At 37.7% G+C, this 144,179-nt stretch overlaps 11 protein-coding genes and 1 pseudogene across 22 annotated transcripts in view; 4 read left to right on the top strand and 8 right to left on the bottom strand.

Annotated features, from left to right (window-relative positions):
- Window positions 1-60, top strand: part of LOC135613592 (uncharacterized) — a 691-nt gene extending 631 nt beyond the window's left edge. Inside the window, exon 2 of the mRNA XM_065110619.1 lies at window positions 1-60. This exon is cut by the window's left edge and continues 457 nt beyond it. The gene's annotated coding sequence lies outside the window, so the exon portion shown is untranslated.
- Window positions 61-690: 630 nt separating this feature from the next.
- On the bottom strand, window positions 691-3,740 carry LOC103988976 (uncharacterized). Its single transcript, XM_065110618.1, has 2 exons — window positions 1,731-3,740; window positions 691-1,044 (listed from the first exon to the last, which is right to left on the bottom strand). Exon 1 carries the CDS (start codon window positions 3,356-3,358, stop codon window positions 1,763-1,765), a length of 1,596 nt encoding a protein of 531 aa, XP_064966690.1. The 5' UTR covers window positions 3,359-3,740; the 3' UTR covers window positions 691-1,044; window positions 1,731-1,762.
- Window positions 3,741-16,927: 13,187 nt separating this feature from the next.
- LOC135615326 (membrane-anchored ubiquitin-fold protein 3-like) lies at window positions 16,928-26,650 on the bottom strand. Of its 4 annotated transcripts, none has more exons than XM_065113637.1 (6): window positions 26,432-26,650; window positions 26,145-26,281; window positions 25,899-26,024; window positions 19,016-19,186; window positions 17,306-17,381; window positions 16,928-17,210 (listed from the first exon to the last, which is right to left on the bottom strand). In XM_065113637.1, the coding sequence occupies exons 2-5, from the start codon at window positions 26,272-26,274 to the stop codon at window positions 17,326-17,328; spliced, it is 483 nt and encodes a 160-aa protein (XP_064969709.1). In that variant the 5' UTR covers window positions 26,275-26,281; window positions 26,432-26,650; the 3' UTR covers window positions 16,928-17,210; window positions 17,306-17,325. The 4 variants fall into 4 exon arrangements, with proteins under 4 accessions (XP_064969709.1, XP_064969710.1, XP_064969708.1 ...); XM_065113638.1 differs by having other exon boundaries at window positions 16,928-17,206; XM_065113636.1 differs by having other exon boundaries at window positions 16,928-17,381; window positions 26,432-26,647.
- Window positions 26,651-32,825: 6,175 nt separating this feature from the next.
- On the top strand, window positions 32,826-34,262 carry LOC135613591 (glutaredoxin-C5-like). The gene has a single exon (XM_065110617.1). The coding sequence runs from the start codon at window positions 32,849-32,851 to the stop codon at window positions 33,257-33,259; it is 411 nt and encodes a 136-aa protein (XP_064966689.1). The 5' UTR covers window positions 32,826-32,848; the 3' UTR covers window positions 33,260-34,262.
- A 6,274-nt stretch (window positions 34,263-40,536) lies between these two features.
- On the bottom strand, window positions 40,537-41,929 carry LOC135613940 (bidirectional sugar transporter SWEET14-like; annotated as a pseudogene).
- A 21,090-nt stretch (window positions 41,930-63,019) lies between these two features.
- On the top strand, window positions 63,020-70,612 carry LOC135615324 (COP9 signalosome complex subunit 2). The gene is made up of 12 exons (XM_065113634.1): window positions 63,020-63,224; window positions 63,527-63,619; window positions 63,776-63,854; window positions 64,697-64,937; window positions 65,039-65,113; window positions 65,212-65,346; window positions 68,591-68,778; window positions 68,881-68,949; window positions 69,032-69,122; window positions 69,215-69,349; window positions 69,983-70,095; window positions 70,178-70,612. Exons 1-12 carry the CDS (start codon window positions 63,215-63,217, stop codon window positions 70,266-70,268), a joined length of 1,320 nt encoding a protein of 439 aa, XP_064969706.1. The 5' UTR covers window positions 63,020-63,214; the 3' UTR covers window positions 70,269-70,612.
- Window positions 70,613-71,844: 1,232 nt separating this feature from the next.
- Window positions 71,845-80,838, bottom strand: LOC135615325 (calmodulin). The gene is made up of 2 exons (XM_065113635.1): window positions 80,682-80,838; window positions 71,845-72,518 (listed from the first exon to the last, which is right to left on the bottom strand). Exons 1-2 carry the CDS (start codon window positions 80,755-80,757, stop codon window positions 72,145-72,147), a joined length of 450 nt encoding a protein of 149 aa, XP_064969707.1. The 5' UTR covers window positions 80,758-80,838; the 3' UTR covers window positions 71,845-72,144.
- Window positions 80,839-82,649: 1,811 nt separating this feature from the next.
- On the bottom strand, window positions 82,650-90,525 carry LOC103988905 (calcium/calmodulin-dependent serine/threonine-protein kinase 1). Of its 2 annotated transcripts, XM_009407581.3 has the most exons (11): window positions 89,450-90,525; window positions 86,252-86,382; window positions 85,125-85,166; window positions 84,895-85,003; window positions 84,655-84,733; window positions 84,247-84,543; window positions 84,052-84,164; window positions 83,753-83,860; window positions 83,602-83,664; window positions 83,334-83,501; window positions 82,650-83,148 (listed from the first exon to the last, which is right to left on the bottom strand). In XM_009407581.3, the coding sequence occupies exons 1-11, from the start codon at window positions 89,921-89,923 to the stop codon at window positions 83,011-83,013; spliced, it is 1,722 nt and encodes a 573-aa protein (XP_009405856.2). In that variant the 5' UTR covers window positions 89,924-90,525; the 3' UTR covers window positions 82,650-83,010. The 2 variants fall into 2 exon arrangements, with proteins under 2 accessions (XP_009405856.2, XP_064969705.1); XM_065113633.1 differs by lacking the exon at window positions 85,125-85,166.
- Window positions 90,526-96,940: 6,415 nt separating this feature from the next.
- On the top strand, window positions 96,941-102,188 carry LOC135615323 (uncharacterized). 2 transcript variants are annotated; one of them, XM_065113632.1, is made up of 7 exons: window positions 96,941-97,068; window positions 98,476-98,674; window positions 98,810-99,001; window positions 99,076-99,334; window positions 100,777-100,956; window positions 101,593-101,748; window positions 101,828-102,188. In XM_065113632.1, the coding sequence occupies exons 3-7, from the start codon at window positions 98,811-98,813 to the stop codon at window positions 102,002-102,004; spliced, it is 963 nt and encodes a 320-aa protein (XP_064969704.1). In that variant the 5' UTR covers window positions 96,941-97,068; window positions 98,476-98,674; window position 98,810; the 3' UTR covers window positions 102,005-102,188. The 2 variants fall into 2 exon arrangements, with proteins under 2 accessions (XP_064969704.1, XP_064969703.1); XM_065113631.1 differs by having other exon boundaries at window positions 98,763-99,001.
- A 7,289-nt stretch (window positions 102,189-109,477) lies between these two features.
- On the bottom strand, window positions 109,478-111,144 carry LOC103988907 (leucine-rich repeat receptor-like kinase protein THICK TASSEL DWARF1). The gene has a single exon (XM_009407587.3). The coding sequence runs from the start codon at window positions 110,854-110,856 to the stop codon at window positions 109,633-109,635; it is 1,224 nt and encodes a 407-aa protein (XP_009405862.2). The 5' UTR covers window positions 110,857-111,144; the 3' UTR covers window positions 109,478-109,632.
- A 1,969-nt stretch (window positions 111,145-113,113) lies between these two features.
- Window positions 113,114-132,859, bottom strand: LOC135585183 (uncharacterized). Of its 6 annotated transcripts, none has more exons than XM_065113625.1 (11): window positions 132,556-132,854; window positions 132,363-132,472; window positions 132,202-132,276; window positions 128,249-128,331; window positions 127,691-127,742; window positions 124,472-124,564; window positions 121,384-121,452; window positions 121,198-121,299; window positions 120,997-121,065; window positions 115,200-115,256; window positions 113,114-113,585 (listed from the first exon to the last, which is right to left on the bottom strand). In XM_065113625.1, exons 1-11 carry the CDS (start codon window positions 132,737-132,739, stop codon window positions 113,499-113,501), a joined length of 981 nt encoding a protein of 326 aa, XP_064969697.1. In that variant the 5' UTR covers window positions 132,740-132,854; the 3' UTR covers window positions 113,114-113,498. The 6 variants fall into 6 exon arrangements, with proteins under 6 accessions (XP_064969697.1, XP_064969700.1, XP_064969702.1 ...); XM_065113628.1 differs by having other exon boundaries at window positions 132,610-132,854; XM_065113630.1 differs by having other exon boundaries at window positions 132,699-132,847.
- Window positions 132,860-133,586: 727 nt separating this feature from the next.
- LOC135615322 (GDSL esterase/lipase At1g54790-like) lies at window positions 133,587-139,366 on the bottom strand. Of its 2 annotated transcripts, XM_065113623.1 has the most exons (6): window positions 138,991-139,130; window positions 138,760-138,914; window positions 137,726-137,926; window positions 136,184-136,350; window positions 135,588-135,858; window positions 133,587-133,969 (listed from the first exon to the last, which is right to left on the bottom strand). In XM_065113623.1, exons 2-6 carry the CDS (start codon window positions 138,815-138,817, stop codon window positions 133,701-133,703), a joined length of 966 nt encoding a protein of 321 aa, XP_064969695.1. In that variant the 5' UTR covers window positions 138,818-138,914; window positions 138,991-139,130; the 3' UTR covers window positions 133,587-133,700. The 2 variants fall into 2 exon arrangements, with proteins under 2 accessions (XP_064969695.1, XP_064969694.1); XM_065113622.1 differs by lacking the exon at window positions 138,760-138,914 and having other exon boundaries at window positions 138,991-139,366.
- Window positions 139,367-144,179: the final 4,813 nt, after the last annotated feature.

Here is a 144,179-nt window from a genome sequence, read left to right as displayed (position 1 = left end):
GTCTTCTTTCTTTGTAGCAGTTCAAAGTATACGAAAAGAAGTTGCACCAACCTTGTGATCCCCTAATGCTCTCCATTTAGAAAAGGCCAGATGTTTGCTTCAAATTTTGTGACTGTGTTGCCGCGATTGATTAGATGGGAAGGTTTTCCCACAGCCAACATCATAAAAAATAACTCAAGTGAATCTGATAAATCACTATCAGATTAATATTTTTAGTGTCAAACTAATCTAATACTAAACGATATAAGCCAAATCCCGATTGACATGTTTCGTATTGTGTACTCACTTTTTTATCTCTGTTCTTCAGCACAACCACCATAATGCAAAATGAGCATGAAAAGTGACTTAGATGGAAGTGTTGTGCAAAAGTAATTAGACATTTTGAATGGCCTTACATCATTCTAAAGGCTAGCAGACTTGCCCTGTTTTGCTGTCTCTATCTCGTTGACTCTCATGCACTATTGCCTCGAATTAAGAACAAAGAAATATAAGAGACTTGTTATGCAAGTTTTGGACAAGACTACCAACTTCTTTTCGGAATTATGAAGATAAGACATTACAACCACCCACAATTTGCCGCTGGGATGGGATACACACCCTACCAGCTTTAGAGTTCAGCATAACTATGCATCAATATGTCTGTCCTATGATGTTTTGACAAATCGAATTCAGATCCTTTAACCACAACATCATGATACAACCTTGGGATTAAAGAACGCGGACTAGGTAACCTGCCAAGTTGTTGTTAGACATCTCTGCTATCTCAAATCTGGATAGCAATGGAGGCCAAGCAACTGATGATCACTTACAAGCACTGCTGCTGTGGACCAGTTGGATTCATGCAACTATAATGTCTGGATTTCAATAGCTTGACAACATCCACACCCAAAACACAAAAAAGAAAATAAAAACCCTTTTAAGACTGAATAATCTCAACTTGTTATGAATGTGACAACTAAGTTTGTAGCTCATCCTTTCAGCAGCATCCTCCAGTCATTTGAAACCAATGACCCCCCCACCTCCAGATCTATTATTGAAGTTGGCCTGCAAGAAGAAGGAAAGTCTGTGTGTCATGGCACAAGAAACTTGGCATAAAATGCATACTCTACTTTTGTTTGTGACTGACTGACTGACATGGGGAAAATATATGATGCTGAGAAACATAGAAATGACTGTTATTTCATGTCATCTGATGATGTTTGCAACAACGTACCAAGACTATATATAATGCTGAAAAACATGACAAAAATAAACTAAACATCATAATTATCAGGGCATCAAAGTCAAACTAGTTGCAGTTGGCATATAAGTGGTAGATGCAGAAGAATCTTACCAACATTGTCGAGACATATTATATAGAACAGTTTATCACATTGCAATTTATCAAGCAGGATGGCATCTTTTGTTTTCCTGATTAGTGTTGGTTTCAAAAGAGAAATCTACTGTACCACTTAATGATAACAAAACTGCTATACATACTTACAAGTAGAATACAATCTCATCCCTACTATCTGTAGAACTATATTATTCCTCAGTGGAATGTCCTCAAGTCCACTGTTCTATCTATCTATCTGATTTAGGGATCAGAGAACTAAATCGAAAGATTGTTCTTAAGCAGAATTTTGTTCATCAAATCCGCAGAAGCAGAGGTAAACAAAACCAATCACCATTTCATACTACCATAAACTATACAACAACCTAAACTAGGAATCACTGCTTGATCGGGCTACCTTCGTTGTCGACCAAGGAAGCAAGAGCGCGGTTAGCACTTAGCAGCACCAATCTTCTTCTCCTTCTTCTTCTCACCCATGGTCTGCACTGCCCGCTCCAAGTGCTCGACCCTCTCCACCACATCTGTCATCAGCATGCACTGCTGCGTGTTCTGCTCACACAACGCCGCCACCAGGCCCTGCAGCCTCTCCGTCTCCGCCATCACCTTCTTCAGCACATCCACCGTCTCGCTCATGTGCGGCCTCGCTGCCCCTGTCTCGGCTTCAGCGATTGTTGTCGAGATCCCTGCAGCCGCCTCCCTGTTCTCTTGTTCTATTAAATCAGCGACGGCAGCTTTCTCCGGGTTAGCCGCGGAATCGAATCGCATTTGAGACGGATCGATGGCTTCTTCCATGGATAGTACAACAAAGTCTTCAATCACTGCCTTCTCTTCTTCTTTCTTGAGGTCGTCGGTCAAATCTAGGGTTTCGAAGCTCTCGTCAGATGTATCAGACACCTGTTTGACGACGGCCAAGATAGGGTCTTGGTTAGAGTCCGGATCGCTTTCTTGAACCGAGACATCTTTGGAGCCAGAAGCCGTCTCTTCCTCGGCGTTGTCATCCTGAGGCATTTCGCCAACCTCTTCCAAAATGGCATCACGATCACGGATCTCTCCGTGCGTCTCTGCCGGAATTGGTGATTCAAGGGTTTGGGTTTGGCCGAATACGGAATCTAGGAACTCCTGGAGCGAGATGACTCTCCGGATCACCCTCTTCCGGTACTCCCTGACACCGCGGACGGAATCAAGGCGGAAGAGCAACGCCATGAGCATCTCGCTCACCCGCAGCCGCTCCTTTGGCTCCGCAAGCAGCCGCTCCAATCCGGACCGCACCATCTGCTCTATCTCGCCCAACTCCGCCGCGAGCCTGGAGACGACCCTCACGTTCTTCCGCACCAGGTGGCCCCGGAGGACCCTCTGGATAGCGACGGCCGCGGCCGACCTCGTCGCCTTCGAGGGGAGCGCCGTCGCTCGCTTCTTGGCAGCGGCCGCCACGTCTGATCCGAAGCAAACGGGGACAGAGAAGACCGGGTCGTTCACCGCCGGCGAAGCTGCGGGGCGACGGGGTTGCTCTCGGTGGTGGCCGGCGGTGTTCCCAGGGTCTTCTGAGAAGAAGAAGGGCCTGTCCATGTCTATCTCTCTCTCTATCGGTGAAAACGTCGAAGCACCGGGGTGACGGGGTTGCTCTCGGCGGCGGCCGGCGGTGATCCAAGGGTCTTCTGAGAATAAGAAGGGACTGTCCATGTCTATATGTGTCTCTCTCGGTGAAAACGTCGAAGCAACGGGCTGACGGGGTTGCCCTCGGCGGCGGCCGGCGGTGATCCAAGGGTCTTCTGAGAAGAAGAAGGGACTGTCCATGTCTATATCTCTCTCTCCCGGTGAAAACGTCGAAGCACCGGGGTGACGGGGTTGATCTCGGCGGAGACCGGCGGTGATCCAAGGGTCTTCTGAGAATAAGAAGGGACTGTCCATGTCTATATCTCTCTCTCCCGGTGAAAACGTCGAAGCACCGGGGTGACGGGGTTGCTCTCGGCGGCGGCGGCCGGCGGTGTTCCATTGGCCTTCTGGGAAGAAGAAGGGCCTGTCCATCTCTCTCTCGGTGAAAACTTCGAAGCCCGGGGGTGACGAGGCTGCACTCGGCGGCCGGCGGTGCTCGATGGGTCTTCTGAGAAGGAGGATCTCACTATCTCTCACGGTGAAGTGGCGGGCTCTGAGAAAAGTGCGACCCAGGCTTCGTTGGTGGGCAGCGTTGATATATATAGGGGTTTGGATATATCAAGTAGGTTCGGAATCCGAGATAGGCTGGGAAAAGTTCCAGAGTCCTCTGGAACGACAAGCAGAGGTTGCTTTGAACTCGGACTTTGGTGACGACTTGCGCTCGGACTTAGCATGCGGATCCTACCCGTTTTGGCATCTAATTGGATCTGATCTTGGGATTCATGTTTTGGAGAGAGAGAGAGAGAGAGTGTGTGTGGAGGAACTACATCATAAACTTAGTTAATATACATATAATTTTCTTATTTACGATGAGGATGATAGACTGTACCACCCAACATCTTGGATGATAGCATCTTGTCATATCAAAAAGAGCACAAAAGGGAAGTGTCTAAGCTTGTTTGTAACTTTTTTAACTTAAGATAATAAAATTGATACGAGCTGAAAGTTGATATTCATTTTTCTAGATCTTTTCATGTTTGGAATTACAAAAAGGTTCATTTTGGAATGAAATGAGATTTGGAAGTGCTCGTCCAATGCCATAGCATAATGCCCGAATTTAAAACTTAACAATTATTATTCATATAAAAAAATGTATGCTTAGATGATGATGCTTTTATCTTTGTCCAAAATGGGTGTATCAAAGCATAAAAAAAATATTTTACCAAAATGCTTTGTCCTTTTAAAGTGCATCAATTATTTTTATGCTTATGTCTATGATAAATGCATCAAGTTGATTTAATTTTTTTTGTATCTCAATTGAATTGAACAAGCATCAAGATTTCTTTTCTTCTTTTTAGGTTGGGTACCAATTTTCTTGACCCAACTTGACCAATGTGGTGAGTCATACTTGAATATTATTCACAAAAATATATATATTTATTATCTTTCCTAAAACTCTACACGTCTACCTTAAGATTCTCATTTTAAGGATGTAATTTTTTTATATTATATCTAAATTATTTAACACTCAATTCATAAAGCATAGTTAGTCTAATAATGATTTGTAGATTTTTTTATTTTTTTTGTAATCCAACACTCCTCTCCATTCCAACCATCTAATTTCTAATATATGAATAATAACTCCATCATACTAATCAAATGCATGCACCTATCAGTCTAAACCTCAACGCTTATGGTAATTTGAGTTGAGTTTTCCCGTGAAAGTGAAAATTTATGGTTACAAAAGAATCATCGATGGTGTGGATATAGAGTTGACTTGGATTCTCCCACAAATAGGAAGATTAAAACCCTTGGATCTTAGTTATATTGGTGAATGTTGAGAGAGGAGTATCCTATGTAACACGTTCTTCGAACAGAATGTGCGAATGATTATTGTTGTGTATTGGTTATGAATGATATTATACATTTATACATATTGAGAAGTGCTTGGCTACCTTTTAATCATGCACATGATTATGCTTGTGTCGTGAGATAATTTATATTTATCTGATAAGTTAACATTTGGTCATCATTGGTGTGGCTGCGTATGCTTGTGAGAAATTATCCGCTTTGGCCATTTTATTCTTTTGAAACTTAGTAAACTCCAAAAGGGGGTCTTTGAAGGTAGGAGTGATTCGACGAACTTATAAATCCTTGGTTTCTCAATCATTTATATAAATTAAGAAATGCTTAATTGCAGTTCATAAGCTAAGAGCTTATGACCTTCCTTCTGATAAGTCAATATTTGGTTATCATTCGTACGACCTCATAGGCTTGTAAGAAATTATTCGCTTTGAATATGTCTATATGGTTTTGCCCTTTCAGGGCTTGTGAGCCTAAAAAAATATATCTAAGGGTAAAGGTGACCTGGTGGGCTTATAAGTCATTGGTTCCCCTACTCATCAATCAATGTGAGACTAAATATCCTTATAAATATCAACATTATATCTTATTAATTATTTAATATTTGATTTATAGTTGATTTTCTATTATGCCCCCTACAAGATTGAGCTTTTATCATGGATGCCAATCTTAGAGTGATATGAGTAGAATGCTTAGTAAACAAGTGACTTTGTGGGAGAGTCTACTAATTTATCAAATGTATGAATGTGGGATATAGGTAGCTGACACCTAATAACTTAATTTCTAACGAAATAAAAGTCAATGGCAATGTACTTTATACAAGAATGGAATACTGAATTGGAGCATGAGTAGGTAGCACCAATATTATCATAATAAATTATTAGACCAAAGTAAGGATTGACATCAAGTTTGTGAAGTAAGTTAGTGACACAGTTGAGTTCTACAACATTGGTAGCAACGGCATGATACTTGACTTCCACGATAAAATATGTATTTATTTCTTATTTCTTAGAGCTTATATTGAGAAATTTAGGGCAACATCATATGCGTAGCGGAAGAATAGAAAAACAAAATCCCAGAATTTCTCGCATAAAAAGTTTCTTGTCGTGGTGAGAAGATTGGTGCATAAAAACTCGTAAAATTAAAAACTACGTGTATGTAAAAGATATGTTACATATAGGGAGTTCGTATATCCTTGAAAACCTATAAATCTATAAGAGAGGATGAAGGAGGTTAACTGTTCTCCTCTCTATTGGTGATCCACATGGCAGGCGTTGCGAAGATGCTTCTTAAATTACTACACAATCCTCCTTACTATGTGCACCATGTGATCAAGAAGGGGTCTCCCTTCTTGCTATCCACACGCCCCAAACTAAGGCTATTGGCTAAGGAGGAGAAGAAGAGAGGAGTATACGAGATGGCAGCCAAAAGGGTTTAGCTTATGCCCCCCTTTGGTTCCCTCTTATTTATAGAGATCCCTATCAATTTAACCTAATGGATCCTGCCCTATTGGGTACTAGATCTCCATCCAACTATCCAAGCCTCTTAGATTAGTAGATCTCTACCCAATAATCTTTCATCGTCTCTTATTAAATTAGAGATCCTACCCTATTCATAAGATCCAATAATTCAGGAGTTTACTGAATATCCAATAAAATATGGGCACCAACGAATATCTCATATCCGAACCTCTACTTATCACAATACCTACCATATGTGTGTGATCCTCTAGGCTCAATATCAAGCAAGCTATGAGTCATACCTGTCAGAACTCTTTCTAGTCAGTGAATTATCATCTTCATAATAATTCACTGGACTCATCAACTATAGATGTACTATGCCACTACACTGTAGTCCCTAGACGATACAAAGGAATCTAATTCATTGGACCTGTCTGTCCTTAATTACTATGTATTTATAGTCCTTCTTCCATCTAATATCCCAGAGACCGTATATTGAGCATGGTACTACTAGGCTCATACGATTTCTATTCGAATTTTGCTCTAATCAGATTCTCCCAGAGAACTCTTTCTCTCTCAATCCGAATGACTCTGGCTAGGTATTTACTTAAGCAAGAATACATAGGATATTTCTCTTATGATATCAAAAACCAATGATCTTCCATCGACACTCAATTACCCTTGTAAAATTGGCTACCACTCTCGATGATCGGTTGTGTTAGATCTAGAACTTCCAAACATATAAGTTTGATATCAAAGAGTATAGTGCTCATACAAGACATCCTTGTTGTCTCAAGTTTAAGGATCAAATACACAAATGGGACGACGAAATCGCTGTCTAACAATGAGATATCATCAACCATTTAATATTCCATGAGTAGATTAATCAGTGAACTCATTCTCCAATGAGCACCTACACTATATCCTTGGTGTCCCCCATATGAGTAGCTATAAGATTAACTGCCTCCATCATATTGACGGGTATACAACATACTAGTATATTCGATTATCTCGTTGTCTCTCTCGAATGACCTACGACCGAGATTATTGATCTCATTACGATCTGATTCTCATTGCATAGATCCATGGACATCATAATATATGCAATACATAAGATAAAGTAAGAAAATATCAATAAATAGTAATAAGTAAAAAGAGTGTGTGTTGTGTCACACGTTCCATCACTCACGTGATTGGCTTGTAGGACACCTATGACTACCAGCTCCAACTAATAGAATTTACACCAAGGAATATAATTTGTATGTTCTATCATCAACATTGCCTCCTAATCAACATCAATAAAGGTAGAACCATAATTAAAGATCCCTTTAAAATATCATATGATGCACTTCATTATAGACAAATGAATGGTGGAGGGTTGACGTATAAATTATGATAATTTATCAATAATAAATAAAATATTTAGATAAGTGAGAGATAAGTATTATAGAGAGCTAAGTGTTTGTTGATACTATGTTGAATCCATAGTAGAACTATCATCATATAGTTTGAGTGACAATATCTTTATCTATAATATGAGATCTTAAAGGAAAGTTGGGTAGCAATATCTTTGTCTATAATATGAGATCTTAAATATACTTCTTTTTGAGAAAAAAAGTCAATAGATATGAATATGAATTCTACACTAAAAAAGTAGTTCAATAATCCGATATCTTTAACAGAGAATCGATCTACTAGTTACTTACAAAATTATTTAATCTCAATGGAGTAGTTGCTTGTGGTGGTGATATCATCTACATATACTAGTAAGTAGATAGTATATTCTTTTTATTGTCATAGAAATAAAAATAAAAAATATTAGATTTATAGTTGACAAAGTCGATTGATATCATGTATAAGCTAAGTTTATTGTATCACGTTCTTGGAGCCTGACATATATAGTTTTTTGAAGTTTAAATATATAGTTAGGATGTTGAGGATGAATGAAGCTAGACGGTTATTACATAAATACATCATTAGTCGGAAGTCACCTACAAGAAAGTATTATTAATATCCAATTATCATAAATACTAGCCTTCACGATAGCTAAGTGAAACCTTTTAGCTAGCATGCTTTATATCTAGTAATGGATCCATCTTGGTTCAAATTAATTCAAAAGATTTTATAATATCCAATAATATTTTATGAGAATGGAAGGTACAAAGGTCCACAACATTATTATATAAAACATCATATTCCTCACACATAACTTTGGGTGGGATTTTTGAGCTTGGATGATATTTATGAGTTTTGTAGGCTCAAGTTGAGAGCTTATGGTAGTATGAAGATAAAAAATATAATGTAGTTTGGAAATATTATTTTTGAAATATGTTGTTATATGATATTAAAGTCGGGTGAGATGATTGGATTTTAGTAATGGTATGAAAGTTGGTGATGAATCAATGACATGTACCTAATCAAGTTGATGCATAACAACATCATTTGATCGAAGAGGAGACAGAAACATATCAAGTGGTGTTGAGGACGCAGCATTGGTTGGTAGTATAGAGTAATCTACTGAGGTGAGAAGATGTTAAATAGGAACAAAGGTTGAGGACATGGAGCAAAGCTATTAGTTGAGTTAGGTGACATAACAAGAGATGATCTTAAAGGAGTTTGGCATGTGTCCATATTAGTCAAATGATAGATGGATATGATAGTAGCTTTTATCATCGATGGATCAATGTTGTATAAGATAAGTTAGATTCAATGAATATAACATGGCATGATATAAAGATATTATGAGTTTGAGGATTAAAACATCAAAAAATATTATGTTCAACTGAATACCTAATGAAGATATATTATCTAGATCTTGTTTTTAACTTGCGAGAGATGTATGGCCAAAACCAGGCATAATATAAATAATCAAATATTTTTAATTTATGAAGGTCTGAGAGTTTGTGAAATTGACATTTGAAAGGTGATTTAAGTTATAGGCTCGAGGTGGGCATACTATTTTTAAGGTAGATATCATTCTAAAAGGCTATTGACTAAAAGGATTATGGTACGAAGGCTTGGTAAAGAAGAGTAATAGTGGTTTCAACTATGTATTGGTGTTTTCAATAGAGCTAACAAGTTAGAGTGTGTATGGTGGTGACTTCAAATATTGTATGTCATAAGTTGAAAGGTAAATTATTAAGGCTTGGTATTCATCATCTTCATTAGAATAGACTATCTTAATGGTGGACTAGAAGAAATTTTTAACTTTTTTTTTAATAAACAAAAACTAAGGTAACTTTGGATTTATGTTTGAACGAATTGAACCATGTGTTTTGGTGAAATAGTCCACAACAATAATATATAGAAACTAAAATTATCAAAAGAAATGATTAGGGCAAGACTCTAAATATCAATGTAAATAATTTCAAGTAGTATAGACAAGATATAGAAGTGTTTTCTAAAGATAGTCTATGACTTTTATTACTAAGGAATGAGTCACATTGACCAACATCTTTATTTGAAAACTAGAACAGTGTAATAAAAAATTATTTGTTATTGAATGGAAGACGATGAAGGGCCAAGGTAATGATGGTATACATTAAATGGTATAGCAACAAAGATAATAGTGATTGATTGGGTAACTCATGAAGACATTAGTGGTGGTCACTCAAAGATGTTTTTATTCCGACATCGAAATAAGAATGCCCCCATGTTTGGATCCTTAACAAGAAATAAATCAAGAAAAAACCTAATATAAATATTATTTTATTTGAAGAATTAAGAGATAGAAATAATTTTTTTAGATGCACATAAAACATCAAGTTTAAAAGTTATTAATGTAAATTAAGTATCATAGAACCGGTATAAGTGATAGGAATAAATTGCTATCATAGTCAAAATTGATCAATAAATTCTGTAGGTCAAAGATAATATGATGTGAAGCTCCTTGACAAATCCAATCACTTAAATGAATAGATGAACTAATCATGATGTTTACTTTAGGCAAATTAGGTGTTGTATTAGGCATTAGTCGACCAATGACTTTTAGTGTATATCCAACTTTGTCACGGGTCAGCAAATGATTCTTTGCTGATTCGCATGTTGTTAGACTGCTAGGACTTTTGGTAGTTGTATTAATTGTATGAGTTGAAGTGATTTCCCATATATCTAGGAGATAACTTGTTTGACCCTGTGTTAAAGTTCTTACTATTTGGAGTTGCCTTTCCCTTTGTATTTTTAGTTAAGTTGAGCTGTAATTACTACTCTTGTCTTTTTTTTTTCTTTTTCTTTAAATATGTTTCATGATTGAACAATTTATCATACCATTCTTCTAATTATGTTGGTGACTCGCACGCTCAAATTATAGTCGTCAATTCCTTATATTCATTTCTTAGGTTATTGAAAATATGAACGTTGATTTATTCATAATGACTTATCAAAGCAAAGTTATTTATAATAATTTTTATATTTTATATATAGTCAATAATAGTATTTTCCTCTTGATTATATCACTAAGGTAGATTAGAAGACTTAACATCGAGTACTAGAGCTATTGGTGAAAGTGTTTTGTAACTTGGATTATGTTTCTATTATAACACTGCATGAGCATGAAGTGATTAGTGGCACTATGAAACCAATAACTAAGGCTTAAAAAGCTTATAAAATAAGATGATCTTAATATAATCATAATTTATGATTACTTTATTATTAAAATTAGATTTTTTTTATATTTAAATCATTGATATAGCCAAATAAATCATATCCAAATAGAAGGTTAATAAATTATGCTCGTTAAATACATAATTGCAACATGATTAGAATTGCTACATTGACATATATGAGTCTTGTAGGTTGAGAAAAATTTTTGTTTCTTAAAGATTTAATCATCGGAGAGTTAGAGATAAAGGAAGACAGTGTGGATGTCAAACATGGTTGGATGTCACATTGTATCGTCGAGAGAGAAGGCTATTATCGTGCACAAACATAAGGTCAAGCACGGATGGCTGATATCAAGTATTATAGAGGTGTTGGGTCCAGCCCATATATGGGCTTGGACAATTTAGGCCATAAGCCCAAATCAATAATTAAGAGAGAAAGGGAAAAAGGTGAGGGCAGAAAATTAGAGAGCGCAGCGTGCAAGCGTTCGGGAGTGGTGTGAACGACGACCGCACACGACAAAAGAAGAGAGAGAGAACGAGAGAGAAAGGTTAGGTTTCTGAGTTTTCTGTTTGACGATCGGTGGCCAAACGTTGTCAGTTTTGGCCCAAATTTTATGTGAAGAATCCTCGCAGTAAACTCTATAATCCTAACAGTGTTGATGTACAGTTTACCCTCTCTAAGGTACTTTCCTACTATACCTATTTTGTGAGACATAGAATTCTTTTTTGAAGAGATCCATCCTAATATGCTAGAGCCAAGATCTATATTCTTAATGTTATTATGATACTCTAGTTATTCTAAAGAAGATTTACTGTAAACATGTTATTATTGTTATTAATAGTGGAAGTTTGAGGTGGACTACGGTCCCGTGGTTTTTCCCACATTGGGTTTTCCACGTTAAAATATTTGGTCTCACTATATGATTGATTTTTTGGAGCAATCAGATGGTATGATTAAATTGAACTCATCAAATTATTCCACTTGGAGGCGTCTATTGGAAGATTTGCTCTATTGCAAAGATTTGTATAAGCCTATCAAGGTTAAAGATAAACCTTCTACTATGAACGATGAAGAATGAGAAGTTCAACATAGAAAAGTCAGTGCCTATATTAGAAGATGGATAGATATAAACTTGCATGAGCATATTTCAGATGAAACCAGAGCTGATGTTGTTTGGCAAAGGCTAGAAAATCTCTTTACGAAAAAGACAGTAGGAAATAGAATTTCTCTCCTTAGAAGACTTGTAAATTTGAAGTATAAATATGGTGGTAATATTATTGAGCACATAAGCCTATTTCAGAGTCTTACAAACAAGTTGGTTGCTATGAAAATGAATATAAATGATGAGATGCAAGGATTATTACTTCTCAGCTCTTTACCAGAAAGTTGGGAAACGTATGTAGTGACTATTTGTAACTCCACGCTAGAGGAAACTCTAACTATAGATATAGTTAAAGACAGTTTGCTAAATGAAGATGCCAGAAGGAAAGAACAGGGTGAATCTTCTTCTAGTGCATTTTTTACTGAAAAATAAGAAAGACGTAGAAGAAGTCATAGCAGAAACTCATATAGATATAGAGGAAGATCCAAGTCTAGAAGAGATATCAAATGTTTGCACTGTAACAGGCCAGGTTACATGAAGAAAGAGTATAGGTTTTGGAAGCGAGAACAGAATGAAATGAAGAAAAATAAGATAGAGACCAATATAGTTGCTGCTAAAGGTAATATCACTATTGTCTATGATGAAAGTTGTGTTAATCTTATAGCTCAGGACAGTAATTGGGTAATTGACTCTAGTACTTCATTTTATGTCACTTCTCATGGTGATTTTTTTAGATCTTACACTGCTGGTGATTTTGGTAATGTCAGAATGAGAAATAGTGGTACATATAAGATTGTGGATATTGGAGATATTTGCTTGGAGACCAATATTGAAAGCAAATTGATACTCAAAGATATAAGACATGCTTTAGATATTTATCTTAACTTGATATTTGTAGGTAGACTTGGTGATGAGGGCTTTACACACTATTTTGATGAAAGCAAATGGAAACTCACTAAAGGTTCTCTAATTGTAGTAAGAGGAAAGAAACTTAACTCTTTTTATGTCATGGAAACTAAGCTACACAAAGGAGAGATTAATGCAATTCAAAAATGTGAAAGTATAGATCTTTGACATAAAAGGCTTGGACATATCAGCGAGAAGGTACTTCAAACTTTTGCTAAAAAGCAGTTCTTACCAGAGTTGCAAGGTATATCTCTTAAATCTTGTGATCATTGCTTAGTTGGAAAAACACATAGAGTTACATTTCATATATATCCATCATCTAGAAGATCAGATGTTATTGATTTAGTTCATACTGATGTTTGTACTATGCAAACTAGAACTCTTGGAGGTGCTTTTTATTTTATTACTTTTATTAATGACTATTCTAGAAAAGTGTGAGCTTTTGCTTTGAAATCTAAAGACTAGGTACTCGATATTTTCAAAGAGTTTCATGTCAGTGCTAAAAGATAAACTGACAGAAAGCTAAAGTGTATTCGATCAGATAATAGTGGCGAGTACAGAGGTCCTTTTGAGAATTATTGCAGGTTCCATGGTATCAAGCTTGAGAAAACAGTTCCTAAAACTCCTCAACAGAATGATGTGGCAGAAAGGATGAACAGAACCATTGAAGAAAGGATTAGGTGTATGCTTTCTCACGCCAAGTTACCAAAGTCATTTTGGGGGGAGGTTTTGAGAACTACAGTTGATCTAATAAATCTTTCTCCATTAGTTCCTTTGAAAGGTGATGTTCCAAAGAGAGTATGGAGAGGAAAAGATATATCTTATAATCACTTAAGAGTCTTTGGGTGTAAAGCATTTGTTCATATTCCCAAAGATGAGAGGTCTAAGCTTGATAGTAAAGCAAAAGCATGTATCTTCTTGGGATATGGTCATGAAGAGTTTTGGTACAGATTATGAGATCTAGTAAATAAGAAGATTATTAGAAATAGAGATGTTGTGTTTCTTGAAGACCAATTGTTTGATGATGGTGATAATATTGAGAAGCCAAAAACATCTGTTTATATTCCTTGGAGTTTGGGTCAAGTTCCTTCACCTGTAGTTCATGATGATCATGGGGAAGATGAACAAGAAGATTGTGGTGAGAATACCAGTGATGATACACCTATAGTTGATGATGCTGAACCAACTGAACAAGCACCTTCACCACCAGTTGAGATTCCATTGAGAAGATCCACTAGAGAACGACAACCATCTACCAGATATCCTCCACATGAGTATGTTATGCTTACTGACAGGGAAGAGCCAGAAACTTACCAAGAAACTATTCTACATGAGAATAAGAATAAGTGGGTTAAAACCATACAAGAAGAGATGAGATCCTTGCTTGAGAACCACACCTATGACTTGGTAAAATTGCTTAAAGAGAAGAAAGCTCGCAAGAATAAGTGAGTTTATAAATTGAAGACTGAAAACAATAGCTCACAACAAAGATACAAAGCATGACTAGTTGTGAAAAGATTCGGTCAGAAGAAATGTATTGACTTTGAAGAAATATTTTTTCTAGTTGTGAAAATATCCTCTATCCGAGTTGTTCTTGATTTGGCTGCCCGTTTGAATTTAAAAGTTGAGCAACTTGATGTGAAAATAGCATTTCTTCATGGTGACTTAAAAAAAAAAATTTACATGGAGCAATCAGAAGGTTTCAAAATCAAGGGAAAAGAAAATATGGTGTGTAAGCTTAGGAAAAGCTTATATTGACTCAAACAAGCACCTAGATAGTGATATAAGAAGTTTGATTCCTTTATGATGAGCCAAAGTTACAATAGAACCACATTTGATCATTGTGTGTTTATGAAGAAATTTTCAGATGATAATTTTATTATTTTACTACTATATGTTGATGATATGCTGATTGTTGGTCATGATGCTGGAAAAATTGAAAAGCTTAAAAGAGAGCTAAGTAAATCTTTTGCCATGAAAGACTTAGGATCAGTGAAACAAATATTTGGCATGAAGATTCTTCGTAATAGGAAGAAAAGAAAGATTTGGCTATCTAAGGAGACTTACATTGAAAAAGTTCTTGAAAGATTCAACATGAGTAAAGCCAAAGCAGTTTGTTCTCCACTTACAGGTCATTTCAAGCTTAATTCGAAACAATGTCCTACAAGTGAGAAAGAAAAAGAAGAAATATCCAGAGTGTCTTACTCATCTGCAGTAGGCAGTTTGATGTATGCTATGATTTATACTAGGCCAGATATAGCTCATGCAGTTAGAGTTATCAGCTGATTTTTCTCAAATCCTGGAAAGGAACATTGGGTAGTAGTGAAATGGATATTAAGATATCTAAGAGTTCCTTCCAGGTTATGTTTATGTTTTGGTAATGATGAACTTGTGTTAGAAGGTTACGTAGATGTAGACATGGTAGGTGATACTAATTCTAGGAAGTCCACTTTGGGATTCTTGATGACATTTGTAGGAGGAGCAGTCTCTTGGCAGTCTAAGTTACAGAAGTGTATTGCTCTATCAACCACAGAAACAGAATACATAGTAATTACTGAATCTTGCAAGGAAGCTTTATGGATGAAAAAGTTTCTACAGGAATTGGGCTTGAAACATGAAGGATATACTGTTTACTATGACAGTTAGAGCACCATTCACCTCTCCAAGAATTCAATATATCATTCTAGATCCAAGCATATTGATGTGAGATATCACTAGATTTGTGATTTGCTTGAGATGAAAGAATTATAATTAGAAAAACTGCATACTAATGAGAATGGATCAGATATGTTGATAAAATCTTTGCCTAAGGAGAAACTTGAAACATGTAGGCAAAAAGCGAGTTTAGTATAGCCTACCATATAAACCGGAGGGAGAGAATTGTTAAATTCAATCCATATGTGGGCTTGGACAATTTGGGTCATAAGCCTAAATTAATAATTAAGAGAGAAAGGGCAAAAGGTGAGGGCAGAAAATTAGAGAGCACAGCGTGCAAGCGTTCCGGCGTGGTGTGAACGACGACAGCACACGGCAAAAGAGAGAGAGAAAAGAAGAGAGAGAGAATGAGAGAGAAAGGTTAGGTTTTTGAGTTTTTTGCTTGACGATTGGTGGCCACACGTTATCAGTTTTGGTCTAAATTTTATGTAGAGAATCCTTGCAGTAAACTCTATAATCCTAACAGTGTTGATCTACAGTTTACTATCTCTAAGGTACTTTCCTGCTATACCCACTTGTGAGACCTAGAATTCTCTTATGAAGAGATCTATCCTAATATGCTAGAGCCAAGATCTATGTTCTTAATGTTAATGTTATTATGATCCTCTAGTTATTCTAGAGAATATTTACTATAAATCTATTATTATTATTATTGATAGTGGAAGTTTGAGGTGGACTACGATCCCGTAGTTTTTCCCACATTGGATTTTCTACGTTAAAAGATTTGATCTCATGTCTGCCGAGTAGAATAAGAAGAGGGTCAATGGAAGAGGCAGATTAGAAGATCAAGCTCAGCGAGGTGATCAGTTCAGCGAGGTGAAGCAGATCTGCTGCAAAGCAAATGGTATAGGGTGAGATTGCTTAGGGAGGAATTGCACGTCTTCGTCTTCGTCTTCAATGCAAGCACAAGTGCCAAAGCAAATCTCCGTTGGGCTGTGCGTATCCATCAGTACCTCTTAATGTTCAACTCAACATTCAGGAGTTCAGGGTAAGTTCTAAGAATTTGATCTTCGAACATATCTGGAGAAACCCCCCTTATATAACATTCGTTCTGTCGATTATAAAAAATTAAGTAATTCTAATAAGGACGTATTTCATTTCTTCTCCATATATAAAATTCTTTCTGCTACAATCGTCGACTATTAAGTAATTCTAAGTACTTTAATATGGACATATTTCGTTTTGATGCCATGCCGATGTAAAAGACTTATCTGCTGAGTGCGCTACACATAGGTAATCTTGGTTGGCCATGAATAATTATCATATCACTATCATAATCCAACTTTAACGCATATCATCGGACCAGAGATTAGACCACGAGAAAATATTTCTTTCTTTATGCTGCTTCCAATGTCAACAAAAGCCGCATCAGCATTTACTTCCAGTTTAAAATCCGTGTTCAAGAACAATGTGGGAGACAACAGGGCACCCTTCGAGACTCTTAACTTCCATATGCAATGAGTTCGATCAATACAACGAATACTTTTGTTACAAGGAAAAACTGTAGCCTAAACGCAATGAAACTAGACAATTTACTTCATACATACATATCAGACATTTAAGACCCTCTCTTCTTTCACAGATGATTAGCATGTTATAACAACTTCGACGGAGCGAGGCAAGGATTAGAACCTTCCTTCAAGAAAAGAACACATGCCATGAGTTTTGTGCCATCCTTCTCTTCCGCTAAATGAAAAGCTGGATATGATTCTATTGCTGCTAACTACGTACCATAGAAGAGATTCATTGCTCTACAATATCGAACAGTAACAGGCTGCCTTCTTTGGCAACTCATCAACTTTCTTCTCTGTCAAGAAAAAAATAGCAATGATATTCTATTTTCAGGCAGCCATAAACCACATAATGTTAAATATTTAATGAGATGATATCTAAAGCGATGAATGTGCTGATCACATTCAACACGTGAACCAAGTATGTAGAAAAAAATGAAATCTTTATCATACCCAATATAATAAAAAGCTAATTCCAAGACTAGTCAACAATTTGATTATGTAGGTTTTAGATTCAGGGAAAACATGAAAAGGACTGAATGTGCTTAAACATAATTGTCATCCATTAAGGAAACAATTAAATTTGAATCCTGAGGAAACATTTTTGAGACGCTCCCCCTATATCTAAGGCTTCCATCTCTGTGGGAGATCCAAATCATGCATTTCATACAATCCATGAAACATTAGCAAATTTTCTTGAAGTAATAAGACTAGGTGTTGTGGATAGCAAAGCATTTAGGTTTGAATATCAGTATTGGAACATATAACTCAATAACAGCACATATCAATTTCTTTTTATAATATTTTATTTAATGACATAAGACAAGAGGCTTTATATATCTCGATGACGACAAAAGATTCATATAATCAATCCCAAATAATTGGGACTTATGATTTTGTTGTTATTGTACATTAGATAGGAGGGTTGTTATATTGGTACCATACTATTCCAATAGACTATTTAAACCAATATCAAACTGATATTTAAATCCTTGGTGGATAGTCCCACATTAAAGCTATGTTTTCTCTCATCTGAGAAAAAGAAAAATCCTTCTTTTGTCTCACATGGTTGCCTTCTTGAGACAGCTAATCTCTTCAGACCAAGGCAATAATATGAAGAAGACCACCACCATATCCCATCCTAGGCTGACTGAAATGAAAATATATGTACATCGGTGACTTAAATTTAATATCTCGAAACATCATTTTTAATTTGGCAATTCCTGCCTTTGCAGTTCCTTTGAATCTGAAACAACTGAAATCATTTAGCAAATCAAGCTTGTGTCAGATATCAGTTAATTCCCAACCACATTCTATGGCATCTACAGGAAATAGATTCTTGGCCCACCCTTCTTCTGCAGTAGCTTATTTGCAGTAAGCAATAAGATACATAGGACATGACAGTTTTATTGTAGGCCAATCCAATTCAGAAATTTGCATTTCAAGTTAACTTCGAAACCTTAGTTTTGTTCAAGAGCAAGCATGTTCTGTACAGGTGGTGTGATTGCTTTCCACATTTCTTGTACTTATTTTTGCAAAATACACATGGCTACCATTAATGCACAGAATTTATAATTATCATACTAGTAATCTTCTGTACATACAGTATCCTAAAATTAACATTTACATTCTTCCCAACTTTTAAATAACTTCACTGGTTGACATTTACTCGCTAAGCTGGGCACCTAGTTAGAAGACCTAAGATCACTTCATATCATATTAATTTAAGAGAACAGGTGAATTTTTCAATACAAATTACTAGCACTTGATAACACATCTTGAGAAAATAAGATGTGAATCGACCCTCACACTACGATTTACCAAATTCGAATTTTACAAAGTTTGATCCAGAAGTAATTCTAAAAAAGAATATATAGTTCCAAGGTGATATAAACAAGAAAAAACAAAATATAAATGAGATTCACATCACCTGTTTTAGACTTAGCTGATGATGGCTGCACAACAACATGCATGGTGATAATACCTCCAGGGAGCTCACCAAAAGTTGGCTTGCACTGAGAGATTGTTCTGCTGTTCTCCAAGATTTTCCCCGCACTTATCAATTTGACATCATTAGCGATTTTTGGTATAATCTGCTTATCTAAAATGAGGAGAGTATATGGAAATGAGAAACCCAAGCTCAACAGTAGATGGAACAACCAAGAATGCAACAAACTAACAGGTTAACATGGAGATATTGATGATAAACAAGGTGAATGTATTTGACAGAAAGAGGATATAAATGATAGATAACCAGAATATGCTCTTGAATGCCACATGAAACTAAATCATCATCCACAATTTATCTGCTTTAAAGCGCCAGATGTATTAATTCTCAATACCAATACCACATTTGTCATAAACAACATGCTTGTCCCTTTTCATAGAAATTATCACGACCCAAGTGATCTTAATTCAGACTATGTAGTTGATATACTGAGAAGTTTAACTGTACAACTTTTTGTTCTTAAAGAATACATTCATTGATTAAAGCAGCGAAAATAGACTCCAGAGGCATTGGAGGTCAAAAAGAGCAAAAAATCCTGAAATAGAGTTATTTCACTTTCAATCTATCAATCAAATTTGCAATTCAATCTGCCACTTAGCTGGCCTCAAGGAATATGATTGATCTTACAGTAAATCCCAAGTTTGTGAAAACTTGATAATCCTGCTCCATCTATTCTTCCTACAACTGGAGAACATGCCACATACAATCCTACCTATATCATTTATCATTGTTTCATTGCCATGATATCTTTCTTGTGGCAAGTGATCAATAACATGAAAAATATGATGCAAACTGAAGAAAAAATAAGTTAACGGATCTTAAAGACTCACATGGTTATCTATGGTTCTATATAGAATACCATGGAAGTAACAACACCTAATTCACAATATCTAGAAATGAAGTCTAAACTTAATCCTCCAGTCCTCCCCCTCCTCTTTAGAGAGAGAGGGAAAAAATAGACAAAAAAGAAAAGTAAAAGAAAGGGAAAAGAAATAAAAACAAGAACTGAAAAGAAAAAGGACTTCATAAGCCTCACACTAGTGTCATGGACTTAGCTGGTTTTGCCTAAGTCGTGCGGCACCCTTGCGTGTCCGTCCGCAAAGGTCAGCCTCCTCGAAGCCTCCCATTGTCCCTTAGGACCACCAAAAGAGAGAACGGGTTAGAGAGAACGCCTCAATCGGGATCCACAAGCAAACATCTCCGAAAAACACTTCATAGACAATGCAAATTACAAACAGACTTTACAAGCTATGAACAGTGGCACAACAAAGGGTAAAATGGTCCATTACAGACCGAAAATCTCTCACACGTGTCCACATGACACAACCTTTATTTACAAGCCTAAAGAGGCCACCAACCCAACTAAAATGAGACTATTAAGCCTTCGGCTGCCCCTCTACATGCTGTACAAGGCATGAACATGCCAAAAGACACGGACATACATAAGCATTACATCAAACATCCTGTTTCGAAGTTTGTCCGTGACATTCTCCCCCACTTATTCCTTCGACGTCCTCGTTGAAGCCTTTGTCGACACTGCAACTCCTCGCCTTTACTGAGTCTTCAATCTCCTGCTCCAGCTACAATGCGCCTCTTGGCTCCTTGCTGCTCTCCGCTGCTGTTTTTGAGTAGTCGAACCTTTGATCCGCCATGCTGCTTCAACTCACCAATGACTCTGACTCTGGTGTGGGGTTGGCTGAGTTGTGTTGATCCTTGTTGATTCCTGCGGATCCCCTAAATGAAGGAAAAGACCATCCTTACTGCGCCAGTCTCTCAAATTCCACATGCTGCTTGAACTGGGTGGATGCTTGTTGGAGCTTTAACGAGCATCGTCTCGCAAACTTCTGAAGTTTTGGGTCCTTCCTCCACAAAATTTGCTCATTGACTCTTCTTTCACTTAGTTGTCACATCCAAGTAGGTTCGCATCACTTCCGCTTTCGATTGCCATTTCGTTGGGAAATGAAGCGGACAATCTATTCTCAGTAGCACTAATCACCATTGGTGAGGATTTGACAACTATTGTCTTCCATTATCTTCGAAGGGTCTTTGAACTTGTGCAGAGCTCCTCTGCTAGATAGATTAGAGAATTGGAGTACTCGGTTTCGCCCATTCTCTTAAGAGTTGAGAAGGCAAAGGTTACTTGACTTCGCCCGCCTCCTCGAGGTTGTACTCCATGCATCGAGCTGGTTACTAGCCTTCGCCTGCTCTTTGCTCACACTTCTGAAGCACTTGAAGTGTTTGCACTCCTTGCGTTGAGTTAGTTACTGTGATTCACCTTCTCAATGCCATCGAACTTCTGGAATGCAGGAAGTTTTCACCCCAACTTGGAGTAATTCGCTCATAGGTTTGGTCGCCTCTGGGATTGTACCGTCTTCTCCATCAACCCTGCCGCCTACTCCACTGAGTAGCAAAGGTACAGCACCACGTACTGCCTGCTTCGTTCCTTGGTTATGCACTCTTGCATAACCCGAAGTCCTTCACTTTCGGCTATCTTGATGAGAAGCATATTGACACCGGTCTTACGAAGTTCCTCGGCCTCTACCCTTCAGCCTTGTCTCGGTACTTGGAGATTGCCTCTACATGCTCCACCTCCTCGGCCCCTTTCACGACCAAACGCTCTCCCTCCATAAGAGCAAGGGATCAATGACTTTCACGGAAGTCCCGCCTCTGCGGTACCATGGCGTTGCCATGCCCATGGCCCTACTATCCGTCGCCTCGCATCTGCATCCCTTTTCTTCACGATCAGTAAATATGTCTTTGTGGCACTCCTCTGAGTCCACCTCCATTCTAACTGATGCTTGATTTTGGGTAGCTAAGTCCCTCTGGACTCGTCGTCGCTTCCTCGCCCCTTTCGACCCCCTGCTTCAACACCTCTGTGTTCTCCAAGCAGTCCGTTTGGTCGATGGAAAGACAGACTGCAACTCCCATGCATGGCCTCTGCCATCACGTTGTAGGGTTTGCACCGATTCTGTTCTCCTTAGCTTCCTTGATAGCAACGTTCGCTTACTCGACCTTGTCCTCTGACTTGTCGGGCTCCCTTAAGCGAATATGAGCTCTGGAACACAGCCCAATATGCTGATGACCAAGGTTTTCATCCGATGCAAAATTCGATGCATGCCCGGAAGACCCGCCTCTGTGGTACCATGGCCTTCACTCCTTGAATCCATAGCCCTTCTTGCCGTCGTGTTGTTCACCGAAGTGGAGCTTCCAGTAGCTCCCGATCATACCTCCATATGATCTAGTCCCTCCCGGGACTATGTCGTGTGTATCGCATTGCCACGAACTGTTCCACCACGATCCGCTGCACCATGTCGCCTCCTGGTGACATCTCCATTGCATTCTGATCCTTGTGGAATAAACTCGAATTGTGAACCCTCCATGTGTGGCCTCTGCCAATACATCGCAAGGTCTCCTCCACCTTCGATTTTGTTCGCTCCTTTGGCAATCGGCCTTCATCCACCCACTCTTGGGTCACACCTAGATGAAGCACCGCTCTAGGACAGTCCGTCGCCTAGTAGCTCCTGAAGTCCACCGACTTCACTATAATTTGTGCACCATTGTCTGGATCCTGGGCCTCTGCCCCTACCAGCACAATCTCCGCTATGCACCGCTTCCTTCATGGCAACTTGAATGGCAACACTGTGGCATATTCTTCAAGAGTACCCGCCTCTGCGTCCTCTTGCCCCATGCTAAGGCCTTATGAACCCAACTTCGCCTCCGCAAATTGAGTCGCCTTAGTTCCTTCATCAAATGCTCCTTCGAGATAAGGTGCATGTGCCCAGAAGCTCCCTTCGTCTTTGGCACCATGCAAGATGAGTCTGCTCCATTAGAATGAAGAACCCATGGAACAACATGATCCTACTCTTACCTCTGCAAGAGTTCATGTCCTTGACCTCTGTTTAAGAAAAGCACTGTGCCTCTACTCCATGTTCCAACTTCTATGCTGGCTCCCTTCATGCGGCTTGGGTACTTCGCCAAGTTACACCCAAGTTGCTCCGCTCCTCGTTTTTGCATTAAGTCGATGGTGGCCCTCGCGCCCACCATTCCACGGGTCAGCCCTCCCTTGAGTCCGATCTACACATCGACTCCAAGTGTGCCTTCATTTAAGTTGCTTTGGGTCGCTCCCCCACTTGATCTCGCAATGCATCCACCAATGCATTCTCTCAAGCGAGATCATGCGACGACTCCTCGCCGCTTGCTCAGTCCATCGAGCTTCGTGGAGTTGTTGTTTGTTGAGGTACTCCTCCTCAACATGTGAGGTCCGTCTCACATGATTCTCTCTCTGGAGAGCCGGGACTTATCCCTCCTGGATAACTGTCCCATTGGAGCAACATCTCTCTTCGTTTCGGAGACCACCATCCCCTTGGACTACTCCGATTTGCTGAACAAACTGTGCATTGTTCTGCCTCCTGCAAACGCACTTGCTAGATTGCGACTCCAAATCAATACAGCCCCCGCTGCACCACTCAAGGCCTAGCAACATGCTGAACTCGTTGCACACTTCAGCCTCCTACAGACGTATCCTTCACATGCCGAAGAGAAAGTTTCAATGCTCCATGGCGCCGAGTTTCGGTCGCCTTGGGATGGCCACGAACATTCCATCGTCCGCATACAAGCCCATGCATGAGTACCAAATTCTTCGAGTTAGCAATTCCCCTCACCTCTGTGAGCTTTGCATAACTCTTTTGGTCGTTGAGCAACTCATTCCACCTTGGATGGTCTCATCCTTTTCCAAGCGCCTCGCTTGTCTTGAGCACCATCAAGTATGGTTGTCAACGTTGAGCCGTAGCTCAAACTCAGCCATCCCAACCTTTGTGCGCTCCACATTCATCCAAGCTTGCCTGTTCTCGTGGTGCCTCTTGTGCGAAGGGTTGGCCATTCCTCTGAATGTCAATCTCAGACGTCCGCTCCTCTGAGTGACTCCTTTTCCCTACATCTTCATGCCCGTTTTCCCCCAAACGGTCGCGCGTGTGCTGACTGCCCTCAACGCAACCCCGTTAGGTCCCCCACGTTTGCATGCTAAGTGTTTCTATGAGTGCTTGTCCCGCTCTGATACTATCTGTCACGGACTTAGCTGGTTTTGCCTAAGTCGTGCGGCACCCTTACGTGTCCGTCCGCAAAGGTCAGCCTCCCCGAAGCCTCTCATTGTCCCTTAGGACCACCAAAAGAGAGAACGGGTTAGAGAGAACGCCTCAATCGGGATCCACAAGCAAACATCTCCGAAAAACACTTCATAGACAATGCAAATTACAAACAGACTTTACAAGCTATGAACAGTGGCACAACAAAGGGTAAAATGATCCATTACAGACCGAAAATCTCTCACACGTGTCCACATGACACAACCTTTATTTACAAGCCTAAAGAGGCCACCAACCCAACTAAAATGGGACTATTAAGCCTTCGGCTGCCCCTCTACATGCTGTACAAGGCATGAACATGCCAAAAGATACGGACATACATAAGCATTACATCAAACATCCTGTTTCGAAGTTTGTCCGTGACACTAGGTTAGAAAATGCCATACTTCTCACATGGTTTTAAGAGTTCCAAAATTTTAGAATGGCAACTCTTGTATGTCGACTTTGTACGGTGGCATTCTTAAAATGTTAGAAGCACAATGTTCAGCAAATCAAGGTCCTAAGTATCCTAATGCACATTTGAATTTCAAACAAGGTACGTTCATGTTTTTCACATAAACATTACAATAGCCCAATTCAGTTCCTAAGTATCATAATGCGCATTTGAATTACAATTAAAGTAAATCCATCTTTTTAGCATAAATTATCATAGCCCAATATCATTACCTGTATTAGAAACATAAACTATACGGAAAAGTTATCACTCTTTTACAGGTATAACTTCTGTGCAAGCTAACCATGAACAAAAACTTGCCTGAGTTTAACAAGCAAACATTATCAATCATTTATCCAACTTAAATAACACTTTTTACTGAATATTTTCTCTGCAAGCACATCATGATAGAAAACTTGCATCCAAAAATTACATTAATATTAAACATTTATCCAATTCAACAGCATGCCATCATCATTACTTAAATGTAGTATTTAAATTTTATCAACTACCTAGGTAAAATGAGAAGTTCTGGAACAGCTGAATCATGATGAACTCAAAATTACCTTACTGCAAGATATATAATTTGCCATAATAAGCTGAAGAAATACACCAATTCTAGGAAAAAGTTATGCAACCTTTCCTAGTAAACAGCAGGAGATTTGTACTTTACTATGCATGGGATACACTCCTAAACAGGCATATAAAGTGTGTATACATAATGTCCATGCGTTGTAAAATCCATCTGAACCAGAATTGCTGCTGAACGTTCTCATACATAGTGCAATGTCCGAGAACAAATTGCAAGTCATACATAAGTTCTACGACAAAAAAAAAAGTTACAAAATATAACTAAATTCAGAAAGATCCCAATTCGGGACAATAAAATGAATTCGCATTCACGATAGTAAGCAATACCTACTTCAGGGAAACAGAAGGCTTCTCAACCAACACTAGCAACAAATTTGCAACGTATACTATAACAAAAGTAAGTATATCTGATCCTGGAAAATTGTGCAAAAATTGACTAGTAAAACACTAAAAGCCATCTAACTCTCTTTAAGCATCCATTTAAAATGGAGCTGACAGAATTGTCAAGAGCATGAAGAAAGAGAAAGGAAACAGCCTCCTAAGAAGGGGCAGCATTGAATCACTGATGGCAAGTGCCTCTCTGAATTCTTAGCACATGATCTGAATACGATACGACACATAGAGGACAAAGAAAAAAGACCTTCACGGGTCAAATGCACATGATATCCGAATAACTCTTGATTGGCATGAAGCATACACGACAAACGAACTAAATTTGGAGCACCCTCCTTCAAGAGTACCACAAGATCAACACAACTCGCAAGGACTGGAAAGGACAGTATTCATCACTTCAAGAAACACACAGAGGATGCACTGGAAAGGAAAACAAATGAACGTCTTGAACAGATCTATAAACCCCCAAGAACAGGAAACACAAAAACCCTACCTCGTGGCCACTCCGACACAATCCTCTCTTTGAGCATGGCAATGGTGGAAGACGAAGAATACCGGATGGGACCGATGTCCGATCCATCATAGAGCCGAAACCTAAGCTCGAGCAGATCCTCCTCTGGCATTTGCTATCTGACAAGACCCAACCAAAGAACACAAAATCAGTGCCCTGAATCGCCTCTCGATCCAGCAAAGGATTCAAAGGCCAAGATAGAAGAGAAAGGGAGAATAAAACAGCTAAAATTCCGCCCCAAGGAAGAGAGAGGAGGGCAAAAACATCACCTTTATGCGGAAATCGTGCGGGAGAAGGGGGCAATCGCGAGATCCTGCGACGATTTGAAGAGGTTATATGAAATTGCTAGGGTTCGGGCTTCGAGAGCGAGGCATGCTTCGGAAGAAGAAGAAGAAGAAGAAGGGAAGAGGGAGAAGCAACGGAGCCGTTTCGGCGGCTGCTCCACTTTGACCAGAGAAGACGACAACGCGGAAGCGTGGCAAAACAGAAATTTTATCTTTTTTTTTTGGCCCAAAAGACTGTCACTATTCAAATCCAATGTTAAATCAATAAAATCAAAACATACGGAAATATTATATTAAGGTTTTTTTGTAGACCACTAAATTTTGGTATATTCTTTTATTTAGTGTAGAAAGATCTACAGAGAGTCCTCTTTACAGATAATCAAATGCTTAGTGAAAATTAATTTTGATTTGTTGAATGGGAATTATCATAGAAATAAGGGATTCAGAATCTCCTTTTTAGAGGGCTTGAAATCCTATAAATAAATATTAAACAATAGAAAACAGTTTTAAATTCAAATAATTCATTTAGGTAATAAAACAAGTTATGTATTTGCAATTTTGGATGATTCATAAAAATACTATATTTTTGGTATAAGATTATACTCTATGCTTCCAGTGAAAATTATGTAAGGATAAATAACTATGACTATAGATGCGTAAAATATATAATAAGAAATAATTAATTATAACTTTGGAGTATCATATGGGTTACCCATGTAAGACCAAACCCTTTGGTTCTACTATGGAGTGTGATTTCATGAAGGTTGTTAGACTTGGGACTATAGGATTTCGAATGTCTTTATCAAGATATTATTTTGATGAATTGAAATGGACAAGAAACCAAAACTTAAACATCTTATGGAGCGCATGGATGAAGAAGAGAACCAACAAATGGATTTGGAGAAGTTTTGTTTTCATGTTTTGGAGGAGGAAAGGACAATATGAGTGGGACAGTGAAATGCTAACTTCTCTTGCAAGTCTTACCTAAAATTTCTCCTCCGGAGACACAAGTCTCATAGAGTGTGTGTGTTCCATGAGAATTTAGATACAATGAGTGGAACACATTCAGATGGTTGGTGGGATCGGTCGTAACAATCGAGTGCAATGATTCCTTGTTCTAACTAGTAATTGATTGTCGATGAATTCTAGCGTGGAACACAATAGGTTGTACAAGGCTTAGCTATAGCCCATCACATTTGTTAAATTCCAAGGTCAAAAATAATAATAATAAAAATTTCTCATTTCTCATTCCTCTTTCTCTTCTTTCTTTTAATTTTTTATTTATTTGTTTTTCATCAATTTTTTCTCCGCTTGTTTTTTTTTCTGTTTAAAATGATGAAATAGATTATGCTATCCCCTCCATATTTATATGCATAGTAAAAGAATCTTGGGTTGAATTTCTTTAATTATGATCCGCAAAAGGATGAGAAATAGTTTTAAAATAACATCCGATTAGTTTTTGGATTCTTTATTTAAACTTTTTTTAATTTTCCAAATCAATTTTGTTAGTTTTCTTTCCAAAAATCTGGTTTTGTTTAATTTGATAGTGAACTTTTCTTGAGTCATTGAATTCTATAAAATTGTGTCGGGATGAATGTATGAAAAAAAAAAAGATAATTATGATTAATATTAACATGCTTAACGAGGTTTCTCCGATACTTAAATCAATAACGAATGTCAAGTTAATTGGGCACGATTAGGTGCTTAGTTGACTTAGCAAACTTAGACATCATCATTATGATAACTAGGTATGGTCCATTGGATTAAATGTGTCAAACATTAATTGGTCATTAATGATTTGATGGGATTCTATGTATCGAATGAATTGTGATTGACTATTAATTCTATCCATAACGAAACTACACTCATCATCTCTTTTTCTTTTCCTTTAATGCTCGTAATCTTAGATAGTGAGAAAGTTAGAATCCAAGAACATAAAAAATGTGGCAGCTCCTCCATGTTTGATTGCTTATATCTCAAGTTTTCAACCTCAAAATAACAAATTGCTATATGACTTTTGTGCTATGCATAGGTTCTTCAACAAAGTCCATCTTCAATCCTAGCTTATTAGGACCTACAGGAGGTATCATCAGACTTGACTCTTACCATCATAATAGTGACAAAAGCTAGTGAAAGCAGACTTGAGTGGATGTTTCAGATCGGATCAAACCTGCAAAAGATGGTGCCATCAAGAGGAAAGATTCTTCCAATTCGTCCAATATCAAGAGGAAAGATAGATAGTGTAGACGTTATAGCTTTGTCTAGGATTGATACCAAGGCTTGTGATATTTATAGTGGCCAAAGATTTGAAATGCCAAGGTATATAAATATTATCATTGAGCATTATATATGAGGATACTGACGTGATTAAACTGTTGAAGTTTCGCCAACTTTAACCCTTCAATGATATAGCAAGACATTTAGTTTATTTGACATCTTTAATTTTATGCAGCACGTCCTACAACCACAATGTTTCCTCCTGAGTCACTCGTGGGAAAACTCATACATGCAAGATTAGAAAGAGGATGTAATGACTCATCACAATATAACAATACTACATCCATCGTACTTATCATATGTTCCTGCAAACCCCTTTGATTCTCTCTAATTCCCTTATAGTGTGTATTCGATCATTCTCATAATCAATGGTAAAAGCTAAAGCCTTACTCCAGATAGAAAATGACTTTGTCCTGATGATTGTGTGATATTCCAAGTATCTAAGAATCTAAAAGAAATTTGTTTAATTTGAACCAATTCCTAATATTTACTAGCAAGAGAATATTCAAAGAAGACATGTTTAAGAGAATCTGAATAAAACAAGGATGTCTTTAATGTCAAGGCCTCCCAAGTGCTGTCCCAGCTAACAAGGCAGGTCTTCATTTTAGAAGGATTAGAATTCCAAAGAATTCCATCTTAATAATTTTTTAAAGCATTTTATCAGACATTTTTTTATGCACTTTCAGACATTCCTACTTGAGAAAATAATTGCAAGAAATCAAGCTGAAATCTTTTTTTCCAAATGAACAAAGAAGGGATTATGTTTTGATGATTCAATTGAAGATTATTCCTCATTGTTTTTTGTCTTTATTCGGTTGCGACTAGTGAATATTTTGGAGTGCAATATATAAATTGAGTCCTTTCCTAATAGAATCAAAAAATTCTATATGGTTAGAATTTATTAAATGACTAAGGTTTTTGAATTTGAGGGTATCAATTATAAGATTTGAGGTCACAACCTACTATGACACTGTAATGTATCCTTTGCTAATAGCTTAAACTTGTAAAATTATTAGTCACCCAATCAAAACTCTTTGTCAAAGGTTTTTGTATGTTATGATTCAACTCTATTATAAATAGGCTAGTCGGTTTGGGTTAATCTAGCTCACCATATAAACTCAAACATGCCCCTAAATCAATGTTATAGTTACCATCCTATTAGCACAACCTTAGGCAAAAAAAGGAGTACATAATTGTGATAGAGGAGAAACGCGATTAGGGTAACAAAAATTCTCTTAATGCTTTAGGTATTACATTAGTAATGAATAAACTTGTTATCGCGTTATCTCCTTTCAAAACCAGATCAAAATCACAGAAATTAATAATTATTTGATGATAAAAATAAATCAGCTATTTCTTCTACCTTTTTTTTTTTTTGAGGAATCAGCCCACACCAGAAAGAGAAAGAATTAAAAATATTCATTTATATGAAATGAAAATAAGTATAAACTAAAGAATCATCTAATATTTTTGAGTCACATTGATATCTAGTCTCATGTATGTTAATCTTGATTAGTTTTTAGTTTCACTAAGATTTAATTTTGAAAAAAATAGAATAAAATAGTAGTCATGATTTACTATGTATATTATTTGTACAACAAGTATGGATGAGGTATGAGATCACAATAATATTGCTCATTTGATATTTGGATATACAAACATAAAATTATGCTTGTAAAGGCTAAGCTCATGTACATTAGTGATCGTCCCTATATCTCCCCTACTAAAAAGGATGTAGGTAATACCTGGTCGATGTCAAGCTTGAAGCTTCTATCTCCTCTTACTCCATGATGATATCCAGGAGGAGCACTGTTCAGTCAACCAAAGCCATTGTTGATACATCTTTAGCTCATAGCTTGTGCAGGTTGAGGCTCCATTCCCTGTCTCGCTTCACCAATTAATCCAAATCTGCATGCCGTGCACAGAGGGTTATCAAATGAGTGCTTCTGCAACCACCTGCCTCAATTCCACGAGACCACAAGTGACAGTATGATGGACTGGGATCCGCACCACAGCTCGTCTTGGCCCACCCAGCAGGCAGTTCTTCACCCTTCGATTTGATCACCGAGATCACGATTTAATCCAAGGATTTAAACTTCTAAAATCATCCTTAGTGATGCAAAAGGATCTCTCTTCATCTTATACATACACATACGAATATTTTCAACATTCTCCGCTTCTTATAACCATTATCCTTCCTTTTGGCTAAAGTTTCATGGTAATATTTATTTGTAAAATAAATATTATTTTCTTTTAGTTTTAAAAAATTATAATACTAATATTTTTTTTAATAATTAAATACGATTCGATCAGTTGAGCCATTCATTCGATTTTGATAACTATTATAATATCACACACACATATATATATAGGATGTTTTTGAACCTTAGAGCACAGAACTGTGCAAGTGTGCAAAGCTGGTGGTGTCACCATTCCGGATGGTATCTCGAAAGCTTGGATGAGTGGTGCCGACATGCATACAGGTGGAAAGTTGGAGACGTCGTTGCCTCGCCACCACGGTGGCCACAGCACCAGCCAAACAGAAATAGCTTGGGAAGGAGAGAAAGGAGAAGAAAGAGAGGCAATAGTGGAGGTCAGCGGTGCAGCGGCATCGCGTAAGCCTCGTAGCAGAAGCCGTCATCTCCGCTCTCTGCGTCTTCATTTCTTAAGCGAAAGCAACGTACCATCTCATGCTTTTTTGGATTGTTAATGGTGACACTCAAAGCTTACAGTGGTAACAGCTAATGGTGGCTTTGCCATTTGCATGCCATCTCCTGACATCAGGAGACCAAGAGACAGAGGCTTCTGACACACTCCCAACTTTGCTCTCCCCCTTCCTCCATTCCCGCCCATCTAGCATCATTCAGCTTCAGCAAAAGTTGATGCTGTCACTCAGATTTTGACATAATCTATGAGCTTGTCTTGATCTCTCGACGGGTCATCAAAAGCTGTGTCTACCATCAGCTGTGTCTTCATCTCACCTTGCTTGATTAGTCCTCTTTTGCCATGGCATAACTTGGCAGAATGATACTGTTTACGTATGTGTTTACGTGAAAGCATACACGTCTGCGGTATTTATCTCTCTCAGTAGAGTGCCGTGCGAAAAAAGCACTGTGGAAGCTGCATGTGTTTCCATATCTTTGCTTTATTCTCGTGCGTAGTAGGCTGCTCCTTGTGTTCTTCTTTTCTTGGTCCTCGTGAGGCTCCTCGGCTGCTGCTCTCTTCTGCATCACCCACCATCACTGCATCCACTGGGAGCAGTTTCTTAGGGATCAGAATCCCCCCAACACAAGCTTCAGATCTATGTAGATGTGTTACGTATCAGAGTGAGTAATCACAAAGAAGGGGAGAAGAAGAAGAAGGTTTCTTTAGCAGCATGAGGTTGGCCACGGTAAACGTGCGCACGCAGAGGCTAGCTTTTTGGCTCCCGCGCGCTCTCTCTCTTTTCTCTCTCTCTCTCTCCCCCTTTCGTCACCAAAATCTATACGTCCGGTTGCTTTAAAATTCGCGGCGGGCTGCCCTGGCCCTGTTCCCACGTGCCGCGTTCCTCGCCGACACCATCATTCCCTGCCTCCCACGTGCTGACGCATCATCCACCCTCCGGCTTTCCTTCTCGTTGCGGGTCTTCTCGGTGGGGCCAGTTTGACCGTTGACCTTAGACAAACCCAACTCATATTCAATAGATAAAGCAGGAAGGAAGAGGAAGAGAAAACAAGCTGTTATAGTACATTATATGGATCTATCATGGTTTTAATTCATTTATTTCTATCAATAATAATATCTGATAATTTTCCTTCATTTTTCATTCAGTTATAATTAGACCAGCACTATTTATTGGGTAATTCATAGTGATAATAATATCATTCCCTTCATAATTTAGTGTATGAGGAACATCCAAAACATAATCCATATGAGCATAATATATGAAAGTTGGAGAAGATATAAATATAGCCGCAGTTTCCTTTTAAATGACAGTTGTTTTCACAAACTTCCCACTCTACCCTTCGCCAACTTTGTTTTTTTGTTCCCAGAATGTACCTCCTGCCTTCTATAAATAATCCGGCGCAGGCTTCAGTCATTCCATCTCTCCTTTGAGCTCATCTTGTTTAGAATCTTCACAGAAGGATGCATTACCAGGCGGCGTCGGCAGCGGCTGAGGCGTGGGGATACGTGGCTGCGGCGAGAGGGGCGACGATGGACGCGCTGGAGCGGGTGGAGCGGCTGGCGGGGGAGAGCGCGGTCGTCATCTTCAGCGTCAGCACCTGCTGCATGTGCCACGCAGTGAAGCGGCTCTTCTGCGGCATGGGGGTGAGCCCCATGGTAGTGGAGCTGGACGAGGACCCGCGCGGCGGGGAGATGGAGCGCGCCCTCGCTCGGATCCTTGGTGGCGGAGGAGCGGCAGTGGCAGGAAGCGCCGCCGTGCCTGTGGTGTTCATCGGCGGGAAGCTGGTGGGGGCCATGGACCGGGTCATGGCCGCCCACATCAACGGCACCCTCGTGCCCCTCCTCAAGGATGCCGGCGCTCTCTGGCTCTGAACCCACCGCCTCAAAACCACGAACGGTATGATCGGTTCGCGTCTTCCTCTTATAATGCAGCTACAGATTACCAACTTTTTCATTTAATATGACTTCGTTTTCTATCTAATATTGGTTACTTAACAAGGTTTAAAAGAGAGAGAGTGAGAGAGAAAGAGAGAGAGAATGCGTGTGTGTGTGTTTGTGCGAGAGAGAGGGAAGGGAGGTTGGTTTTTTGGGTCCTCCATTTTGGGTACAAGATGATTGATATGCAAAGGCTTTGCTTGTATTACCTTCTTCTATAATTTTCTTCCTTTTTCTTCTGGGTTTTCGTGATCATGTGGGGTTTGACATGAATGATAGTGATGATGATCATATGTATAGAAACTTCTTGAGTGTTGAGCAAAAACTGGCCAAATGGATTGTTTCCTTCTACGAGTTCATCCAAATGCAGTGCTTGTCATCTCTCTAGTTAATTTATATCATGGATCTGTCCTGAACTTTTGCTTGACGAGTCAAAATGAACTGCTATTTAAACTTCTTCTTACTACCTTTTAATTTCAAGCTTATGACTCTGGGGCACAGTGAGTTTTGAGTTACTGAAAGAACAGGAGCTTCCTCGTGATCGAGAGCATTGAAATCATACGATATGTTGGGAAAATGCTGCTCCATTGAAATCAAGAGCACGATATTCCTTCTTTGAAGAAGAGCGAGGAGGAATGTGGTTGAAATCTTCAGTTTGCGGGAGAGAGAGAGAGAGAGAGAGAGAGAGAGAGAGAGAGAGAGAACGTCATCAACGACCAGACCACCAGAGCGAGAGAGAGAGAGAGAGACAGAGAGAGAACGTCATCAACGACCAGACCACCAACTTCCACGTTCGTGCGAAGCAAGGTGGAATGGGGGGACATCGTTGTCGGTGTCGAGACGAATGAAAATCCGCCGCGTGTCTTGATGTGCCACCTACACCAACGGGCCGGCGCACTCCGGATCCAAAGGCACGCATCTCCACGAGAACGTGTGGCACATCGATTCCAGCACTAGTGTTTTTTTTCCTGTTTTAGCCCCTCACATTTTTTAATTTATATGGAAATCTCTCTTTTTTATTTTAATTTAGAGAAAAATTCTGCTGGGATCTAATCACCTTCCTCTCTCTCTCTTTATGGGTTCCTCACATATTTTTCATCATTGTGTATGTTTGGCTTTCACAAACATATGTTATATATATATGGCATAATGCATCGCCAAAATCAATCTTTTCCTTGGATTGGTTACCTAATTTCACATCTCAAAAGATATGGAGGACTACTTTGAAAAAAAAACCATTTTTCATTGGTTTTGTTGTCAGGAATATTTGATCTGAGATATATAAATAACATCGTTCAATTCCATACATCCAGAACAGCAACATATACGGATATCAAGATCGATCAAATTTCGTCTTCACCCATAATTCAACCGAGCATCCGATATCTTTTGTTGACCCGGATCCATATTACCTATTTAATGGATCCAATTTGCCACCCATAGTTCGACCCGGCCCAATATGGTGTTTCTTCTGACTTTGCCCGTTATTGGATCTCCCTGTGGATATGTTACATATATAGTAGTCTCTTACAAGACTGAGATCTAACATCATCTTTAAAATAAAAGTAATCTTTAGGCATGTGTGCATCAGTGTATATATGCTGGTTGTGATATGTCCAAATTTGAACATTGTTGTTGTAAGCTAAAATAAGATTATTCTTGGAGATGATGGCAGTGTCAAATTTTAATCGCCACCTCATCCCACAAGTCTAATAAAAAGGACCATGATAGAGAAAACTATAGGAACTGTTTTTATTTCTTCACGCATATATATAACTACAAGAAGCTACCATTACTTATACTGACTGCAAAGACCAGAGTTACCGTCACAACTTACACATCACTGACAACATACACAACCTTCTTAACTGGAGGCACGGCATGAAGCTAATCAACCAATGGGCATGCCACTTGACTGCTATCAGACCTCAACAGAAGCCATTACTTCCTTGTTCTCATCAATCTCCTTCTGATCTCCGTCTCCCACCTTGTCTTCGCCATGAGTTTCCACCGTCCGATGGACCTCCACAGTAGTCTGGTGATGGAAATATAAAGAGGAATAACCTTTGTATATGAACAAATACTAGAAGACCATAATACGCAGCGGAATAAAATGAAAACATAATCAAACAGAACACCAAGATATACGTGGAAAACCCCTTCAATGTGAAGGGTAAAAACCACGGGGCAAACTAGAGATAATCCACTATGAGAATAATGAATATACAAATCTCAATCTCTTGCCCAAAACCCTAGCAACAACCATAAGAGAATAACTGGGATATAAGGATCACGTCACTGCCCACAATATCTAAAACCTCCCCAAGTAATCACAGCAAGAGTCTACTGTAGATTTGATCTAACCTGAGATGAGAACACTGCTAGATGATTGAGAATAGTATCTCTGCGTTGTCCTTGTCTTCTTCCCTTTCTTTCTCTTGTTTTTCTGCCTTGTTCTTCTCTCTTTGTTGCTACGAGAATGTCAACGTTGCTACCTTTTTCTGCCTCTTTTCTGCGTCTAAAACACAGCCCCCACACCCCTCTTATATTGATCTAGGGTTAGGTCAAAGGGGTGTGGGTTGTGGGCTGATAAAACCCACCATGGGCTGAACCCACTTTGGGCTGCCAGCCCAACAACCTCCCCCTTTAGCCCATAAGGGAGGTTGTCCCATGACTCCTCAATGTGAAGTCATATCGACCAACTGTCGGCATATCTCCTGTCTTTCTTTTGGTAAGGTCTTCGTCAACATATCTGCTCCGTTGTCATCTGTATGAATTTTCTAAAGCTGCAACTGCTTTTCTTCAAATACATTTCGAATCCAGTGGTATCTGACATCTATATGCTTTGACTTGGAATGAAACATTGGGTTCTTACACAAATGGATGACACTCTGGCTGTCACAATGTACCACATAATTTTCTTGTTTCAGCCCCAATTCTTATAAGAATTCTTTCATCCATACCATTTCTTTGCATACCTCTATAGCAGCAATATATTCTGCTTCTATGGTGGAGAGAGCAATACACCTTTGTAACCTGGATTGCCATGACACAGCTCCCCCTGCAAAAGTAAGTACATAACCTGAAGTAGACTTTCTCGTATCTATATCTCTTGCCATATCTGCATCTGTGTAACCTGTCAACACATGTGGTCCACCTCCAAAGCTTAAACAAACCTCAGAGCTCCCTCTGAGATATCTAAAAATCCACTTCACTGCTGCCCAGTGCTCTTTGCCTGGATTTGCAAGTAATCTGCTAGTAACACCCACTGCATATGCGATGTCTGGCCTCGTACACACCATTGCATACATTAAACTTCCAACTGCTGAAGCATAAGGAACCTTTTGCATTTTCTCCTTCTCCTCATCACTTGACGGACTCTGTTCTGAGCACAACTTGAAGTGACCTGCAAGAGGAGAACCAACTGGTTTTGCATTGCTCATACTGAATCTTTCCAATACCTTCTCGATGTATTTCTTCTGTGACAACCAAATCTTCTTGTTTTTCCTGTCACGAGAAATCTGCATGCCTAGTATTTGCTTTGCTGACCCTATGTCCTTCATTGCAAAAGACTCATTCAGTTCCTTCTTCAACCTATCAATTTTAGACATATCTTTCCCAAGAATAAGCATGTCATCAACATAAAGTAAGAGAATAATAAAATCCTCACTAAACCATTTGATGTACACACAATGATTTGAAGCCGTTCTTTTGTATCCATTTTCTGTCATAAATGAATCAAACTTTCTGTACCATTATCTTGGAGCTTGCTTTAGCCCATACAAGCTCTTCTTCAACTTGTAGACAAAATTATCTTTACCTTTGACTTTGAAGCCTTCTGGTTGCTCCATATAAATTTTCTCCTCCAAATCACCATGAAGGAAAGCTGTCTTCACATCTAACTGCTCAACCTCTAAGTCCTGGCTAGCAGCAATACCAAGAGCAACATGAATAGAAGACATTTTAACAACAGGAGAAAATATCTCTTCAAAGTCAATACCTTTCTTTTGACCAAAGCCTTTCACAACCAATCTAGCTTTGTACTTTGGTTGAGAACAATATTCTTGAGTCTTCAACCTAAAAACCCACTTGTTCTTCAAGGCCTTCATTCCATTTGGTAGCAGCACCAAATCATAAGTGTGGTTCTTCTGAAGAGCATCCATCTCTTCCTACATAGCAACTAACCACTTCTCTTTATGCTCACTCTCAACTGCTTCCTGGTAACTCTCTGGTTCACCTGCATCAGTAAACATCACATACTCATCTGTAGAGTATCTTCTGGAAGGTTGACGTTGTCTAGAAGATCTTCTCAACTGAGGTTCTGCGGGAACTTGCTCTCCTACTTCTTCTTGCTCTCCTACTTCTTTTTGCTCAACATGTCCTGCAGGTAAATCAACATCAAGCTCTACACTATTTTCCTGCACATCTCCCCCATCACCCTGATATACTAGAGGAATAACTGGGTCACAATCTGCTAATCCTTCTGTAGAAGTCTTGGCTGGTGCCTTCTTCTTCAAATCCTCAAAGGTTTGATCCTCAAAGAAGACCACATCTCTGCTCCTGAACACCTCCTGCTTTTCTGGATCCCAAAGCCTGTAACCAAACTGATCATGTGAGTAACCAAGAAAAATACATTCTTTAGACTTACCATCTAGCTTGGACCTCTCATTATTTGGAACATGTGCAAATGCACGACAACCAAACACTCTCAAATGCCTGTAGGAAACATCTTTCCCTGACCATACATGCTCTGCAACATCACCATCTAGGGTTGTACATGGTGATAAGTTGATCACATCAACTGCAGTCCTCAAAGCCTCATCCCAAAACCTTTTGGGTAGCTTGGCCTGTGAAAGCATACATCTAATCTTTTCCATAATGGTGCGGTTCATCCTCTCTGCAATTGCATTATGTTGAGGTGTACCAGAACTGTCATCTCATGTTGGATCCCATGTGACCTGCAATAGTCATTAAACAATCCCATATACTCACCACCATTATCTGATCTTATGCATTTCAATTTCCTTTCTATCTCCCTTTCAACCCTGGCATGAAACTCTTTGAAGACATTAATAACCTGATCTTTGGTCTTCAAAGCATAAGCCCAAACTTTTCTGGAAAAATCATCTATAAAAGTGACAAAATAAAGTGCACCACTTATACCAAGAACATCAACAGATCCACCAAGAGTTTTTGTCCTTAAAGGACCACATACATCTGTATAAACACGGTCTAAGGCATGCATTTTTCTAGACAAAGCAGCACTAGCAAATGAAACTCTATGTTGTTTACCAGCCAAACAATCAATACAAGGGTTCAGATGTATACCTCTGAGATATGGTAATACCTCTCTTTTGGAAAGAACTTGCAGCCCCTTCTCGCTCATGTGTCCCAATCGCCTATGCCACAACTCCATACTGAAGTCTTTCTCTGTAGCATTTAACTGCTCACCATAAGCTTTAGCCTGCAACTTATACAAAGTATGACATTTCTTTCCACTAGCTATAACAAGAGAACCCTTACTGAGCTTCCATTGCCCTCTATGAAATCTGCTTTCATACTCTTCATCATCTAGTCTTCCAACTGAAATTAAATTCAGCCTCAAGTCAACCACATGCCTCACATCCTTAAGTACCAACTTGCAGCCAAGGTTGGTCTTTAAATGGATATCACCCATGCCAATGATGTCTGATGTGCCATAGTTACCCATCTTGACAACACCAAAGTTTCCAGACCTGTATGTAGCAAAAAATTCTCTCCGAGGTGTAGCATGATAAGAAGCACCTGTGTTAATCACCCACTCAAGATCCTGACACACACAAGAAAAAATATCATCAGAAGGAGACAAAATCAAATAATCACCACCCTGCACTATAGCTGTAGTATTATCCTTTGACTCTGTAGACTCCACTTCTTTTCCCTTTTTCTTGTTCTTCTTAGGTTGCTTACATTGGTTCTTGTAATGTCCTTTCTCACCATAGTTATAGCAAACAATATCTTTTCTTGATCTTGACTTGCTCCTACCCATACGTGAACTGCTTCTAGACTTTGACCTTCCTCTGTTCTCTGAGATAAGTGCCTATGAATCATTCTGAGATGTTGCCGAACTCTTTCTTCTTAACTCCTCATTCAACAAACTGCTTGTTACTTGACTCATAGTGACAATACCATCTAGCGCAGAATTACTAAGGGAAACCACCAGTGTCTCCCAACTTTCTGGTAATGAACTGAGAAGTAACAATACCTGCAACTCATCATCAAGAGATATTTTCATAGAGGATAATTGGTTAGTAATACTCAGCATTTCATTCAAATGCTCAGCAATAGAAGCACCCTCTCTATATTTTAGGTTCACAAGTTTTCTGATCAAAAAAGCTTTGTTGCAAACTGTTTTTCTTTCATAGAGACTTTCCAATTTTTTCCAAAGAGAATATGCAGAAATTTCAGTAGAAACATGGTGAAAGACACTACCATCAAGCCATTGTCTAATAAACCCAATTGTTTTTCGATCTAACCTCTTCCACTCATCATCTGTCATAGTTGTAGGTTTTGCATTATCCCCTTGCAAAGGTCCATACAAATCTTTGCAATACAAGAGATCTTTCATTCTTGGTTTCCATATCATCCAATTATTTCCATTCAAACTAATCATGCGAGAAATATTATTGACCTCCATGTTCAAATACAAAAATTAAATCACCAAAACCCCGCTCTGATACCAGTTGATGGGGATATAAAGAGGACTAACCTTTGTATATGAACAAATACTAGAAGACCATAATACGCAGCGGAATAAAATGGAAACACAATCAAACAGAACACCAAGAAATACGTGGAAAATCCCTTCAATGTGAATGGTAAAAACCACGGGGCAAACTAGAGATAATCCACTATAAGAATAATGAATATACAAATCTCAATCTCTTGCCCAAAATCCTAGCAACAACCACAAGAGAATAACTGGGATACAAGGATCACGTCACTGTCCACAATATCTAAAACCTCCCCAAGTAATCACAGCAAGAGTCTACTATAGATTTGATCTAACCTGAGATGAGAACACTGCTAGATGATTGAGAACAGTATCTCTGCGTTGTCCTTGTCTTCTTCCCTTTCTTTCTCTTGTTTTTCTGCCTTGTTCTTCTCTCTTTGTTGCTACGAGAATGTCAACGTTGCTGCCCATGTTGCTGCCTTTTTCTGTCTCTTTTCTGCGTCTAAAACGCAGCCCTCACACCCCCCTTATATTGATCTAGGGTTAGGTCAAAGCGGTGTGGGTTGTGGGCTGAACCCACTTTGGGCTGCCAGCCCAACAGGGCCGTGTCACGATTTGTGATCGGTAGGACGTGCTCCGGCGGCTCCTGCTCGACGATGGCGACCTTCTTCCTGTCCTTGTATGCTACGTAGAACGCCATTTGCAGGATCCCGAAGATAAACCCCAGCACATTGGGCAGCTATGGAGCAGGAAGACGGGGAAGAAGATAGAGTGATCTGGTGCTACAGTGCGATCGAAGCAGCTAAATGTAGGTGTTTGATGAAATTACCGAAACGTATAAATCCCTGATCAATAAGCCGTACGCGAACCAGACGACCGCGCTCAACGTGAGGAAGAAGGAGAGCGAGAACGGCATGAACTCCACGCTCTTTGTCCGTATGACGAGCCTCTGAGCAAACACGGAGTGCGTTAGTTTGCCACACTAACTGCTTACCGAGGCATTGCATTGGCGCATGTCGAACTCACAATGACGCTTAGGGGAGCCACGAAGACGCTGACGGAGAAGCTCACGCAGATCCATCCGAGAATTTCAACTCGTTTCGCGCCTTCCGACAGCAGCAGAGTCAGCAGAAGAATCAACCCGAACATGGCGACGATGACGAGCAGAACCAGCTTCGCAGTAAAGATCTGCAACATAGAGACAAGAGATGGATCGTGTTAATTGCCGGCCTCAACAAATTCCCTCTCCTACGCTCTGTGTACCTTTGTCGCCTTCGGCGCGTAGACGATGTAGACGGTCTCGATGGCGCAGCCGACTGAGTTGATGGTGATGAGCAGGCAAGCGTCGGTCTTGAGGAACGCGTAGGAGATCCATAGCATGGCACTGAAGAGAGCAACCACGTACGGCACCGACTAAAACCCTTCGGTGGACTTCCTCTTGTACACGCGATAGAATGTCGGCCTGCATTGGCGTTGATTGAGACCAGTAAGATCACTACAATTAATGCCTGGCATAAACAAGGTTGAATGGAAAAAGAAGAAGAAGGGAGGAAGAAGATGCTCACAGTGGCGCCAGGTACACCATGAAGGAGATGATGTTACCTTTCGATCAAAGCCAATGCTGTGTTAGTGATCTCATCAAACCAAAAGCAGTATTGACACAACAAAAACTTGAGGATTAATATAATATGATGGCTATGCTTTGATTTGCTTTATAATATAATATGATTCCACTTCATAAAACTGCACCATTTTGCATCATCATTAGAGAGAGATCCAACCATGAAGACAGCAGTAATCACCATTGAGCTCCATACAAATAGGGAAAGAGAGATTTTACCTAGGATGCCAAAGGTGAACGCCCAAGGACGGTCCAAGGATAACCCAGCTGCCATCTCTCTAGTATATGGCGAGCACTAAAAGGAAGTGAAATCTCCTTGAGAAGGAGACCCTCCAAAGTGGCTCGCAGCGGGCCTGAGTGCTTGGGGAATGAGGAATGACGAAGGCCATTTTATAGGGAGGAGGGAGTGAACAGTGAACTTATAAATCACGTCGAACAATTAGCTTATCCTCAAAACAACATGGAAATACGTAATCGCATGACAAGCTGCATGTAGGTAAGTAAGAGATCGTATTTAAGTTACATTACTTACTATGTGGGAAAAGGAGCCATGCAGTGGTGTTTGCATTGTGTTATTAGGGAAAAATATTATTGATGTTCTGAACAACTTGATGTAATTTATACCTATATGTGCAGAAATATCAATTATCCCCAAAATAAGGATATTGTGCTCTCGAGGTAGAAATATCATTTTCTCGATGTGAAAATATTATGCTCCTGAGATAGAAATGTCGTGCTTTCGATATGTCACTTGCACAAAGATCGAGGTCAGGTGGTTTCCTGACCCGATCCTTTCGACGCTCAAATTAGTAATCTAAAATCCTAAAATATAGGTTTGAATAGTTTAAAAGCAGTCCCTTTGGTTTAAGATGCATTCATCGTCATAATGGATAAGAAGGAGGCTTGTAATAATCTTTATTATCATAAAGGATGAAAAAAAAGTTTGTGATTATCTTCTTTGTCATAATAGATAAGTAGGAAATTTGTGATTCTTTCTTATCATAATGGACGAGAAGGCAACTTATGTTTTCTTACTTTGAATTTTCGCCATGTAGGCAGATAGGTGGAGGGTAATTTGGATCTTACATGGTAATCACATGTCAAATGATAGTAAATTCCCTATCATTTGTCCCCCCTCCGAAGGAGTGCTTCGGGGCTCTTGCAAGAGGGGTTCGAAGCATGTCATATAGTTTGTTTAACATGGGAGCATTCGAGATCTCGTCTTGTGAGTTGGGTTTTCCCAATTCAGGTGTTTCGAGCACATTGGGCTTATGTTTCTACTATAGCGGATTTCTCTTGGCATCAGTTTGGTTTTCTCGACTCATGTGTTTCAGGTGCATCTGGCCTTACGGCTTTGCCATAATGGATTTATTATGGTGCAGGTCAAGTTTTCTCGACTCATGGATTTCAAACGAATTTGGTTTTATGTCTCCGCCATAATAGATTTATCTAGGTGTGGGTCAAGTTTTCCTAACTCATGCATTTGGAGTGTATTTGGCCTTATGCGTTTATTGTAGTGGATTTATCTTAGCACGGGTTGAGTTTTCTCGACTCATACGTCTTAGATGAATTTGGCCTTATGCCTCTATCATAGCGAATTTATTTTAGCGTGAGTTAGTTGACTCATGCATCTCGGGCGTATTTAGCTTTACGCCTTCGCCATATTAGATTTCTCTTTATACATGTTAGGTTTTCCAAACTTACGTGTCTCAGGTGCATTTGTCCTTGCACATTTGTTGTAGTAGATTTATCTTAGTGCAGGTTGAGTTTTCCTAACTTACTCATCTCGGGCACATTTGTCCTTGTGGTTTCATCATATTGGATTTATCTTAGTGGGAGACGAGTTTTCCTAACTTATATGTCTTAGGTGTAGTTGGCCTTGTGCCTTCATCGTAGCAGGTTTATCTTGGCACAGGTTTTTTCGACTTATGCATCTCGAGCGCATTTGGCTTTGTGTCTCTGTAGCATATTTTTCTTCATGTGAGTTGAGTTTTCCTTACTTATACATCTTAGGCACATTTGGTCTTACACCTCCACTGTAGTAGATTTACCTTGGCATGGGTCGAGTTTTCTTGACTTACACATCTTGGGTGCATTTGGGCTTGTGCTTCCATTGTAGCAGATTTATCTTAGCGCGAGTTGGGTTTATTGATTCATACGTCTCGGGTGCATTTGGCTTTGCATCTCTATCGTAGCAAATTTCTCTTTACATGAGTTGGGCTTTCCTAACTTATGCGTCTTAGATGCATTTGGCTTAGTGCCTCCACGTAGTAGATTTATCTTAGTGTGGGTTCAGTTTTCCCGACTCACATGTCTCAAGTGCATTTGGCCTTGCGCCTTCACCGTAGAAGATTTATCTTGGCCCGGGTTAGGTTTTTTTGCCTCATGTCTCTTGGGCGCATTTGGCCTTGCATTTTCGCTATAATGGACTTATCCAGTTGCAGGTTGGGTTTTCCCGACTTACGCGTCTCGGGCGTATTTGTCCTTATGCCTCTATCATAGTGGATTTATCTGGGGATGGGATGGATTTTCTCGACTCACGTGTCTCGAATGTATTTGGCCTTGCGCTTCCATTATAGTGGATTTATCTTAGTGCGGGATGGGTTTTCCCAACTCATGCATATCGAGCACATTTGACTTTGCACCTCCAACATAGTAGATTTCTCTTTACGCGAGTCGGATTTTCCCAACTTAATCATCTCAGGCATATTTGGCCTTATATCTCCATCATAGCATATTTTTCTTGGCAAGAGTTGGGTTTTCCAAACTTACGCATTTGGGGTACATTTGTCCTTATGCTATACTATAGTGGATTTATCTTAGCATGTGACAAGCTTTCTTGACTCATATGTCTCAGGCGCATTTGTTCTTACACCTATATTATAAAGGATTTATCTTGGTGTAGGTCGGGTTTTCCTAACTCATGCATCTCAAGCATATTTGGCCTTATGACTCTGCCATGGCAGATTTATCTCAGCGTATGTTTGGCTTTCCTGGCTCACGTGTCTTGGGCGCATTTATTTTTGTGCCTCTGTCATAGCAAATTTCTCTTTACATGAGTTGAGCTTTTCTAAGTTACATGTCTCGAGCGCATTTGGCCTAATGCCTCCATCATAATAGATTTATCTTGACGTAGGTTCAGTTTTCCTGAATCACATGTCTTGGGTACATTTGACCTTGTGTCTTTACCATAGCTGATTTATCTTGGCGTAGGTCAGGATTTTTCGATTTATGCCTCTTGGGCGCATTTGGTCCTATGCCTTCGTCAAAGTAGATTTATCTTGTTACGAGTTAAGTTTTTTTAACTTATATATCTCAAGCGTATTTGTTCTTGTGCTTCCATCGTAGTGAATTTATCTTGACGTGAGACGAGTTTTCTCAACTCATGCCTTTTGAGCACATTCGGCCTTATGCCTCCGTTGTAGCGGATTTATCTTAAAGTAGGTCAAATTTTCCCGACTCACGCGTATCAACCACATTTGGCTTTGCGCCTCCGTTATAGTGGATTTCTCTTCACACAGTTTTCTTTACTTATACATCTCGGGCGCCTTTGGCCTTCTACCTCTACCATAACGATTTTATCTTACATAGGCCAAGTTTTCTTGACTTATGCCTCTCGGGTGCATTTGGCCTTGCACCTCCTTCGTAGGTGATTTATCTTAGTATTGGTTAGATTTTCCTAACTCATATGTCTTGAGCACATTTGTCTTTGCACCTACATCATAGTGGATTTCTCTTCACGTAGGTTGGGTTTTTGTGACTTACATGCCTCGGGTGCATTTGGTATTATGCTTTTGCATTTATCTTAGCAAGGGTCGAGTTTTTTTTTACTCATATGTCTCGGGTGCATTTGGTCTTTACTTCCGTCGTAGTAGATTTATCTTAGTGTAGGTCAGGCTTTCCTGACTCATGTGTCTTGGATGCATTTGGCCTTGTGTTTTCACTATAATGGATTTATCTTAGCGCATGTTGGACTTTCCAGACTTATGTATCTCGGGTGCATTTGGCCTTATGCCTCTACCGTAGCGGATTTATCTTACCGTGGGTCGGGTTTTCTCGACTCACACATCTCGAGTGCATTTGTCCTTACGTCTCTATCATAGTGGATTTCATTTGGTGCGGGTTGGGTTTCCCGGACTTATGCATCTCGGGTGTATTTGGCTTTACGTCTCCATCGTAGTGGATTTATCTTAGTGTTAGTTGGATTTTCTTAACTTACTCATCTCGGACACATTTGACCTTTGCCTTTATTGTTGCAGATTTATCTAACGTGGGTTGGGTTTTCCCGACTCATAGGTCTAGAGCGCATTTGGCCTTGCATCTCCACCGTAGTAGATTTCTCTTCACATAGATCTATTTTTCTTAACTCATGCATCTCGAGCACATTTGACTTTATGCCTTCGCCATAACAAATATCTCTTTATACGGGTTAGGTTTCCCTGACTCACATATCTCCTGTGCATTTGGCCTTGTGCCTCCGTTGTAAAGGATTTATCTTCATACAGGTTGAGTTTTCTCGACTCGCATCTTAGGCATGTTTGGCCTTATTCCTACATTACAGTAAATTCACCTTTATATATTAAATTGAAAGTTTTTAATTAATGAGTTATCACCTTTATATGATAGGTAAGAAGGTGAGCAGATATAGACCCATGCCTGCCAAAGTAGATACAAACAATAACCTATGAGCACAATTGTATGTACATGAGTTTAAGTAGAAAATGCATGTGTGATATTTGAGAGTATCTATTTAAAATTTTATGTAGAGGTGTCAAACACCGATTTGTATAGAAAAAACCCTATCATTTTATTGAAAAAGTTAGGATATTCAAATTTGCTCATTTTTCCAATATGTAATATTTGATAGCATTGGCAAATGAAAAGGTGATAGTTATTCTAGTCATTTATATGAGATGTGGATGAAAGTAGGAATAGAGTGTTATAAGTTGTGGTATGGTATCAGAGCTTAGGTCGTGAGTCTTGTGATTTGTTTATATCTGTAAAAGCATGGGAAACTTCTCGACCATCCTAAAAATTTTAATAATTAAATTGTATTAATTTACTTTCTTGTTATTATATAGTGTTCTTATATTTGGCAACTAGTGTGTGAATAACTTGAGATTAATTATAAAAATATCATAAGAATTAGAGAGCATGCAAATTTCTAACAATGTTCGAGTGGTGATTCATGAAGGTAGAGAGGCAACCATCCATTGAATTCAAAGAGATGTGATGATTAATAAATTAAAAAAATGATAGAGAGATAAATTAGATAGTTAGAGTAGCTATTGGTTTGTGATAGCAACTCAGGGATAGAATGTTTTAGAATCACTATATAAGAAGTTTAGAAAACAATGATCCATCACTCTTTGAAAGTGATATAGATCCACTAGTAGCAAAGGGAGGATGTACATGATCTTTGACAAATGTGAATGATACCATGGTAGAACAAAAAAATCAAGCTAGAGGATGTACTAGTTGTGAATGAAATCTTAGAGTTTTCATGAGAATTTCCTTGGACTATCACTCGATAAAGAGATTGAATCTATCATGATATATGATGCTAAACTTGTTTCTAAAGCATCTTATAGAATGATTCTGTTAGAACTAAAGGAATTAAATATATAATTATATGTGCTTCTTGAAACATAACTCACTCACCCTAGTTTTTCATCATGGGATGCACTAGTTTTGTTTTTAAAGAAAAAATAGGAGTAAGACAATCTTATTATGCATATATTAAAGAGAGTTAAATAAAGTGATTATCGAGAGTAAATACTTACTCCTCATAATAGATGAATTGTTTGATCAATTGAAAGGTACATCAATATTCTGAAATCTAGGTATCATTGATTGAAAATCAAAAGAAAAATATCTCGACCTTTAGGATTAGATATGGAAATTATGAATTCATAGTAATATCATTTGGTCTAACAAGTGCACCATAGCTTTTATGAACTTCACGAACAAGGTGTTCAAGGGGTATATATACATATTTGTGATAATATATTAATGACATTTTGACATGCTTATGCTATAAGGAAGAGCATGTAACACATCTAAAAATAATTTTGAGTATTTTGAAGAAAAATAATCATATGTAAAGTTTAAAAAATTGTGAGTGTTGATTTAGGATGATAACATTTATTGGACATAATATATATAAGGAAATGATGTCAATGGATTTAGCTAAGGTGGAAGCAATTAGCGATTGGCCTAAATTGACTATTGTAAATAAGGTATAAAGCTTTCTTCGGATGATAAGCTATTCATATGTTTTATTAAAGGGTTCTCTAAGATAGCATTACCCCTTCATCCAATTAACAAAAAGAAATATTAAATTTGAATGGATTGATACTTGTAAGAATAGTTTTCAAGTAGTGAAAAAGAGATTGATTTCTACCCCAATTCCTTCTATACCATCTAAGTCAAAAGGATTTGTGGTGTATACCAATACATCCAAAAATGACTAATGATGTATTTTAATGCAAAATGATAGAACTATGACTTATGCTTTAAGATAATTAAAAGATTATCCGAAGAACAATCCAACTCATAATTTATATTAGTAGTGGTGATGCTTACCCTATAATTTGGCTGGCATTATTTTTATGAAGAGAAGTATGAATTCTACACTAATAATAAGAGTTTGAAATATTCTCTAATTCAAAAAAAGCTAGACATGAGATAAAGAAGATTATTGAAATTAGTAAATAATTATAATTGTATGACCAATTACCATCCTAGGAGAGTAAATATAATTGTTAATGGAGTAGAAAGTCAACTAACTTATCTATTTTACCAATGGTTTAGAAGCCTCTCCAAATAGGAATGTAAAAATTTGAATCAAATATGATCCTTAATTGGGAGGCTAGAAGCTTTGTCACTCTAACCAACACTATTAGGGAAAAGTAAAGAATTATTGATTAAGAAACTTTATTTAAACAAATTAAGATATGAGATTGAGGCAAGAAAAAAAAGGTTTTTCAAATTGCTAAAGGAGGTAATTAGATTTTGGAGTAGATTATGTGTAGTAGAGGAAGTTAGCATAAAACAAAGAATTGTAATAAAGACACATTTAACTTTATTTTCAGTGCATCTTGGAATAATAGTTTAGAAATACAAGAACCTAAAATAACACTATTGGGGTCTAGGAATAAATAAATACATGATTTGGGTTATTAAGAAGTGACTCACATACTGACAATAAACATATAATATCAAAGGCCAATATATACATTGAAACATGATGAATACCCTAAAGAAAATAAGAAAATATTAGTATAGATTTTATCATGATTTTGCCTAAGACCAGCAAGGGACATTATGATATTTGAAATATAATGTCAAATAGGGATCGAGGTTTAGGATTAACTCTACAAGGCAATGGGGGATAAAGTTAGCTTTTAGTACTATATTTAATTCTCAAATATATGACTATTATAAAAGAATCATTCAAATATTAGAGGATATGCTTAGAAAATATATTGAACTTTAAGGGATTATAAAGTAAATATTTACCTTTGATCAACAATTGGAATTGTATCATTTAAAGCATTATATGGTAGGAAGTCTAAATCACTTGTTCAATGAGTTGAGATGAGTTAAAGAAAATATGTAGATCCAGATTTGATTAGAAATATAACATAAATAGTAAAATAGATTTATTAAAAGATGATAGTGACACGAAACAGATAGAAATGTTATGTAAATATTGTGAAAAGCTCTTTCAAATTTGAGGTAAGAGATAAGGTACTTCTAAGAGTGACACCAATCAAGAGTGTTATGATATTTGGGAAGAAAGACAAGCTAAGACCTAAGTATATATGACCACATAAAATACATTAGTGAATATGCATAATGTATTCAATGTATTGATGGTGAGAAAGTATATTTTAGATTCTTTTCATGACCTAGAAGAGTAGCCAAAATAATTAGGTAAAAATTTAACATACAATATACTAAATGAATTCTTAATTAAAGAGAGAAGAAACTTTGTAATAAGATCTCATTAGTTAAAGTGCTATGGAGGAATCATACAATGAAAGAAATATGTTAGGAAGGACAAGAACAAATATGACAGAAAGATCCAAACTACTAAAATAAGAAATGTTGAGGATGAAAATTTTATTAGGAGAGAATTGTAGTGCCCAAGTTCTCACACATAATAATATACCTAGTATGCCAATGGAAGCATAAATAATATACATATATTATGATTATTTAAATATATATTTTTTGATGTCTATTCTTAAGAATCATAATATATGATATGTTATCAATTTTAAAGTTGAAGTACATCCTTTCAAAAATATTATACTCGAATTTCTTTCAAATGCCATTTGAAGTATATAATTGAGACCTATTTTAAGTATGTTTCGTAGCAAAAAGACATGATACTATGATGAAATAAGCTTAAATGTGCTAACATTGAGTATAAGATTAAGTCATAGTTATAAGTATGCATATAGTAATTAAAAAAACAATTGCATGATAATTGACCTTAAGTGATTCTTAGACTTAAATGAGTTTGATCAGTTTTAAAGTAAAAAGTTTGAGATTTAAGCATTATGTATGTTGAGGATAACAAGTTACCTTTGCATAGATGAAGTAATAAAAAATTAAGTGAAGATGAAAAATTAAAGATGAGTGTTACACTAAAAAAATTATTGAGATCCATAAGTCAGATTGAAGGATGAATTTAGATCAAAATATGTCATCCATGTTAAACCAAATTAGGTTCAAATTGAGTTGGTGTAATACTAAAATTATATTAACAAAAAAAATTGGGATGATGTCTAATTGGATTGAACTCTAAACTCATGGCTATCTCTTAAGCAGCTTACACAACACCTCCACCCTATTTAGGTGGTATCTTCCTCACCCATATGAAAACCCATGAAACCTTTTCTCTCCTTCTTCGGCAAGGCTCCCAACTCTTCTTCCTATCTTCTTGGAGGCCAAGAAACCTTAGTTCTAAGGAAGAATAAAGTAAGAAAACCTAACTTTACTCTAACTATACTTCAGTTTTAGTTTAGTAAATTATAGACTAAATTTTTTTGACTAATTTTAAGTAATATAAACTTTAAATTAACCTCTGATTTTTTGGATATATTATAAATAAATTATTATGATTCTCAATCATCTAGTATTACTTTAATTTGAGATTGAGATTAGTGTATAGAGTTATGGGTGTTTTAATTTGAAGTACTCATAATCTCATATTTTTTATGAAAGGGTTTCATTCGGTTTACATCCATAGGGATATGATTAGATTTGTTCTTATGATATATTTTAAATGGATCTCTTAAAGTTATATAGGATTATAATTCAATTAATACCACCTTTATGTACTAAGAGATAATATATGGAAGTTCAGGTAATCTTAATCCAATTTTGGTAGAATAGTATAGGGGATAGTAGTTAAATTAGAAGGGTGCTTTTGCCTCGTAATGATTCTGATTTAAGCTGAAACTTGGTGTGCATATAGTTTTATATATCTCCTAAGTTCCTACAAAATTTTATGATAATCTAAAATGGCTTGGTCAGCAATAATAGTGAAAGAAGATTGGCAAAATAATGTAGTAATTTGATTAGTAGCAACAAGGCCATTTGATGATAGATGAAATTGTTGATGAATTGGTGATGAAATTTAGATGAATTTATAGGTTCAATATAAATCTAATTCACAAAGGATTCTATAAAAAAGTTTGTTATAAATCATTATTCATATTGAGAGTTCTAAGTTATTTAAATTATAAGGTACTTAATTTGGGCATATCATGATCTTATGTTCTAATTTGATATATTTTTCAGCTCCCTAATACACCCGAGCATTAAAGACCATGGCCATTTGATGAAAATCTCGTTTTAAGATGAATTTGATAAGTATAAATTTAATTTACTATAAAATAATGGTCATATATATATCATGTGAACTCAAACATATTTTGAAAGTATGATAAGATAGTCATGAGCCTAATCTATATTCAGAAGCATGTCTTGAAGGATAAGAATGTAATAAGTTTAAAGAATGTTTAAAAGCATGTTTTGAATGATAAAATAATCATGAGTTTAATGTATGTTTGAAAGCATGTTTTAAGTGATAAGATTGTCATGATCCGGGTCTACACTTAAAGTTAATGTGTATATTGCACAACCATTAAAACATATGAACTATAATAAAAATGAATAATATGTAAGCATATGTTATTACATGTTGTTTGATAGTGCATATACACATTATAACGTGCAGTGTATGAGTGTACAAACATGTTTACCTATAGAATAGGAGTGCATGTACATATTATTACGTATGATGTGATAGTACATAGATATATTTACATAGTGTATAAGTGCATGTATATGTTATAATATGCAAAAGGAGAGTACATATATATATTATGATGTATGATGTAGGAGCAGACGTATTAGTTATGGCATACGGTATAGAAGTGCACATATATGTTATGACATATATTGTAATTATGCATGTATATGTTATGAAATATAATATTAATATTCATGAAAGTATTATGATTTCTTATAACATACATTATGAATTACATATGCATGGATGTGTTATATTTTACTTGAAATCAGAATTTACCTCTTTATTATGAATCTATCATCTTATCAAGCATATGTTATGAAAAGTCTTATGCATTTATATATATGACGTGTGATATAAGGGCGCACGTATATATCATGTTATGTGATGTTGGAATTCATGTATGATTTTCTCTTGCATGTGGTATGATCAACTCATGCACATATGCATTATGATTAACCTTAACTAAGAGTTATATCTCATTATGTATCTATCGGGTTACTGGGTGTTATGTTGCTAAAATGGTCACAAGAAGATGTATTTAGCATGAAATATTTTTATATATTTATATATATGATATTAGGTAAGGGAGTGCACATATCTATGATGAAATGTAATAGGGAAGTTCATTGATATACTATAATTTCCTATGGCATATATTATGAATTATTATTACACATGTGTAATCTGATTAAATCAAAATTTTATCTCTTTATTATGTATGTTTTGTTACAATTGCTATGAAATGTTTATACATTTATATATATGATATGTTGTTTGGGAGTGAACATACGTATATTTAATGATATATGATGTTAAAAATCATAAACATATTATGATTTTAACTCTTGATTATGCATCCTTTATGCTACGAGGTTACTCATCGCTGAAGAGACTATAAGAAAATGCATTTATAATGAAATATATACTGTATTTAATTTTGTAAGGCTGCAAATATGGCATAATGCATGCTTGCCTTCATACATTAAATTAAAAATTTATACTTACTAAGTTATCACTCATTATAGGCCCTATCTTATAGAAAAAGTTATTATTAATCCATCCATGTATTGGGCTAGGAGATAAGCATGTATAGGACCACGCTAAAGCAGATATAGATGATAACCTATCGACATTATGTACATGAGTGAAAATATGTGTGATATTTGAGAATATATGTTTATAACTTATGTACATGTGTCAAACACTAATTTATACAAGGAAAATCTTGTTATTTTGTTTAACAAGTTAGGATGTTCAAATTTATCGACTTTCTCGATATGTTACATTTGATAGCATTGGTAAATCGAATGAAAGTAGGAATACAGTGTTACATATGCACATTAATTATACCAATTTGAACAAACCCTATCCAAAGGATAGCTACTCCTTCCCGATTAGTTAGTGAACACCACCTTATGTTATAAGCTATTGATATTCATAGATGTTTTCTCTAATGGGGATATAAACAGGAATAACCTTTGTATATGAACAAATACTAGAAGACCATAATACGCAGCGGAATTAAATGGAACCACAATCAAATAGAACACCAAGATATACGTAGAAAACTCCTTCAATATGAAGGGTAAAAACCATGGGACAAACTAGAGATAATTCACTATGAGAATAATGAATATATAAATCTCAATCTCTTGCCCTAAACCCTAGCAACAATCACAAGAGAATAACTAGGATACAAGGATCACGTCACTGCCTACAATATCTAAAACCTCCCCAAGTAATCACAACAAGAGTCTACTATAGATTTGATCTAACCTGAGATGAGAACACTACTAGATGATTGAGAACAGCCTCTCTGCGTTATCCTTGTCTTCTTCCCTTTCTTTCTCTTCCTTTTCTGTCTTGTTTTCCTCCTTTTCTTTGGAATCCCGTGGCTCTTTTGTTCTCCCACGTTGCTGCCCTATTTATACTTTTTTTCTGCCTCCAAAACGTAGCCACCACACCCCCCTAATATTAATTAGGGTTAGGTTAAGAGGGGATGAGCTGTAGGCTGCCCAAGCCCACTATGGGCTGAATTTGTGGGCTGCCAACCCAACATTCTCATGGTACAATTAGATACATATGAGGATTGAGAATATACCTTCTTCATCATTGATCAAGGGACATATTACTACTAGGTCATACCCTTCAGGTTTAGGAATGTGAGTATAATATACCAAAGGATGATAAATAAGATATTCATATATTAAATGGGGAGAAAGTATAATATCTTTTAATTTTTTAAATTATTTATGATGTAATAATTTTTTGATTATTTTAATATTAAATTTTTATTTAATAATTTCTTGCATTAAGTAATTTTTATATTATATATTAGAGGACTAATACTATGAACCAAATTGTGAATCATAGAATTTGAATATAATTTATGAAAGTTTTCATGTTAAATTAGTGGAGGAAAAAATACAAAAAGAAAAAAAAAAGAAAATAGAGGACATATCATCCGTGCTTGTTATATTATTAACACCTATGCTTATGTGATGCATAGTTGTCTTATTTGAACTCTTATGTTATCTAAACACTTGTAATTAGAGAAAATATTATCTAAGTTAGAGTTTGCTGCCTTCTACCTTGAAGGAGAAGAAGGAGAGAAGAAGATGTGTAGTATGCTTGGTTTGGCTTTAGGATTTTGGGCTAACTCAAGAATTTTGGAGATTAGCTTTCAAGGCAAGTGTTCTATACCATCCCATAGTGATTCTTATCTTTGATTTCTTCTTGTTTATGAATGATTTATACTTCTTTCTAATAGCAACAATCTCATTTGAGTTATAAAATTGCTATTCCAAAATTTATGATAAATCCTGACATTCTATACAAAATTCTTATTTAAGTAAAATTAACTTTGTTGAAAATTAGACTCTTGTATCTTTATTTTTATACTTTATTTGAATGATTTGGAGTACAAATACTTATTCAAACATATATTTTAATGGACCCCTAAAATCCTATCAAACAAAGATGAAATAGTCTTACCTATCTATGTTTTTTAAACTATAATATTTTGTATAGAGCTTGAAATTGAGTAAGCCATCTTTTGTTGAAAACTAAACTCTTATATCATTCTATTAATACCTTATTTTAATGATTTGAAATTTAAGTGCTTATACAAATATTTATCTAAATTGATCCCTTGAATTCTATCAAATAGAGATAAAATAACTTGACCTCTTTGAATTATTTTAATTATGTTATTCTATACAAAACTTTGAATCAATCCAAATTTCTTTTGTTGGAAACTAGACTCTTGTATCTTTCTTTTGATACTATTTTAAATGATTTGAAGTACAAATGCTTGTCCAATTGTTTATTGGGATTGATCTATTGAATTTTGCTAAATAGAAGCAAGATGATTATGTCCTATCCACATTCAATTGCTTGTACCCTTTTATAGAAAGCTTCAATTTATCCAAATCCTATTTTATTCGAAAGTAGACTTATATATCTATCTAGCAGTATTTTACTGAATAATTTGTAGTATAATTACCTATCCCATTATATAGTGAAACTTAACTTATAGATTCTATCATAATAGATTGATTCTCAAATTTACCAATTTTTGTCTTTGTCTTTTGGAACTTGATTTTAGCTAAAATACTCATTCAAATGAGACTCATATTGATGATTTAAACTCTTTTGTCTTTTAGTTATTAATTTTTATTATAATTGAATGATTTGTGTATATGTTTAAGTTAGTTTTGATATTGCTCTATGGGTGTACATGTATGCTTTTCTTGTTTCACATGTGTTTCTGATATATTTCTACCTTTTTAATTAGAGTATTCTTATTTATACTCGGATGTTTATTGGATACTTTACACATTTTTCTAGAAATTGAAAGGGAATATATTATGCTTGTAGAGCACGAGAGCTAGACTTATGTCTATCAAGAAATGGGTGAAATTATGCTATGTTATGATCATGCTACACCATCTATGTTCCTTTGATATGATTGAAATATGTTATTAGCTAAAATTCTTCTTCAAATAAGTCTCATGTTATTACTTTTAAATCCTTTTTATCTCTTAGTCATTGATTCTTATTATAATTGATATGTTCATATTAGCTTGATATTGTTTTATACATGCACATGCATATTATTATTGTCTCATATGTGCTTTAGATACATCCTATCTTCTTGATAAGAATGTTCTTATTGTATTCCGGTGTTTGTTGGATAATATAAACTTTTACTAAAGATAGAAAAAGAGTTGTGTGGAGCCTGTGATGCTCTTGCCAACCCCAATGACTTTATCGTGGGTGGATGGAACTCCCAAATATGAGAGACTAGTGGGCACTAATGAATTGGTGGAATTGTGCTATTATGATTACACTTCACCCTATATGTTCCTTTAATATATTTTCAAAGGACATGCTTATGTGTTATCATATACTATTTTGATATGAATGTATTGAATGAAATGTCAAATATGTCTCTTAAACTTATGATTTATTAATATACCTGTCTCGTGGGTCCCGCTATCGCATCCACGCTCCCGCTGCGCCTCCTCATATGATTACAACTTAATCATAGGCACGCAGGCCCGACAATAAACGAGAAATATAATGGAGGTTCGCAGACCTCAATAATAATAATCACAAGTACACACATCACACGGTCCATGATCATCCGTCCACACATCATACATCACATATATAAATAATCATCATCATGTAGGACTACTAGATAATAATAAAAATAATAATCAACTAAACCTTTTAATTAATTAATATTTTTCTGAAATCAGGGACATGTAGGGAATTTCTCAATTCCTAAGGGTATTTTCGTAATTTGGACAAAAGATAGAAACTGGAATTTCTCAAATTCCGAGGGGCAAAACTGTCTTTTTCCTAGAAAACCCTAATTCCCTCTTTCTGCTGCCGCTGCCGCCGCCGCCACCCTGCTGGCGGCGGCCTGTGCGGCGGGGCGAGGGCGCTGCCCTCGCCTGCAGGCGGCACGCCCGCTGGCGGCGCTGCCGCTGCAGGTGGGCTCCCCTTTCGGGCGCCGCTGCCTCCGCAGGCGGTGCTGTCCCGCCGGGCGGCCGCCCCTGTGGTGGGGGGGGGGGGGGGGGGGGGGGGGGGTTTCGCCCGCAGGAGCAGCGGCGGCAGGCGCCTCTGCTCGTGGGCTGCCAGCCCCGCCAGCAGCAAGCATGCTGCAAGCAGACCGTCGGCCGGCTGCTGCAGGCACAGCGCTTGCGCATGCGCCAGCACTGTGCTGCCTGGCTGCGGCTGCGGCTGCCGCTGCAGGTGGCTGCAGGCATGCAGATCGAGGGCAGCAACTGTTGCTGCCCTTCCTCGCTTTTGCGTCAACGATTTTGACGTCAAAATTCTTCCTAAACACAATACACGCAGTTCAAAACCAACCATTCGCACGAACAACCTGGCTCTGATACCATTGTTGGAAAATCATTGGGGGGCGACATCATATGCGCAGCGGAAGAACAAGAAAACAAAAATCCCCGATTCCCAAAAAGATGTTCGTCGTCGTACGAAGATTGGTGCGCAAAAAATCCGCAAAACACAAAACTGCGTATAGAGATTGTGTTACCTAGGGAGATTGTATATCTCTGTTTCTTTGCAGATCCTTAGGAGAGGGTGAAGGAGGTCAAGCGTCCTCCTCTCTAGCGGTGATCCACACAGCAGGGTTGCGACGACGCTCCTCAAAACTCCAGGCCTGCTCTGAGGTGGAGAGGGAGAGGAGAATAGGAAAGGCAAGCAAAGACTCTAGCCTATGAGACTGTGAATCCCTCCTATTTATAGAGATCCTGTGTCAAACCCTAATGGGTCCTTCCCTAGTGGGTATTGGATCTGCATCCAATAAGACAAGGGCTCCGTCGGATATCTCATATCCGAACCTCTACTCATCGCAATGCCTACCATATGTGTGTGACCCTCTAGGCCCAATATCGAGCTGGCCGTGAGTCATACTTGTCAGAACTCCTTCTAACTCAGTGAATTATTATCTCTGTAATAATTCACTCGACTCATCGACTACGGACGTACTAGGTCACTACGCCGTAGTCCCTAGACGATACAGGGGAATCCAATCCATTGGACCTGTCTGTCCTCAGTTACCATGTACCTATAGTCCCTCATCCATCTAATATCCCAGAGACCGTATATCGAGCATGGTGCTGTCAGACCCATACAGTTTCTACTCGAGTCTCGCTCTAATCGGATTCTCCCGGAGAACTCTTTCTCTCTCAACCCGAATGACCCTAGCTAGGGATTTGTCTGAGTAAGAACACATAGGATATTCCTCTCATGACGCCGAGAGTGGATGATCCTCTATTGATACTCAATAGCCCTCGTAAGGTCGACTACCACTCCCAATGACCAGTTGTACTAGATCTGGGGACAGCCAAACCTATAAGTCTGGTATCAAAGAGTGGAGCACTCATACAGGACATCATTGGTGTCTCAAGTCTAAGTACCAGATACACCACTAGGACTACGGAATCACTGTATGACAATAAGGCATCATCAACCATCCAGCATTCCGTAAGCGGATCAATCAGTGAACTCATTCTCCAATGAGCACCTGTACTGTATCCCTAGTGTCCCTACACGAGCAGCTATGGGACCAGCTGCATCCATCATATGGACGGGTATACAGCACACCAGTCTATCCGGTTATCACGATGTCCCTCTCGAGTAACCTATGACCGGGATTATTTAGGATATGTGTTTAAAGGTGAATCGATCTCATTATCGTGATCTCATCACGATCTGATTCCCATTGCACAAATCCAAGGACATCACAATATATATATGCATTTATGCAATAGTTATAAAGTGATATACGCCAAAATATAATAAGCAAAAAGATTCTGTATCAAGTCACACGTGCCATCACTCACGTGATTGGCTTGCTGGGCACCTATGACTAGCAGTGGTGCCACTGGTAATTAATGCTGCCAGCGGTGGTACTATCATTATCAAGCTGTGGTACCGCTAGAGCTCGGTCTCCAAGTTCTATCAAGCAGTCATACTTCTCAGACTAGGCAGTAGTACCGCCTAGTGTTAGGTGTCGAGCGGTGGTACCGCCAGTATCCCGAAATCCGGGGATATGACACATTTTGGCTCCAATTTTGAACCCATTAGGGCCAATAAATACTTCACCCTTTTCTGCATGAAAGGACACAAAAAGCATTGACATAATCCTGAATTCTTGAGTATTAAAGTGTTATAAAAATTGTTAGACTCCTCTTCCTCCTTTTCTAAGTGTTGAGATCATTCAAGAGATGTGTGAAACTTGTAAGGGTTATCTCCTAAGCCCGTGAAAAGGAGAAAGTGTTGTAAAAGGTTATTAGTCTTTGTCTATTGAAGGAAGGTCATTAGTGGACGCCGGTGACCTCGAAGGAGGAGGAATCCGAAAGTGGATGTAGGTCACAACGATCGAAATACTCTAAATTTTGGTTTACTTTTTATTTGTGCATTTTACATTACTATAAACCTCCTTAATCTTCTCTTTGCACTTTTACGAAAGCTTTCAAATTCAATTTCTCTCTGAAACGATTTGAATCGAAACAAATATTCTTCGGAATTAGGTTTAATCGTGAAAGTTTTCTACTGTACTAATTCACCCCCTCTCTTAGTGCTGCTCTTGATCCTAATAGAATGTAGTGCCAAATAGACAAGGGTTCTTATTATCTTGGACCAATGGGAATAAAAAAATTAATCCAAGAACATAAGATCATGTTAGCAATTTGAAATATATAAATACTTTTAAGGAAGAAATTAGAATTGGTAGACACTACGATCAAAAGAAGAACTTTTTTTTTTTGGCTTATGAGAGACTAAGTGAGTAGAGAAAATATATAGAACTAGGTTTAAAAATTAGTATACCAAAAAGGTTAAACATATAAATGATGCAAGAATTATTATTAATAAAGATCTCAAAAATAATATTTTAGATATAAAAAGATTCGAAGATAGAATATAGTTTAAAAATTTATGAAAGAATATAATGTTTTTAATGTTATTAGTGCTTATGCCCCTCAAGTCAACTTGGCTAATCAAACCAAAAAAGAATTTTAGAAAAGCTTACATGATATCATTAAAGGAATGTATATAAAAAAAACTTACTAAGAGAATATTTAATAGTCATATAGGAAAACATATGGTGAATATAAAGTGGTACAAAGGGGCTTCGGTTACAGGGAGAGAAATAAAGATGGTGGTATGATTTTATATTTTACAACTTCGTAATGATTATAAATACTCACTTAAGAAAAGAGATGAATATTTAAATACTTATAAAATGGTTATAACTATAGTCAAACAGACTTTTTTCTTACTAGAAAAGTAGTTAAAGCTATTTATAAGAATTATAAAGTTATACTTAATAAAAGTTTGTAGAATCAAAGAAGAAAAATTAAAAGTTGATGGTATTATATATTTATAGTAAAAAATAAAAGAAGAAAAAAAAGTAGAAAAAATTAATAGAACTAGATGGTGGAATTTTGAAGATGATAATATAAATACTTTTAAGAATAAGATAAAAAGAAAAGTGACTTATAATTTACATGATAATAATATTAATATTATTTGGACTATAATGACTAATAAAATTATGAACTTAACAAAAAAGATTCTAAACTATAAGTAAAGGTATGACCTTAGAAAGAGAGCTTGTAGAAATAATTTTTACTAAAATATCATATTTTAAAGATTGATAAAATTATAAAATAAAAAATTTAAAAAAATCTAAAAAAGAGATTATATGGTAAAATTTAAAGTTTATAATAATTTTTATAATAAATTAGGTACTAAATATGGTGAAAAAGATATATATATTAAATTGCTAAAGCTAGGAAAAAAAAGTGTAAGGATTTCGGTAATATTAGATGAATTAAAGATGAATATCAAAGAAAACTTATTAGTGATAACAAGATTAAGAAAAGATAGATTAATTATTTTTATAAATTATTTAATAAATATTTTATATATGATTTAGAATTAACGATAAATAATAGTAGTAGATTTAATAATCATATATTTATTCATAAAATTAGAGCTAATGAAGTAAAAGATATATTAAAATAGATAAAAATAGCTAAGAGTGCAAGGCTAATAGTATCAGGTTTTGAAAAGTTTAAGAGATAAAGGAGTAGCTTGATTAATAAACTTATTTAACAAAATTATGAGATTCAGAAAAATATTTGATAAATGGAGAAAGAGTTAGTGCCAATTTATAAATAATATCGAAATTTGGGAAAGAGTTATTAAAGTAGGATATGCCTTGAAACATATATATCTAAAAATTAATTTTGTTTTATGGTTAGAAGATCGAAGTTATTTATTAAGATAATCAATAAAAAAAAGTATGAAGAGAAAAAGAAAGATTTATATGTGATTTTTATTGACTTAGAAAAATAATTATTAGAGATTTATTATAATGATTTTTAAAAAAAATATATATCTACTAATTATATTGATGTTATTAAGGATATATATTATAATATAGCTATAAGTGTTAGAACTATATAGAGTATATTTAGTGAGTTTTCTATTAGTATAGAATGACACCAAAGATCCATATTTAGTCCATCCCTTTAAACATTGATGATGAATGTACTTACTAATCACTTACATAATAAACTTTTCTTATATTATTTATTGATCATATTATCTTAGTCAATGAATGACTAAGCGGTATTAATTATAACCTTGAGTTATTGAGACAAGTCTTAGGAACTAAATATTTTAGATTAAGTAGATAAGAGAACATATAGTTAAATTGGATGAATAAAAAATCCTTTAAATAAAAAATTTTAGACATCTTGGATTAATTATTTAATAAAATAAAAAGATCAATAAATATATTATTTATAGAGTGAAAATAAGATGATCAAAATAACGAGTGATATTTGGAGTCTTATGTGATCATCAGATACCTTTAAGATTAATTTTTTATAAAAATAATTATGAGACAAATATCATTTTATTAATTTAAGTATTGGATAGTTAAGAAAAAAATATATACAAAAAAATTATGTTATTAAGATGAGAATATTGAGATATATGTGTGAAGTTAAAAATAAAAAAAATATTTTTATTCGTGAATTATGAGCATGTGATATGAAAAGAGACAGAGAAAGATCTAAAAACATTTTATTAGAAATTATAAATAAAAATTTATATATTTTAATTTTAATTAAATATATATTTTTTATATATCTCAATAATAATGAAGATCCATATAGTCAAACCTATATAGTTTGGACTTACACCTTTATTATTATTCTTATATTTAATATTAAATTAAACTAATCCAATCATCGAATCCATATATATTTAGCTTAAAAGGAGGGAAAGAAAGAAAAGAAACAAATTAATGGTTTGAGATATTTTTGTCCCACTAAAAATGCAAGGGTTCTCTTCGAGGGCTAGATTCATCCAATAAATATAATCCAAATTCGAACCAACACATGAAAATTTGTGAATAATTTAATTTTGGCCATTATTTATTTGGATGAGTCTAAGTTTTAGGTCAATTAAATCAATTTGATTGACTGAGTTAATTTAAGAGAATGTGTTCGTTTTGAGAAGTGAGGAAGACGAAGGAAAATAAAAAAAATAAAAAAAAAACAAAGGAGAAGATAAATGTACCTTTATTATTTTGAAAATACGAGAAAAAGGAAATATAAAAAAAAAACATTAGTTGGAATTTACCTATGAATATTAACTTATTAAGCATTTTGGCGGATGATATTTTGATGCTGTTCGGTGGAGCCCAAACCAAGTCCAAGCTTTAGGACGGTGTGAGAACTGCTGACCTGGTCGAGCCCAACCAAGTCCAAGATTTAGGGATCAATTTAGCTGGTCCGATTGAGCCCAATGTAAGCACAAGATTTGGGATCGATTGGGGGAGCCGAGCTCCAATACAAGATGCTTTATTTCACGACCGTGTGAGAATCCGGACCTGGTTGAGCTCAACCAAGTCCAAGTTTTGGGGCTCCATTTTATCGGCGCTGTTGAACCCAATATAAGCCCATGATGTAGGATCAATCGGGGAGGCGAGATCCAAACTACGCTTGGTGACAACCCGTTTCCTTCCCCCTTCGAAGAACGAATACCTCTCCGTCCGCTGCCTGCTCATTCCCTCGCCTCGATCGCCCTATCCTTCTCCATAACCCTAGCCATAACCCCCCCTCCGATCGAAGCTCGAGATCCTTCCCCGCGATCGGACGCTATTTGCAAGCCATGGGTTCCGGTAAGCGATCTTTCGTTTCTGTTCCTTTTTTTTTTCTTTTTCTTGATTTCTCATCTTCACTTTAGATCAAATGAGTATTTCTTGTTTCCTTGTTGGATGGTTGTTATCTGCTTTTGACGGTTCAGTAGATCTTCACTTGGTGCTGTTAGGGTTTTTTTATCTTGTTCATTTCATGTTGGTCTTTGGGTTATTCGATGAACTCCTATTTCGTAGTTGGGAGATGGGAAACAAGTGGCTTTTAATGTTCTTTGTAGGGTTTTTTCCCCCTACTTAGAAGTAACTCTTCTTGTTGGTTTTTTTAGATGCTGATATGGAGGACTATGGGTTTGAATACTCTGATGAGGAACCGGAGGAGCAGGACGTCGACATTGAGAACCAATACTACAACTCGAAAGGTAATTTGGTTGTTATGATGAGGTCATTTTGGTTGTGTTTGTATAGGTTTTCTTTTGCTGTAAAACATTCAAGATCATTTATCTCCTGCCATGTTATTTAAGTATAGTGTGCATAATTTTGGAGTGAGCTTTTCGTATCTAATTTTCATCTTACAGGGTTAGTGGAAACTGATCCTGAGGAAGCACTTGCTGGTTTTGCTGAAGTAGTGCGCATGGAACCTGAAAAAGCCGAGTGGTAACCATCTGGAGTTTTATATAACTGCCCAATAATAGAGAGATGGCTTTAGGTTGCACTTGTATTCATATGACACATTTATCCTTTTCATAAATTAACTCCATGAAACAGTAAAGGAGCAACGACTTTTCAGTAGGTATATTACAGCAATACATCTTTATGCTAGCCTGATATTGTTATGGAATGTGTGAGGTTGCAAGTTCTTGGAAACTCAGAATTGAGTTTTTTGTTGTTGATGAGTGACTACTTCTCAGTGGAGTACAAATATTTTCTTGATGTAATGCATGGACACTAGATGCTCTGGGATAAGCAGATAAGATAGTGTTATGTGTAAAAATAAGAAAAATCCATGCATGCACATCTAAATTTGCTCTTTTTATGGGTAAATGGGAGACTATGCTTGATATAATGCATGTTTTTATGATACAAAGATGTTTTGCAATAAGCAATCGGCACAAGTTCACATTTCGTTTTAATATGTTAGTAAGAATCAATATAATTGATCACAAGAAACATATTTATCCTGAACTTACAAGAACCATACTTTCCACCAATTTTGTTTGTCTGAAATGTTTTAATTTTTAACAGGAGCGAGTTACCAATTCTATTCATTATTTGCCAGTTTTGTCTCACATTTATTTTGGAGTTATAAGATTAAGAAAAATGTTGGTCGCTGCATCTGCTCAAATGTTGGACAAGTTCTTAAAAATAGTTTTATTTTCTTTAGCGTGTAGGAATTATGTGATTTTATGCTACTATTTGGTTTTAAGTTGTTGCTTCTTGGTTTTTGGTATCAGGAAATAAGCCGTGCCTGAGCGTTTATTTGTTTTCATTTTGAACAGGGGATTCAAAGCTTTAAAACAAACAGTTAAGCTTTATTATAGGTTAGGCAAGTATAAAGAGATGATGGAAGCTTACAGGGAGATGTTGACATATATCAAATCAGCAGTTACACGTAACTATAGTGAAAAATGTATAAATAACATAATGGACTTTGTTTCGGGTTCCGCAAGTCAGAACTTTGGTCTTCTACAGGAGTTCTATGAGACGACGCTGAAGGCACTTGAGGAAGCAAAGAATGAGGTTACTGGCCAACTTTACATTTTTTTCACGGTCATGTCTATGATTAGTCAATTGTCGTTGTGTTTGATGGATTGCCAACTAGACCGTATGTGTTTCGGCAGAGACTTTGGTTTAAAACAAATCTTAAGCTTTGCACGATTTGGTTCGACATTGGTGAATATGGACGAATGAGTAAGGTATTTTTGTTTCTCTAGATAGCACTTTTTATGTCATAGAGTTGCTTGCTTTATGTGCATGATTTGAAATGTATTAAGTGATCCTTTGGTTCATCCAGATATTGAAAGAACTCCACAAATCTTGCCAGCGAGAAGATGGTACTGATGATCAAAAGAAAGGCACACAACTTCTGGAGGTCTATGCTATTGAGATTCAAATGTACACACAGACTAAGAATAACAAAAAATTAAAGGTTGGTTTTATTAAATATGTTAATGTTAATAATAATTGTTGAATGAATTAGTGTTGTCTATTTTATGTCTTGTGGATTAGGCTTGAACTTTGATGGCTAGGAAGAAAATGTTGCCTTTATTAATAAAGTTCATCTTGAATGATGAATATGATGGTGGAAAATATGGTGAACTTATGTAGTTTATCTGTTAATCTGTGCCATTTTGTCTCATAATCTATCTTTTAATTTTTCGTTTAGTTATTAAATCTTTACATTCAGATTAGTAATCGAATTTGCTTTTTGAAATTTATTCACTGTGTCTTGTAATTCTTTGTACTTTCTGCCACAGCTTAATGTTTGATTAATCTTGCCTTCAGAAGTAAAATTGCTCTAAAATTTTGGTAGATTTGTACTGTGCTTATGTATAATTGATGTAGAACTTCATCTTTTATCTGTGGTGAGGAAATGTGAGATACAAAACTTTACTGCTAGAAACTAAAAGTAATTAATTATTCAATCAATTTTTTTCACATTACTCATGTGTGAAGCTGCTCAATTCTATATACATCTAAGTTGATTTTGCATCAAAATTGCCACCGGTACCACAATGATCATGGTTTGAAAAACTGGCCAGATTGGACTTGGTTACAGTTGATATGAAGTGGGTAAGGAATAGTTGGAGTTTGCCAATTCTATCAGAATCTAAGACGAACAGAAGTGAGGGAGGAGGGAGGAGGAGAACAAGAAGAAGAGAGGAGAAAAGGAGGAGAAGAGAGAAAAAGGAGAAAGAAAAGGAGATAAGAATAAAAATGAAAAAAAAATGTTGCCAACAATGGCGAACCATTGCATCAGCATGATTGGCAGCTCTAGACCAGTGTGGACTCTCCAACTTGATGGAGGTGCTGGAAGGAAATGGACAGGTAGGGGTGGAGGGTGGAGAGTGTTGCTTCTCAACAAGAATGGAGTGCAGACTTTAAGATTGCTTTATTCTGTTTTTATTTAAAAATTTCTTTGTCTACCTATTTAAGACTTACGTGGTCCCAGTAGTGGTGTATCTAGGCCTTAGTGCTTCCTCCACCTTTTTTTTTTCTTTTGACTTTTTGTCCACATGTTTGTACCTTTTTCCTTTTATTTAACATCTTGCCTACACTAATTTAGTTGCCTATTCTAATTTAGTTTTGTTTCAACAGTCTTATTTTTTGCTTATACTTTAAAACTATATATTGGTAAATTTTAGCTGATTTAGCAGAAATAAATATGTTTCTAATTTTAATTGATTAGATCCAGATTTTAGGTGAAATAATTACACTGAAAACTACAAAATTACTTACAATTTTATGTTTATTATTTATACTTTTGAATTCTTTTAATTTATGTTGAGTTTAATATTAATTTTTTAAAAACCGATCTGCCAGTCCATGTCACCCTATCCAGATTTAATCCCAATTTTTTCAGAAATGAAGGTCATGCTCTTGGTTCTTATTTTCAAAACCTTGGATTATAGAATTATTGACATTTAGGTCTCAAAATCATTGTAGACTGGTTTCAGGAAGAATATGAAGTATAGTGCACAATGCAGAATGAATATGTTTTTGAACATTTTGTAATAGTTTGATTTTTTAATGAAATTTAGCTTTCATTGGTATTCAAGAGCAGTTTCTTGGCCAACAAAGTTTTGGTGCATCTCTTCTAGGTGAAGATAATAAACTTCCATCAAAATTGTAGTTATACCAATCTCACTGCTATTTTGTATGAAAAGCTAAGGTTCATTGCTTGCAAAACACACAACTATTATCCTAGTGGAATAATGGATTGAGAACTTCTGCACTGGATTAAAAATCAATGATAGTTGACCATTCAACCAAGTGCAAATTAAGATAGAATAAGACCTTTGTGCTGAAAACTATATCCCAGAATCCAAGTTCATAGTATTCAACTTTTTTAAGTAGAAATGAAAGGAGGATAAAGCTTAAATGAAGAAAATTGCTTTCTATAGTTTAATTTCTGTATGTTGGGTTCTTATCTGAAGTTTAGATGAAGGAATGCGGTGCTGCCTGGTACGGTACGAAATGGGTGATATGCACTGGTCCAAGAGCTGGCAGAGATGCAGACCAGCCCATTTCGACCAGTACATAGAAATTGTGAGGCATACCGGTCGTATAACAACTGTATTGGTGTCATTTCAATTGACAGTAGCCGCCCAACGGTCAAATTGACTGTTGGGGTCTGTTCTACACTTATAAAAGCCTTCCCTTCCTTATTTGACTGTTGGAGGCTGTTTTGGACTCATAAAAGCTCCTCCCTCCTCCCTCCTCCCCTTTCACTCACACTCACCCTCATTCTCATTCTTTCCCACTTTCTCACTCTTTCTCCTGCATTCTCACTCTCATTAAACTTGTTTAATATCTCTAATCATCGATTAGTGGAAATCAGCCAATTGATTTATATAAAAAAGGGACTTGAACTCAAGGTTAGGTGGATTTTGTTTCCAATTGAAGGTATTTAGCATCTTTCTATGTTTTCTTTATCGTGTCATGTAATTAGAGGAAGAATTCTTGATTGATTAGTGACAAACGATTAATTAAGACCTAATTGGTGGTACTTAAGTAATTAGTTTAGATTGATCATATATTGACTTATTGCATTCATTACAAGAATGGGTAATTAGAGGCTTATTAATGCATATTTAAGTATCAAATTTAATTTATATATCAATAAATTAGGATAAAAACCCTGAAATATTTTTTTAATATTGCCATTTTTTAGCCTTTTTTTCAGTTTATGATATATAACCATGAACAATTACATCTGTGCCAATCGACAGGGGACCCGAAATGTTTGGTCAGCATGATATGGTGAACCATTCTATTAGTTACTGAATTAGTTTCAATCTTTCATCCATTTTTTGACCTTTTTTCAGTTTATCAGTGTGTACCCATGTACAGTTACATCAGGTGTGACAAGGGAAAGATATGCTTGGTTGCATGATATGGTGAACCATGCGAATTAGTTTCAATCTTTCACCCCCATTGAAATTTCTGTGAGAGGAAACAATTATTAATCACTAAATGTCGAAAGAAATTTCCTCTCTTGCAAAAAAAAAAAAAAAACAATTGAGGTCTTATCTGATGTAGTCTTAAACTTATATCTAGATGCAATAGCTATTATTATTTATGCTAATACTTGCTACTTGACTTTTTGCTACTAATTTTAAGTGCTTTGTACTGTGTTATCTATATTGAACTGAACATATGGTGTATAACAGCAACTATATCAGAAGGCACTTTCCATAAAGTCAGCAATACCTCATCCAAGAATCATGGGTATAATTCATGAATGTGGAGGGAAAATGCACATGGCTGAGAGACAATGGGCAGAAGCTGCCACTGATTTTTTTGAAGCCTTCAAGAACTATGATGAAGCTGGAAACCAGCGTCGTATCCAATGTCTCAAGTATATAGATGTTTCATTTTCTTTCTTTGCCACATTTTGTACTAAAGGCATATTTCCCTTTATCCAACTCATGCCAATTTAATGTGTCGGATCTTACTTCAGGTATTTGGTTCTTGCCAACATGCTGATGGAATCTGAAGTAAATCCATTTGATGGTCAAGAGGCAAAGCCGTAAGTTTTCTAGAGGCTCATAAATCTTTTTTTCATTTTGCCATTTTTTTACCTGTAAATATTAGCTGTGTGCTTTAAGCAGATACAAGAATGATCCCGAAATTTTGGCAATGACAAATCTGATCGCAGCATATCAACGAAATGAGATATTAGAATTTGAGAAGATCTTAAAGGTTATTACTTTGTGCTATGTTGACCTTTTAAATTGAAATCTCAATCATGTCCCTGTATTCCAACCTACTGATGTTGAAAATATTTTTTACAGAGTAACAGAAGAACGATTATGGATGATCCTTTCATCCGAAATTATATTGAAGATCTTTTGAAAAATATCAGAACTCAAGTTCTCCTGAAGCTTATAAAACCTTATACACGAATCAGGATTCCATTCATCTCAAAGGTAATCCTTTTTTTCCTTTATTAGTTTGTTCACTTAAGCTGCATATTAACTTGCTGACTAACCATTCAAAACAAATGTGCAATATGCACATGATGTTGAAATTATTTAAAATCAATATCATAGTCTTGGGGAAAAGAATTATGTAGTCCTTGGTTAAGACTTGGTTTCCCCTGGAATTCAGTTCCTCGTTTAGCCCTTAAAAGGGTTTTCATTTTGGAAGACCACACTACCCCTATTGAATTTGCTAAATTTGAACGGAGAACATGCTTATTTGAGATAAATTTTAAGAGGTTTATGTAGATCCTCTTGGCAGTTTGTTGTTTCAACTATACAATAGTGGAGATATGGTTGGTTCGATCTTTACTTGATGATTTGAGCCACTTGTGCTGTGTATAAGCTCAACCTTCTGAATACGCCCCAGCTGATTTTACTGTTTAGTCATCTTTTTTTTTTTTTTTTTTTTCAATCAACCTTTTTTCCTGTGGTGTATGTGTGTTATGTCCTTTAGCGTGTACCTTTTTTTTCGTTCAATTTATTCTTGCTGTGTCATTTTTCAGTTTTAATTGGGTGTGAGACCCCTGGTAAACTAATTTTCCATCTTTAATGAGGCTGAATTTGTTTGCTTGCTTTTAGGAACTTAATGTGCCTGAGAAAGATGTGGAGCAGCTCCTAGTTTCGTTGATTTTGGACAATCGTATTCAAGGTCACATCGATCAAGTCAACAAGCTATTAGAGAGAAGCGACAGGTCTCACACCTTTCCTCTCTTTCTTTTAGATTTTGAATGCATGATGCAGAACCCAAGTTTGAAACCACCACAACTTTCACAGGTCCAAGGGAATGAAGAAATATGCTGCCATAGACAAGTGGAACACTCAGCTTAGATCATTGTACCAAACAATCTCGAATAGAGTAGGCTGACCCTGAGATCCGCTTTGTTCTACATGTCTTTGTGTTGTACTCAGCTTTGTTCTACCGCGTCAAAGATTACATACATGTCGAAGCATTTCGTCAGAAGAGGCCACAAACTATGGGCGTGTGTTGTTTTCTTTTGTAGTGAACAGTTGACCGAGTGCCAAGAAGAAGCTGTTTTTTCGGGTCATAGTGGGCAGAGAATCTACAAATCGTACGTATTCCATGAGTAATGGTGATTTAGAAAGAGGTCATTTACATTACATTGGGACCTATGTTTATGTGTTTTGCCTTAAATTCTTGTCTTTTAACGTTCAAAAATGTTTTACAAGAAAGTACACTTTCTTTGCTTAGGTGGCATCATTATTTCCACTTATTGATCCTGCTGAGTTTGGCATATATGAGGCCATTTCTATGGATGACGTGGTTTCGTAGTTATTATGGTATCACGTAATATATTTATTATATTCGACGATAAATGGAGGATCACAGTGAGTTTTAGCCAATTCGTTCAAATTAACAGAAATCACCAATATATGTATATGTATATATATATATATATATATATATATATATATATATATATATATATATATATATATATATATATATATATATGTATGTATATGTATATGTATATGTATATGTATATGTATATGTATATGTATATGTATATGTATATGTATATGTATATGTATATGTATATGTATATAGCAATAAAGCATCTCGACATAATCGACTATGAAGTGTGTGTCTTATGATGATGATGATGAAATCAAATCAATCATAAAGTGACATAAAGGTTCTTATGCTGGCAACGTGGCCAAATCAGCCATAAAGTGTCATATTATAGTTGATTTGACCATGAAGTAGTATCTCACGATAATAATGATATACACGAATGCCATGAAGCAACCAATGAGAGGTCCAACAACATGATACGACAACCTGTTAAATAAAACATTGTCACAGTCGTATTTCATGTGTCAAAATACGACAAGAGGTAAATGATAAGATAAATATTGAACAGTTATTGACATAGACCGACACCAAGCCGATATGTCATCTCGACATGACCAACATGCTAACCTTATTCGATCAACATGTTATGTAAGATCAAAACCTACGAATCAAACTCTAGCATGGAAAGTATTATTCTATCCTCCAAGTTCAATGCAACACAACTCTATGACCCCATTTATGGTCGGATGGTGAACATAACCATTCTCGAAATTAATTATAACATCAACTAAATGGTTGTGTTGACCCCTAGGTAGGGTTCTCTTCCCCTAAATCCAAATTAAGTTAAGCATTGAAGGATCGCTTATCAACTATGCCCCTGATGCAATTCTTGTAGGGTCTCAACCCTAATTGTTTGCTCTCCCAACACTGTATTTTGAGATAAATTCGCAAGTGAATCTCGATTGACTCTTAATCTCCAACCCCGTTGAACATCAAATCATTATCGTAACATGTGAAGAATATTATAGTATCAAAATTGAGGACAAATACACTATTTCCCAACTTCGTAAGAACCTCATTATTTAGAAAGTTCTCTGCTAAAATAAAATTAGAAGACAAGAAATTGGACAAACATCTCCATTGTGTCAAAGGGGGTTTTGCATATGTTAGAATGATGAGAGGCAAAGAACAAAACGGTGACAATGTAGATAGATCCAAGTGAAACCCTACTGCTCTGAGAATACAGAGAAGAGGACAGTCTAATGAAACACAACCGCCGGCTGTAAGAGAGACCAAAAGAGCACAAGTCTTCACGTGTTCACAACTATAACCAGCAGCGGAGAGAACAGATAGAATCAAGTTTTCCTACCTTCAGCAATGAATTCCCCCCGGCTTCTTATTTCACCTTGCAGAGAGAGGGCTCTCACTTGGCCATCATGACTTTAACGAATTCCTCGTAGTTGATCTGGCCATCACCGTCAACATCAGCCTCTCGAATCATCTCGTCGACCTCCTCATCCGTCAACTTCTCGCCAAGGTTGGTCATGACATGGCGGAGCTCAGCGGCAGAGATGAAGCCATTCTGATCCTTGTCAAATACCCGAAAGGCCTCCTTCAGCTCCTCCTCTGAGTCGGTATCCTTCATCTTGCGTGCCATCAGGTTGAGGAACTCCGGGAAGTCAATTGTCCCATTGCCATCTGCATCAACCTCATTTATCATGTCCTGCAGCTCAGCCTCCGTGGGGTTCTGACCCAGAGAACGCATCACGGTTCCCAACTCCTTGGTTGTGATGCAACCTGTTAAGATTACAAGGTAAAAAAGAGAACAGTGTGAGTGTCCATATAACTATGACCCGTGAACAGATTGTGAATTGAACCAAATGGACAAGTTACTCATAACTCTAATGCGCGTTAAACATCCATGCATCACAGAGTTCCTCATGTCAATGTATTGACAATCAAACAAATAGCACAAGTATTAATAGAATTTTAGACCTTTATTGTTTTTACATTGTGGAAAGCATAAGCACAACCTGTAATCTTGAGGTAGATAATTGAAAATGCGAGGTTAAGCGTTAGGACTGGATGCGGGAAAGTGCAGTAAATCATAAGCAAAACATGTTTCTTTGCCTTTAGGTATTATCTGACTTAACAATGCAACAAAACCATGACAGCCCAATATGTGAAGTATATGTTCCATAAAAAGATAACAACAACAAAAGATTCACCTGCCACAGAACACATCTATATGTGAGGTTTTGAAACAAGAACCAAATGAATTACACGGGGGACAAGAAAAAGGGATCCGTAGAATTACAAGAAATGAGAAACAACTACCTCGAATTGTTGATCAAGTTTGTAAATCACACTCTACATACAAAATCCTTTATGTTTCATATACCGACCATATGAAGTGTAAGCAGTATCTAGGACCTAGCAAACTAACTTTATGTTTCATATACCAACCATATGATTCTTTTAGCAAAGAATCATAGATTGGTAACAACACAACATGTCAAAGCTGCTAAAGAAGTTCAAGAATAACACAGTTCTCTTGACTCTGCAATTCAAAACATTTGACAATTTTTCTTATTGAATATGTAAAGCTCATATTCAAGAATCAATAATAAGTTTCACGGGCTTTTTAGGTCAACAAGAAATCACAAGTAATGTTCTACAGGAAAGAATATCAAGGTCACTAAATCCTAGTTTCAGCTAGCTAGCCTACTACCAAATAAAGTTTCATAATAACTAGCGAGGGACATTAGAAATCTTATACATTTGAGATTAAAAAAAAAATTTATAAGACAGTTGTTGGACCAATAATGTTTGATGGATCTAAGTGTTGGACTAACAATTTTTATGGATCTAAGTGTTGAACAGTTAAGAAAAAATAAAAATAAAAATTTTATGTTGTCAAGGCTAGAATGTTTTCATTTGTGAACAATTAGATGCTGCTTTGATAGAGATAAAATAAAAAAGAATTGTTTAAGATAGTATAGATGTATGCTCAGGAGACTTCCAGATATGGTAGTTAGAAGATATGAAATTATTACTATTAGTAGTATAAGGAGAGAGAGAGGGAGACTTAAAAGGACTTTAATAGAAACAATAAATAAAAATTTAAATATTCTTAATTTAACTAAAGATATGGCTCTTCACATATCTCAATGGCGGAAAAAGCTCAATGTAACCGACCCCAAATAATATCTATCCAACTTTGAAAAAACAGATCAATAAGGAGAAAAGAATGAACACAACATAATGAATGTTTAAGTAATTTGGCCATTGAATTTGATGCCATGAATGCATACTTCATGGTGCAAGGTGTGAGATTGTGGATATTCTTGATTCTTTTTCTTTTTTCTAAAAATGTCGTGTTGTCACGGATAAACTTCTAAACAGGATGTTTGATGTAATGCTTATGTATGTCCGTGTCTTTTGGTTTGTTCATACTGTGCACAGCATGTAGAGGGACGGTCGAAGGCTTAATAGGCTCATTTTAGTTTGGTTTGCTGACCGTTTTAGGCTTGTAAATAAAGGTTGTGTCATGTGGACACTTGTGAGAGATATTTGGTCTATAGTTGACCATTTTGACCCTTTGTTGTGCAACCATTCAGAACTTGTAAAGTCTGTTTGTAATTTGTATTGGCTACGAAGTGTTTTCTGGAATGTTTACTTGTGGATCCCGAGTGAGGTGCTTTCTCTAACCTGTTTTCTCTTTTGTAGGTCCTAAGGGACCATGGGAGGTTTCGGGGAGACTGACCTTTGCAGACTTATGCACTGTTTGTAAAGGGTTTTTGTAAAGGGTGCTGCACGACTTAGGCAAAACTAGCTAAGTCCGTGACAAATGGTATCAGAGTGGGACAAACACTCATATGGAGTCGATATGGAGATCGGACTCAACACAAATGAAGGCACACTTGGAGTCGATATGAAGATCGGACTCAACAAAGGGCTGACCCGTGGAATGGTGGGCGCGAGGGCCACCTTCAACTCAATGTAAAACGAGAAGCAGAGCAACTTGGGTGTAACTTGGCGAAAGTATCCAAGCCGCATGAAGGGAGCTAGCATGGGAGATGGAACATGGAGCGAAGGCACAGAGCTTTCCTTGGACAGAAGTCAAGGACATGAACTCTTGCAGAGGCAAGAGCGGATCATGTCGTTCCATGGGTCCCTCATTTTGATGAAGCGGGCTCATCCTACATGGTGCCAAAGATGAAGGGAGCTTCGAGGCACATGCACCTTACCTCAAAGATGCATTTAACGGAGGAATTGAGACGACTCAACTTGCAAAGACGAAGTTGGGTTCAGAAGGCCTTGGCACGAGGCAAAAGGACGTGGAAGCGAGTACTCTTGAAGAATATGCCATAGTATTGCCATTCAAGTTGTCAAGAAGGAAGCTGTATGCAGCGGAGATTGTGCTGGTAGGGGCAGAGGCCCAGGATCCAGACAATGGTGTACTAATTTCAGTGAAGTCGGTGGACTTCGGGAGCTACTAGGCGATAGACTGTCATAGAGTGGTGCTTCGTCTAGGTGTGACCTAAGAGCGGGTGGACGAAGGTCGATTGTCAAAGGAGCGAACAAAATCGAAGGTGGAAGAGGCCCTGCGATGTGTTGGCAAAGGCCACACATGGAGGGATCACGATCTGAGTTCATCTCACGAGGATCAGAATGCACTGGAGATGTCACTAGGAGGCGACATGGTGCAGCGGATCGTGGTGGAATAGTTCGTGGCAATGCGATACACACGAATATAGTCCCGTGAGGGACTACATTATATGGAGGTATGATCGAGAGCTACTGGGAGTTCTACTTCGATAAATAACACGACGGCAATAAGGGCTATGGATTCAAGTGAAAGCCATGGTACCGCAGAGGCGGGTCTTCCGCGCGTGCATCGAATTTTGCATCGGATAAAAGCCTTGGTCATCAGCATATGAGGGCTATGTACCACCGAGGAAAAAGTTGGAATGCAAGAACCAGTGAGTCCTATGGGAGGGATTTGGTCATGCAGAGGTAATATCAAAGCAGCTGGAGAGTTGGACTGCTCCAGAGCCTATATTCGCTTAAGGTAGTCTGGCAAGTCAGAGTATAAAGTTGAGTAAGCGAACGTTGCTACCAAGGAAGCTAATGAGAATAGAATCGGTGCAAACCCTATAACATGATAGTAGAGGCCATGTATGGGAGTTACAGTCTGTCTTTCCATCGACCAAGGGGAATTGCTTGAAGAACACAAAGGTGTTGAAACAGGGGGTCGAAAGGGGCAAGGAAGCGACGACGAGTCCAGAGGGACTTAGCTACCCAAAACAAAGCATCAGTTAGAATGAAGGTGGACTCGAAAGAGTGCCACAGAGGCAGATCTATCGATCGTGAAGAAAATGGATGCAGATGTGAGGTGACGGATAGTAGGGCCATGGGCATGGCAGCGCCATGGTACTGCAGAGGCGGGACTTCCGTGAAGTCATCGATCACTTGCTCTCATGGAGAGAGAGCGCTTAGTCGTGAAAGGGGCCGAGGAGGTGGAGCATGCAGAGGCAAACTCCAAGTACTAGGACAAGGCTAAAGGGCAAAGGTCAAGGAACTTCGTAAGATCGATGTCAGTGAGCTTCTCATCAAGATAGCCAAAAGTGAAGGACCTCGGGTCGTGCAAGAATACACAACCAAGGAACGAAGCAGGCAATACGCGGTGTTGTACCTTTGCTACTCTGTGGAGTAGGCAGCAGGGTTGATGGAGAAGATGATACAATCCCAAAGGCGACCAAAACTATTAGAGACTTACTCCAAGTTGGAGTGAAAACTTCCTGCATTCCAGATGTTCGATGGCATTGAGAAGGTAAATCACAGTAGCTAACTCAACGCAAGGAGTGCAAACACTTCAAGTGCTTCAAAAGTGTGAGCAAAGAGCATGCGAAGGCCAGTAACCAACTCGATGCAGGGAGTACAACCTTCGAGGAGGCAGGCGAAGTCAAGTAACTTTTGCCTTCTCAACTCTTAAGAGAATGGGCGAAACCGAGTACCACAATTCTCTTATCTATCCAGGAGCTCTGCACAGGTTCAAAGACCCTTCGAAGATAATGAAAGATAATAGTTGTCAAATCCTCACCAATGGTGATCAGTGCTATTGAGAGTAGATTGTCTGCTTCATTTCCCAACAGAAAGCTAATCGAAAGCAAAAGTGATGCGAGTATACTTGGAAGTGACAACTAAGTGAAAGAAGAGTCAATGGGCAAATTTTTTGGAAGAATGACCCAAAACTTCAAAAAAGTTGCGAGGCGATGCTCGTTAAAACTCTAACAAGCATCCACCCAGTTCAAGCAGCATGAGGCATTTGAGAGACTAGCGTAAAAAGGATGGTCTTTTCCTTCATCTAAAGGTTCCGCAGGAACTAACAACGATCAACACAACTCAACCAACCCCACACTAGAGTCAAAGTCATTGGCGAGTTGAAACAGCATGACGGATCAAAAGTTCGACTACTCAACAACAGCAGCGGAGAGCAGCTGAGAGCCAAGAGGCGCATTGCAGCTGGAGCAGAAGATTGAAGACTCAACAAAGGCGAGGAGTTGCAATGTCGACAAAAGCTTCGACGAGGACGTCGAAGGAATAAGTGGGGGAGAATGTCACGGACAAACTTCTAAACAGGATGTTTGATATAATGCTTATGTATGTTCGTATCTTTTGGTATGTTCATGCATTGCACAACATGTAGAGGGACGGTCGAAGGCTTAATAGCCCCATTTTAGTTGGATTTGCTAGCCGTTTTAGGCTTGTAAATAAAGGTTGTGTCATGTAGACACTTGTGAGAGATATTCGGTTTGTAGTGGATCATTTTGACCCTTTGTTGTGCAACCGTTCAGAGCTTGTAAAGTCTGTTTGTAATTTGTATTGGCTATGAAGTGTTTTCTAGAATGTTTGCTTGTGGATCCTGAGTAAGGCGCTTTCTCTAACTCGTTTTCTCTTTTGTAAGTCCTAAGGGATCATAGAAGGTTTCGGGGAGGTTGACTTTTGCGGATGGACACGCAAGGGTACCGCACGACTTAAGCAAAACCAACTAAGTCCGTGACAATGTGCTACAAAACCTGGCATGCCTGATAGTAAAATTTTTAACAAGTTTGTCTTTATAAATAAAAAACAAAACACAAAATTTATGTCCCAATATAATGAACTAGACTAACTCGACTACTTAAGCAATTAATATACTTTGAAACAATTTTGATGATTACAGAAAATCCTTTATCCATCTTTTAATTTTTGTATCTTATAGATTAACATAATCAGATATTGACTAGGAAGAGTGTAATATGTCTTATTCATTGTAGTTTTTAAGAAAAGAAAACTTACTATAGTTGCTCGTAAAAAGCATCCCTAATACATCAGAGCACAAAAGTCGAAGCGGCCGATGCAGTTACTACATAGCCTAATAATGGTGTTCAATCTCTTATAATTGGATAACCGTACAGGAAACAAACTTGTCAGCAAGCATTACACAATCGAAATAGATATGCAAGATCATCACATATGAATATAGAACAACTAATACTACATCCTATTTTTCCAAAAATTAGCAACTGATGTAGCATTTTGAAAAACAGTTGTAAAAATAAAAGCAACTACATATGAATAGCTTATCATCAAAATAAAAATTACCAGCACATCTAATTGCTTGCTTGGATCAGTTCTTCCGAAGACAAACTGTGGTAACAGTTACATGTCAAGAAAACAGATTGTTAGTTTCACGGAGGAACTGGTTTTCCACTTTCATTTTATCAGGTGACGTTGAACCACTTATTGACAACCTTATTAGTCTTAGCCTGCATGGCACACCAACACCATGGTATATGCACACATCATGAAATGTTGAGTCAAAATGGGTCATGCTGACTTCTATAGCTACACATGCTCATACCAGATACCAGTGATTGAAAAAGGCGCTCGCCTAGGCGCTCGGGTGAGGCGAGGCGAGGCCCGAGCACCTCGCTAATCTCCCAGGCGGCGCGCTTCAAACAGGCGCCGCTTGGGCGCTCGCCCGAGCCCAGGCGCTGGGCGCTTCGGGCGAGCGCCTAGGTAAACCAAGGCTACCGAACCAGGATTTTAGATCTGGTTCGGTCCTGGTTCGGTTATTAGTTGGTTCAATCGAACCAACTAAACCGATATAACCCTTACCCAACCCTAACCCGCTGCCGCTGCCGCTCCCGATCCCGATCTCGCTGCTCGCAAACGCTGCCGTTGTCGCCGCTCGCCGCTGTCGCTGCTCGCAAACGTTGCCTCTGTCGCCGCTCGCGCCTCCCGCTGCTCGTCACTCCTGCTCCCGTTGTCGCTACTCGCGCCTCCCGCTGCTCGCACCTCCCGCTGCTCGCGCCTCCCGCGAGCCCTCCCGTTGCTCGCGCCTCCCACTGCTCGCCGCTCCCGCTCCCTTTCCCGCTGTCGCTGTCGTCGCTCTCCGCCGCTCGCCACTGCTTCCTCGTTTCTCCGTCAGCAGGCTTATACTGTTAATGTGATTATATTTATTAATTATATTATATATTTTATATTTTTATTTAAAATTTTAAATAATTATATTTATTAATTATATTATATATTTTTATATTTTAGCGTCTCGCTTCGCTCGAGCGAGCGCCTCGAGCATTTTTGGACCTTGGCGCCTAGCGCTTTTTAAATCACTGCCAGATACCTGCTGACCCAACACAAAAAGCATCCACACAATATGGTAGTGTAATCCTTTCTCCTGCTGCTGCACTTATTGACAACTCTAGGTCACGATATCTTTTGCTGACTCAAACCCAAAACTCTTGAAGCAAAAAGGGTTAGCGATCAAAATAATTAGAATTCCATGCAACTGCAGTTTAGGATTATAAATGAGTTTGTAGGCTGCACACGGAGGTCTATCAGCTGTCAAATAGCTGAAGAACCAAGAGACCAGACTAAAAATGGAACCTCCAACTGAAACATAAAAGAGGTTCAATGGTGAGTATAATCAGGTGGGATGTTACAAGTACAAACAAAATCAGTGCAGGCACAAGATGCACTTCCAACATTATGTTCATGGTGTCTACTACTGTCTTTAACAGGCATGATGGGTTATAACAAATAGATATGCCCTTTTCATTGTAATCCAAATCTCACTCTAATTCAAGTTACAAAACTCATTGTAGTACAGAAAGTTCATAGGGATTTGAGCCAGACACAATTTCTGGTTCCAACCTCCAGATTCAACAATCCATGTAGTTTCCAAATCCTAGAATTTACAAAGCCCTGACTATGCATGAATTGCTTGAAATTACCCGACCAACAACAAACTTTAATCAGAAATTGGAATTTAAATATTTCAGCAACTCAGAATTTGGATTCCTAGTTGAAGTTTTTGGAAAAGTTCTACAATTTCAAATCCTCACACCAAAAAGTGCACAATGGAGAACAGTCACCACCATCTAATTTCACTCGATAATCTATCATAAACTAGAAATGATAATGTGTACCATCACGAATTCAGCATGATCAGAAATGCAGTTGTGAGACATGTATCGCTAATGTACGCCGTATCATGTATTTTACCCAAATCAAGAGGAGGAGAAGATTCTCTACGGCTCAAAAGAAAGGATCGTTCCCAGACACGTCCGATACAAACCCTAATCCGTACTGGTACCTAACGCTCCTTTCCATTCGAGAAAGGACAAACAACAGAAATTTCTCCAAGAAGCATTCGTAGCCCATGCGATTCTTGATCGGATTCCGAAGCACGGATCGAAGACCCAGCCATCCAATTCATGACAACAGCAACGAAGGATCCACATCCATGAAAAGAAACAATCGTCCGAAACCGAACGTCAACAATTCCTTTTGCAGACAAAAGTCTCGCCCACCCAACAGGAGGAAAAACGGGATCGGCAGCGTGATCTTTGCGACACCAAAGATGTCGGATCAATAAAGAGGGAACCAAACGAAAGAGAGGGATCTCACCATCGCCATCCTTGTCGAACAAGCTGAATGCCTCCTTGAACTCGGAGATCTGCTCGTCGGTGAGCTGCTCCGCCATCCTCGTCCTCCTCAGCAACGATCGACCCCAAGCGAGACAGAGAGAGAGAGAGAGAGAAGAGAGGCCCTCGCTCTCGCTCCTATTTATATCACGTTCCAAGCCAACATAATTTGTTAAGTCCAATTAGGTTCATAAATTTTATATTTACTCTTTTTTAAAGAATAAGGGATTAAATTTACTTCTATTTGAAGAGGAAGGGATTCAAATTTATTATTATCATTATTATTTGGACATTTATTCAAATTTAGTTTTAGTTGGAACCATTCCATTATTTAATTAATAGATGTTATAGAATATGATGAAAATAATATCATCAACCAATATATATTTTTATTTAAATCAAATCATATATGATAATCTTTAAAAATAAAAAATGAATATATAATTTAATTACTTAAGTAAGAATATTGATACAAGAAAAGACATGAGAGAGAAACGATGGGGAGCGAAAAAATAAATACCCAATAGAATAAATAACAAGAAAGATTTAAATTAAAAGTGCATAAATAATCTTTTCATAAGAATCCTTACTTTATTGATCGATCGACTATCGACATTCAAAAATAATAATAATAATAGATTATTCTCTCTCTAAAGTATAGTCTATATTTTTTTTCCTATCTCCTTTACCCCACCCGAGGAAGAGTATTGAAAGAGAGCATATTGTTTTTGGGTGGATGGCTGCCTTGGAAAGGATGGATATAAATTTACTCTAATTTGAAATAAATCTTATCTTTATGTTGTAACATTTTCAATTAGTCTAACATCGAAAATGGATAGAGATTAAAATTAACTTATAAAGATCTGATGAGTATATTATATTAATTTTAACTTAAACTATTTTAATTAGTGATTTAGACAAACGAAGTTATTGACTAGTTAACCCATAACACTTCTAATTAGTTTCATATCAAAATTAATAAAAATTTAGATTGATTTATAAAGATATCAATGATTTACACATAGTTGTCTTCGAAAGCCAAGTCTATCTTTGCATCAACCTTCTACTCAAAAGTTGGAATCTTTGATGCAAATCGAGGACGTTGAGTACCAAACATTAGGAATTAGCATCCATTCATTCAATTAAAAAGCATGTCACTTTACCTTTAGAACAATCTCATAATGTCACCCAACTTTATAAATTTCATCTGCATTTACCATTCTCAGTTTAAGCAAAATGTGAGTCGCGGTATTTATTGAACTGCAATTTACTCGTATGTTTGTTTCCTAAGCTTCGAGTAGGCTCATACGCCGATGAGCTTGGAAGAACAATTCTTCTGAATCTATGTAATAAGTCATGATTGATTGTTTCTAAAGTATCTATCAGCTGCATATCATCTTCAGAAAGAATGCTCTTCCGTGGGGAGAAACCCATCAGTAATTAATAGTGAGTTCGATATCTCAATTAAGCATTCTTGATTCTAATACTACTATTAGCATCTAAGCACTCAAACCTTGAACTTACACCCTCTAATATGAAATGCAGATGAAATTTATACGGTAATTCTAACTTGAGATGTCATATGATCAAAATCTAAGCTGTTTTTAGATATTATTCATTTTAATTCAAAGTGTGATAAAAAGCAATGCTTAAACATTGAAGAAGAACCTAACTCAACCCCCATAAGTTTTCCAAGTGCTTATCATCAAGGTGGTGGATTCACCACTCTCAATGTGACTGACATCAAGAGGCCAAAACCATAAATGAAATATGTTTGGAGAAACTGTCAACTAAGCAACAATCAGTCAGATAGTATCTGCAATCTTATAGCTTGAACCACAATTAGAAACACCCAGGGACTTCTGGAAGGATTCATTGTAGAAGTACATATTCTTTCATGTCTGGAGAAAAATTTGACGGACAGTATTTTAAGCCCTGAGAATCACAATCCTTCTCATCACATGTAACAGCCCGAGGATCTTATTCGGATTAAAAAGACCGCGTACTACAAGTTATTGAACCCTATTTGGAGGCCTCAATTCCTTTCAGCCTCCTCAAGTTACATGTTGCTATTTTCGTCTGTACGTTCTTCTTAACAACATCGACATGCTAACCATAGACATGGCTAAACAAAAAGCATCTTATGAAAGAGTAAGTTACCGAATGTATCACCACATGCGACTGCTGCTGTCTTGGTTCATCTGCCCTACTCAGTTAACTCGATTCGGCACATGTATGGATTGTCTTGTATCTACTTTCCTCGAATCTTTAGGCCATAAGCCGTTGCTGCACATCTTTGTCCTTGAACTATGCTAAGCTTTTGGAATTGTGCGTGAAGAAAAACCATGAAGAAGTTTAACAAATCCCAGGAGGCTGAGTTTTCCATCAGAATGTCTTATCCAGTCCTGGAGAACAACGTGAACTGGAACTGATGGACTTAGCCCAAGGTCCTGTGGCAAGCGCATAACTATCAATAACATAATAGAAGTTGCAAAGAATAACAAGAGCTAGTTCTTAAGAGTGCTTGAAAAAATTGTTGCAGCTGAATCAAGATTTCAATGCCCGGTCGACAAGGAACAGTTGGGAATACCAACGTAGATTGTTTTTTGGACATGTGATTATATTTGATTCATACCGATGCAAGTTCCTCGATCATGATAGGCCTGTTCCCATCCTTCTCAAAGAATTCATAACCATGACGAGCATGTTGCTCCCAAGCATCCAATGCTTCCATCTGATGTACGCTTATGGCTGCAGCAGCAAATTCTTCAAAATCTAGTTTTCTGTATTGAAGAGAACTCACCTGAGTCCAAAACAACCAATGGAGGAAGAATTATTAGGATTTGTAATTGTATCAGAAAGAATTTTCTTAAGCTAATTAGAATGATTCTGAAAAGGAATACCATGTTAACAAAATCAAGAATTCCCGAGTCCTTCATTGCATCTGTGGAGTTTCTTAACAAGGCCTGAAAATGTGAGAACAAATATAAATATTCATGGGAAAGAAAGATTGTGCTCATTTCAGAAAAAGTGGAAAAAAAAAAAAGAACTAACCATCTTAAAATTTTGAAGCGAGATATAGCCACTCTTGTTTGGCCCTAACAAAGAAAACTGTTCTTGCAGGTAATAGAGCTGATCTACTGTCAAGGTCTTGGCAAGAGCCTGTCATATACAAAACAACCAATAGATTAGAGAAAAGGCAGTTATCTGTTGTATATGCTCTTTTCTGTATGGGATGCAGAACAACAAATGGTACACAGATGCAGAGAAACTAAAATGGTGCACAGTGACAAGACAGAAAAGATACGAGGGATATCAATTTCTTCATTTTAAAATAAGTAGAGGAAGCATACCCTCAATGCTGATTTCCTTAGAGAAGAAGAACATATATAAGCTTTTACAAGCTTATACACTACAATATCCAGAGGGATCTTAAGTTCTTCAGGATTCCAAAGCCAAGGATGACCTAAGGTCAGTTTATCAGATTTCTAGTTATCAACTGGCTTATTCCGTTTTTCTTAACAGTATCGAGATAATGAGGAGCTTACAAAGGGCCTGTGCTGCAGTCATTCTCTTGCGGAAGTCCTTGTTCAGCAATATTTTAACAAAATCTTTAGCTTGAGAAGACAAAGAAGGCCATGGAGCTTCATCAAAACTTGGTTCTTCCTTCAGAACTGCTCTAAATATACCTGACTCCGTGCGGGCCCAAAAAGGGCGGCTTCCACAGAGTAAAATATATGCAATTACACCAATACTCCACATGTCTGCCTCAGTTCCATAAGATCTATGAAGAACTTCTGGAGCCACATAATATGCACTTCCAACAATATCATTCAATCTCTCATCTGTAGTATCAGTGGTGTTAACATCATTCTTTTACAAACTGAAATTAAAAATTACGAAACATCTGGAAGCAAAGAATTAACGGCCTGCTAGAATAATTTTATCAGACCAACCTGGCTTAGCAAAGTCTGACAAGCCAAAATCTATGGCCTTTAAGGTAGACTTCTCGTCCTTCGTTAGAAAAAGAAAATTCTAGATCAACAAAGTACAAACATGAGTCTCCTAAATTATGAGTTAGACACATGGAGAGAGCTCACAACTCTAAATGATCACAAAATCATTATACCACATTTGTCAAATTTAGAAATCATGACTTGAAAAATTAAGATATTTCAGTTTGATGAAGCAACTACCTCTGGCTTGAGATCTCGGTGAACAACACCTTGAAGATGACAAAACGATATGACACTCAAAATTTGGAAGATGACAGCTTTTGCGTCTTCTTCTGAATATTTCCCACCCCTATAAATAAAAAAAATGATTATCACTGACCAAATTTCATCCCAGTCTGCAGAAGAGATCATCTCAACACCAACATCCTCAGAAAGGCAATTGACAGATTCAATTCTAAATATAGAAGCACCTTGAGAGAATTCTTTCTAGTAATTCACCACCCTTGCATAACCTGTTGCAAATAGAGTCAGTTCTATAAGTACAATTGATCTAAGGCCCAGATAGCTTTATAGTTTATGAGCTATACACAGTAATTGAGACTATGCTCCCTCTGGGCATGTGTTTTGCACTTTGCAGTCAGTCTCTATAAGCATTACAATGCAACATGGAGTACCAATATGTTATAGCTACCAAATGGAAAATTTATTAACTAGCCATGTTGTGATGCCTATTTGATTTATACTCAAATTAATTATATTATATGCCAGTGTGTTGCATAATGAAGGAAAGATGAAAGGGAACCGGAAGTCATTTGCATGCAACTTGAATAGGATTTCTATTGAACAGTCCCCTATAAAGGTAACAGAAGAAAGCCTTCGGATCGATGGCTCAGCTTACATAGTAGTGAATTAATTGTTCCCCAGATGACATCTACAAGTAACACGAAAGAACAATATACAAAATATAATATCAGGAAAAGGATAAATAAAATTTTATATCTTCAGAAAGTACCCTTATATAACATAAGTATGAAATCAAATTTGAAGACATATATACACAATGATAAACCTAGCACTGTAGCTTTTGAAAATAGAATATTTCATGAGGCCCTGTCTGTTGTTATACTAATGGAATTATAGCAAATGCAGCGGTGGGTTCCAATGGAGAATTAATTTTAAGAAGTTAAACAACACCAACTTTTATAATGAAAATGTTGATTTCTATCGTTGCCATGCTAATTCTTTAATCATAATATCTAAGTAAACTTCTCACCAGCAAAATGCTCTAATTTTGATAATATCTAGATATTGCTAATCCAAAAAGGTGATATCTTCACCTACTATATCAGAAGTTACAAATATTGGACAGCTAAACAAATCTCAGGAACGACAAGTTAAAGCCCATATTAAGTTAATTAGCTGACTACTGTCTTATTCATCCAATAAGAGAATTTCTGAAATATAAAGTAAGTTGTTCTCATGACTATGCATGCATGTCCCTGTGCCACTGCCAAAATGAATGCCCCCTAGATTTCCACAACAAGATGAATGAATCTAACACTAGATTTTTAAAGTGTGAAAAGAAGCATACACTTACTCCATCACAATATACACATTATCTTCATCCTCATAAGCATCATAGAACTGCACTAGATTCCTATGTCTTGTGAGAGAATTTAATATTCTCACTTCTCTTCGCACATCTTCAATAGAAATAGCAGTTGTCATCTGCAAAGTGTTCACACACATGACTGGGCTGAGGATGCTTGCATTTTCTACTAAACTATGTACATGAATTGAACAATTATGTGACATTATTCAAGTTCTATTTACTGAGTAAACATACCCAAGAAAATTTCTTGACCATGGTATCATAGGAAGGCAATATGATGAGTCATCCAACAAAAGATTGCAATAACAAGTTTTGGCCCCGCTATCGAGGGTGGATCACATAAATCCTGTTTCGCCATTTTGTTTTTTAGGGACAACCTAGTCAAAAGCCCCAAGCCCCAAACAACCAGAACAAAATATTATCATACACAAAATGACAATTAACTAAAAGAGGAAGCTGCATTCATGTATTTCCTAAGTCTGACCCGAGTTGTATAAGCCAGCATGCATGATAAAGTGATTGATTTAGATAAAGAGAATCTGTGCTACTTTTTCTTACATACTTTTCATCTTTCCTTGTTTAAAGTTAGCATGCATGACTAAAGTGGTCAGACACAGAGAATCTGTGCTACTTGCTCTGACTGTACATCTTTATATTGAAAGCCATGATGCATGAGAAAGCTGATTGATAAAGATAGAGAGAATATGTGCTACTTGCACATACATAATTTACATCTTTATTCTTTCAAAGACAATCCAATGTCAGAGGGAAAATTTATGAAAAACGTTTTCCTATATAGACCATGTAAAAACAGTCTTAGACTCTTAGTATCATTTTGAGGAGAATGCATGTTATTCATGCATATGAAAGGGCAACAACAGCTTCCACTGTAGAAACTGTGAAGCCATTTACCTTTTTGAATCTTCATCCTTTCCAAAAGCACTGTCCGGTGGGTTGGAAAAAAAAATGTGAAATCTTATTTTGCACACAGATTATGTAAAATACATACCTAGTGCCAGAAGAAGATCATGCAAAATTATCAAGTGCATGACAGGACAACAACAGTTTCCACTCTCTTTCCAAGCAGTGATTCTTAGAAAAATGATCCAGATCCCTAAAATAAGTAGAGAAGTAAAAGAAATGCACATTTGGAGATCCTGGAATAAAATGCCAGTTGGCAATAAAATATCAATAGAACATGGAACCTAGGAGCTCATTTATCGGAAGAGAGATTCCCAAAATGCAAAAAGGGGAACATCTTATCACTGTTCAAATTTCACCAAATCATATTATTCTCCAGACTGCACTTTTTAGAAATTCATCTCATCAACTTATTGTATTTTCTTGACCTAATTTGAAGGGCATGAACAACAAAGTTCCTATACAACAGGAACTGCATATACCTTCATCAAAATTTATCAATTACCATGTATCGAATAAGAGATGAATGATAATCCATATAGCCAATCATAATCCATAGTTTTCTAAAATTAATAGATTTGAAACATTGGACAATTAACACGATTTTTGGGTTTATATAATGATACAAAGTAAAATATCAAGCATTTGAATATAAGTGTAAATAAACAAAGGTTTTCTTAAAACTCCATGTTCGATTTTCAACATACAGAAAGATGCTGCAAATGTGAAGCCACAATTAGATACACAACAAAGTGATGGTGGATTATGATGGCGAATAAGGTTAAATGGGCTTTACTAGAAGCAACTGCGCATAGGCAATTTAGACATGTTGGAAGCCCATTTGAGTTAGAGTCTTTCAAGATGGGTCATGATAATCGTGATTGAAGCAACTCTGCAGGCTACTCCATGTGGGTTAACATGTGACAGAATGGGGTTTCTACAAGCTAGACCCGCATCAGATCCCTAAAGATTAAATTTGGGCCAAAGTTGTTACCTTCAAAAGGATGTCAGACCTTAAGCAGGAAAACTTGTATACCCAATTAGACACAGATAGGCTGCATTGGTATATGAGGTTACATGGGCTCATTACTAATCATTTATGCTTAAACATTTTGGACCACGTCATGAAAGGGACATCGAGTTACTGGCTAATCGGATGCATGTTAAAAAAATGTATGTTAGTACATCAAATTGTTAATAGTATCTAGGAACCTGTAAAGCAATATTTGAGCGTAATATTGTAAGTTCAAACCAAAGGAATCTAAGAACAAGAAAACTGTATAAACCAATAATAAACTAGAATGGTGTAGCATAAAGATAATTCAGACATGGTATATATCATGTAATAGATATAAAAAATATTGCAAGAACATCTAAGCCATTTTTAAACTTTTATATTAATTCTGATTGATAGTGCAGAGAAGAACAGCCTTCTATATATTTTATATTCAATAACATGTCAAAAATATCCAGCTCGACTATGTCAGAAACAAACCATTTCCAGATATTCTGGTCAGATAGTAAAAATATTTTAAACAACAGAAAATTCATTAGAAGGTTGCTCCTATGCAACCTGAGAGACCAGGGTTCGACTCACAGAAACAGCCTCCTTAAATATTTAAAGGTAAGGCTACGTATATTGACCCTCCTCAAACCCCGCATTGGCGGGGGCCTCATGTATTGGGTACGTCCATTTTTAGAAAGTTTATTAGAAATTAGCTATTGTAACATCATAAACTGTGAAACTATAGATACTAATAAGCATTCATGGAGACCTAAAAGAAGTGACAGAAAGAATGCAAATGAATGTACAAACCACAAACATGAATTATACCAACAGAAAAGGAAACACTCAAATGATATGTATCGGCAAAAAAGAAACGAAAATGCACATCAAGATAGACAGCAACAAATAACAACTTTTTTTATTTAAGCATACTATATATGTCATGATTATGATAAAATCACAAAAATAGTACCTGTAGAGTAAAGAAAATAAGTAACAATGAAGTTTGCAAAGACAATGACAAGATTTTAAGAAATTTATAGGAACGGTTTGAACTTCAATTAGAAATTGTTGACCATGTTCACCATCACATATTCACAAATCAATCAATCGATAGTGCCAAGAGAAGGCATGATATATACGATTTCAAGACTGTCGGTAAAACATGGCAAGCAAAAATGAATATGTTTAGGTACAAAGTCTATGCACTAGAAAAGACCAAGATCATCAGACATCAAGATACATAAAACACCAACCTTTGCCTTCGGAACAACCTTGATGGCCACCTCCTCTCCCTTCATATCTCCCTTCTTCTCCTTCGCGGTGCAAGTGTAACCGAAATGCCCACGCCCAACCTCCTCGCCAAGCTCGAATTTTGAGAAGAATTGCTTCGAGAATCCAAAGTTCTTATTCAAGCCAAGCTCAACCTCGCTCCCCTCGGGGATCGACGCCTCATTTGGCTTCACCGAACCATGCCTGCGAGCAAGTAGGGCCTTAATGTGCTTCGCAGGCGATGGAGGAGGGAACGGCCGCTTGAGGAACCGCAGTGGTGTTGAGTTCAGACTCGTATTGGCCGGTGAGTCCTTGTAAGAACCTCGGAGGGGGTTCGGGCTGTAGAAGGGGAACTTGGGTTGCCTGGGGATCCCTGGAACCTCAGAAGGTTCCTCAACGCTGGGGATCTCTTCCTGTATTTCAGGGCTTTGGATTTGTTTTCCATGGCAAAGACCCATGGAAACCAAGACCCAGTGACAGAAACGAGATCCAAACTTGCCAAAGACCGAACTTTAGAATCGAGTTCCAAATTCCATGATCCAAAGAAACATAATACCGAAAAATCGGACAGCAGACTGAAGTTGTCGGCACTCAAAGGAACATCTTGATGACAAAAACCAGCAATCCCAAGAGAAGACTAAGATTCACAACCAACAAGGATTAGCAAAGAAGCAAAAAGGAAGGAAAAATACAAGCTTTGGGAGAGATGGGGGACAGAAGGGAGGAAATTGGAGGAAAGATGCAACTTTTAGGGGCAGAGAGGAGGAAAGGAGGAATATTTCGGATAGATGGGAGGCACCAACAAGTGAGGAGCAAGGAAGGGATCAGCAATGGACTGGAGTGGACAAAGGCTTCAAAGACCTTCGAGGCATGGCGGTCTTTGCTTAAGGTGGAAGGTGTTGAAGAGAGAGGGTGGGAAGTGGAGGAGGAAAAGGAATGTCATGGAAGATGAGGAAAGGTGGTGAAGGAATCCTCGTCTTCCTTTGCCTTTTTCAGCTCCTTCGCCTTGTGTTCTGACATGGGGGAGGAATTGCAGCCATGTCAAAACATTGGTCGTTTGGGTTTTGTGTCTCACTCACAGCCTGTCATTTAGCTGCCCATAAATATGAACAGTTGTGCATAACTATCCTTTGAAATTTTCATATATATTATTTCAAATATTATATAAATTTTTTTTACAAATATTTAAATTATGTATATATGTCACTCCTTTGAAAGTTGTTTGACTATTCATTTTATATGCAAACTTAGAAAAGTAAGTGTATTTTTTTAAAAAATTAGTACTTTAATGGATATACATATTTATTTTGTGTATATGAACATCAATAATGATTTAAATTTTCAAAATAACTATTGACATATACAATTTGGCACACATCAATATTCAATTAATTTTCATGTAGATATTATATCAGTAATATTGTCATCGACCCATAACTCGACATCAGATTTATAAGTCAAATGACATACGAAACATAACTCTGAATTAAATCGAACCCATTTGCTCGAAATATTTATAGAGAAACCAATGCTTTAATGAGGATGAAAAATATCGCATTGAGTTTTCTATGGAAATCTAATTAAGTTTGACTCGTTCTTAGTTAAATCCGGATCGATATTTCTCCAATAGACTTGCAACACTTCTGTCTCATTATTCTATCCTTTTTTTTTTTTTTGAAGATAAGTAAAAAATAATTCACATCAGCCAAAGCATCGTTTAGGTCAAAAGCTGTCATCTTTTGATATGATCCATCAACATGCGTCATTCCACAATTATTTATCGCCCTGTGTTTGCTTTCCTTCTGTCTGACTTCCAAATCATATGAATTATTGTTACACACTCCCAACCTGATTCACGTATCATAAAAAAGACAAAGAAGAAAAATCCTCATCATTTATCTTGGTTTGGCACCCGTAAATGAAGGCAGTGCACTGCCTCTACGCCAAGATCTTGTCGAGACTGGAGAACAACATTTACTCACTTGTACCCACCTTGGTAACTTGGTGAAGTTGATGGAGAAGAAGCAGTTGATGATGGTTTAGCTCTCAAAAGAAGGTGTCTCGAGTCCTCGGAACACAACAGCTCAGAAAAGAAGAAACTTGGCATTGTGGAAGATGAGTTCCTTAGGAGTCATCACTCATGTGATAATGTAGCATTTGTACACAGCCTTGGTCGTCACAGACCAGCATTCTAAGATCTTGGAAATCACGCAGGGTTTAACATATTAGTTATCTCATCGAATCAAATCATAATATTTGATATTAAATTTGACATAATATTGTATATGATTAAAGGTTTAGGTAGGAAATAACTATTCACGAATGAGATTAGAAATATCATTATGTGAGGTCAATATTAGACTATATATATTTCATGCTAAAGTCCTTGATAAGGACATTAAATCCTTAAATGAAGAAGGTTGTGGCACCCATAGCTTAACCTCATATCAATAAATTTGATATGATAAATGATTTTCTTGAAAATAATCTTCCTTTTTTTTTATTTTTTTTAATATGAAGTTATGCCCCTATTTTAAATAATACTAAAAATATACCTCACCAACCCCACCACATATTTTTTTTATCTATGTTTAATGTTTTGACTTATCACAATGAATTATTGGTCACTGTAACAAACACATTATAAAACCTACTTGAAAGTACTTAAATAATACAAGTGGACTCATAATCATAACCCAACCAATAATACTTGCTCTAAAAAATTAGTATCCTAAATGTGTATGAGCAATTACCATAGGTAATGTCACTTATAATATCTCTTAATAGTTTTATTGTGTTTTTAATACCTCAACAAAAACCTTGTAATAAATACTATTAAAAAAATATATACTAGGAACTATTTTATGCATCATACTAATATTTAATATATGTATTTATAATAGCTTATGAGCACCATCACCCAAATAAGAATAAAAAATTGGTCTATTATAATATTTTGACTATCATAATAGAAATATTATAAGAATTACTTCAAAATAATTACTGTAAATAACTCAAGTGGACTCTTAATCTTAACCAAACCAATTATAGTCCTAAAAATACAGTATTGTAATAGTCTATGAACAATCATAAAAATAAAATATTTTTATAATAGTGACTTATAGTATTTTTTTTAATAATTTTATGATATCTTTTGCACCTCAATAAAATACTATAAATGAGCCAAATAAAAAATATTATAATAATATAAAATTGAAGAGAAAAAGAAAAGTACCATTAGGCATGGTGAGGATATCTTCCTTATTATTCAAAATATGAGGTATTATTTGAGAAAAATAAAAATATTTTTTGAGGTAAAAAGCAAAAGAAAATTAAAAAAATATCTTAATATAAATTTAATAAATTAATAGATCAATTATTCTATCACATCGGCTTCCACTTGTTATGGGAATTCATTGAAGAAGGAGAATGTGTCTCTCTAATTAATTCTACTGTTCAGAGATGATGCCATGCCATGGAAAACAGCATAAACAAGTAGCGTAGGACAAGGCATTCTGGAATGGAATAAAGCCATTAAAGTAAGGAAATGAATGGTACAAAAGGAAGCATCCACTACAAACTAAAGCAGTTGGGCCAAATAAAATAAAGGCTGTGGGAACATGGAGAGAACAGGTAGTCTTCTCATTCCATTACAAGGAATGAATACTATTCTAATCAATCAATCACAAGGATTAAGCAGGTTTTATAATATATGGTACTTCTGTTAAGGAGGTTTGATTATATTATTATCCAATCTGATGAGATAATTAGTATAATAATTTTATTAAACCCAAATCACTAATTTAAGATATTTAAATTTAAACTAGGAGTAAATTAAATCGGAGTAGCATAAGTTCTATGTTCTAAAATCAGATCCTAATATAATGTAGAATTTTGATTCATGTACTCTAATCTTATTCACATATAATCTTTTTTTTTTATTTAAGTTGCTCACAATGAATAATATTAGATTGATTATCACAACATAAATATATAAAAAAAATTATATCATAACTCAAAGTTTCAATTTTTACCAGCTGTGATTACATCATGCATTACTCAACAAGATCTTCATGCCTTTTGTCTCTGGAATTCTAAGCAGGCTATGCATTTACAATAGCCATTTTGATGGATGCAATCAAGAAGATCTGCAGCATGTGAAACATGACACCAAAAACCTAAACTCTCCTTGGGTAAACACAATGTTTCTTGAAGATCACAACTCGCATGAAGTTTTGAACCAAAGTCTCAATGCCTCGTCCTCAATTTCTATGTATCGGTGGACTGATGATACACTAGCAAAGGATATCCCAAAGCATTTGCTAGTCTCAACAGTGATGCTTAGGCAGTAGTCAGACGTCACTGTCAATATGTTCAAATGTATTAGTGATCATAGGCTCAATTATTTTATTTACTTAATTAAAATTATTTATTTTTCTGTTATTTTATTTATATTTATGTATATATATATATATTATATTTAAATATGATAACAATATTATTTTAAGAAGATAAATTATAAGAGTCATTATAGACTATATTAAGAAACATTAATTGTATTGTGGTACATAAAAAAGAAAGTATTACATTGATATATAATCTCTATGATTATAGTTAGACTTAATAAGATATTATTATATTGATTGAACTTATTGACTTGTTTTAAAATTCATGATCATGTGTAAAAAAAAATTTTAAAATTTTTAGAATCTAATTAATAAAATTTTTTAAATAATTTTTTTTTGTTTATTTTATTTTTATATCTTATCAATTAACAAATCAAGTAAGATAATATTAAATTATATAGTCCTATTTCATCAGATAAGATATATTATAATTTTGATTGAATTTTGACTATTATTATTTATCAATATAAGAGAAGTCTATTCTTATCTTCCTTTAGTTTTTATTACATTATTTATAGTAATCCTATGAAAGATAAAAATAAAATAGAATACGAGTCTAGTTCTCTTTGTAGATAAGTGTTGATATGTTCTCATATCAATTGCAAAGTACGTTTTATGAATCAAATAAAAATATTCTGAATAATATCAAAAGATATGAAAAATATTATGAATCAAGATCTTCTTATAGTTTCTTTAGTGGTCAGAAGTTACTATCACATATTAAATATATTCAAATATACCGATGAATATGAGGACTATAATTATGACTAAGAAAACGATGAGATCTTACTAATATTGAGTCGGCATGTTTAAATGAATATTATTATTGATTTTTTACTTATTTAATTAAAGTTATTTTATTTTTATTATTTTATTTATATTTATATATACATATAATATTTAAACATAATAATAAGATTGTCTTGACAAGATAAATTACAAGGGTCATTATAGATTATATTAGAAAAGTCTAGTAAAATGGTACATAGAAGAGAATATGATATTGATGATATACAACTATCATGACTCGCATTGATAGTTGGATTTAATAAAATATTATTATATTAATTAGATTTATTGATTTTAAAAAAAAAATCATGACCATATGTAAAATACTTTTAAAAATTTTTAGAATCTAATTAAATATAATTATTTTTTGAATAATTTTTATTTTATTTATTTTAATTTTTAATTCTTTCTTGTATCTTATCAATTAATGGATCAAGTCAAAAAATGTTAGATTATATTATCCTATTCAATTAGATAAGATATATTATGGTTTTTGATTGAGTTCTAATTATCGTTATTGATCAATATAAAATAAATCTATTTATGATAAGATTATTAAGAGATGACCTTAATAGAGGGAATCTCGTAATTATCTATTCTAGGCTATCTATTCTCCTATATAAATAGATAAGAACTCCTAACGATTTTAGATTCTGATATTAAATTTATTTCGTATAATAGCATGATTATAATTTTATATTTATAATTTTCGTACCGATCAAAAATCATTATCACATATTAAATATGTTCAAATGTATCGGTGAACATAGCCAGTTATATCATCGAAATATCCTAATCTAAACAAATCCTCCAAGATTTATCTTATTCCTTTGTGTACACTATCAACTCAGTTAATCATGGTTAATAAACATAATATCCAATTTACTCTCACAATAAAAATGATCACGAACTTTGAATTTCCTTAGAAGTCTACTACCATTAATTCGGACTTAAACTTATTAGGTTAGCTATATCAGTAAATATAATAGAACTGACTTATACGTCATGAGGATGAAAAATCTTGGATCGGTTTACAAGGGTTTGAAGAATCTATTATCATTAATTTAAATTTAAATATTTTAAACCAATTATTTAAGTTTAATAAGGTAATGTGTCAATTGTATAATCGGATAATATTATGACAATATGAAAAAATTATTATTAGTAGTGCTAATCTTTAGCTGATCATTGTCACTCTTGCTTCACTTACTCATCCCTAAGTCAAGCACTTCAATACAATTTGTTTACACTGAAAGTATATATGACTATAATACATTCAGTTTAGTCCCATATCAAAAATTAAAAAAATCTTAAATTAATTTATAAAGATTTAATGAATCCACTATTAATAATCCGAGCTTAAATAATTCAGTCAAATATTGAAAATAAAAAAGAGACTTAAATTAATTTATAAAATTTGATGATTTCAATATTATTAATCTAAGCTTACAAATTTTGGGTCATTTGGTTATAGATCCATCGAAGTTAATGTCCATCCAACTTAATAGATTAGTCATCCAATCAGATCAAACCTAGTGAGTGATTAACTCAGTAGATTTCCTATGCATGAATTATATTAGGATTCGACATCAAGCTATGAGATTATAATAACCTAGTTCAGTTTTACAATAGACTAAGATTTCTTTATAAGGACTTGATAATAGAATATTATTAACTTTGATTTAAATATTTTGAATTGCATAATCAAAAAGTGAGAAAATTATGTTATTTTTGAGAAAATTATGATATTTTTGTACAACAAGAAACCAAAAAATAGAGAGAAATTATGATATGTATGTATATGTATATATATGTATATACATATATGTATATACTATATAGATACATATACACACACACATATATATATATATATGTATATATATGTGTGTGTGTATATTTATACATATATATACATATATACATACATATATATATGTATATATATATATTTATATTTATATATATAGGAGTGGTTATATTATCTGAAGAGATACCCATGTGAATTGAAAGGAATAAAATTAAAAGAAAAATTAGAAAAGAAAGGGATAAAGAGAGGGAATTGGATAATGTACACTAAAGAAAAGATTTATTTGTTTTTAAAATAAAATACTCTGATAAACTGGAAATATTAGAATGTCGTATTGTCGGATGAACAAACCGCACCCGTCAAGAATTCGGTCTTATTTTTTCGACGGGACGGACCGGACCGGTCCGGGCCGGATAACCACGGAAATCGAACAGCCCATTGGCCCCCAATCCACCTTCCCACGCCCCGCCCCGCTCTCTCTCTCTCTCCAAGAAAACCCTCCCCGTACTTAGTACGAGAGCTCTGACCTTTGACCTTCCTCTCATTCTTGCAACCGGAGCAGGCGGAGAGTTCGAGAATGCCGATCCTTGTAGCTCAGGTAATCCCTGCCTCCCACCCACCATTCTCGCCTCCCGTCTTCTTCTTGAATTGATCGTGCGAGCTCAGTTCACGTCTCATGTGGATCCCAAGTTAGATTCCTTCTTGTTGACTCCTTTTAGTTTTTCTGCGAACCACGAAAGCGCGGCTTTTGGGAGCGGAGCTTGTGCTTTGATTCTGGTGCTTGTAGAGCTTAGCTAGAAGTAGAGCTTCGAATGTGGTTGATGGCTGGAAGCAGCAATTATTGTCATTGTGAACCTTTTCTTCGGGAGCTTGCTGTTATCTTTAGCACACGAACATAAAAATGTTGTCTTTTTACAGAACACAACAGTCTGATCAACAGGAAGGTGCAGTAAGAGCAAGCGGTACTCCTTGGGATGTCGCATGATAAGGTCTTTATTTCTCAGTTAAAAGATATGAATTTTGTGGATCTTCTGTGTCGTATTAAGCAGAGAAAATATGGATGGTTGCGAGAACTGATTAATATTTGAAGGTGGGAACGATAAAAAAGGGGAAAAGGAAAATCGATTTGGGATGATGTTGGAGTTTTTATTGTGATAATGTGTCTGCATGTGAAGACGGGAAGAAAAAGGATGGGAATGGAAGTTAGTTCTTGGGCCTTGGGCTAGGAAGGAGTGATTGTCAGCTAGCTATTAGATAACATTATATGCCAATTGGATTTTATTCTTTTCTGCATTTGTTCTTAAACATTTTTAGCATAAGGCCCCATGAAGAAACATGATAAAATCATAGGTTTCCTTCTTTGGCATCATATGCTTGTTCCAATCTTTGTTAATCTGTATTAAGATCTATCCAACTAGTTATGCTAGCAAAGATCCTCCACTGTCATTGCTTTTAAAAAGAAAAAAAATTCCTTTCTAAGAAAAATCCATTTGCTATCTTGTCTAATACTGAGTAGTTTTCCATAGTGCAAAGAAATACTTGAGCATTGCTGGCCTGCACCAAAAATGTAATTTTTGTTGACATGCCCTGTGCCTGTGACACGCTGGGATGGAAGGGCATGACATCTGTTATTAGCTGAGATGAGCCAACAATATGCATGAATTGTTGATACATCCTTAGTATGACAGAGTACAGAGATTCATCCTTGGTACAACATAGACTTCAGTGCTGGCACAGTATGCCATGGTTGTAAAACTCGGATCTTCCTAATTAAATTTCAAACCATAATTCATATAATGGGCAAAGGAGTGATCTTGAGAAGTTTAGCTATCTTTCACAAGCATCGCTGAAATATCATATTCGCATTCCTCCTTCCCACTGATTTTTTTTTGTAGAATCTTCTGTTTCTTGTTTCCCACCTATTATGGCGAAATCAAATGTGATATAAGAACATAATCCTGGATCTAATTTGTCACTTATGGCTCTTTTATATGTTTTTAAACAGAATCTTATCGGTGCCCTGGAATCATTCTCAATATTTATATAGCATTTGCTCCACCCTGCTTATGCAATATCATATATTGATCAAAGCTGTTATTGTGAAATTATCGACAAGCATGATTGGAGTTGATGGATTATCTGCAAGAGACAGGACAAGAAGTTGCATAACATAGTTATGATTCTTCTTGATCATGCAAGACATGGTATTTTCACTTTCCCATAATGGTAGTTTGATTTGATGCTAATTTTGTTCCAATTAAATTTACCTGACTGTCAATGATGCATTTGCAGAATGCATATTCAATTAAGACTTCAACATGTTTACATTTTCCACTTAGGATGGCTCTTGTCCTCTTTGTCACAATGTTTGGTGCCTATACCTGCTACATCTGTTTGAATCAGATTTCTGTTGAAAGATCAAAGAGTATGCTATTTGGTACCATAGTTACACGAAATCAATGCGAGATTCATGCCATCCCACCTGAGGAGATCCCTTATGTGCATTTTCCACAACCAAAAACTTATAGCAGGTGCACTTTTCATTGTTATACTGCTTTTGAATTTGATCATCCTTTAGTCTAATGCATGCTGCTGATGTAATCAGGGATGAATGCTCATGCACTCCTGTAAGGTTCTTTGTTATTTTGTCCATGCAAAGATCCGGCAGTGGGTGGTTTGAGACATTGCTAAACAGCCATCCAAATATCAGCTCAAATGGGGAGATTTTTTCTGCCGCAAGAAGAAGAAATAATATCTCAACCATTATAAACACATTAGATAAATTGTATTCCTTGGACTGGTTTAGTAGTGCTGCAAAAAATGAATGTGTTGCTGCAGTGGGATTTAAGTGGATGCTGAATCAGGTCTGGATATTTCTTGCCGTATTTATTATCATCTCCTTTGTTGTGACTTTGCTGATCTGGGTGACCTGAGGTATTAATGAAATTATATTAAAAGTTTGGTGCCTAGTGATATCCTGTGACTTGATCAGAACTTTAGAATGTCAGGTATCCATGCCAATGAAATGATATAAAAATGCTAGAGGTAAAATGTTCATGGAGTGCAATATTTAATGGAAAACGAGAATGAATGCAGACAGAAATAGCATAACACCTTAATCCAAAGTTGCAATATAATAATTATATTAGGAAAACTGAGAACCTGTCTTCGGTATGTGTAAGACCAAATTGTTTGCAACCTGACTAGCACAATTCTCAAAATAAATGGGTCTAGGTGATATGGCAAGAGTAGCTATAGTAGTAATTCTCAACAACCATAGAATTGGTGTCAGCCTTGGTATAGTATGCTACCTAAGGTTCAAAGATAAATGATGTGTTATTCACTGGCTTTTCAAGATATAAGAGACTTTTTATTGACTATTGTGTAAAAGGTAAAATTTTATTCTGGAGTATTTAGTATGTTTGCTTATAGACCCTTTGAAATTTCATACTATTAGGAATGCTGCAGAAGGGATGCTTCAGAATTTTCATGCTAAAAATATTATTGCTTGTATGACATCTAATTAGGGTTGAATAACCTTGGTCTCATGGAGGCGAAAAAACCAAATTTACAGTGTTATTTACTCGAAGAGTGATTTACAGGGATATTTGCACTAAATGGAAACTTTATCATGCAAGATTAAGTTAATTGATAATCCAGCTTGAGATGTACCTGAATCATACTACTAATCCTATAAGTAGCAAGGAGCTACTTTCCTTCCTAGAGTAGGAATTTAACCCTAGTTTGAAGAAATGTACCTGACTGTTATCACTATAACCTAGAGGGGATTTAAATGAGGCCTTTGATGAAAGATATCCATTTTAATTTGTAATATTATGCCTGCTCTGTATTGCCATAGCTAGATTCCCTATATAAAAATTAAGAATCCTTATGCCATCGAAGCAACCTTGCATCATTGTGTGACCAGTTCCATATATGCAGTGTCTTGACTGTCATATAACCTTTTTATGGTCTGTGTAAGAATTCCATGTCAGTTAGAGGCAAGGGGTCTTTTCATATAGTATATGCATTTCGTTAGGTTCTTATGTTTTCATGTAAGTTTGATTTAGGCAACTGTTTTGAATTAATTTTGTTTGTGATTTATAAATGTCACGTAGTTCAATTAAAAATGCAACTTCTTGAGGAACAAACTTATCCACATTTCAAAATGTAACTTAAATTCTTTATGAACTTGACTATGAGGCTTAGATATGTTTGCCAAATACTTTTTCCTATTCAAGCTTAGAATACAGTAATGCTGACTTGGATGATTTACATGTATGATTATTGCTTTATGATGTGTCAGGGAGTCATGGATCATCACAAAGAGATACTTGATTATTTCAAGTTGAAGCATGTTTCTATCATTTTTCTTTTTCGGAGGAACATCTTACGAAGGCTTATTTCTTTGCTCGCTAATGATTACGATAGATATGCAAAGCAGCTAAATGGTATTCACAAATCACATGTTCATTCAACAGAAGAGGTCTCACTCTCTCTATCATGCCACTGTCATCTATATGTGATATAATATTTGCTTCATTTGTCCTCAATTTCTTTCTCAGTAATGGATACTGCATGAGTCTCCATGACTTAAGATCTTACTTAATTGCTCTTTTCTTTAGCTACTGAGAGTATCTGAAAGTAACAGACATGTATCCTTTACACACATCAACACACACACATATTCCTCTACTTTCTTATTCTTCCTCTCATATGGCTACCTTGTCAGCCTACTATCTCTCCTCTTACCCTTTCCCTTTAAAAGGTTGACAAACTTACTAGAATTGGTTAAAACTGGCCATCTCTGCTGAGTTTGGTTCTCTGTTTAGTTCCAACCAAAGAAAAAATGAAAAGCAAAGTGAAATGACTAATTACATAAAAAAAAAAAAAAGATAAGGTATAAATTAGAGATTGGACTTTGACATTTGAATTTGATTTATTTGTCCTAGATGTTATCCATAGTTAATTCATTGATGTAGTGTTTCTAACAATCTTAAATTTTATGTGTATCTAAAATTTTCTTTTACAAACTTGTCTTATATTTGAAGCCTTGACCTCTTAATACTTCATATAAACCACATTCCTAATATTTGTTGTATGCCTCAAATGCAACCTGCAGGCTGAGGTTCTGGCACGATTCAAGCCCACAATCAATGTGGCAGTTCTGATGGCCAATTTCAGCTATGTTGAGAGGACGATAGCCGATTGCCTGCATTTCTTTAGCAGCATGCGCCACATTGTATTGTATTACGAAGAGATCATCGGCAATCAAAATGTCAGGAAAAACAAAATCTTCTATGATAAGGCTTGTTTTGAGTCTTTGTTGGTTGACTTTAATATTGCTCTTTGTGCAGGCTTTATCTCATGTACAAGAATTTCTCAGTGTTCCTGAGAGGAAATTAGTGAGTCGGCAAGTGAAGATTCACACCAGGCCCCTACCAGAGCAAGTTACAAACTGGGAAGATGTTTCCAAGATGCTCAATGGGACACGGTATGAGCATTTTCTTGGGCATTCTGATTATGGTGGATAATGTTTAAATGCCAATTTAATTCATGTTCAGATTAGTTGGTTAGCACAGTGTGATGAAATTCTTGAAAGTATCATTCTTGGTGATTGAGGAGTACAGTTTCAGTGACAAAATGTATTTGTTAGATGAAATAACCTGTTAACGAAAACAGGTGTTTTAGTTTCAGATAAAATGATTCTGCTGTCAACTCCTGAAAGGCATCAGGGGAAAAGATTTCCCTGCTGGTCCTTTTTCTTCCCTTTTTGAACTACCTAAAAGCACAAGATGATTGTTGAAATTTGAGAATATACTTCCAATTAAGGTTATAAATACCAGTAGGATCAAATATGTTTCAAACTGTATTCATGGATCTGCTCAAGTACTGATATTGAAACACATAACTCAACATTAGTCAATATATTATTCATTTAATTATTTTATTTAATGATATTTGGATGATGTAGATCAGTATATCATTCTTGTTAAGTTACAGAAATAGTTATTTGATCGTTATTTAAACTGTTGGCTATGATAAATCTATATGGGCAAAGTATTAAATAAGGGGGGGTTTAAATTGTTGATGTGACCCAGCAATGTTAAATTTTGGCTGAGCTCCATCTCCTCAAGATGAATCATACAGCCAAGAATGATGGAGCTTGTGCTCCATCCATAAGTAAAGATTTCATAGTAGTCTTAATAGGCAATGTTAAATTTTGGCTGAGCTCCATCTTCTCAAGATGAATCATACAGCCAAGAATGATGGAGCTTGTGCTCCATCCGTAAGTAAAGATTTCATAGTAGCCTTAATAGACCATGCATTTCTCTTAGAATATTCACTTGGGAGACCAGTGCCACTCATGGAAACAACCTTTTTGGAGTTAGAGATAAAATTGTATACATTGACTGTCCCAGATCGTGCATGAGTAAGAGTCTCGTGGTGTCGCAGACAAAGCTGTAAACGGAGTATTTGATGTAATGTTTACGTACGTCCATGTCTTTTGGTTTTGTTCATGCTTTGCACAGTATGTACATGTAGAAAGCTGGCAGTAGGCTTGATAGCTCCATTTTGGTTAGTTTTGGTGGTCGTTTCAGACTTATAAACGCAGGTTGTGTGCAATCATCGCGTAAAGGCAAAATTGCCTAGAGACATGCTATTTAAGTTGCCATTTTAGGGGTTTTCTAGCTCCGTAGAATGGTGCGGAGTGTTAGCTAGCACAACGCCCAAGAGCTACTCGGGTGGCACATTGCTGGATGGGCCTTTCAAGTATTGTCGAGGGTTGGTTCGCTGCATTGTTATGTAGTAGTGTCATGTGGGCACTAGTGGGGACTTTGGTTTGTGATAGATCATCTTGGACCTTTTGTCATGCGATCGTTCAGAGCTTGCGAAGTCTATATTTGTAATTTGTATTGGCTATCAAGTATTTATTGAAACGACCGCTTATGGATCCCGAGTCAAACGCTTTCTTTAACTCATCTTCTCTTTTGTAGGTCATTAAGGGACCATAAGAGGTTTTAGGGAGATCCTTTGTGGACGAATATGCAAGGGTGCTGCACGACTTAAGTAAAACCAGCTAAGTCTATGACATGTGGTATTAGAGTTGGACAAGCACACCTAGAAACACTTGACATGCAAACGTAGGGGACCTAACGGGGTTGCGTTGAGGGTAGCCAGCATTCACGACTGTTTAGGGAAAACAGGTGTTGAGGTGTAGGGAAAGGAGTCGCTCAGAGGAGCGGACCTCCGAGATTGGCATTCAGAGGAATGTCCAACCCTTCGCGTGAGAGGCACCACGAGGACAAACGAGCTGGGAAGAATGCGTAGTGCACAAAGGTTGGGATGGCTGAGTTTGAGCTACGACTTGACGTTGGCAACCAAACTTGACGGTGCTTAAGGCAAGAGGGGTGCTTGGCAAAGGATGAGACCGTGCAAGGTAAGATGGGTTGCTCAGCGACCGAAAGAGTTGTGTAAAGCTCACAGAGGTGAGAAGAATTGCTAACTCGAAAAATTCAGTACTCATGCAAGGGCGCTTGTATGCGGGGACAAACTATTTGTGGCTATCCCAAGGCGACTGAAACTCGTCGCTATGGAGCATTAAAACTTTCTCTTTAGCATGAGAAGGATATGTCCGTAGGAGGTTGAAGTGTACAATAAGTTCAACATGTTGTTAGGCCGTGAGAGGTGAAATGGGGGCTATATTGGCGAAGAGTCACAATCGAGCAAGTGCGTTTGTGAGGGTAGAACAATGCATAGTTTGTTTAGCAAGGCGGATTAGTCCAAGGAGATGATGGTCTCCGAAACTTTTAGAGGGAAGGATACGAAGAGGAAAGTTGTTCCAACGAGATAGATATTAAAGAGGGAGAATCATATACAACGGATTGTACATGTTGAGAAATGGTACCTTAAGATAATAATTTCACAAAGCTCAACGAATCGAGTGAGCAACGAGGAGTCGTCGCTTAATCTCATATGAGGTAATCCATTGGTGGATGCATTGCGAGATCAAGTGGGAGAGCAACCCAAGGCAACACCAGATGAAGGCACTCTTGGAGCCGGTGTGGAAATCGGACTCAACGGAGAGTTGACCCATGGAATGGTGGGCATAAGGGTCACTATCAACTCAATGCAAACCGAGGGATGGAGCAACTTGGGTGAACTTGGTGAAGTGCCCAAGCCGCATGAAGGAAGTCGACATAAAAGATGGAACATAGAGCGAAGGCACGAAGCTTTCCCTAGACAGAGGTCAAGACATGAACTCTTACAGAGGTAAGAGCGGGATCATGTTGTTCCATGAGTCCCTCATTCTGATAAAGCAAACTTATCTTGTATGGTGCTAAAGACGAAGGGAGCTTCGAGACACATACACCTTATCTCGGAAAAGCATTTGACGGAGGAATTAAGGCAATTCGACTTGCGAAGGCGAATTTAGGGTCAGAAGGTCTTAGCACAGGGCAAGAGGATGCGAAGGTAGGTACTCTTGAAGAATATGTCGCAGTGCTGCCATTCGAGTTGCTACAAAGGAAGCGGTGCATAGTGGAGATTGTGCTAGGGGAGGTAGAGGCCTAGAATCCAGACAATGACACACCAACTTCAGCGAAATCGGTGGCCTTCGGGAGTTTCTAGGCGACGAACTGTCCTAGAGTTGTGCTTCGTCCGGGTGTGACCCAAGAGCGGGTGGACAAAGTTCAATTGCTAAAGGAGCGAACATAATCCAAGGTGGCGGAGGCCATGTAATGTGCTGGCAGAGGCCACACATGGAGAGATCGCAGTCCGAGTTCATCCCATAAAGATCAGAATACAATGGAGATATCACCAGGTGGCAACATAGTAAAACGAATCGTGGTGGAACATTTCGAGGCAATATGACATAAGTAGGAGATGTCCTACGAGGGATTGGATCATATAGAGGTATAATCAGGAGCTATTGGGAGCTTTATTATGGTGAACAATACGAAGGCAAGAAGGGCTATGGATTTAAGGAGTGAATGTCATAGTACCGCACAAGCGGGTCTTCCATGCGTGCATCGAATGTTGTATCGAAGGAAAGCCTTGGTCATCAGCATATAGGGGCTATGCACCATCGAGAGAGAAATTCGAGTGCAAGTACTATTGAGTCTCATGGGTAGGGCTTGATTATACAGAGGTATGATCAGAGCGGTTGGAGAGTTGGATTACTTTAGAACTTATATTCACATAAGAGAGCCCGATAAGTTAGAGGATAAAGCCGAGTAAGCGAACATTGCTACCAAGAAAGCTAAGGAGAACAGAATCAGCGCGAGCCCTGCAACATGATGACGGAGGCTATGCATGAGAGTTGTAGTCTGTCTTTCCATCGACCAAGGGGAATTGCTCGTAAGACATAGTGGTGTTGAAGCAAGTGGTTAAAAGGAGCGAGGAAGCAACGAGTCCAGAGGGACTCAGCTACCAAATCCAAGCATCGGTTATAATAAAGGTGGACTTGGAGGAGTGTCACAGTGTCGTAGAGGCGGATCTACCGATCGCGAAGAAAGGGATGTAGATGCGAGGCAGCAGATAGTAGGGTCATGGGCATGGTAGCGCTATGGTACCATTGAGGCGAGAGTTATGTGAAATCATCAATCCCTTGCTTTCATGGAGGGAGAGTGCTTGGTTGTGAAAGGGGTCGAGAAGGTGGAGAATATAGAGGTAAACTCCAAGTATCGAAACAAAGTTGAAGGGTAGAGGATAGGAAACTTCGTAAGATTGGTGTCAACAGACTTCTCATCAAGATAGACAAAGGTGGAGGGCTTCGAGTCGATGCAGCAATGCTCGACCAAGTAACGAAGTAGGCAGTATGCTGTGTTGTACTTTTTCTACTCGGAGGATTAGGCAGTAGAAATGATGGAGAAGACGGTTCAATCCCAGAGGCGATCAAAACTAGTGGAGACTTGCTCCAAGTTAGGGCAAAATTTTGCTCTTTTCTGATAAAACTTCTTGCATTCTAGAAGTTCGATGATAGTGAGAAGGTGAATCGTAGTAGCTAACTCAACACAATGAGTGCAAACACTTCGAGTGCTTCGGGAGTGTGAGTAAAGAGTAGGTGAAGGCTAGTAACCAGCTTGATGCGTGGAGTATAATCCTCGAGGAGGTGCGCGAAGTAACATTGCCTTCTCAACTCTTAAGAAAATGGGCAAAATTGAGTATCACAATTCTCTTATTTATTAAGTAGAGGAGCTTTGCATAAGTTTAAAGACCATTCGAAGAAACTTAGTGGAAGACAATAGTGGTCAAATCCTCACCAATGGTGATCGATGCTATCGAGAGTAGACTTTTCGCTTCATTTACCAACAGATTGTTAATCAAAAGTGAGTGATGCAAACCTACTTAGAGGCGACAATTAAGTGAAAGAGGAATCGATGGGCAAATTTTATGGAGGAAAGACCCCAAAACCTTCAAAGTCTACAATGCGATGTTCTTTAAGCTCCAACAGACATCTACCCAGTTCAAGCAACATAAGACGTTTAAGAGATGGGTACATAACAAGAAAGGTCTTTTCTTTCATTTGAAGGATTCGCAAGAACCAACAAGGATTAGCACAACTCGATCGACCCCACACTAGAGTCAGTCATTGGCGAGTTGAAATAGCATGGCGGATCAATGTTCGACTACTCAACAACAGCGGCAGAGTGCAGTTGGGAGCCAAGAGGCACTTTGCAGTTGGAGCAAAAGATTGAAGATTCAGGAAAGGCGAGGAGATACAGCGTCCACAAAGGCTTCGACGAGGACGTCGAAGGAATAAGTGGGGGAGAATGTTACGGATAAAGCTGTAAACGAGGTGTTTGATGTCCGTGTCTTTCGGTTTTGTTCATGCTTTTCACAGCATGTAGAGGGTTGGCAGTTTGCTTGACAGTTTCATTTTAGTTGGCTTTGGTGGTCGTTTCAGGCTTGTAAACGTAAGTTATCTGCAGTCATCACGTAGAGGCAAAACTGCCTAGAAATATGCCATCCAGACTGTCATTTTGGGGGTTTTCTAGCTTCATAGAATGGTGCAGAGTGTTAGTCAGTACAACACGTAGGAACTACCTGGGTGGTATATAGATGGATGGGCCTTTGGGGTATGGTTCGCTGCGTTGTTCCGCAGCAGTGTCATCTGGGCGCTAGCGTAGACTTTGGTATGTGGTAAATCATCTTGGAGCCCATGTGACCGTTCAGAGCTTGCGAAGTCTATGTTTGTAATTTGCATTAGTTATCAAGTGTTTGTGTATCTTGAGTTAAACGTTTTCTCTAACCTGTCTTTTCTTTTGTAAGTCGTTAAGAGACCATAAGAGGTTTTGGAGAAACTGACCCATTGCGGATGGACATACAAGGGTGTTGCAAGACATAGACAAAACCAATTCGGATACATCCTTTTTTTTTTTTTTTAATGTGGGAACATAAACTGAAGATAGCTATTACAAATAGATATACCCAAGAAAATATGATCAATTAACCAACAAATCAAATTCCTAGCAATCTTTAGTCATGCTGAATATGGATCGGGCTCCTGCAGTGAAACTAATATGTCATGTTGGCATCATGAGATGAACAGCATAAACTGATACATACTCATCATTTAGCAAACAAACAAGTTTGTCATCCTGACACTGCAGAACATGCCATTTAGGTTTGAACCCCTGGCAGCGGTTTAAGCAGGCAATCAAGGCTGCTATCTTTTAACAGATGAATTTTTTACTAGGTTTGAACATGGATCAGGCTCCTGCAATGAGCCTAATATGGTGTGTGGGCATCATGAGATGAACAGCATAAACTGAGACATACCCATGATTTAGCAAATAAATAAGTTTGTCATCAGGCACTGCAGAACATGTCATTCAGGTTTCAACCCTTGGCAGCAGATTAAGCTGGCAATCAAGGCAGCTATCTTTTAACAACATGAGTTTTTTCTTATGATGAGGAGCTTTTTTTCCTTGCTAATATTATTACTATATTCTACAAGAGTGCTTAAGATATGACTAAGGATGAGCCAACTGGTAAACAGAATGATATAATGGGTGTGCAGAATCTAGTGCCACTTTGTGCTGACATTTTATTGATTGAGAAGTAAAAAGATGTACATGTCCATCATAAGAATCACTGTCTGTCAACTCATTTCAGCAGTGAAAGCACATTTTGTTATGTGTTTTGTGGGTCAATTCTGATCATTCTTATTACTATTCTGCAAGAATGCTTAAGATACAGGATGTATACAATGAATGTGCAGAATCCACTGCCACAGTGCTGACATCCACTGATTGAAAAGTAAATAGATGTGCATGCCCATCATAACTACTCCCTTTCAACTCATGCTCAGCAATGAAAGCACATTTGTTATGTTCTTGGTCAATCCTTGTTCAGTGGAGGCAGAACCATCTCAAGTGAAAGTACCCTTGCAAATTCTTGATGCACTTTACCTTAAATTTCTCCTCCTTTCTTCCTCTCTTTACATCTAAGAAGCATGTCAAACTTTGCAATGTCTTCAATCGAGGATAGATTCAATTAAAGCATGCAATTTTGTGTATAGTAGTTTCTACCCACAGTGGATTGGGTTCATCCTTGTTCATATATATATATAAAAGAAAGGAAACTCTCATTCTTTCCTTTTTTTTTTTCTTCTTTTAGACCATTTCTTCTTTAACTCGTTAAGAGGCTTAGAAAGAGAGAGATTGGTCAGGAATCTTGTTTCAATAAATTCTATGTATTTAAGATATACAAATGAATTGCACAGAGAGTGTGTGAAGATATGATCTTATTAGACTTGTTTAATTAATTATCAAAACAATTGATATTATTCAAAATTCAATTGGTCATATCAAAGTCAATTCATTTTATTGATATATATATATATATATATATATATATATATATATATATATATATATATATATATATATATATATATATATATATATATTCTTCGCTTGATGCATTTCCTACTTACCAAGAGTTGATTTGTGATTTGGAGCCTCAACATAAGTTGGTGATTGAGGTTTCAATCCAAAGAATTGAGCTCAACTGACAGTCTACATTGCATCATTAGTACTTCAACCTAAACCTTAACTCACAAAACTAATCAAAGAATGTTGTCAACGTTTACACAAAAAGGACTTCTTTTCTACTTCGTCTCCTTCTCGGGCGGCGGCGGCGGCGGCGAAAGCCATTAGCCTCTCCAGTCGGGACACTGGTCGACGGGGCGCATCCTCTGATTGCCGGCCTTGAGCGGACAAGGTGCGTCGAAGGGCGGTGCCATGCAGTTGTACTGCAGGCACAGCGACGCCCCCACCGGGATGGTGGCCGCCGCCGCAGGGCCGATCTCGAGCCCGGTGAGGAAGTTGTGCTGGAGGTAGAGCAGCTGCATCCCGTTGGTGAGCCCCTGCACCAGCCGGCTGGGCACCTCACCGGTGAACCGGTTGTTGTTAAGGTAGAGCCGCCCCACTGCGGCCAGCTGCGGCGGCAGGCGCCCCCACAGCCGGTTGTAGCTCAGGTCCACCACCGGGATGATCACGTCCCCATCGGGCGCCACCGGCCCGGAGAAGGCGTTCCGCTGCAGCTGGAGCTTCGCGAGCGGGAGCGCGAACACGCTCCCGGGGATGGGGCCCTGGAGCTGGTTGGAGCTGAGGTCGAGGAAGTTGAGGCGGGTGAGGCAGGGGAGGACGGCGTCCACGGCGCCGGTGAGCGCGTTGGAGCCGAGGGCGAGGTACTGTAGGGACGGCGGCAGAGGCGGCACGGGGCCCGAGAGCTGGTTGTGCTTAAGGTCGAGGCGGAGGAGGGCGCTGGAGGAGTCCGGGAAGGGCGGGAGGGGCCCGGAGAGCTGGTTGTGGCAGAGGATGAGGTTGGAGAGGGCAGGAGCGGCGGCGAAGGCCGTGGGGACGGGGCCGGTGAGCTGGTTGTAGCTAAGGTCGAGGGTGCGGAGGTGGGTGAGGGCGCCGAGGGTGGGAGGAATGGGCCCGGAGAGGAGGTTCTTGCTGAGGGCGAGGAAGCGGAGATCGGAGCAGCGGGCGAGGGCGTCGGGAACGGGGCCCGTGACGCGGCCGGGGACGAGGGAGAGCTCGGCGAGGGCGGAGAGGCGGCCGAGGGCGGGATCGAGGCGGCCCTGGAGACCCGGGGAGCCCGCGCGGGGGTCGCCCAGAGCTAGCGCCACCACGCGGTCCCCGTCGCATAAGACCCCGGAAAAGGTGCAGGGGTCGGCGGTGAAGTCCCATGCCGCGAAGAAGCTCGACCCGGGCATGTCCTCGAGGCCCTTCCGGATCGCCTGCAGCGCCAGGAAGTCCACCGGGTCAAGAATCCCCACCACGCCCGCCGACGCCAACACCATCGACCACAATGAGACCAACAAGAGGCGGCGAGGTCTCAGTAAGCAGTGGCACTCCATCGTCGTCGTCATCGCCCTCTGCTTTCCTTGTTTGAGTTCCTGAAGTAGAGAAGAAGGGGGAGCTAATAAAGAGTTAGGGGGGGGGTGATGGGATGTGGGTGTGCGTGAAAGGTGCGGGGAGGGGAGCTACAGCTTTTCTTGGTTGGGTGATTGCTTTCTCGTGTGGGAGGGCGTGAGCGCTTTAATGGCGGAACTGCAGAGAGAGAGAGAGAGAGAGAGGGGGGGGGGCGTGAATGGCTTCTTTAGCTCTTGTTCTTCTTCTTCGTCTTCTTCCTTTTCTTTGTTGTCTGATGAGCGATCGTGTGAGATGATGGAGGCAATGGACCCTCTCGCCTCGTTTGTGCAGTATAGACGTGAAGGATCGCGTTCTTTCTTTTAATGATTATTTCACTTGTCTTCTTCTTTCTTTTATTATATTACCTACCGTGGTGTGGTCTGGTGTCATAAACGGCTGTCCGAGCCAGGTGGCTCGGCGAGGAAGGCCGTTGACAGACGAGCCGGCGAGGGTCACGTGAGCCTCGGCCCACACCGACACGTCGGTGGGGGTGGTGGCGTTGGCCTGCCAGGTCCAGCCCAGGTGGGACCCATTGATTGGGCCCCCTATGTCTTTGACTTCACAAGGCAGGGAAGCCTGCGGTATCGCTCTTTGACGTTTCTCCCTCTTTCCATCAAGCTCTAACGTGATAGCGGGTAGGTGGGTGGCTGGGTGGGTGCGTGGAAATGCGATGTCAGGGTGACCTTTTGTTATCCTTCTCCATAGTTAAAGAGTATGTGACGAAGTTATTAAATTAAGAAATAATGATTTTTATTTGTACTATTAATAAGAAAAAGAGTTAAGATGGGAAGGTGGAGGCGAAGACATGCCGTGAAAGCCGTGGCATTAAAATAGGTGGCGGCGGGTAATGCCACAGAAGTGGGCGGGCCAACATTCCCGCCATCACGGGGGACCTGCACAGATCTTAATGGCATCATCGTGATCGTGTGCCCATCTCAAGGCACGGACGACCTCCGAATCCTTGTGATGACAAAGGTCCGTTTATAGTTAATCAGCAGCAGGCGATATAGTGAAATTAATTACAATAAGGAAGGATGAATCAATCATATTAAAGATTACCATATAGGAAGATGCACTACTCAGCTTTAATAATTGAATTGTATTAATTTTCTTATTATTATTTGATATTCTTATACTTAACAAATAGAGTATAACTCACTTAGGATTAATCAAGAAAATATCATGAGAATCAAAAAATATATATGATGCACTACTCAGCTTTAATAATTGAATTGAATTGTATTAATTTTCTTATTATTATTTGATGTTCTTATACTTAACCAATAAAGTATGACTCACTTGGGATTAATCAAGAAAATATCATGAGAATCAAAGTACAAGCTAATAAATATCCTACTTTAATCATGCATATAAGAATCTAAATGTTAGTACGAGAGAAACACCTCATACTTTACCAACCTTTTAGACCAGCCTCATATGAACCCTATAAGTCATCCTCGTGAGCATGATAAAGAGAAAAGTCCAAATTTGTAGAAAAAAAAAAACATAATCCTTTCTAGGTTACTTGGAAGAAATAGAAAAAGAAAACAAATATAGTTATAGTTTTATTTTTTATAATCATATATAGAATTATTGAAAATAAAATTTTTAAAATTTGAAAAAATATGATGAACTAACGATGACAGAATATATATATATATATATATATATATATATATATATATATATATATATATATATATATATATATATAAAATCAACTCCAAACAATTATGTCAATGTTTCTTTGCAATAACACCTAGTAGGCAGAGGTCAAAATGTTGACTGCGAATCGTAAGCTCATCTTATACGAATTATTAGAAACAGATCATAAATATTGATTTCATCTGGTTATGACCTTGGGTTGGGCGTACAGTCAAATCCAGCCCGAATTCATTGACATGCATAACCCTAGTGCTATATGATATACTAATTACAGATGAAAGTATGAACAAATAAATAATTAACACATCACATTTCATTGTTGAATCCCAGATATGCATCCAATTAGAACTAAAACTCAAATTGGATGAAATTTAGGCAACTACTCATATGACAACAATTAGGAAAAACCAGCTGAAAGTAACATTGCTAGATAAACTAAAATCCATTGACCAAAGACTAATATGAAGCAAGATATGTGTACCTTAATATCAGAAATTGAGCCACATTTATACAAATTTCAGGTTCCATCATGGTTCTGAAACTTCAAGATCTCAGCAAGGATGTCGCATGCTTCCATTCACACATCTTTATTTCGAAATGTATTATTTGGAGCAGTCTCTAATACAAATAGAATAATGACAAGCAAAAGGATAGTGCTGACTCAGTAGAAAATTAGTAAGATCAGAAATAAATCCAATTCTGAAAAATAGTTCTAATCACAAGGTCTAAAGCTCTGTTGATATGTATGATGCTCGAATGACAAGACCAGACCAACTTTATCCTGTTAACTGATTATGAAAATGCATGCTGCCAGAGAAATTAGACAAGACAAATCCTCATATCTTCATACGGATTTTACAGGCCAATTGAAACTGGCACTTGGACAGTGAGGCCGATTTGCCATTTCATATAACTGAATATGCCTCCAGAGATCTTATACTGATAACCGTGCGCAAAGACGCCAGTCTGCCCCAGGATGGAATAAGGATCTTTCAAACACCCATATGTCTCGTACAAGTACCTATAACAAGGAAAAATGATAATGTTTACATGATTATCATACATCAAGAACCACTAAGCTAGTCTTCTCCTAAACATCAAAAATCATTACAACTGGCATTTCAGAAGAGAGCATCTGAATTAACAGCAAAGGATATTGATGCTTCTGGTACATAACATGCCTGAAATGAAGGTTCCAATGAAGAGTCTGTTTTCATCCTTCTACATTTTTCAGCCATACCATGCAGCATCGGTTGACATACCACCCAGAAAACTAGTACCATACCGGTCCAACAAGGTATCAAAACCCAGTATGGACTGAGATTCTAGAGCTAGCTTAAAATGATATAGAAGATTACCTAGACAATAAATCAAAATAACCAGTGCATGAGCTTTTTTTTCCCTTCGGGTGTTGCTAAAAGAAAATTCTATTCATGTTACTGAGTTGAGGTTGTTCGTGCTATTTTTTGTGAGGCTACCAGCAATTCCATGGGGGAAGAGGACTGAGCTGCCATCTTTCATGCTTGGAGCATGGACTTGTCCAATGCTGACTTAAGCAGCATCTACCAAACTACACTTCTTGTAGAAAAGGCTCGAGTGGATCGTTCCAAAGAATCTTGAAACATCCACAACATTGATAGTGTAAAAGTATGGTTTATTCCTATAAAATTAAAAACTTGTCGGATGATTTAAGGACATGTAATCATCAAGCAATAATAATGATAAGATATTTTAAAAACATCTAGAGATGCTTCATGAATACTCAAGGGTGGGGCTTTAGCTTGTGAATGCTGACCTATAAATGATGAACAAGATGAATGATCGATAGAGTAGTATGATGATACTTACATATGATGGTACCTTTCTTCTTTCATCTATAACATAGATTAGCATGCTGGATTGTGCATACTTACATCTTCATCCTAGTAAGATTTATTAGTCAGGCATCTAGCTGACCAGTGACCATGTAAATTGGAGATGGAACACATCTTGTCCTGGTTCATCATGCAAAGCAAGCACAATTGTGTTGTCTGAACCAGCTGTCATGTATAGGTCAGCAAGACGAATACTAGAATTTATGTACACATGTTCAAAGCAGCATTGAACCATTCAAAAACAAATGAACATAATATTGTACAGCTACAATTTTTGTGCCTTAAACTATTGGCAAATGGGTCTACATCAAGCCATGCCTCATTGTTTTGATGGATGGTCACATGCTCAACACATATAAGGAGAATTCATGACCAAAGAATTCAAAATCTAGAATTCTTAATATAATTAAGTACAGTTTGGAATAAAATGCTTGTAAATTAGGGCCAATGAAGGGTATTGGATAAAATATAGCACTTACCACAAAGCAGAGTTAAGTGATAAAAAAAAAGGTCCAACACACTAGATAATTCTCCATACAACCTGAACATGATATTATTTTTTTTGTGAATGCTGATTGGCAGCTATAAATAATCTTTTTATGTGCTAAATATCTTGTTGATACAGTAAGGCTATTTTTCTGATAGATAAGTGGACAATATCATTTATTTTAAAACCAAGCAACCAAGATTGCAGAGTTTTTCAGCAACTCTTATAGACTACTTATAGACATAGCACTACAAAGTAGGATGAGATCACTTACCTCTTTTGTTTTGTCTCCAGAAACAACAGCACCTTTTGCATTATATGCTTCAAACCTCTACAAGGAAAACAGAATCAACCAGGTCAAGAGAACTCAGGAAAACATATTGAGCATCATCTGGAGTAACATCAATGACCTCAATATATTAGAGAGATTACAAAGCTGACCAACCTATTCCTTATGTTTAAAAAGAAGATCCACAATTACATGCAAAACCAAAAGTGGAAATAAAGGATATTAAAAGGGAACCCAACATACACAATTCATCACCAAGTATCCCCATTGTCAGTTTGTATCAAATGTAGAAATTATAAATCAGTGGTTTAAATAGGTGCCCGAACGCTCGCCTAGGCGCTCGAGCAAGGCGAGGCGAGGCGAGGCATGAACACCTCAAGGGTGGACCAGGTAGCATGCTTCGGTGAGGCGTCGCCTGAACCCAAGCGCTAAGTGCCTCGGGTGAGCGTCCAGTTCAAACGAAGCAACTGAACCAGGCTTTTAAGTCTAGTTCAATTCAATTGTGGCTAGTTGGTTCGATTGAACCAACTAGCCACTTTCTTACCTGCAAAAGCCACTCCCCGCACCCCCGCATGACCCCGAGCCATCAACCCTAGTGCAGCTTCTTCCTCCGTCGCTGATGCTTTCTACCGCTACCTCCGCCGCAGACACAGCGGACTGAGGCTTCCTCTATCGCCAACTGATAGGTCCGACGGCCTAGCCTTTGTCCGCAGCTTCCTTCCATCACCGTTGCTTCCATGTAGTTCCTTCCACCGTCGAGGGAGAGGACTACAGCTTCCTCTTCACGATGTCGCCATTCGCAACCTCTATCGTTGTCGCTGTTGTCGTCTGCAACTTCACCACCGTCGCTATCGTCCGAAAGTTCCATTGTCGATGACTTTTTCTCCCCCACTTAACAGTTCTTTTCTCCCCCTCTAGTTACAGTTAACAATAGTTTAATGTTGTATTTTTATTTATATAATATATTTATTAATTATATTATATATTTTAATATTTTAATATTTCAGAGTGTCTCACTTTGCTCGAGCGAGCACCTAGTGCCTTAGGAATTTTGGGACCTTGGCGCCTAGCGCTTTTTAATCACTGTTACAAATATCTATATGCAAATATTCAAACATCAAAAATAGGCATTTGATAGATGGCTTAATACACATAGTTAGAACGTCACAAGAGAAACAATATAGTTCATAGTTTCTCATTCAATTATAATATGACACCAGCGGAAAATTATCTCAATAGTGGCCCATGCCACAACATAATAGTTCATCGAGAAAAAAAAAGGGAAAATTGTCTTGTCAAGATCAAACTAGGATGATTATCATCATACACACTAGTTATATTTTCTTAAACATGTTCAGGCTTGAATTTTAACAAAGCAATAGTAGAAGATTTAAAAATAAGAGTTTGATCTTTACCTTTGATAATAAAATTCCATTCGGTATTATAAGTGTTTAGGTCCTTAGGAATCAATGTAGACAACTTAAAATTATATGGGATAAAAATCAAGTTTTGTTGGCCAACAAGGCCTTAGCTTTGATATTTAACTTTGATAATTAGGTTCCGTTCAGTATTATGAGTGCTTAGCTCCTCACAGATGGATGCAGATAAATTTAGAAATCAAGCATATGGGAGAACAATCAAGACAAAGTATTTTATATTTGGTCAACAAGGCCTGATATTCCTGTTCCAAGTATTGTGTTACCCAAAAAGTGGTTTGTCGACTTAGCCATTGAGTCAATCGGCTTGACTTGAACTGGACCTGTTTACCTAATGGGTTCACAAGTTAGATCCAAGTCAAGAAATTTTAACTCATTTAAAGGTTGGGTTGGGTTCAGGTCAAGCATATAATTTCTTTATGGTAAATCTCAACCAATAGTATGGTTTGGACTTTGCACCCATGTAACCAACACAAATAGTTGGCTCACTATGGCTTGTTATTGTTTTGCCTAGCTCAACCAAAGTTGTAAATTTTGTAGGTAGCAAGCAGAAGCAGCAATTCTCTGATGAATAGTGCTAAAATGGGTATAAGTCCAAAATACAAAATCATGATTTTGTACTATCAAAACAAATTTAATTATCTAGTATAAGAAATAAAAGTTATATTTTATCATCATACATATTAGTTATAAGAAATTTAATTATCTAGTATAAGAAATCGTCTTGTCAAGATCAAACTAGGATGATTATCATCATACATATTAGTTATATTTTCTTAAACATGCTCAGGCTTGAATTTTAACAAAGCAATAGTAAAAGATTTAAAAATAAGAGTTTGAACTTTACCTTAGACAATAAAATTCCATTTGGTATTATAAGTGTTTAGGTCCTTAGGAATCAATGCAGACAACTTAAAATTATATGGGATAAAAATCAAGTTTTGTTGGCCAACAAGGCCTTAGCTTTGATCTTTAACTTTGATAATTAGGTTCCATTCAGTATTATGAGTGCTTAGCTCCTCACAGATGGATGCAGATAAATTTAGAAATCAAGCATATGGGAGAACAATCAAGACAAAGTATTTTATATTTGGTCAACAAGGCCTGATATTCCTGTTCCAAGTATCGTGTTATCCCAAAAAGTGGTTTGTCAACTTAGCCAGTCTAGAACCCATTGAGTCAATCGGCCTGACTTGAACTGGACCTGTTTACCTAATGGGCTCACAAGTCAGTTCCAAGTCAAGAAATTTTAACTCATTTAAAGGTTGGGTTGGGTTCAGGTCAAGCATATAATTTCTTTATGGTAAATCTCAACCAATAGTATGGTTTGGACTTTGTACCCATGTAGCCAACACAAATAGTTCACCCACTATGGCTTGTTATTGTTTTGCCTAGCTCAACCAAAGTTATAAATTTTATCGGTAGAAAGCAGAAGCAGCATTTCTCTGGTGAATAGTGCTAAAATGGTTACAAGTCCAAAATACAAAATCATGATTTTGTACTATCAAAACAAATTTAATTATCTAGTATAAGAAATATCCAGACCGTATTTTTAAAACTTGTAATAATCTTATGTGGAAGGTGTATAACAGTCTGGGCATGGATTAGTGCAAGTGGTGTATTACAGTTTAAGCAGGCAGCAGACATCAAACCAGCACAAACAAGTAACCTTTTCTCAAGCTGTCAAGGGTCAGAACCAAGTTCAAAGTTTGAGAGATGTCCATTCAACCTTTAAACCAGACTCTGGTCTATATTTAAGTTAGGGTTTACGGGTCAAGAATCATTTAATTTTTCTTCTGCTCCTCAAGCAATGTCACAATCTAGAAGAAAGGAGGCGATTAGAGAAGAAAAAAAGAGGAGGAATAAAAGGAGATGAATGTTACTGAAAGGGCAGAGTCCCCATTCAAGTATGTCCCTCTTTCTCTCTTTAATAGCTTGTAGACTGTTATAATGTGGTCCAACCCAAACCCTCTCCAATGAGCCTGAAACATAGCAAAAGGTTATTTGGCCCTGGATTAGCAAAGGTGTTTTCAGACCTAGTGTAGCATTTGGATCACTATAAGAGATGAATATAGGCAATCAGCACGATTCAAGGACAGATTGGTTCAATCCATCAATGCAGCAAAATTCAGTAGGCTCTGAACAAGGTTTAAATACCGGTTCATACTGGTCTGGTAAGTTACCAAAACCAGTATTGGACAGGCATTTAAATCCATGAAAGAGCCTGTCAAACATAGTATAAGCCTTGTCCAGCTCGGTACAACATTTTCTCAGACAAAAGAGTACTAACCACTATCATTTCGGGAAGGACAAGGGGCCTATCCAACTTTACAAAGGAATGGGCATGGAAATGATATTCCCATGCAACTCATAGTCAAATTAGGAAATGAAACAAAAGGAAAGGAAAGGAAAGGCTTGACCAAGTTTTCTCACCAACTCCTATTAGTAACAGGATTGGTTTCTATTTTTCTATTATTGTTGGACTGATATTCATCAACAATATTAATATCTATTAGAAAGATTTTAGACTTTTAAGTTGCTGGTGTATAAGAGTCCCAATATATGTCTAGTTTAGATATGGCAAATTACTTTGCTACTAGTTATCATACTTTGAGAGTTCTAGACACATGTCCGGGCAAATTGATAACATTAGCTTTTTTACTTACAAACTTGTACATGTAAAAACTTTGAGCCTGAAAGATTCATGGATGTTATTTTCTTTTCTCTACAAGATCAAATTATCTTAGTAGTTTAGCTCCCAGTTGATAGCTTTGGAGGCATTTTCTCTTCAAATTAAAAAAAAAAAGATCCTAGTTAGGAGGATCAATCCTAACATATATTAGTACCATATTAGTCCAACTAAAATCCAACAAAGGTAGTGATATCAGTTTCAAACCTTGATCCGAACACCAAATATTCATACTTCATAAGTGGATGTCACAAATTTCAAAATAAAATGCAACATGAATGTCTACAATATATATACTATATCAAAATAATCAATATACTACATCATAGTCAAAACAATGAGGCAGAAAACTGATCATGCAGACAAAAGGTAAAAGGTTATTAATAGGATTTAAATGATGATGGTCTTGTTCAGATAGAGACTGGTGGGATGGGGAAGCAAATATTGAGTGTTGGGGCTATTTTTTATTTTATCTTCATTTTGCATTTATATTAGAGTTAAAAATATAAACCACACTAGGAACTTTTCGTTGGAGGGAAATCTAATAAGGAAAAGGTCTGAGTTAGTGAAAGGTGAAATCAGTTGAATCAACTGCCACATGCCTGTAGTGTGACAGTCACTGTAGCAACCAAGATCACTATGGTAGGTATCTTAAACTAGCATGTGGGTCTACAGACCTATCTGCTGTTCTAGGTGCAGCTTTTTATGACACTGGATTCAACTCTTATCAACCCAAATTTTATCCTGTAAATCCTGACTTGACCTGCTAACCTATGCCAACCTGACCAAATCAATAGTTATTGAGTTGGATCCAGAGCAAGAAATCTTGGTCCTCTTGTAAATCAAGTTGGATTACTGTCACCCTTATATGCCCTTACCACTCCATCCACTCCATCTTAACTCAACCCAAACTGTTACAGGGTCTGTTTAACCTTTCAAAAAACAAGATAGCATAGAGTGCTGTCTTACAACTTTCATTTGTGATATGTGCACCAAAGAGTGCAAGATTGATACTTTATGTAATATTAGTAAACAGAAAAATCTTGAAGGCAAGAAATATGACAAAACACTTGGTCTTTCTAACAATCAGATATAGAAAATAATAGTAATCTTCAGAGGCCTAGTTTAGCTAATTATTTTACTGCTATAAAATGGCACAAATACTGAGCAAAAAAGCTACATAGGTATGCTTGTGATCAGAAGTAATGTTTGCAATAAGAGTCAACCATGAAAGGAGTCAAGGTTTGAATGCATATGACCACCACACAGCATAGTTTGTCACCATTTGCCGAATAACATAAAACACTATCATATTTAATGGATAATACAGTTCACAACAACGGTTTTTGAAGGTTAATTTTTATGATCAAGCCACCAAAAAACTTAGATCAACAGAAAGTTTATACATTGTGTACATTAACATAAGAGCCATTTCAATGGAATGAAGACAATAGCTGTGCATAAAATTTATTCAGAATAAATAAATTTATGAGCGTTTTAGGAACATACCATGAATAACTAACCTTATGCATAATAGAAAATGAAGAAAAACAGGAGAAATGTGTTATGCTAAAGAAAGGTTTAGGATGATTTTATTTTTCAAGAAAAAACATCAAAAGCAAAATATAATTAAATTAATATAGTTTTCAGAATATACCTGCTTTGCAGTTATTTCAAGTGTCATCTGTATAAAAGCCTTATCAAGATCATTTTTGTCCAAAGCAATCTGCTTGGAAGTCAAACAAAACAGAGAGAAAGGATAACTAAAGAAACAAATCTGAATATTTCTAAAAACATCATATAAATTACAAATGAAAACCAACTGTTAGATAAACCAACGAAGCAAACAAAATCTCACCATTCGAGCCCGCAATGTTCGGACACTAACCACAGGTTCAACCAATTCCCAGTGAACGGAACTCCACATTGATTCTCTTCGTTTTAGCTCATTCTTCAAGGTCTTCAATGGTAGAAAAACAATTAACCAAGAGAATTTGTAACTCAAAACTACTTAAGGATCTGAAGGAGAAAAAGGGAAACTTACCGAATACATTTTTTCGGTGACAACTTTCCTTAGAGATGAAGTGTCTCCTTTTGCCAACAAAGTATTAATCTGAAAAGTTGATTCAAAGTCAACCCAATTATGAAGCGAAAATGTCCTTGGGCATGCATCTTCAACTCACCCATAATACAGTTCCTTTTTAAATGAAAACAAAAAAGAAGTTTCAAAAAACAAACACAGCAAGACATTATATATCTGAAGCCATAACTTATCAGTTCCATTTAGTAGAAGAACTGCATGGTCAGCCACAAATTATTGGAAGATACTGCTACATTGTTGCCAGTCATTATGGGAAAAAAAAACCTGACATTGCACAGTGACACTTGAAAGAAATTTGCTAAAAATAAACAACCTTACATACCAGCAAACAACATAAAAAAAGTTACAATGAAATTGATGAGATTGTTTCTGTACAGATCAAATTTTTACAAGGAACTAAAAGTATACTAAAACCTAGGTTCCTTAATGCAATAGTGACTCTTGTGAACAAATTTGAAATATCACATATTAAATTGGTTGTTTCACTTTCACAAACTCAGAAACAATTAGATTGGTCATGATGCAAGTCACCATCTTATAAATAGGAATTGGCAGATCCAAGAAGTCCAACGCTTAGGTCTAGATGAGACAATCTTGACATGCTGGTAGCAAGTCATGTCAGCTTCAAGCATAGTGTCCCTCAATTTCAGGGCTTGACCTAACTAACTGGATCTGAACTCTAATAGAAAGCATCATAAATCCCAACTAAACCATACTAACCATCCTAATTTCACTCTGTTTATTGTTTTGAGTCCAGGAATCCTGAAATGCTAGGATTTGGGTTCATAGTTCAGGTTGAGTTCAGGTCCTTACTAGCGAACCTCAACCCTTCACAACCTGGCCCGTTGCCAGCTTGCTTGGATGTGGTTTGACTAGGCTTATAACGTTTCCAATGAGCAACATATTAGTCGTCAAATTGAATAAGCAAGAAGAGATTGCAACCAATGGAGAAAAAGTACCAAATAAAAGCTAGCTGTATAAAGGAAGGGAATTGGTGCTTAACTAAAACTTACAAAGAATCTTTCAAGCCCTCAATGATAATCATTGCAAGTCTAGAAGAAACTAAATGGTGCTTCACGAGCTTTCATGCGAAGAGAAATTACATCATCTTAGCCGTTCTCATCAAAAAGTTGTTTAGAGAGCACGACTCAAAGTTGAGAGAAGGCTAAGATTTGCTTAAGTGTTACAACCATCTATGTAGTGTTAAATTGCCAACTGTCTAAAAGTCATACAGAGATTCTAGACAAGAAAATCACGAAAGTCCTCCAACTGCAGGCCCTATGAGATCTGATAAACCACATTAGTACATTAAGCATCAATCTGAAGCTCTTCATAATGACTGTTCCTCCTCCCTCTCCCTCTCTCCAGTTTCCCCTCCACCTGTTTAAGACTCAGCAAGCACTTCACTATGATAGCTGCACCTTGACTAAACTTAAATTGATCTAAGCATAAATGAAGAGATACTAGACATGCATCCACAATTGTCATAGTAAAATACAATATCCACAGGGTCTGTCCTGACAGCACCAGATCTTAAACTTCCCAAGACATAAATCGATGAAACACAGTAACATAAATCCAAACACCAAAAGACTCACCACAAATCTATGCATGAAGCTTATGGTAACAAAGATCAACAAAAATTATAAGAACACACTGTCACGAACGGTCGTCGCGGACCCACAACAACTTCGTTCAACGAACCGTTCGTCACTTTTCCTACTTGTACAGATACATGGCAGCATGTTTTACCTTGATTTTATATGTTTTTGCTTGAAAAATGTAAGCAATGACAGTTCGCAGCGCTGCAGTGCAACTGCTCGTCGTGCTGGGCCAAACTGCCCCAAAATGGCTCCGTTTTCGTATGTCACGGCCTGTTTTCTGCATATCGTAGGCTCACGCAAAACGTCAACCATCTCAGCACCCTGGAACCCCTCGAGTGGCACCAGGGGGGATGGGGCTTCGGGGTAGTGTCGGACATTGAACATTCTTCACAAGTTCGCACGTTACCTTGACGGGAACTTACCTTCGCGCCCGGCACCCAGTGAGCAGTTGTTTGTGGACTTGCAACTGTTCTTTGTACCTTATAAAGTCCTCGTTTTCTCCTTCCTCTCTTTTCTCTCTTGCACTCAAGGTGCTCACTGAATTGCTTGTAAAGCTTCCCTCTTCGCAAGACGTCGGGACTTGTCCGTCGCTCATTTTCAAACTAATCAATTTTTTGTTTCGTAGATCTTTCAGGACCTGTATGAGGTTGCAACTAGGCTGACCCTTTGCGGACGCGTATATCGCAAGGGCACCTCATGACTTAGGCAATCCCAGCTAAGTACGAGGAGTTGGCATAAGGGTGCTTCACGACTTAGGCAACTCCAGCTAAGTTCGTGACTTTACCACGAGGATGCCTCACAACTTAGACAATTCCAGCTAAGTCCGTGACAACACGGAACAACCTTCTAAATTCTCAAAAGTGCATGAAATTGATCTTAAACTGTCATAAGCAAAAAACCTTTTGCTGAAAGCATGATATCAGAGCATCTTGATGGCAACCCATCATTCCAATACTAGCATATGGAAGCAACAAAATTAGTTACCACACTAGTGCATCGAAAAAGCTACATCAGCAGCAAAAAGATACTAGTTACTCTCTACAATATACACTAGTAGCCATTGCAATCAGAAGCAACAAAATTTGCCACTTAGTATTCTTGCCATTTGAGGCAATACCAGCAGTGATTAATACTTTTCCACCATCTATGGCAGCAAGTAATATATGATATTTGTTATTGTTTTCTAACTTTGTTCATAAATTTATTCTTTTCATGTTCAATTGGATAATTATCTTCTCAAGCAATATTAACATTTTCATGGATCAGTTTGCATATGATAACTAACCCTGTAATCAGTAAGTACATAGTCAAATGCAAATTCATAATCATGTCACCTTGAATAGTACTCATAAAGATATCTTGCAGATTACTGAGAGAATGTAGGTCCACAATATGATACAAATCAATCAGATGAAATCACAACATACCTCTTTGTACAATCTTAAGGTGTGTTGATAAAAAAGCTTCTTCGAATATCCAGCTACTTTTCTCAACCTGTTGATGGCATAAGCACTCTTCATCTGCAAATCAGGCATAACTTAACCATTTGAATCATGTATCAGCAGTGGAGAGTAAATATTTTTTTCTGGATATGTGAGAATATAAAAGAATCAAGTCCATAAAATGGTTATGAAAGAACATCAAGGTAAATTTTGAACAATTTTGAATTAATTATAAAGATTATATTAAATCTAAACCTGGAACGCCCAGTCCTGATAGAATTTTGTATCAGATGTAGAACAACAAAAAATGCTAGGGGGATGGATCTTTTAAGATGAAATATAGTCATGGTGGCTCAGCAATAGGATAATATTTCATATCACATCAACCATTGGGTGTGATCAAAATCAGTTGGACCCTGATGTGTGTGTCCCAAGATAGATGCACTAAATTGTAATTTATTCTTCAATATTCCTAGTAACTATTAAGTATGGTTACCATAAGAACAAAATTTAAGTAAAAGATTTTCTGATACTCTGTTACACCAAAGACACCCTGAGGAATTCTACACCAAGAAAATGCCAACTAGTTTTCACCATGCATCAAAAAGTGGCAGCTAGCTGTTGCTACGTTAGCTTTTAGTATACCTGTTTAGTGTTACTACAAGACTAAAAATTGCTTGCTCTGCAAGGATGTTCCTAGCAGAAAAATGAACAATGAATAATATTATTATAATTACCAATGTCATCTGATAAGAAAAAAAAAATCCCCCTTTCCTTAGTGGTACGATTACTATCCTTCTTGTTGCTAAAACAATGAATATATTCACCATTCTTAAATACAGAATTACACAAGCTCTGAATAGTGAGTACAACTTGCGAGCTGAAAAACTTAAATTGCTTTACTTAAATTGCTAAAACAATGCATATACTGCTCGATAACAGTCGAAATCCAATTGTTACTGACCTGTACCGGTCGATAACAAATGAATTTTAACCATTACCGACAAACAACTCAGATCTGCCCCTTTCAAACGGTCAGATCCATTTGAAAGGGTTTTCAAACCCTTTTCTCCCCCTCTTTCACCTTTCACTCTCTCAATCTCTTTCTCATAAACTTTTTTCTCTCATTCTCACATTTGCACTCTCTTAAGGCTTTACAAAGCTACGATTTGTAGATTGGATCAAGCTTGGGAGGCTAATTAGGAAGGATTAACACCTAAGTTAGAAAAATAACTCTTTAATCAAAGGTATGTAGACAACTTCTCAATCGCATTCAGCTACCCGCTAAGTTTGAAGATAGCAATGATGTGGATAGCAGTGTCTCGACCGACGATGGTAACAACGCCAAGGAGTTTATGGTCCCGTTTACATAGTTTGAAGGTGGTGCATGTACCGTAGAGCAATATTTTACGCATGTCACCCAAGATTTAGATCATGGAACTCGACGTAATAGTTAGTCATTCTTCTCTGAGTAACCATACTGTCACGGCCTTAGCTAGAATTGCCTAACGCGTGAGGCACCCTTGCAGCCAAGACGCGAACTTAGCTTGCGTTGCCTAAGTCGCGCTTCGCCCTTGCGATAATGCTCCGCAAAGATCAGCCCACTTGCAATCTCTCGCAGGTCCCGAAGGACCTGTAAAAGAGAAAGTTGATTAGTTCGAAAGAACGAGTGACGGACAAGTCCCGAAGTCTCGCGAAAAGGGGAAGCTTTACAAGCAATTCAGCGAGCACCTTGCGTACACAAGAGAAAAGAGGGAGAGGGGGAAAACAAGGGCTTTAGAAGGTTGAACGAACAGCTGCAAGCCCACAAACAGCTGCTCACCAAGTCCCGGGCGCGACAACAAGTTCCCGTCAAGGCAACGTGCGAACTTGCGAAGGAGTGTTCAACGCCCGGTACTATACCGAAGCCCCATCCAGCCCTGTGCCACCCGGGGGGCTCCAAGAGGCTGTGATGGCTGACGTTTTGGTGAGCGGAGGCGGATTCCAGAAATCAGCCCGTGGCACACGAAAACGGAGCTGTTTTGGGCTGTTTTGGGGCTGTTTTGCTCGGTTCGATGAGCGATCGCTTTGTAACGCTGCAGCTTGTTTGAACTTACATTTTTACAAGCAAAATGACTCAAAACCAAGGCAAAACAAGCTGCCAAGTAGCTGTACATGTAGATGAAAGCGACAAACGGTTCGTTGAACGGAGTTGTTGCGGGTGCGCGACGACCGTTCATGATAATACGGTGATCGATCTTATAATACGTAGCAACATATTAGTGGCGAAAGTAGAAGTTCCGACATTCTACATGCTTCGTACCAGTACATGTCATAATCGTACTTGCTTCAGAAGCCATCTCGGACACTTGTGGTTCACGATGATCAAACTACGACCATCACCACATTGATGCACCAATGGCATACAGTGTATTAGTATACTCTGTCGTGAGATCAATTTCATGGGTTCGACAAATATATTAAATTGATATACAGATACATAGGATTAAGGATCCCAATCCACCGCCTGTGGAGTCCCGTCGTTCTTTTTGATGGTAGAACCAGGTATATCCATCTATCAATTACTTGATTCATTTAAATATTAGTGTTTAAGTTGTTTAACAAATAATCTAACAATTCAAATAATTTCTTTGTAGATAACTCAATATAAACGAAAGGACGGTCCGAACCATAAAAGCTACTCCTCAAAGTCCGAAAAAGATATGTGCCACTAATCTTTCCTAATTTTGATTATTTTTGTTAAAATTATACTATATTTATATTTATTTCAAACTTAAAAACCCTAATATAATTTTTTTTCTATTTTTCAGAAATTTTTGGAGCTATTTTTGACCATTTTTCCTTGCCGTTGGTAGACCCTATCGTACCGACACACAATACATTAATATGCACCGTACCACTGATCGACCGATACACCGGTTCAAACCGATAAGATGACCCTTGCTCCAAAATATAAATTACTAACAAAATACAATACCATAAGAACGACTAGATCCAACACATGGTTGGCACTATAATAACAAAATAAGTGAACAAGACAAGTAAAATAATCACACAACAGAGAGAAGCTTCAGTTGTAACAAAAAATGTAAATATATTATGTCCTCGGAAAGATAAATGATAAATAATCTATGTTAAGAAAGATCAAATACAAGAACCTGCACTGTGGAAGGCGTAATCTCAAATCAGCATGCAAATAAGTACCTCCATAATTAAATCCTCTTTAGTTCTTCTCCAACCACTTCGCGTGAACCATCTGATTTACAATATATTATAACTCTATCATCACATATGCAAATTTGTATATATTCCAAGCTTGTAAATGTAATTGCTGAAAACAGACGACCTAGAGAATATAACGACACAAAAAGGCACTCATGATAAAGGCATGCAAGCAAATTGGCTAGCATTGCCACATGATATTTAAAAGAAAATTCCATTTTCCTAAAACTACACAATCTCAAAATGTGCATATATTATTAAGTAGAAACATAAACTTATTGTTTCTTCTTTGGGTGGTACCATGGAAAGATTAATGGCAATCTTTAATAGAAAAGAAACTGTCTGGGCTATCATAATAGTTGCACAAAGTGAGTTTTACATTATAATATTTACATCAACTCCAACTTTTGTGTAAACTTCAATTTCTAAAGAATTAAGAACACTTTCTCCTATGATGGTTATGAATGACAAAATGTCCACATCAATCAGAAAATCAAAGAGCTTAAACCAAAGAGAGGAATATAAAGTTAGTTTATCTACCTTCTCCAAAAGGAAATAGGTTCTCGAGGCGTATATGGTTCATAGACAAATCCTGGGCTCAGCATGGTCACCTTCAAAGACACCTACACATAATATACCATCAATAGGAGTACACTTACTAAATGGACAGCATCATGTTCATGAATAAAGAAGTTTTAGCATTTTCAAGTTTATAACGTTTAATGTCATAATAAAAGATAGGCCAGGCCATGATGCCAGAATTAAAAAATAAGGACCTTATAATAGTAATTAACTTTATTGCAATAACAAAGAGATGGTGAGTGTAGGTGTACAAAGACTAAGGTTATCCGAGAGGGAATTTAACTCCAGCCACTGGGAAGGTCTTTTCAATTAATTGACCTCCTAACAATCTGAATTTCCCTAAGTTTGGTTTAACCAAGACTCACTAGGAAAGCTAATATTTTGACCCTGGATTCCAGTAAACACTTCACACTCATATTTTAAGTCTATGACACTACTCTGTTAAGTGTAGACGGGATTTTAGCAATACAAATGTGAGAAGTTACAAGAGAATGGGATGCAGGTTTGCTAGCACGAGAGGAGAATATGGATGTAAAAATTTTCTAGGGTAAGAAAATGAAGAACCATTTCACAAAAGATGGACCTTAGTCAATTTAAAGAAGACGGCAAGTAATAAGTTCCTCTATCTGAGTAAGGAAAAAAGATACCTATTGACTATGTATGGTGAAAGACACTGTACAGTGGTATCATTGACAGTTGTGTTGAACATAAATCGACACTGGTATATTCTTATCAACATCCACTTTGTTCAATGAAATGCAGACATGCATTCAGATGAAGAGTGGACACTCTAATTTTATCCACATATGTTCCAAACTAGTGTGTCCACATCTAATCTAAATAAACATAAGAATGCATCAGTTGTTGGTAATGTCCAAATTTGACTTATCCAATTGAGACATCTATTACATACTTGCAAATATATACAGCATTGGCAGCAGATTGTACTAAAATAAATCGTAAAAGTGTGAAAAGACATGAATGGGATTGAGGTTCGCCACTGTGTGTGTAATCCACTGCCAAAAATGTGTCGCATTCATTGCCATGCTAGGTGTGAGAACATCTATCCATGATGGCCAAACAACAACTTGAACAGCACATACATGGTTTTGTTATTTCTTCTCATCATTCCAGGTTGCACCTGAATTATTTCAGGTGCCTTTGATCAAAATTGTTTAGATTGTTATAAATACTGTAAAAATGCATTTATTCCAGCTTATATCACAATTGTTTATTCAGGAGCCATCATAATTAGTGAGTGATATCAGTCATCACAATAATGTGCCATGTGTGTCCAATGTTGGCCTCCATGAAAAAAAAAAAAAAAAATCTTCATCAAGAAAGGCTGTTTCTTGATCAACTAGGCTCATAGGCTCACTATTCCAGGATATTGTTACTGATTGACTGTTAGGTTATTATTAGGAAGCAACTAGTGGAAAGAAAAGGAATACTGCAAACACCTTTCAAATCAACAACATGACTTCCTTGTCCACATTGCAAACACCATTCATTGTGTGATGTAACACCAACAGAAAATAGGGTACATTAGATGATTGTTAGAGCAACTACAATGCTCTCATCTCCCCATGGAGGGTGTGTACATTTTGTCCTACTAGTGTACAATATGTTTATGTTGCGATATGAGATAATGCTGACAATATGACAACTAAAGTGTATCACCACTGCTCTCAGAAATGCCTCATGTAAAGGCACAATGTATAGGATCATGATATTGACTTGCATTGGCACCTGACCAGTGATGACATAATGATAAGGTTGATGTAGAGTAAGATTGGGGAACCATAATGATGAGGCATCAAAAATAAAGATGGTCCGATCATAATTAGGAGTTAGGACCACAAGGTACGAACAGTCTTTGTACTCTTCAGGATAGTATTGATCAGTGTTTCATCCCTTCGTAGTCATAACCAGTTTGCCTCTCTCTTTTCTACTTCTCATTGACCAATCAATATTAGTGCAATGCCCTTCTCCACCAAATGACAAGAACAAAGGTCTCTCCACCACTGTTATCATCACAACAACTATCCGTATCATTGTTGCTGTTTGCACCCCAAATAGAGGGAAAAAACATGTAAGAGCAAGGGATTCACAAAACTTTACCTAATGGCATCATATTTGTTTAAAGCCATTAAATTTGACCATATCCTCTGACCACATATCTAAGGAACTATGTGCTTCCACTGTAATCATGTCAATTTTACATGGAAAGGAAGAGGCTATTATACTAGTACATGAGGGCCAACTATGTGCTTCCACTGTAATCATGTCAAGTAGTTTTACATGGAAAGGAAGAGGCTGTTACACTAGTACAACTATGTGCTTCCACTGTAATCATGTCAAGTAGTTTTACATGGAAAGGAAGAGGCTGTTACACTAGTACATGAGGGCCAACGGGCTAACAACTAGCAATTAAAGCTTAAGAATTGTAGGCTATCTGATTAAAGGCCAGTTCTACTTGGGTTTCTCAAATAGTGGGCATATCATTCTGGATCATGGAAATCATTATTAAGCAGGCCTAGCATCATAAATGTGAGGATGAGAAGCTCAAAGAAGAAAAGAGCTAACCCCAAGATGAAAGAACTAGCTTTGGATGGTACAAAGTCATATAAAAACGTGGAGTCAACACTAGGGCATGGACTTCACTTGTCGCCTGCTACAACACAAGGTTTGAAATTTCGTACCATACTGATGTATCGAGCTTTGCTCGGTACGTTACGGTACATTGTACCAAGTGGTATGCTAGGGCATACCAAGCGGTATGCCTATATATATATATATATATATATATATATATATATATATATAATATAAAAATATTTTAAAAAAAGGCATACGTAGCCTCGACGACATCGCCTCCTCCTCTTCGCCTCATTGCCTCATCTACAGCATTCAACGAAGAAGGCGGTGAAGACGTCGAAGGCCGTAGACGTCTCCGGCCTTCGGTGAAGAACGTGGCGAAGAAAAAGGCCACAGAGTTACAGATGAGACGATGAAGGAGACCGCTGCCTCCCCTAATCCCCGTGTCTCCAGATCCTCCTCTTTACGACTCTCCTCGTCATTACCTCCTGGATCGATATCGTCAAGGGAGGGCGCTATCGGATCGGGATCGAGAAAGGGCGTGGAAACAAGTTCGCGTCGAGGTTCTCCCGATTCTCCTCTTCTTCTCCCTCTTCTTCGAACACTCTCTCCTTCTTCCTTCTTCGACGCTTCTCCCTCAGCCTAGCCGCAGCCAGGCCGCTATATCGAGCGGACCGCCCAGTAGTGGGCGGTCGACGTACCGGTTCACAAGCAATACGATTCGAAATCGCAAACCTTGCTACATAATGGTTTTAACTTTTTAAGTTACAAGCTATGTGTAGGTTACGATGAGGACGTCAAGCCATTTATTGAGGGAGATTGTGATATATCATTGGTCTTGCATCAAAAAGTAAGAAAGAGGGTTATGATAATATATAAGGGTCATTAGGTCGACTACTGGTAACTCTTGCCTAAGCATTTTAATCCCCGCATGGTTAAAGGAATTTTCTATTCGAATTTCTAAGCCTATGAGCTTAGGGGATCGAGGAGTGAAGAGCATAGTCATCTTAAGCAAACACAAGAGAAAAAATTATATATTCCTAAGCGAAAGAGCAAGAACTAAATGGGAATATGAAGACTAATCATGAAAATGAAGAACATTAGATACACACTCTTTTTTGCTCTCTCATTAACATCACAGAATTGTGGTATTCAATGATACTTCAATAGAGAGTCATCCCCTACAACCTTTCATGAAAACTTATTCAAGAAAGATTTTAGTTAAAATTCATTTTCTACTAAATATCCATATGGCTGACTACGTTTTAATAAACAACAACAAAACGATCAAGAAAAGCTACTCCTTTAACAACCTGTCTTGCTCCAGCGGGGGCTTTCACAATGGACATCGATCTAGAACCATTGAAGCAGATAGTCAACTCTGCAACCTGTCAAACAGAAAAAGAAAAACTACAGATATAAATATATAACACAACTTAAAACAACAAACACACTCCAACACTAACTCCCTCACCTTCGTGGATGACCGTGACGTGAAACCGCTCCCATCTCTGGCAGCATCCGGACGAAGGATGCTGCTAATCGTGCAAGAACAACTCACGATGCTTCTTCGGAGAACAAACCCTGTGAAAATGAGGCGCGTCATTTTTACAGAACCTAGCGTACAAGAAGATTAAAAGCTTACGATAGAGATATAAGGACGATGCCTTCTAGTCCTGAACTGAGGAAGTGTGAAGAGGATCGAGGAGTGAAGAGATTACAAGGGAAGTGGGAGTAAATCGCATCAGTTTTATGGAAAGAGCCGAAAGAGATCGAATACTCCGAGGGAAGATGGGGAGTTTGAAATGACCGCTGGAAGCGCCGAATCGCATAGAATCTCGACAAGGCCATCCTCTCCCGCCGCCGGAAGCTCCAAGTAACCGTAGAGAGATCGAAGGTTGCCGAGGGTTTCGGCTGCGAAACCCCAAGAAAGGACGCAGAGGTTTAACCGCAGCCGGTTCACCGTCGACGTGGTTCGGTTGGCTTGATCGCACAACCCGGTTCAAGCGCACAGCTCCAGTCCTGGTGGCCGCCCTGTGTCTTTTCTGAGTCGCCGAGCAGGAAAACTCGGCTATCCATTAGTTCATTCGAAGGGCCCCACATGGATAGGCAGAGCAACAAGCTCAAAAAATAGGTTTCCTCCCTGTTTGGCAGCTCAGAGGAGATTGGTGAGCCGGGCCACCTGTCCCCGTGTGAGACGAGAAAGTCACATCTCCGATCGCGTGCGATCCACACTTCTCATCCGATCCGATGTGGCTCACCTTCTTGGGCAAGCGCATCAGGTCTGTGAGAGAACCAGGTAAGATGAGGAAATTTTGGATGTAGATTTTGAGCGAGTAATATTAACCGGAGCTGGCAATTTGAACTTGCCATGATAACTATAATTTTTTTAATATTTCAACTAATTAATTTGATAAAAATTTTAATTGTTTATCATAAAATTCTAGATTTAAAATTTCATCCTCGTCACTTACTCTTTGTAAAAAATAAATAACTAATTTTTATAATAATTATATAATATTATTGAATACATATATATATATATATATATATATATATATATTCAAGAACTTTCTAAAGCAACATTCTAATCAAGTAAAAAGCAATTTTACTCTTTTACTAATTACAAGCCTCAGAATGTGAATCCACAAAATAACAATGATCTCTAACCACAAGAAATTTGACTGCTTTGCAAGAATGGAGGACATAAACATGCATATATTGATGTAACTTGTATATATCTACATTTGGTTGACATGCAACTCTTTTGATAATGAACATTATACATTGAAATCTAGTGAAAACAGTGTAACTAAAACTTCAACTTGAGAGCAAACGGCATCTGGTCTGCAAATGGTGGATCGGAGTATCTCCCAGTGAGTATTTGGGACGATACATGAAGATTTGCAGCCTCTGTATAGTGTATGCCATCCCAATTGATGTATTCAGTGGCATCATTGCATGCTTTAGCTGTTGCTGAGCGTCCCTTCAGAACCTTTGTTTGTCCACAAGCGATTCGAGGATCGTAGTTCAATGGCAGTCCGCTATACCCACAGCATGCAGCAATTGGATTCTCAAATCCTGAAAAATATTGTGAAGCAAATTACAAATTGTTTGAATCCAAATGTAACATAAAAGTATAGCACAGAATCAAATACAATATAGTTTGGAACTATAAGGAGTTAGTTCATGAGGTAAACCCAGAATGCAAATACCAATCACAGATTACTTAGGTGTTGTATGAATCAACTTTCGTTAAGAGAGACTCTTAAAGTTTGTCTTGGGATGGATCATACATTCCTAGGCCTCCATCACATTTGGTACGCACAAGAAGATGCACCTTTGAAGCATTTAAGATGGCTAAGGGAAAAAGTTGAAGTTGAATAAAGCAAGAAAAAATTGAATGCAAACTACTAATGCATTTGTAATAATTGATCACACTAGATTCAGACATTTACCACTAAATTTATTTTGTAAGTAGTGGAATCTCTCCCTAATGGTGCAAAACAGTGTCAAATCTAATTCTTCACAATGTTTCTGTTGGCATCATCTATCCTACACTGTCTCTGGTGGCTCATTGCAGTTATCCGTTTTGAGTGTATTTTCAGATAGCTCACATAATGTTAAGACCTCCTAGTAAATATTTAAGACTACATGTGATGCCTCCTTTCCTACAAAATGTTAAATGTGGTTTAAGGTAGGATTCTCAATTTCGATATGTACCGCCCGATACGTACCAGTCCGAGAGGATACCAATATGCGGATCACCCTCTATCGGGCGGTACCGAAGCGTACCGACTAGTACTACCCCAAATTTCAATCGTTACCGAGGCGTACTGATCGGTACGCTCTAGCATGATAGGTGGAGATATTTTAAAGGTTTTAGGGTGTACCGTCAATATACCCTGATGTACCGACAATACATACTGTACGTACCATACCGAGCATAGCACGATACGTCGGTACGGACCGGTATTCAAAACCCTGGTTTAAGGTTTGATTCTTTACCAAGATATAAAGGTACCACCATCTCTATGTAATCATACTTCCACCGTAGAGTTAACTTCACAAGGGTCACAATGTGGCAGCAGGTAGAACTTGTTTTCCTCCATCTGTGTCCATGTTTTACACTCTAATCCCAGTCCACTTTTTTGGTGGCCTTCTCCGTGATTTAAACAAGGGAAGTAGTGCTAGCTATGGGAAATATTAGCAGAGTCTATCCATATAGTCCCAACCCCTAGGTGGCATTACTACTTTCCTCAAGATAACTTACTCATGTACAATATGTAGATACAATTTCATCATTTCCAGCAATGTCCTCCGTTTCACCCAGACCAGTATGAAACAGGTTGTGGAGGAAAGTTCCTAGTTCATTCCTTGGTTTCATCATTTCCAGCAGTGTTTATTTCACTTGGTAACATCAAGTTAGCTCACATTCATAAAAGATCATTTGCTCGAAGCGTGTCAAAAGTGAGAATTGTCCATGCATTTTTGCAAAAAAAAAAAATGGGACAAACAGAAATAAAAAATCAAGAAAGCCAAAATGAAAGGACTGAGATAACCTTATAACAACAGGTCATCTCAAAGGACTGACGCCAGATGACATAGCAAGTAATTATTTCCTGAATCAACTTCCAAGTTCCAATAAAAAAAACTTCAATACAAGTAACCGCATTTGAAAGAGAAATTTTCTGCATACCATATCGAGAAAAGTTCGCTATGAGGTTGAACTTTATGGTGAACACATCAATGTAGGTAATAGTTGCATCAGCAAATACACCTCGCAGCTTTGTACAAAGTGTGTGAAGCTGTATGTTGAAAAGTTTAGCAGCTCGATTGTGAGAACTCACACATCCAAACTTGTCCAGTTTTGATGGATCTTTACCAAAAATGACTATGTTTTGACTTAAGCACCCAAGTGGACCAGTATTATGAATCCAGAATTTCCTGGCACCTTGATCATATAATTTCTGGAAGCATTACCACAGAAGATTAGGTCAAACTATTACAACCACAAGAATCTACTGTAGAGAAACTACATCATATACCTTAGAGATCAAGCATATTGAACTCATAAAATGAAGTACATAAATCGATAACTCTCATAGCTTTAACTGTTGATTAGTGAGATAAGACTAGCTTTTCTAACTTCAAAATCAAATTTTAATGATACAATCTCAAAAGAGTGCTCCTGTATTAGACCATTTCACATAATAAAAAAAACTACTATCTGACAACAATTATTTTATTAATTATTTCATTAAGTTCTTGATATAAACAGAAAATAAATGGCACCTTTAATCCACTTTCAAACTCTGATAATATTTTTGGAATAGAAGCAATGACTTGTTCCTCAGTTTTTGAATAGAAGGCACCAGCAAGATCATTTTGGCCAATATCAAACATGTAAAGTCCCTGATCAAAGTAATCCGCTTGAGGAATGGATTTCCTGATCTTTTTCCCTGCAAGAAATTATAAAATAAGTGCTTGTTATGCCACATGTTCAGTGCAGCTTAGCTAGGTAAATTACTAACTTCAAATTCTATGCGTTTGTATTTAGGGTTGATGATAGTTCTTTCTTTCTGCTCCCAAACCTACAAAACCCAGAGCTTAAAGGTTCTAAGGACTCAACAGAATGTTAAAGCAAGCAATTTGCAACTCATCACACAAAAGGAATATTTCTTTTAGAAGTTAAAAAAATGTAGCTATGTCAACTAACAAAAGAATGTGCATGGATATAAATGCCTAGAATAAATAAGCAATCATGTATTGATTTGATTTAGGAAAGTGTTGAATAAACCTTCCACCTGACCATGATATTGGACCAGTTTTCCAAATCTAGTCCACCAGGAAGATTGCAGGAAATTGACATAGTTATCATCTCAGGCAAAACCTTTCAAAACTTAATCATGCAACAACAATTAAATGACAAGTACTATTGGCTGTATAGCTAAATTAAAAAGTTTTACTTAAAGAACCTGTGATGCCAAACATAATTTGATTACTAGAAAGGAACACCCTCTTAGAGATAGATTGACTTCTTTAAGTGTGTGTTTCCTCAACTTCTTAGAAATTTGAGAATTATGTTCCAAGTCATATCCACTAAGAGATTTGCAAGCTGCCCACAGTAAAACGTCAAGCGTCACTTGTAACTGATTGCTAAAATATTATCCAAAAATTTGACATTTTTTGATAAATTCAACAGATTTGGCAGAGTTCAATAGAATTAGCCATCCTTGAGCATTTGGCACTTGATGTTACTGTTCTTTCGATTAATCTAAAATGTGTATGAACTGTATATATGACTTCCTTGCTACAGAAACCTGCTCATTATGTATAAAGTTTATAAGATACCTTTTCATACCTCAATTAACTAATGGACAATGGAACACAATTCATTTAATGACAATTGTCACATTCTTAATTGTGCTTGTTGTGCCTGCAAATGAAAAAATAAAAGATGCAGAAATGCTTAAGAAATCTTGGTGACCTGAACATGCTAGAAAGTTAGTTTCTTAGGCCTTCGCTTCGTCTATTTAATGTTCCACTAAAGATAGATGTAACTAAAAAAAGGATCCATTCAATTTCTCTGTTTACCAAATCTCTTATTCACTGTGTTCAGCTAACAATTGATCATGGACACAAGGATATCGACCAAACAAAATGAAAAAGCAAGAAGAATGATATTAATTTATGATTGAAACTACACAGCTACTAGCCTATTACAATCAGCAATGTTTTTCCAATCAAAACTTCAGCGTCTCTGAAAAATGTTAACCCAGCATGTATTGATAATCAGTTGGTTATGGTGCAAGAGTTAAGAACACTTGCACGTACCTTTGGTCTGTAACTGAAGAACTTGGTTTTTGAACCGAAAAAATTGAGCAACCTGGATGCCAAAGGAAAATGGACTGACTGAATACTTTGTTGCTGGAAGAATGGTAGACCCAGCTGCAGCAAAGTTGCAACCTTTCTGGAAGCTAGGTGCACCAACAGAATCCAAGTACGCATTAAGAAATGGCATATCCATAGCATCCACTGCAGCACTAAGAATGTAAAATAATAAGATGAAGCAACAAAATACAGTGTACAAAGAATACATCTTGCAGTATAAAATCTAATATAGCCAGATGGGAAAAATAAATTCAGAAACATTAACCAAGGACACTCAACCTATGTTTGGTCAATAATCGGGCAAAGATCAACAACAATACTTTATTAAATGAAAGTTGGTGGCAAAACTATCCAACAATAGATGACTACAGAAGGGCTTCAATGAAATTGCATGCAAAATTAGCAACTATGAAACTAAAATGACTCAAAAAAAATTATGGATATTTAAAATTTCATGCTTCATCGAGCATCAAATTGATCCTAGCGTATGGGTCATATACCGCACCAATCTGATCTTGAACATGGCCATAAGTCTGCCCAATTTTTTTTATCCAGTGTGTTCTCCTCTAAGATGCTTCAATTTGAACTACATAATGTCTCTAGCACTCAAATGTATATAAAACCTTACCTGGTAATTTTACCAAACTTGGAATTCCTAACAAACTCAGCAGTGAACTGGCTGACATTTCCTAGATACTAAAGCCTATAAAAAAAACTGAAATTTCTTCTCCATAAAAGGGTGAAACTTCCATCATGTTAGTTGTGTTGCTGAACTGGTTGATGAGTTGCAAATTCTTCTTGGCTAAGTAGCTGAAAGGTAGCAGTGGCTTCTATTGTTGAGGATCGTCAAAACACATTAATATATCGGGCCTTTCCTGAATGCGCGAGAGGGGGTGTCAAGGTTTATAAATATTTTAGATCATTTAGCTTAAGCATGTGAGATTTATGGTGATCCAATCAAAATCTCTATGACTAACCTGAAATCAGACTTCTAAACACCAGATTACGACAGAACAACCATCCCAACTCCAACATTTCAGCGTCGAATTAGAGTTTGGATAAGCAGTCAAATGTTATCATAATTATCTTGTCCTTGGAATGCATCAATTCCTTCCATTTTGCTTGTATTCCCCTAAAAAGAAAGGCGAAGCCAGCTCATCGAAACCCTAATGTAAAGGTCATAGATTCGGCGACAGAGTAGAACTTACTGAGGAAATCGATGATGAGGCGGCCGTCGCAGAACCGCCCAGCCGGCTTGGAGAAGTAGGCCCGCCCGTTGGGCGGCAGAAGGGGGTCCCCGATGCCAGCGGCGATGAGGTCACCCGTGTCGGAATTGGAGTCCCCGAAGTTGAAGACGGCCGGGTAGTCGAAGTCAATTCCGGAGGCCGGTGAGAGGAGCAGGGAGACGCAGATCGCGGAGAAGACGGAGGCAAGACTCGCCATCGGCGAACGCCGCGAGCTGGTATTAGGGTTGGAACAAGGATGTGACGCTGCGAGCTACAGGAGAAAGAGAGGTGGGGTTGATATGAGCCGACTGCTGCCGCAGACCACCTACGGTGCGATGGGTACGCTTACCGGAAGCGTAAGCGTGACGTTGACATGGGAATGACCGATGTCGCCAATGGGAATAAAGATATCTTTATTAGGGAAGTTGGTCTTATGAAGATATATCTTTACGGTTGATACGGTATTAGGCAAGTTGATAGATTGAAGCAACACATAAATGTCATGAAGGTCATTGTCTACTTTTGCAAAAGGTAAATAATGAAGATGGGATTTTGGTTGACTTATACAGTGGTAATTGGATACGCGCACACTTTTATTTGTGTTAACACGGATGTTGGAAGCTATTGTTTGATTTGGTTGGGACGGTGGGAAAAGTAAGGGTTCTCCATTTTGGTGACGTTGACGAGGGGATTTATCTTTGGGTCACAATGGAAAAAAATTTTCTAAATAGAATGTTTGACGTAATGCTTATGTATGTCGGTATCTTTTGGTATGTTTATTCTTTGCACAACATGTAAAGGGATGGTCGAAAGCTTAATAGTTCCATTTTAGTTAGGTTTGTTGATGTGTCACGTGGATACTTGTGAGAGATTTTTGGTCTGTAATGTACCATTTTGACCCTCTATTATGTAATTGTTCATAGCTTGTAAAGTCTGTTTGTAATTTGTATTGTCTATGAAGTGTTTTCGAAAATGTTTGTTTGTGGATCCCGAGTGAGATGTTTTCTCTAACCTGTTTTCTCTTTTGTGGGTCTTAAGGGACCATGGGAGGTTGACCTTTGTGGACGGACACGCAAGGGTACCACACGACTTAGGTAAAACCAGCTAAGTCCATGACAGATGGTATCAGAGCGGGACAAGTACTCATAGAAACACTTGGCATGTAAACGTTGGATCTAGCGGGGCTACGTTGAGAGCAGTTAGCACACGCACGACCGTTTGGGGGAAAACGGGCATGGAGATGTAAAAAAAAGGAGTCGCTCCGAGGAGCGGACATCTGAGATTGGCATTCAGAGGAATGGCCAACCCTTCGTGCAAGAGACACCACGAGAACAAGAAGCTTGGAAGAATGTGAAGCGCACAAAGGTTGGGATGGCTGAGTTTGAGCTACGGCTCGACGTTGACAACTATACTTGATGGTGCTCAAGGCAAGCGAAACGCTTGGTAAAGGATGAGACCATGCAAGATCGAATGAGTTGCTCAGTAACCGAAAGAGTTATGCAAAGCTCACAGAGGTGAGGGGAATTATTAACTCGAGGAATTCGGTACTCATGCATGGCTTGTATGCGGATGATGGAATATTCATGGCCATCCCAAGGCGACCGAAACTCGACGCTATGGAGCATTAAAACTTTCTCTTCGGCATGTGAAGGATACGTCCATATGAGGCTGAAGTGTGTAGCGAGTTCAGCATGTTAGTAGGCCTTGAGTGGTGCAGCGGAGGCTGTATTGACGTGGAGTCGTAATTTAGCAAGTGCGTTTGCAGGAGGTAGAACAATGCATAGTTTGTTCAGTAAATCAGAATAGTCCAAGGGGATGGTGGTCTCCGAAATGAAGAAAGATGTTACTCCAACGGGACAGTTATCCAGGAGGGATAGATCCCGATTTCCCCAGAGAGAGAATCATGTGCAACAGACCGCACATGTTGAGGAGGAGTACCTCAACAAATAACAACTCTACGAAGCTCAATAGACCGAGCGAGCTGTCACGGACAAACTTCGAAACAGGGTGTTTGACGTAATGCTTATGTATGTCCGTGTCTTTTGGCATGTTCATGCCTTGTACAACATGTAGAGGGGCGGCCGAAGGCATAATAGTCCCATTTTAGTTGGGTTGGTGGCCTCTTTAGGCTTGTAAATAAAGGTTGTGTCATGTGGACACATGCGAGAGCTTTTCGATCTGTAATGGACCATTTTACCCTTTGTTGTGCCACTGTTCAGAGCTTGTAAAGTATGTTTGTAATTTGCATTGTCTATGAAGTGTTTTTCGGACATGTTTGCTTATGAATCCCGATTGAGGCGTTCTCTTTAACTCGTTCTCTCTTTTGTTGGTCCTAAGGGACAATGGGAGGCTTCGGGGAGGCTGACCTTTGCGGACGGACGCGCAAGGGTGCCGCACGACTTAGGCAAAACCAGCTAAGTCCGTGTCAGATGGTATCAGAGCGGGACAAGCACTCATAGAAACACTTGACATGCAAACGTGGGGGACCTAGCGGGGCTGCGTTGAGGGCAGTCAGCACACGCGCGACCGTTTGAGGGAAAACGGGCATGGAGATGTAGGGAAAAGAGTCGCTTAGAGGAGCGGGCATCTGAGATTGGCATTCAGAGGAATGGCCAACCCTTCGCGCAAGAGGCACCACGAGAACAGGCAAGCTTGGAAGAATTTGGAGCGCACAAAGGTTGGGATGGCTGAGTTTGAGCTACGGCTCAACGTTGATAACTATACTTGATGGTGCTCTAGGCAAGCGAGGCGCTTGGCAAGAATGAGACCATGCAAGGTGGAATGAGTTGCTCAACGACCAAAAGAGTTATGTAAAGCTCACAGAGGTAAGGGGAATTGCTAACTCGAAGAATTTGGTACTCATGCATGGGCTTGTATGCGGACGATGGAATGTTCGTGGCCATCCCAAGGCGACCGAAACTCGGTGCCATGGAGCATTGAAACTTTCTCTTCGGCATGTGAAGGATACGTCCGTAGGAGGCTGAAGTGTGCAACAAGTTCAGCATGTTGCTAGGCCTTGAGGGGTGTAGTGGGGACTGTATTGACGGAGAGTCGCAATCTAGCAAGTGCGTTTGCAGGAGGCAGAACAATGCATAGTTTGTTCAGCAGATCGGAGTAGTCCAAGGGGATGGTGGTCTCCGAAACGAAGAGCGATGTTGCTCCAATGGGACAGTTATCCAGGAGGGATAAGTCCCGGCTCTCCAGAGGGAGAATCATGTGAGACGGACTTCATATGTTGAGGAGGAGTACCTCAACAAACAACAACTCCATGAAGCTCGATGGACTGAGCAAGCGGCGAGGAGTCGTCACATGATCTCGCTTGAGAGAACGCATTGGTGGATGCATTGCGAGATCAAGTGGGGGAGCGACCTAAAAGCAACTTAAATGAAGGCACACTTGGAGTCGATATGGAGATCGGACTCAAGGGAGGGCTGACCCGTGGAATGGTGGGCGCGAGGGCCACCATCGACTCAATGCAAAAACGAGGAGCGGAGCAACTTGGGTGTATCTTGGTGAAGTACCCAAGCCGCATGAAGGGAGCCAGCATAGAAATTGGAACATGGAGCAAAGGAACAGTGCTTTCCTTAGACAGAGGGCAAGGACATGAACTCTTGTAGAGGCAAGAGTAGGATCATGTTGTTCCATGGGTCCTTCATTCTAACGGAGCAGACTCATCTTGCATGGTGCCAAAGACGAAGGGAGCTTCGTGGCACATGCACCTTATCTCGGAGGAGCATTTGATGGAGGAACTAAGGCGACTCATTTTGCAGAGGCGAAGTTGAGTTCAGAAGGCCTTAGCACGGGGCAAGTTGTCATAAAAGAAGCGGTGCGCAGCGAAGATTGTGCTCGTAGGGGCAGAGGCCCAGGATCCAAACAATGGTGCACAAATTACAGTGAAGTCGGCGGACTTCGGGAGCTACTAGGCGACGGATTGTCCTAGAGCGGTGCTTCATCTAGGTGTGACCCAAGAGTGGGTGGATGAAGGTCGATTGCCAAAGGAGCGAACAAAATCGAAGGTGGAGGAGACCCTGCGATGTATTGGCAGAGGCCACACATATGGAGGGTTCACAATTCGAGTTTATTCCACAAGGATCAGAATGCAATGGAGATGTCACCAGGAGGCGACATGGTGCAGCGGATCGTGGTGGAACAGTTCGTGGCAATGCGATACACACGACTCAGTCCCGGGAGGGACTAGATCATATGGAGGTATGATCAGGAGCTACTGGGAGCTCCACTTCGGTGAACAACACGACGGCAAGAAGGGCTATGGATTCAAGGAGTGAAGGCCATGGTACCGTAGAGGCGGGTCTTCTGTGCGTGCATCAAATTTTGCATCGGATGAAAACCTTGGTCATCAGCATATGGGGGCTGGGTTCCACCAAGGGAAAAGTTCGAATGCAAGTACCAGTGAATTCCATGGGAGGGACTTGATCATGCAGAGGTATGATCGAAGCAGTTGGAGAGTTGGACTGCTCCAGAGCTCATATTCGCTTAAGGGAGCCCGATAAGTCAGAGGATAAGGTCGAGTAAGCGAACGTTGCTACCAAGGAAGCTAGGGAGAGCAGAATCGATGCAAACCTTATAATGTGATGGCAGAGGCCATGCATGGGAGTTGCAGTATGTCTTTCCATCGACCAGAGGGAGCTGCTTGGAGAACACAAAGGTGTTGAAGCAGGGGGTCGAAAGGGGCGAGGAAGCGACGACGAGTCCAGAGGGACTTAGCTACCCAAAATCAAGTATCAGTTAGAATGGAGGTGGACTCAGAGGAGTGCCACGGAAACATATCTACTGATCGTGAAGAAAAGGGATTCAGATGCGAGGCGACGGATAGTAGTGCCATGGGCATGGTAGCGCCATGGTACCGCAGAGGCGGGACTTCCGTAAAAGTCATTAATCCCTTGCTCTCATGGAGGGAGAGCGCTTGGTCGTGAAAGGGGCCGATGAGGTGAAGTATGCAGAGGCAATCTCCAAGTACCGAGACAAGGCTGAAGGGCAGAGGCCAAGAAACTTCGTAAGACCGGTGTCAACAAGTTTCTCATCAAGATAGCCGTAAGTGAAGGACTTCGGGTCATGCAAGAGTGCACGACAAAGGAAGGAAGCAAGCAGTACGCGGTGCTGTACCTTTGCTACTCAGTGGAGTAGGTGGTAGGGTTGATGGAGAAGACGGT

Source organism: Musa acuminata, chromosome BXJ2-6, assembly GCF_036884655.1.
Source record: "Musa acuminata AAA Group cultivar baxijiao chromosome BXJ2-6, Cavendish_Baxijiao_AAA, whole genome shotgun sequence".
Taxonomy (NCBI): domain Eukaryota; kingdom Viridiplantae; phylum Streptophyta; class Magnoliopsida; order Zingiberales; family Musaceae; genus Musa; species Musa acuminata.
The sequence above is the reverse complement of the archived record's forward strand: the minus strand, read 5'-3'. Positions and strand labels throughout refer to the sequence as shown.

Bases quoted from the DNA above. Each gene is read 5' to 3' on its own strand.
- LOC135615326 (XM_065113637.1), bottom strand. From the start codon at position 26,274: ATGCCAGAGGAGGATCTGCTCGAGCTTAGGTTTCGGCTCTATGATGGA. The intron at 26,025-26,144 runs GTAGGGTTTTTG...TGTCCTTTCCAG, and splicing joins TGTGTCGGAGTGGCCACGAG to TCCTTGCGAGTTGTGTTGAT. The intron at 19,187-25,898 runs GTCTTTTTTCTT...TCCTCATTTTAG, and splicing joins TGTGCATTTGACCCGTGAAG to ATAAGCAGATTATACCAAAA.
- LOC135615323 (XM_065113631.1), top strand. The intron at 99,335-100,776 runs GTCTGGATATTT...ATGATGTGTCAG, and splicing joins TTAAGTGGATGCTGAATCAG to GGAGTCATGGATCATCACAA. The intron at 101,749-101,827 runs GTCAGGAAAAAC...CTCTTTGTGCAG, and splicing joins AGATCATCGGCAATCAAAAT to GCTTTATCTCATGTACAAGA.
- LOC135615324 (XM_065113634.1), top strand. The intron at 68,950-69,031 runs GTAAGTTTTCTA...TGCTTTAAGCAG, and splicing joins GATGGTCAAGAGGCAAAGCC to ATACAAGAATGATCCCGAAA. The intron at 70,096-70,177 runs GTCTCACACCTT...CAACTTTCACAG, and splicing joins CTATTAGAGAGAAGCGACAG to GTCCAAGGGAATGAAGAAAT.
- LOC135615322 (XM_065113622.1), bottom strand. From the start codon at position 139,225: ATGGCGAGTCTTGCCTCCGTCTTCTCCGCGATCTGCGTCTCCCTGCTC. The intron at 137,927-138,990 runs GTAAGTTCTACT...TTAGTGCTGCAG, and splicing joins CCTCATCATCGATTTCCTCA to TGGATGCTATGGATATGCCA. The intron at 133,970-135,587 runs GTATGCAGAAAA...AATATTTTTCAG, and splicing joins AGCGAACTTTTCTCGATATG to GATTTGAGAATCCAATTGCT.
- LOC135615325 (XM_065113635.1), bottom strand. From the start codon at position 80,757: ATGGCGGAGCAGCTCACCGACGAGCAGATCTCCGAGTTCAAGGAGGCA. The intron at 72,519-80,681 runs GTGAGATCCCTC...TAATCTTAACAG, and splicing joins GTTCGACAAGGATGGCGATG to GTTGCATCACAACCAAGGAG.
- LOC103988905 (XM_009407581.3), bottom strand. From the start codon at position 89,923: ATGGGTCTTTGCCATGGAAAACAAATCCAAAGCCCTGAAATACAGGAA. The intron at 85,167-86,251 runs GTAAGTGTATGC...TATTTGCAACAG, and splicing joins AATGTGTATATTGTGATGGA to GTTATGCAAGGGTGGTGAAT. The intron at 85,004-85,124 runs GTGCTTCTATAT...TTTTATTTATAG, and splicing joins CTAGAAAGAATTCTCTCAAG to GGGTGGGAAATATTCAGAAG.
- LOC103988976 (XM_065110618.1), bottom strand. From the start codon at position 3,358: ATGGACAGGCCCTTCTTCTTCCCAGAAGGCCAATGGAACACCGCCGGC.
- LOC103988907 (XM_009407587.3), bottom strand. From the start codon at position 110,856: ATGACGACGACGATGGAGTGCCACTGCTTACTGAGACCTCGCCGCCTC.
- LOC135585183 (XM_065113626.1), bottom strand. From the start codon at position 132,739: ATGGCCTTGTCGAGATTCTATGCGATTCGGCGCTTCCAGCGGTCATTT. The intron at 132,473-132,555 runs GCATCGTCCTTA...TCATTTTCACAG, and splicing joins CCTCAGTTCAGGACTAGAAG to GGTTTGTTCTCCGAAGAAGC. The intron at 132,277-132,362 runs GTGAGGGAGTTA...TCTGTTTGACAG, and splicing joins CGTCACGGTCATCCACGAAG to GTTGCAGAGTTGACTATCTG.
- LOC135613591 (XM_065110617.1), top strand. From the start codon at position 32,849: ATGCATTACCAGGCGGCGTCGGCAGCGGCTGAGGCGTGGGGATACGTG.